Source organism: Microplitis mediator, chromosome 7, assembly GCF_029852145.1.
Source record: "Microplitis mediator isolate UGA2020A chromosome 7, iyMicMedi2.1, whole genome shotgun sequence".
In the NCBI taxonomy this organism is placed as follows: domain Eukaryota; kingdom Metazoa; phylum Arthropoda; class Insecta; order Hymenoptera; family Braconidae; genus Microplitis; species Microplitis mediator.
Genome location: NC_079975.1, coordinates 17,844,030 through 17,958,156, shown reverse-complemented (window position 1 = coordinate 17,958,156; position 114,127 = coordinate 17,844,030). Strand labels below are relative to the sequence as shown.

Genomic DNA, 114,127 nt, shown 5'->3' with positions numbered 1-114,127 from the left:
AAATCGTGTTTTCGCCACCTAAAAAGTCGAAAAGACCATGTATTTCGAAACATTTCCGAATCAATGTATATCGTCTTAATACATCAAAATAAACTTTCTGAGCTTGCACTGTTTAGACTTTTTTGGTGCGCGACGAATATTGACGCATTTAAAGTGGTACCAGTACCAGCATCCATCGCACATTATGCTAGCATTTTCTTTGGTTATTTCCAAATTGCATAAGTTGCATTCCCATAATCCCTCATTTTTTTTTTTTAACTGCATTGATTAAATCCTTGTAGGCGTCAGTTTCGAAATAATCCTGGAGATTTATAAATCTTTCCAGGGCATAAGGCACGGCATCAGAAAGATTTTTAATATGTTCAGCAAGATCGATTTTAGTTATTTTTTTTGATTTGTTTATAACTGATACAACTAAGTTTTCAGATATTAAGTGACTCATCAGTTTCTCTAACTCCTTACTATCTTTTTCTACATCAGTAGCATCAGTAGTAGATGAAACATTAACAACAGACGTAGCAGCATCTGAAGGCATATTGTGGGAAATATCGGGTTTAGATATAGGATTATCTTTAGTAGTGGGTGTATCTTCATCGTTAGGTGTTTCTGTAGCAGTTGAAATAATAGTTGTAGTAGTAGCAGTATTAGAAAGATTCATACCAGCGATAAGTTCTTGAGTTTCAGTATTTGACAAATTAATAGCAGTTGTAGTCGCATTGGAAGGTATATTGTGGGAAATATCGGGTTTAGATATAGGATTATCTTTAGTAGTGGGTGTATCTTCATCGTTAGGTGTTTCTGTAGCAGTTGAAATAATAGTTGTAGTAGTAGCAGTATTAGAAATATTCATACCAGCGATAAGTTCTTGAGTTTCAGTATTTGACAAATTAATAGCAGTTGTAGCCGCACTGGAAGGTATATTATTAAGAGAAATATCGGTTTTAGATATAGGATTCTCTTCAACTGTAGTTGTGTCTTCTTCGCTTGATGGTTCTGATGCTACTGAAATAATAGTCACAGTAGTAGTAGGCGGATTCATACCAACAACAAGTTCTTGAGTTTTAGCATTTGACAAATTAATAGTAGTTGGACCAGTGCTGAAAGGTATATTGTGACAAAGATCAATTTTAGATATAGGATTCTTTTCAACTGTAGGTGTATCTTCATCGCTAAAAGGTTCTGTAGTAGCTGGAATGATAGTTGTAGTATCATCAGTAGTAGGCGGATTTATATCAACGACAAGTTCTTGAGTTTCAGCATTTAACAAATTAATAGCAGTTATACCAGTGCTGAAAGATATATTGTGACAAAGATCAATTTTAGATATAGGATTCTCTTCAACTGTAGGTGTATCTTCATCGCTAAAAGGTTCTGTAGTAGCTGGAATAATAGTTGTAGTATCATCAGTAGTAGGTGGATTTATATCAACGACAAGTTCTTGAGTTTCAGCATTTAACAAATTAATAGCAGTTATACCAGTGCTGAAAGATATATTGTGACAAAGATCAATTTTAGATATAGGATTCTCTTCAACTGTAAGTGTATCTTCATAGCTAAAAGGTTCTGTAGTAGCTGGAATAATAATTGTAGAATCAGCAGTAGTAGGCGGATTCATATCAACGACAAGTTCTTGAGTTTTAGCATTTAACAAATTAATAGCAGTTATATCAGTACTAGATGGTGGAAAATATCGGTTGCATGTATAGGATTATCTTTAGTAGTGGATGTACCTTGATTGCTGGATTTTTCTGTATCAGTTGAAATAATAGTATCAATATCATTACGAGTAAAAACATTTCTAATCGGGTTTAGATGCTGTGATCCTACCGGTGGTCTTTTCTTCGCCTTCGGTCTTCCACGGGCTTTTTCACTATCAATTTGTATAAGGTTCCAATATTGCGGTGTATTAACGGTCTGTAAATTTGTTAATGACTCTTCTGTGGAACTGTCGTCTTCCAGTAATTCTAAATTGTTACATAGTGAATAAAATTGTTGTTGTGATACGTCATCATCGGATTCACTTAATAATTGGTCAACTATTATTGCCGTAGTGGCTATTGATGTGTTATTATCGGATAAGTTATTATTGACGTTAATTGTTTCGTCACTTGGCATTCTTTGAATACTATGCAGTAAAGACTGTAGTAAATTAATTTTCTTATCCATTCATTGACTATCTGATAGAATATTTATTTTAATATCTAGTAGAAGTTTATCTACTTTTACTTTTTTATTATTATGTAAAATATTGCGCTCGCTCTCACCATCGACGTTGACATTACTACCACTACCACTACTACTACTAGCCAGTCTTGAAGTACTTGCTGTACATGGATGTACCGTATTCACCGTATCACTTGAATCATCGTCGTCATGCTCTGTATTTTGTTGACCTGTGTTTGTATTTTCCTGAGGGAAAAAAAATAGTCTATAGTTCGAACTATAAAAGTTTCTAAATATATTCTGTAATGATAATTACCTCGAAGTCTGGATTATGGTTGTGGTCCGGTTTCCAAATTTTCACAATTAAAAGTTTCTGCTTGATGTCAAATCTCGCAATTAATTGAACCGGATAGTTCATTTTTTGTGACCTACAAACAAATATATATATATATATATAAGTATTGAAAAGATACATGAAGTTCAATAGTATAACCGTAAACCATTCAAATATTCGCGACGGAGACGTGATATTTCCCGTAAACCGTATATAATATAAATTTTAAAATAACAATTTCAAATAATATTCAAAATATCCCAAAAATTATAATAATAAATTGTAAATAAATAATAGTTGTGCCTGAACCAGCTCCTCAGGCTGGGTTAGTGCATGAGGGTGCCAGACCGTTTTTGCAACTTTTTATAAATAATTATTCTTCTCTTAATGATTGTTCACAATAATAAATAAATAAATTGACCACTGGGATAAAATGAATAAACTTAAATAAAATGAATCAAATATTCTCAAATGATACAAATAATGATAAAAATCCAAATAATAATTTGACTCAAATATTTCTCATAAATCTTTAAATGTTATGAATAAAAAAATAATAATTTAAATAGTTTTTATTTCAAATAAATATTATAATTCGGGAATTTTCCATCCGAATTATGACGTCAGTTCGTCGTCGTCAGGAAAAAATGGCACAAGACAGACAGTGATAGAATCTCCTTGTGGAAGTTTTTCGGAATTTTCTCTGAAAAACTCAGTTCTAAAGTTCTAAAGACTCAGAGTTTTTCAGAGAAAAGTCCGAAAAATTTCCACCAGGGTCAGCAGAGAATATATTCAAACAAGTGATAGCTACATATCTGTAGTCAGACATGGGAAAAAACATTATGTCAAGAAAATGCGCGATGCACTACAAAATGTCAAAGATACATTCTGAAATATATGTGAATACGAGCTAAAAAGCAGTGCTCAATTCCGGCTAATAGATTAAAATAATGTTACATAACAAATTTGCCAGTGTGGGAAAACATTTTGAGAGCTAAATGAAATTTTTTTGAATTTTATAAAGTCTTATAAAATTTTACAAAATTATATCTTTTGTGTATATACTTACAGCACTTGTTTTTTGCCGTGACCCTTGGAAGTGAATGTACCAAATTTTGGACAACGGTAAGTAAAGTCATAATATTTGAAACCTTCATAAATATTAGGCTTCTTGTTTTTTTTACAATATCTTTCCATTGTAGTAGAGTCTCTTCTACTTAACTTAAACTTTCCCTGATTAAAAAAGTGAATTGAAAAGTATTGAAAATTATTTCAATTCTTTTCAATCCCTCGGCGGTTTTGGAAAGTATTGAATGGAATTGAAATTTCGATCGTTTGAATACTTTCCAATTCCAAAGTGGAATTCAAAAGTATTGAAAAAAATTCAATCTTTCATCATTTCATCATCGGATTATTTAGGTATTGAGAAGGATTCGGAAAGATTCAAAAATTTCAATTCATTTCAATCTTTTTCAATCCCACACATAACCCGAAATGTGAAATTATTTAGGTATTGAGAAGGATTCAGAAAGATTAAAAATATCAATTCATTTGAATCTTTTTCAATTCTTCGGAAGTTCAGAAATTCTTTTATTATTTTGGGATTGAAAAGTATTCATTTTATGTCAAAATGAAAACCTTGGGGTATAGTGTTACGTCGTAAAATAGCTGAAAAATATTTTACACGTCAAGTAATATTCATTTGGTTAAATAAAAAGAAACTAGGTTTTCTTTGATTACTAGAAGTACCAGTTAAATAAATCCCGTTATTTCTCTCGCAAGAGCTCATAATGGGAGATTGATAAGAAAAAAATTAATATCTAATTAGGTCATGTAGATGATGCCACAATATGAGGCAATCGCCGGTTCTCCGGGAATTATTACCATAGTAAAAAAGAAATGATAACAATAGTCAGAATCTTTCGGCTTGTCTTTATACTCGCGATAAGCTAACAAGCTGCTACTCGATATTTGCCGAGGCTTACTTGTATCCGGTGATATAGAAATTCTAACGTGATACCTTTGTAATAACTTTTACGATTTCTTTATTCTATTAAAAATATTATAAAGTCATAGCTGAGATCTATGTTAAACACGATACCGCATCGGTATCTCTTATCAGCCGAGTTACTCAACAAAGAGGCAGCCATGCCGGCGCCGAATTTTATGATAGCCCGAGTTACAATTTTTAAAGTCTTTTATAACTGCAAAACCCACCGATCTGTAACTACAACTCTTAGTTTCCTAATACAAATTTGGCCCCTTCGTACCACCGACCTAGTTACTCCTTCATCGCACCAAATAATATTTTTACCTGATCTATGCATTCTCCGTTGTTGCCAAGCAAATCCACACTCACTAGAAATTCATACTTCTCCTCTCCTGGCGAATAAGCTGTTCGAATTCCCCTCTCTGTTACTAAGCGATCACCAGGTTAGCTCTTTCGTTTCTACGAGCTGTGCACCTGATCCATGTATTCCCCTTTGTTGCTAAGCAATCCCTATTCAAAAAATATTAAGACCCAGCTACCTCCTTTATTTCAATAAACTGCGCACCTAATCCACGCATTTCTCCTAGTTACCAAGCGCCTCTACTATAGAAGAGTTCTAGTCCCTCCTCCCCACTTCCTCTCTTATAACGGCAGTAGCCCACCTTCCAAAACAGAAGACCTTGTAACCACTTCTCTCTAACGCTTCCCCCACTCTAAGGAATCTAAGCATTGTTAAGAAGGGGACCGGTCTTCACTCGCCGGTAGCCATTATAATGCTCGGAGATTTCCCCGAAAAGATAAGACCTTCCATTTTAGTTTTTATTATTATCATTATGACTAGAGAAGCCTTAGAAGTTCTAGGCCATGTACCCCCCTTTCTGGCCGGTAAACGCCTAATCTCAAGCATATATAAAGAGGCCCACACGGGACCAGAGAGCCCACTTCTAATATTTTTTTTCGTCGTAACAAGTACATCCGTAATTACTCCCAATTTTCCTTTGTTGTAATCTCTTTTAAGAATCGTTAAACCCTTTAACGCTACGGTTGATTTAACGTCGTAAATCCAAGAATTACTTAACTTCTTAATCGTACGGTTTATATTACATTATTATACCGATTATTCGGAATTTATCCACCGATTATTTTTCATCTTTATTTCTCACACAATTTCTTTTCCCGCCAGTTCTTGTTATTTTAAATTAATTCTTGACTTTCGTAACGTCGTAAAGCGCTACAGTAACCGTATTTTCCCCTAAAAGAATTAAATTCATTCGATTTCTGAATTCACTCGGAAGTCTATTTTCATATAATCTCCCCTTTGAGGTTCAAAAATCGCGAAAATATTAAATTCAGTGACAACAGAATCAACCGAGAAGATCGTCCACTACGCATCCACCTTCGCACAAATCGCCGCCAAGCAGCCACACCTACAAATCGAGAAGAGTCCAAGTGCACTGTCCAGCCACCCCAGATCATCGTGATCATCATCGATATATGTACATTCTGAGTAATTGTCTTCAATAAACAAACCGCATCTGTAAGTCCTGACATTTTCATTGCTAATTTCAAGAACGTACACACCCTTCCTATCCCTATTCATGCTCGGCACCAAATAACGTGGTCCCCGTTACCCGAGTAAAGGACTTCAGTGTCTTGACTCAAAATAAGGGACTGAAGTACATGTTAGGTCAATCCGGACGTAACAATAGAAAGTATTCGAAAGGATTCATTTCTCATCTTTTTCAATACTTTTCAATTCACTTTTTTAATCAGGGAAATTATCACCTTGTCAAAAACATCGAATCTCTAATCTTTACATCAACACATACTCAGAATTTACAATATTTATTCTTTCGTAATAAAGAATTAACAATATTTAGAATGACAATATTTCAGAAATCCAATACTTCCGAAATTTCAAACTACGAACGCCAATTCTTCAGAATTACATTTTATACGAATGACCATTTTAGTAAAATTTTCTAAGCTTTGCTGACAGTCGGTATTACAGACTTTCCCTATGAATTTACCATTATCATGTGAGTGCTTTGGCGGATTGATTGTGTTTAAAAAATTTGTATGAATCGTTGTGTGTAATAATTATAAATGAATTTAACGAGTTTAATTTGTATGAAACGATTCAATTGAATGTACTTAATTAAGATAGAAGTGCTATTTGTGCCCAGTGTTTTATTTTTAGACCTTCAATATTTTATTTTAATTAATGGAGAAGTATAAAAAAAAAAAAAATTCATTCTAATACGTTAAAAAAAATTCCCTTTGAATGAATTAAAAAAAATTCATTATATCATCACGTACCTTGCGTATTATTTTATTAAAATTTTTGAAGTAACCAAAACTGGCACTAAAGTGGCCACAAATGGTACTTCTATCCTATATGAATTATAAAATAAAATTCAAATAATATATTAAAAATAATACACGGATCAATTTCCAATAGAATAAATTAATTATTCTTGAACTATAATTATTATTTTAAATATTGGACCTAATAAAACATAAACATATGTGTTAATTATAAATTTATAAATAAAAAATACATCTGGATTTGATTTAGGCTGTAGTTTTATTCATCACACAAGCATTAATAATAATTAAGTTACAATAATAATTTAAATTTCATAATATAACCGTAAAATTAGTCACATAATTTTTTTAACACATGTGAATAAACAATATAATCTCATCTTTTCAAAAATAGTTTATAGATTTTAAATATTATCAATTTAAATAAACTAAATTTTAATCGAAACTAATCTTGATGTATATCAGTATATACCCTGTCCGAAAATTCTTATAGAATCCACTCAACTGCGACAAAAACCGCATAGAATTTTATAGACTGTATTGGTTTCAATGCCGTTTTTGTCGCATGTGATTGGATTCTATGGGAATTTTTAAATTATTATTATTGTAACTTAATTATTATTAATGCTTGTGTGATGAATAAAAATACAGCCTAAATCAAATCCAGATGTATTTTTTATTTATAAATTTATAATTAACATATATGTTTGTGTTTTATTAGGTCCAATATTTTAAATAATAATTATAATTCAAGAATAATTAATTTATTCTATTGGACATTGATCCGTGTACAATTTTTCATATCTTATTTAAATTTTATTTTATAATTCATATAGGATAGAAGTACTTTTTGTGGCCATTTTAGTGCCAGTTTTGGTTGCTTCAAAAATTTTAATAAAATAATACGCAAGGTACGTGATGATATAATGAATTTTTTTTAATTCATTCAAAGGGAATTTTTTTTACTGTATTAGAATGAATTTTTTTTTTTTTTTATACTTCTCCATTAATTAAAATGAAATATTAAAGGTCCAAAAATAAAACACTGGCCACAAATAGCACTTCGATCCTAATTAAGTACATTCAATTGAATCGTTTCATACAAATTAAACTCGTTAAATTCATTTATAATTATTACACACAACGATTCATACAAATTTTTTAAACACAATCAATCCGCCAAAGCACTCACATGATAATGGTAAATTCATAGGGAAAGTCTGTAATACCGACTGTCAGCAAAGCTTAGAAAATTTTACTAAAATGGTCATTCGTATAAAATGTAATTCTGAAGAATTAGCGTTCGTAGTTTGAATATTTCGGAAGTATTGGATTTCTGAAAGATTGTCATTCTAAATATTGTTAATTCTTTATTACGAAAGAATGAATATTGTAAATTCTGAGTATGTGTTGATATAAAGATTAGAGATTCGATGTTTTTGACAAGGTGATAATTTGTCATTCTGAATTATGAACCATCTTTATTTTTTACATTCGTAACTGTGAGTTTCTGAAGTTGGTATACTTCTGAAAGTTTTACTTTTGACGGTGTGCCTGCAAGCCTCTAGTAGGTGCGGATATCCTTGTCTAATAGATACGACTTTCCGTGTCTAGTAGATACGCATATCCGGACCTAGGACGTAAACACGGTTATCCGTGCTTATAAGTCAAGGATATCCGCGGAGCTTATAGTCGCAGATAATGACTTGTAAATTTTTAAGTAATTAATAAGTTACATATTTTATATATTTAATAACAAAACAGTTAGTTAAATATGTAATATACTGCGAGATAGATCTGACAGCACTGAAATTATTTTACTATCATTATTATTATCATGGTTGTCGGTATATGCAAATAAGTTCTGATGCAAAAATAATATTTATTCGCACTCGAGTTGTAGTCATGTAATTGATATTTATTTCTCAAAAAATATCTTTTGAGATTGATAATATTTCAATAATCAATAATTTTAGCAGGTGCCTTAGCTACTTTTATTTTCTCATTTGTAAAAATTTAAAATTTTTTAACGAGTTTTGAATTTACAGAAAACTCTGTCTAGTAGATACGGATATCCGTGGTTTAAAGTCAAGGACATCCGTGGAACAAGATAGTCGTGGGCTTACTTTACTTTTAACCACGGATATCCGTGTCTACTAGACACGGATGTTTGTAAATTTAAAACTCGTAGTAAATTTTTTACTTTTATAATTGAAAAAATCAAAATAATTAAGATACTTGCGATGTTTACAACTATTTATCAATGAAAAATTATTAATGTGTTAAAACTTTCACGAGTCATATAAGTTGGAGTCATAGGTCATTAAATTTTATAAGTTACTTTCAATGGAAAAATATCATCTGCCGTGTCTAATGCTGTTACGGTGCGTTCTATCGTCCTAATCCTACTTTTATTTTTTTCGATCACAGTTTTAATAAAATTTTATCTTAAAATTTTATTTTTATTTAATTTATTATTTCTATTTTTTATTTTTATGTAATTCTACATAAGTATACATTAGGGTGATCCAAAAAATAACAAATTTTGTTTTTTTTCGTTTAAACAGGTTCAAAAGTTTCATTTAGATAAAAAAAGACGCCTGTAAAAATTAGAGCTCTTAATATTAACATTAAGAGGTTCCTCATCGCACTTTTCCATTTTCCATAAGAATAACATGGGAAAAATTTGTTTTACATCTTCTGATTTTTATAAGTAGCTAACGATGCGTCATAGGAATAAATGGCAGGCATTATTTTGTAAGGAATTGAATGCTCTACAAAAAAAGATTCTTATCATTTTTTGAGGAATCTATTTGTTCAAAAGTTATTTGAGGTTGAAGTCGAATTCATATTAAATTTTGAGATTTTTTACTTTTCCGGTGAAACTATCAGACTTATTACAAAATATCATCAGACTTTTTTTGTAGACAATTTTATTCCCTAAAAGTTATTTCTAATAAAGTTTTTTCGAATTCCGCATTGTTTTCTAGTTATTTTAATTTTAATGTCAAGCTCTTAAAATCGATCAGAAGACTATTTTTTTATGAGCATGACATTAAAATTAAAATAACTAGAAAACAATGCGGAATTCGAAAAAACTTTATTAGAAATAACTTTTAGGGAATAAAATTGTCTACAAAAAAGGTCTGATGATATTTTGTAATAAGTCTGATAGTTTCGCCGGAAAAGTAGAAAATCTCTAAATTTAATATGAATTTGACTTCAACCTCAAATAACTTTTGAACAAATAGATTCCTCAAAAAATGATAAGAATCTTTTTTTCTAGAGCATTTAATTCCCTACAAAAATATGTCTGCCAATTATTCCTATGACGCATCGTTAGCTACTTATAAAAATCAGAAGACGTAAAAAAAATTTTTCCCATGTTATTCTTATGGGAAATAGAAAAGTGCGATGAGGAACCTCTTAATGTTAATATTAAGAGCTCTAATTTTCACAGGCGTCTTTTTTTATCTAAATGAAACTTTTAAACCTGTTTGGAAGAAAAAAAAAAAGTTTCTTACTATTTGGATCACCCTAGTATACATAACTATATATAATTCTTCATAATTATATCTGGTTCTTTTTGTGTATAATATTTGTACTTGCATTCTAATAAACGTTTTAAATATCATCTTATTTTAGATTGCACTACAAGGATCAATGCTGATAAAAATAATAAATTTTAAGCTCTTTATTTTACTAATCCATGAATGCAACAATCCATGACAAACTGGCCAGAGATTCTCTTTATTGATGGTACCTACAAGCTATTCAACTTAGGATTTACACTATATTTAATTATTGTGCAAAATGGAAACGGAAGAGGCGAAATCGCCGGAGCTGCTATTGTTGCATCAGAATCGTCCAGTAATTTGAAATGGATTGCGAAAAATTTTCGAGATACTAACGCTGAAGCTTGCCATAAAACAAAATGCATCATGACGGATAAAAATTTAACAGAAAGAAGTACTTTTGCAAGTATTTTCCCAGATGTTAAATTTTTACTCTGCCTATTTCATACCTTGAAGACCTTTGATAGACAATTAAAAGCTATGAAACTAACGCGCGAAGACCGATGTGCTTGTTTTGAATTGTTGCGACAATTAGCATATGCCAAAAATGAAAGTCGCTATGATAAATTTACCAAAATATCATTGATGTAGCACCAAACGCTGTCATTGATTATTTCAATATCAATTGGCATCTCATACGAGATGAGTGGACCTTGTACGGTATGGCGGAAACTAACTACGGAAGTGCAACAAATAATTTGGTAGAAAGTACCAATAAACAAATAAAAACTTTGTGTGATTACAATGGTAGCTTGTGTAAATTTGGAATAAATTTTTTTGCCTTAATACAATCGTCCAGACAGGAAACCAACTTATTAGCTGCAATAGATGGTCTAAAACAATTAAACATCGAGAATGATTTGGGTAACTTTGTCAACGAGTACGCCTCTTTTTTAACTAAGCTGGCTTTCGATAAATTTAGAAACGAATTAAAAAAGTATGGCAAAATAAGTATTACTGAAAGTTGTAGCAAATCAAAAGTTGGCAAAATGATAATTAATGGTTACCCCTACACGTCTTCAGTATCTGGTTGTGTATGTTACTTCCGGCAAAGTTGGAAGTTGCCGTATGTTCATATTTTAACAGTGCGGAAATATTTTAATTTAGACCTATTTTGTCCTGAATTATGCGAAGCAAAGTGGGTGAAAAAAATCAATCTAGAAAATATTGATTTAGGTTCAACTTTTTTTATTGATGTAGAAGCCAATACTATCGTAAATGAAACATTTATGCATGACGATTCATCTATATTTGACTTGAAAGAATATTTAGAACATGAAAGAGTAATTATTGCTCAAAGACACTGTCAAGAAATTGCTGGTATTATTACAAAATCAAATGATTCAGATTTTATTGCCCAATGTAGAATTTTAGAAACCTTGAAGTCAATGTGGAGTCGGGGTTGTCCTGCGAAATTAGTGATTGAAGAAAATCAGAACAGTTGTGGCTCATCCAATAAACCTAAATTAAAAATTAATGATAATGAAGAAAATGATGAAAACTGTACAAATATAATATTACCATCACCAATGTAATTAAAAGGTCGCCCCAAAGAAGCTATGAAAACAACTCCAGGATATTTTCCTCGTCGCAAATAATTATTTTTAAATTTTAAATAATGTTATATTTGGAATTATAGTAGAATTTATATTAGTTATATAATTATGCTGTGATTGTTTATTTAAATTTTTTAATGTAGTAATAATATATACATATATTTGTTTTCATAATAAACATTTTATATAAAAATATTTTACAAACTAATTACATACTTACAGTTAATTATTAAGATAAACCCTTCAAGGCAATTCGTTATAAACACTATTAAATTTGTTTGCCTTAACTAAATCCAGACAAATAAAAAATACATTGATTTTACTTAAGGTCATTCTCAGACAGTGCCTCCCACTCTTAAAAATATTCAATGACCTTGACCTATCATAACAGTATTAAAATTTTATTAATTATTTTAAAAAAATTAAAAACGTTAGTTGAAAAAAGGATAATCGTTGCCGAGATATAAATTTTTTAAAAAATTATTCAGTGTTGTTATCAATTAAGAATTAAACGATATTCGGTAAATTTTAACCTAAAAAATGTGACATTCCAAATTATAAAGTTGACATGAAAATCTTACTGAAATTTATTTAACAAATTTCATTTAACTTCTAATTGATATCAAACTGTAAATAACTTTTTTAAAAATCTGAGTCGGCGAAATTGCAAGTGTATAGCCTTTTTTTCAATTAATGCTTCTACTTTTTTGTAACTAACTATCAAAATTTCAATATGGCTTATCACAATTGAAAATCACTGAATATTTTAAGAAAATGGGGAGCACGGTCTGAAAATGGCCTTAATTTGCTTAATGAATTTCATCTGATTGATACCAAAGTTTACAAAATTAATCAGGAATTTAGTAAGACAGACGACCTGTCGGACGATTGTAAAATTTACATTACCATTACTACATATTGAAATGACAGTGAAATAAGTGGACACCTGTCAATTTCTAAAACTTCGAAATAATAAAAAAAAATGTTTACAAAATAAAAATCAGTACATGGATTTTTTTATGATACTGAAGTCAGCCAATGTCTCATAATTTTTAGATTTTTTTTTAAATGATAAATTACAAAAAAAAAATATTTGAAAAAATTGCACCTGTAGTTTTGTAAATATTTTAGAGGTACAAAATATTATTTTATATTTTTTTGTAATTGATTTGTTGTAAAAAAAATCCGAAAGTTGTCAATTGTCTGTTAACTTCAGGATCATATTTTTTTAAATTCTATTATTTCAATTATTTAATTTTTTTTATGTAATTATAAAATTGTCTTATGTTTGCTACATTTACACACATCATATTTAAACAAGCACTAGATTGTTGGAAAGATCGTAATTATAGTTTTTCTTTATTTATTTATTTAATAAACAAATTATATGTGATGGAATGTTTTTTGTTATTTTCCGAACGCTGAGGCGACGTCTATCAAATAGTTACATCCACAGAGATATCTAGGGATATTTAAGAGTCACGGAAATTTCCGCGCACGAGAAAATTCTCCATCCGTGTCTGGAATTGCATCCACGGACATATTTTTCTTTTTCTCCGTGGATATATACCGTCCGTTTCTGAAATTAGAGGCACGGAAATCGTTCGTGGCCGGTGGCAATAGCAGCACCGATATACATACACTGGTCACAGAAATTAAGGGATAGAAAAAAAATCCGAAATTTTTAGGTGATTTTCAACATGCTGTAACTCGGTGAAAAATGATCGTATAAAAAAAATAAAAAAAGAAAATTGTAGCCTCAAGTTTCTAGTTTTCAGATCTGGACCTCAAAATTCTTTATTATGTACGTTTCCGGAGTAATCATAAGAAAACCAACGAAAAAAAAATTTTCAAAATTTTTGCTGGTCTTTCAATACCTCTATGGGCGACAATAAATTTTTTTAAATAATCCGATTGTCTGACTTTTCTCGGAAATTTTATGCCCTTTAATTTGGTGGCCTCAAAAAGTCTCTAAGACAATTTGGCGCCGAGTTATCATTGATCAAAGCAAAAAAGTCCATTTTGGCTTTGATAATCAATAACTCCGGATGTATTGGTCGTACAGAGAATGGAAGCAGGGTTTTGAAAACTGGAAAACATTCTCTATAAGGCAAAATTAGTGGCATTTGATAGAAAAATTTTTTTTAAAGCGACATTGTTTGGTAAAAAACAGGTCAAAATTTACAAATTTAAGGATATTCGGAAATCTTGCTATAACTTTGGATATAACGGATGAACAAAGGATAACTTCGACTTTTTTTCAACCTCAATGTGTCCTGAAAAAACTCTGAAAATTTCAAATCTCTGTATACTTCAAATCGCTGCGATTTTTCTTTCTTAGTGCCCCGAAGCTTTAAATTTATCGATTTTGTCAAAAATCACCATAATTGGTAGTTTCTCGGTTTTTGTTCATTTTTTCGATTTGAAAATGTTTTTTTTACCGATAATCTTCATTTCTTGGATCAAAAAGATCGATTATCAAAAAAAATTGAAAAAAAAAAAAATTTTGAAAAAAAATTTGTTTTTTTTTTAAATTTTTTTTTCCAAAAATTTTTTTTTTTCAAAATTTTTTTTTTGTTGTATCTGCAATGATTAATATTGTCAAAAAAAATTCCTAAAATTTTTTTTACCGCCGGCATTAGAGTTACCCAAAGGGTATGTTTGTTAAGTTGACATTTGAAGCAGATGCAGTTACAGCGGAAAAAAAAATTTTAGGAATTTTTTTTGACAATGATAAATCATTGCAGATACAACAAAAAAAGAAATTTTGAAAAAAAAAAAATTTTTGGAAAAAAAAATTTTTTTCGATAATCGATCTTTTTGATCCAAGAAATGAAGATTATCGGTAAAAAAAAACATTTTCTGCCCTCCGGCCGGAAAGTGGCAACTTTCGGGCCGCTGCCCTAAACGAAGTTGCAACTTTTCGGCTTCGTCGAGCAGAAAAATAGTATACGCACCTTGGCCAGTAAAAAAGAAAGCCTCAGACCACATGTTTGTCAGCCTCGGCTTCGCCTCGGCCAACAATTACATGTACTCTGAGACTTTTCTTATTTTACTGGCCTAGGTATGTAATATACTATTTCAAATCGAAAAAATGAACAAAAACCGAGAAACTACCAATTATGGTGATTTTTGACAAAATCGATAAATTTAAAGCTTCGGGGCACTAAGAAAGAAAAATCGCAGCGATTTGAAGTATACAGAGATTTGAAATTTTCAGAGTTTTTTCAGGACACATTGAGGTTGAAAAAAAGTCGAAGTTATCCTTTGTTCATCCGTTATATCCAAAGTTATAGCAAGATTTCCGAATATCCTTAAATTTGTAAATTTTGACCTGTTTTTTACCAAACAATGTCGCTTTAAAAAAAATTTTTCTATCAAATGCCACTAATTTTGCCTTATAGAGAATGTTTTCCAGTTTTCAAAACCCTGCTTCCATTCTCTGTACGACCAATACATCCGGAGTTATTGATTATCAAAGCCAAAATGGACTTTTTTGCTTTGATCAATGATAACTCGGCGCCAAATTGTCTTAGAGACTTTTTGAGGCCACCAAATTAAAGGGCATAAAATTTCCGAGAAAAGTCAGACAATCGGATTATTTAAAAAAATTTATTGTCGCCCATAGAGGTATTGAAAGACCAGCAAAAATTTTGAAAATTTTTTTTTCGTTGGTTTTCTTATGATTACTCCGGAAACGTACATAATAAAGAATTTTGAGGTCTAGATCTGAAAACTAGAAACTTGAGGCTACAATTTTCTTTTTTTATTTTTTTTATACGACCATTTTTCACCGAGTTACAGCATGTTGAAAATCACCTAAAAATTTCGGATTTTTTTTCTATCCCTTAATTTCTGTGACCAGTGTATATAGCGTTGCTACTAGGTGACGCGATCAATAAAATTCGACAGTTTCCGTCTAACATCGATTTATTCATTTATCCATCTCTACCACATCAGTGGGGACAATTAGTAATAGACCGTGGGATTGTGCACACGCATCCAGGCTTCTTACTTTACTGTATCCTTACAATCACTGTGTTATTTCCGTTTATTTAAATAAAACATTTGTTTAAATTAATTAGTTGGTTTTAATAATTTATATTATCACCTCAACCACTAAATTGGTGACCCCGACGTGATCTCTTTTTTAGGGAAGCGTCGAACACGTGCATTACACAGTGCAAAAATTTCGCGAGTTCTCGTGTTGTTTTCCCGCGAATATTTGTGTCGCGTTGCCGTTTAATCGGCGAGATCGTGATTTTTGAATTCACAGTTATTTTTGTGTGAATTTGTTTTGAGTTAATTAGTGCAGATATATTTTTTTTCGCTTTGTCAGTGTTCAGTTCTTTATCTTTTATCACCGCTGATGCATTGCTGGGCATCTTATGGACGTTATGCCGCATCAGTGTTAATTCGAGGGACCATTAGTGCAAATCGAGTTGTGATAAAAGTGTTCGCGAGCTGTTTAAAAAAATTGTTAATTAACTTTTCGTCATCGATAATCTTCGGTAGCACAATACCGAATTAAAGACATTTTCAGTAGGTGATGTCAGACTCGAAAACCGACGGCGACGAGAAAATAAAATCCGACTCATCTGACGAAGACACATTTAAATCTAATTTATCGGGATCATCGTCGTTTACGTCAGTTAAATTAAATATGGCCGTGAACATCAAAGCACCCCAGTTCAGTATGGAGAATCCGAAACTGTGGTTTGCGCAGGTTGAGGCGCAGTTTGCAACATATCAGGTAGCAACAGAACGCGCCAAATTTGACCTGGTGATACCCGCTGCTTGAAACCCGCATCGCTGCTGAAGTACAAGACACCATCATCAATCCTCCAGCAAACACGCCGTACAGCGATTTAAAAGCCGCTTTAATAGAATGCTTCACGAGATCCGAAGAAGCACCGATCACTCAGCTCTTCGACAGAGAGAGACTTGGCGATCGGACACCTTCACAACATTTACGTCATCTGCGTACACTGGTACCCGGCATCGATGACGCCATCATCAAAGCACGTTGGTTTTCGCATATGCCAACTGAGATTCAAGTTTGTCTTGAAGCTATCAGCAACTCAACGCTTGACAAGCTTGCTGAGTCAGCTGACCGTATGGTTGAGCGGATATCGCTCAAACCTCAAGTTGCCGCTGCTACGGCAAATCAACCATCAACCACCGAGCACGGCGAGATTACTGCACTGCGCAGAGAAATTGCGCAACTCACAAATCAAGTGAAGACAGTTAAACGTGGCAGATCCAGAAGTCGATCACGATCACGTGTGTCGAAGAAATTTGATCTCTGCTGTTATCATTACAAGCACGGTAAAAATGCCCGATCGTGCATTCCCGGCTGCAAATGGCAGCGAAACTCAAACGAGAATCAGTAGAGGCGGCTAATGATTCTCAATCGATTTCTCGCCGCCTGTTTATCCGAGATCGAACTACAGGAACGGAATATCTTGTCGATTCCGGCTCCGATTTATCTGTGTTCCACGTGGCTGGCTGAAATCAAATATTACACCCATAGGTTATCAACTGTATGCCGCAAACGGCTCGATAATTCAAACCTATGGTTTAAAATCGATTAAATTGAACCTTGGACTTCGCCGTGATTTCTCATGGAATTTTATCATTGCTGACGTCACTAAACCGATTATAGGTGCAGACTTCCTAAGTCATTATGACTTACTAGTCGACCTAAAGCGAAAATGCATTCGTGATGGCATCACTGGTTTATTGACACCCGGAAATTCTCACACGACATCGGCAGAAACAAATATTAAAGCAGTCGATGGTAATTCTGCGTACATGGAATTATTAAGAGAATTTACCGATATTACAAGACCTGATGCTACTCAGCGTCAAACTAGCTGAGAAAGAAGGTGTTTAATTCACTGCACTCGCTAGCTCATCCCGGAATCAAAGGATCATTAAAAATGATCTCCAAACGATACGTCTGGCCATCGATTAACAAAGATTGCCGAGAATGGGCGAAATCCTGCATTGATTGCCAGAAAAATAAAATTCAGAGACACGTGTCATCGCCAATCGCCAGTTTTGAACCTCCAACTGAACGATTCGAGCACATACACATCGATCTAGTGTCTTTAAAAACGTCAAGAGGTTTTAATCAATGCTTGACTATCATCGACCGATTCACGAGGTTTCCTGAGGCTGTCCCGTTATCCAATGGAACCGCAGAGACGATAGCACATGCACTATCGCTGCATTGGATATCACGCCACGGAGTACCAAAACGAATAACTTCGGACCAAGGTCCGCAATTCGAATCGGCATTATTCCAGTCACTATTAGAAATGTACGGAATAAAACACCTACACACTACGCCGTATCATCCGCAAGCTAACGGTCTAGTCAAACGTTTACATCGTCAATTAAAATCAGCACTTTTGTGTCACCAAGAGTCATGGTATGACGCGTTACCGCCTGTTTTGCTCGGCTTACGCGCTGCCTGGAAAGACGACATACAGACGACACCGGCTGAATTAGTGTACGGTGAGCCAATTCGTTTACCTGGTGAGTTACTCATTCCCAGTAACAAAACTTCACCTCATGACATCATTAACACATTAAAACGTCATTTTAATTCATTGGCACCGGCCGAAATGTCGCGTCACGGCAAGCATTCTGTTTTCTGTTTCAGGAACCTTAGTACTTGCAGCCACGTACTGGTACGGAATGACCAGGCTAGACCATCTTTCTCGCCGCCGTACGAGGGTCCATATCGTGTAATAACCCGACACGATAAATACTTCATCGTTGATTTTCGTGGACGACAAATCGCCATTTCTGTGGACAGATTAAAGCCGGTCTACGAGGCTAATTCAGTCGACACGGCGACGATGATAACAAACTCCCAGCCGATTAACACAGCACCCGAGACCCAACAACGCCGAGTCCGGTTTAATATTTAAAAATTACGCGATTTAATTTTTTTTTTTTTACATAAAAGTTTTTTTTACAAAGTAATAATTCACCACTTTATTATATTCATTCATTTAATTATTTATTTATTCATATCATTAGTAAATATTCCATTACTTTAATTATCGTGTATTAAATTAAAAAAAAAAAAAAAAAAAAGGGAGTTCTGTAGAGTTGCTACTAGGTGACGCGATCGATAAAATTCGACAGTTTCCGTCGAACATCGATTTATTCATTTATCCATCTCTACCACATCGGTGGGGACAATTAGTAATAGACTGTGGGATTGTACACACGCATACAGGCTTCTTACTTTACTGTATACTTACAATCACTGTGTTATTTCCGATTATTTAAATAAAACATTTGTTTAAATTAATTAGTTGGTTTTACTAATTTATATTATCACCTCAACCACTAAATATATATATATATACAAATTAGACGATAAAAAATTACTATTAAAATATTTTTTTTAGTAATTTTTAGAGTGACATAAATAAATACTCTCTACTCGAGTAACTACACTTTTAAAATAAACCATAACTTAATTTTTTGAATTATTTAGTAATATATATGTTAGTATGCACTTTTAACGATGAAACATTACTAACAACATTTGTTTTTTACTCTCTCATAACTTATAGCTTATTAATGATGAACGTTCAATAAGTAATCAAATACCAGATCAACAATCTTGTCGGTTATTATGATTTCTACAGATATAACTTGAACGAAAGAAAATTATTATTAAAATATGTATTTTATTTTAAACTCATATCCTGTGCTAACTTTAAACGTTTAATGGTTAATCAAATGATAAATCAAGAATCATTTCTAGTAATTTTTAAAGTGACATAAATAAATAGTATCTACTCGAGTAGTTACACTTTCCAAATATACCATACCTTAACTATTAAAACTATTAAATAATTTATATTAATAAGCACTTGTAACAAAAAAAAATTACTCTCCAACATTTTTTTCTTAAACTCTTGTACCTTATTAATGATAATTGGTCAATGAGTATTAAAAAAATTGATCAACAATCATTTCGATCATTTTGATAATCTATTGTGCATTTACTGTAAATTTTTATATTAAATTTTTGGTAACAAGGTATCAACATAAAATAATAGCTTATGTTTCCGGATTTTAAGGGGCAATATTCCCCCCAAGAATCTATTTATAAATGAAGAGTAATGAAATTAGTTATGATAATTATCATTATCGTTGATCACATCAATTTCATCATCGGTAAGCCCTTCTTCGTCATTTTCATTATAGTGCAAACCTGAAATGCAAATTAATTAATCTACTTTTCATTTTCATTTAATTATAATAGTTTTATATTAAATTCTATATACCTAATTCTTGATTGACAGGATCTCTCAAATGTTCAATCTACACTTCTTCGACCATAGTCAAGTCATCATTTTCATCTGTATCAATTATAAAAATAATGATTTATAGCATAATTTTTTTTTTATTATAATTAATTATTAATTCTGATACTCACACTGTAGTCTAGTGACTGCTGTATCTAAATCGAATTGTACATTAACGCGACGAACTACTGCGACTTCAAGAAATTCCGCCATTGAATATCTATATGGCATATATAAATATTGTATGTATGGTATATACACATTGATGATAAAAGGGATATATTAATAATGAATTTTACATTTTCACTTTATTTAATATAAAATACAGAAACATAATATACGAAGAACTGCGAATAATATTAAAAGCAAAAAAAAAAAAACACTTTAGTTCATGTCTTAATGAGAGACATAGAGTCCTACTGAGATGCAAGTGAACGTAATGGCAACGAAAATAGAAAATAAAACCAGCGATTATTGTAGGGTGATAATAAATCTCAAAACTGAGATTACTCGGAAAACAGAAAAATGTCAGAACGGAAGATGAATAATGGTAACGTCAGATGACTAATTTAGAAAATTAAAATAAAATATGTATTATCCCTATCTCAAGGTTCCCATAGAATCAAACAGGAACTTTCGGATAGTAATAGTACAGTAAAAAATGTTGTAATTAAATACACAATATATTCACCGCCTTGTTTCTAACGCTTGTTGAATTCCAATAATGAATAAATCCATACGTTGTTGGCGTCGACGCCTATGCCTTCCTACATCCATTCCCGTAATCAAGTGGTTTCATAAAATTTCGGTATCTAATATGATTTCATTCAATCGAGCTAGAAGTAAGTATAGTAATGCAGATATTAAAAATTTTTGTATTAACATTATAGTTAACTATAACAATCTACATGATAATCAAGAATATAATGATGTAATTACATACCCAAAAAACGAAATAACGGCGGGTGAGGTCTACCCATACGGGCTAATAAGTGGCGATTAAAAGCTTCAGCCACGTTATTAGTTCGCCAAGGAACATCACAAACAGATACAGTATTTGCCTGAGGAAGCCAAAATCTCTGTAAGTATCGTCGAAATAAAAAGTAGTTGTCATTAAAATTTTCAAGAGGCTGAAGTAAATTGACAATAACTTGAATTGCTTCTTGGCACCGATTGGCTGGAACTATAGTGGAAGAGCCCAGGTTAAATTTAAAATATGACTCTGGTTCGTTGCGTTGAGGAAGCCTTAATGTATTTTATTTTCTCGTGACAGCCTAAGTAAATAAAGACCAAATTTTAGTATGAATTACTGATTGATACATTTTAACAACGTACCCTTGCGAAATGAAACCAGCAACCTCTACGACGAACCCATGGTATCGTTACTTGCACTGATGACAATAGCGCGACTTCGAAATCAGATACGATAGTTTGGAGATTTTCACGAACCTCTGGTGCTTCTTGTAAAATCCAATTGAATATTGAATTATACAATGCAGCAGTTCTGTGACTACAAAGAATATACAGCGCTGGAATCCCCTGTAATTATTAAATAAATTAAATATATAGAAGTTTTTTATGTATAAAAAAGCGTTAATGACAAATTCCTATTTTTTTTTCTTTTTTTAATTTAAGAAAATTAAAACCTGAAAAACAAATATAATCTTTATGAAGTTCAATGCAACTATCAACATCAGATTTATTCAAGCAACATGAAAAGATTACGGAGCATAATATTAAAAGATAAAAAATTCTACTAAAAAATTTTTTAAGATTTTTTTACCACATCCATTCGACGCATGCTGATGATCCATAGTTGAGCAGCTCGAGGATGTTGAGGTACGCACTAAAATTTAATCAAATAAGATTTTCAATTAATTATTAATTGCACTACCAATATCTTAATCGAATATTAATATATGTATTTTATTACTTGGAACGTTCCACCAATGTGCCATTCTTCTGCTGCGCCCAAGTTTTGCACCATGTAATCACTACTATATATGTAAGCTATGGCTTCACCAGCTTCACCAGCGTTTACTTAGGTCAAATAACTATTAGCCATGGGCGCATATCCTTCTAACATACCGTTTAAAGCTTCAAAAGATTGAGGTAATGCAGGACGATGATGACGACGCTCTCGATGAACAACTTGTCTAGTTGCTCTTGGTCGTACATGATTCCCAGCCACTGGAAAACTATATTATAAAAAAACAAAAACTATACCAGCAATATCATCATCTATATTTTATAATTTATTATGCATTGAATTTCTCCATTATTTTTACCTTTAGCTGACGTAAATTACTTTAAAGAGTAATTTTTTTTTTATTTATTTAAAAAATAAACTTGTTAAATTTAATTTTTGTAAAACAGTTATATAATAGCTTAATGGTGAATCATGAGTGATTTTTAATTTAATATAATGTAATATTTTAAATAATAAAAATAAATATTTTTATTAATTCAATTAAATTTAAAAAAAAAAACAAAAAAAATTAATTAATTTATTTTTTTTCAAATAATTTACTTTACAGAATTTCCATTGCGTAAAAAATATTTTAGTTAAATCAATCGCTCCTACTTTCGTAAAACTCCATTTACCACCTCATTTGGTAAGAGGTCAATTAGTAGTGATTGTCGTTGTAATTCACGAATAAATGGTTCTCTAATATTAATAGTCGGTGGAAGATGATTATGCCCTCCATCAACAATACATCGACCATTTCCTAGTCTCCATAACTTTACACGACAATGATGATACGTTGTTCGTGATGTACAAACATACCTTTTTTTAATGGCAAATTTATAGCGACTGTCTAGATGATAATTAAAGCCATCAAATAAAAATCGATGTGATTGAGGACGATGCCCATTAATCTCCATTGTTGATAAATGAAAAATAATAAACACTAATGACAATGACAGATAATTACAAAAATATATTTCTCATAAATATCCAAAAAGCTTTTAATTATTTAAAAACTTTTATTTAAAAAAAAAAAAATGATGTATATCGTAATTATAAATTATATTAAAAACCACTGATTATTAGATGTATTTAAGCGCCATTTTGAAATTTTAAGTAACCCGCCGTAAACACAAGAACATGCATCAACAACTATAAAGACCGAGTAACCACCCCCCATCCCCCGCTAACGTTTTCGACGAGCACTGATTTGCAAATGTTTCTTCAATTGTTGCGTAGTTAGCGTCTTTTCTGTGCATCACATCGGTATCTTGCAAAATTAATACTTAAGGTATATCGATTTGAATATTAATATTATTTATATAATGCAGATTTTTAAACTTTTTAAATAACTTGTTTAATAATTTTATTATTTATTTTAATTGAATTATATTAATATTTTTCAGTGTAGATTATAAATTATAAGAGAAGTGATGATGGCTGGAAATAATGGCGCAGATCGAAACCAACGACACTTCAATCATCAAGGATTTGAATACTACCTGGATCCTCGGGCAAGTAATGCTTTTCGGCAAAGATATATCTGTCGCAGGCGAAATACTCAGGATCGGTGTCCTGCTAAACTGTGGCGATTGTCAAACGGCAGACTGTTACCTATTGGTGATCACAACCACAGGGTTGTAATCAACCCGGTGCCATTTATAGAAGAAAATAATCGTATTGTCAATAATGTTGCCAATAGGCCCTTAAGAAGGTAATAATTTATAATATTTCAACTAAAAATGTATCTTTTAATTATTCATTTATTTATTTAAATCAATTGTTCTAGCATCTGAACTGAACTGAACTGAAATAAGCCCGAGATCTATATGGATCAGCAATGGTGCTGTATTCTTAAGGAAAGATTCCACAACCAAGCCAATTAAAATTCTGCCAAGCACAGATTTATCGCTCATTGAATTATAGCTCTTATCAGACGCTGACTCACTTTTATTAATGAATTATTGATGAATTAAACTATTGTATTGTTGGAATGAGTGAGTAAGCGTCTAAATTATATTGTATTCTGTTGAGTTCATTTTAACTCTTATTGCTAATAATAATAATAATAATATAACATGTATATTGATACTTGATCACAAGGAGCAGCAGCTCCATGATCGTAAATAAATAAACTAAACTAAACTAAACTAAACTAGCATTTTGAACCCAGCGAGGTTGGATTTACCTGTTGCTGCAAATCCAAGAGGAAGGCCACGTGGTCGTCGACCGCAGCTTCCTCAAAGTTTTGAAGCACTGGGCCCCAAGTTCGTCACGTACATACAGACTCAAAGTATTTACCAAGGACAAATTAATGTAAATGAGGATGCAGCTATGGCTTACGTTTTTGGCAGCAACCAAATGTTGGAGCGATTAGCTATCGTTAACGAATGACATCTTGATATTACATATCAGGTTAAAGCAAAAACACACTTTTTAATAATAATATTGACTCTGTTCAGAATTATTTTTATTATGTGATCTCTTTTTAATTTTAGTGCGTTCCTCAAGAACCAAGAGGAATACGTCAGATGATAACTATCCTCGTGCGCCAAGAAGATGAGGTATTAAAAATTTAATATCATCAATATTACCATTATTTATCATAGCAATTATATAATTTATATTCCTGCAAAGTGCTAAATAATTAAAATGTTTTTTTTTTTTTTTTTTTTTTAATTTTAGGGAATCCCAGCGCTCTTCATTTTGTGTAGTGACTGAAGTACGGAGCTGTGTAGTTCAATATGGCGCTGCCCGAGTCGAAATCTAAGTTCCGTTTTCGTTGTAATTTTTCCTTGACTTAATTCCAGAAAAATGTACAATTAAAACAGACCTTGTGCTATTGGGTACTGTATGAACGTACGTCTGGTTTAGTTGTAACTCGAGGAGTTTTGTCCCAATATAACAAGTTTACAACGCAACCAGACGTTGAATAATCATAATATTAAATATAATAATAACAATGTTAACATTATTTCGGATCTGGGGGCGCGGGTTCGAATCCCACTCAGACCCATTATTTATTTATTTTTCTTTTAAATAATATTACTTTTAATAATAATAACAATAAAAATGATAATTATTTATTATAAAAAAAATAAAGAAACTAAAAACACTTCAACACGTTAGAAGCAACCCCACTTTATAATTATACAATCATAATTATTACCAAATTATATATACATGATAAAATAATTAAATTTGACTCAAATACAAAAAAAATTTTTTACGTAGAACTTTTTTTATTCTGAAGTTCGAGGAACTTCTGGATGTAGGATGTGAAAGAGGCAGAACATCTATTAGATTCTATAAATTACTACACCTATGCTATTAACCAAATTAAGATTATCGTAGAACGAAATAATCGACGAAAAATCGCAACTCCCGGGATTCGAACCTATCACCTAACGCTCGCCAGTCTTATGCGCTAACCGCAACGCTACGCAACCGATATGCAACCGAGAACTTTAGTAAGTTCATATAACCGAGTTGTAAGCCACGCCTCTACAATTAACAGTCCATTGGGTTAAATATTTAAGGGAGAGGAGATAAAAACTCACGATCATATGTGAAATTATTATGTACACACTGTAAATAAGCGGGAGCGAATTTAAAGTGAATTTTCACCCCCATCACTCGGAGTATGAGATGTGCAAAAAAAAAAAAAAGAAAAGAAATTAAATTAATAACATAAAAGGTGAATAGGAAAATTCATGATTAAAAAAAAACGAATTTCATTAAATAAAAATGAAATAAAAGTAATAATTAAAAATAAAATAAGCGATTGAGGTGTGCACTTTTGGATTTACCAACTTTTTTTATTTTCAGTATTGAGTATAGTATCAACGAATATTATCACGATTATTGAATTGGGAAGAATCTTATACAATAATACACTAATGCAAAAAATTAAAGGAGCAGAAAAATTTTATAAATTTTTTAGTGATTGTTGGAAGGCTGTAACTTGGTGAAAAATAATCGTATCGAAAATTAAAAAAAAGCATTTTATAGCTTGAAATCTCTAGTTTTGGTGTATTTTTTTCAAAATTTTTTAGAAGCTCCGATTATTGCGCAAACATGAGAAATACCGCAAACCAAAAAATTTCTAAATTTTTTTTTTTTTTTCCGAAGAGCCCACGGACCGCGGAAAAATTCTTTCAACTAAACGAATGCATACATCGCTTAGAAAATTTATTCAGCTTCAATTTGGTTTTTTTTTTTAACCTCGTAGGACGATTTGTCGCAGAGATATCAGCCTTCAAACAGAAAATGATCCTTTTGGCTTTGATCTTCGATATTTCAGGTACCAATGATCGCACTGAAAGTTGAAGGTTGGCGTTAAAAACTTAAATAAATTCCCTACAAGACCCTGTCATCATTTTTTGAAAAAAAAATTTTTTTTTATTTTTAACATCCATTAGAAGAAAGTACAAAAAAATGACTTTTTTTGGTTTTTTAGTAAATCAACCGCTACTCTGCAAATATCCATAAAAAAAATAATGTTGCCAGGGAATTTTTTAGCTTAATGTACCCTCAAGACCCCTGTAAATTTTTAAATTGATCCATCGAACCGTTTTTTGGGAATCATCGATCGAAGTTTTGCTAAACAATTAAAGGAGCAAATTTTGTTCCTTTAATTGTGTAATCATAATCAAAGTTAAAAAATTATTTTTTTTCGATCTTTCTCAAAGTTTTGCATTGGTGACTCAGCAAATGCAAAAAAATGACAAAAAAATTAAAAAATTTCCAAAAAATGTCAAAAAAAAAATTTAGAACTCAAAAAAAAAGTTTCAATTTTTCTTTTTTCTTTGATTTTTTTTGACATTTTTTGAAAATTTTTTATTTTTTTTGTCATTTTTTTGCATTTGCTGAGTCACCAATGCAAAACTTTGAGAAAAGTCGAAAAAAAATAATTTTTTAATTTTGATTATGATTACACAATTAAAGGAACAAAATTTGCTCCTTTAATTGTTTAGCAAAACTTCGATCAATGATTCCCAAAAAACGGTTCGATGGATCAATTTAAAAATTCAAAGGGGTCTTGAGGGTACATTAAGCTAAAAAATTCCCTGGCAACATTATTTTTTTTATCGATATTTGCAGAGTAGCGGTTGATTTTTTAAAAAACCAAAAAAAGTCATTTTTTTGTACTTTCTTCTAATGGATGTTAAAAATAAAAAAAATTTTTTTCTCAAAAAATGATGACAGGGTCTTGTAGGGAATTTATTTAAGTTTTCAACGCCGCCCTTCAACTTTCAGTGCGATCATTGGTACCTGAAATATCGAAGATCAAAGCCAAAAGGATCATTTTCCGTTTGAAGGCTAATATCTCTGCGACAAATCGTCCTACGAGGTTAAAAAAAAACCAAATTGAAGCTGAATAAATTTTCTAAACGATGTATGCATTCGTTTAGTTGAAAGAATTTTTCCGCGGTCCGTGGGCTCTTCGAAAAAAAAAAAAAATTTAGAAATTTTTTGGCTCGCGGTATTTCTCATGTTTGCGCAATAATCGGAGCTTTTGAAAAATTTTGAAAAAAATACATCAAAACTGGAGATTTCAAGCTATAAAATGCTTTTTTTAAATTTTCGATACGATTATTTTTCACCAAGTTACAGCCTTCCAAAAATCACTAAAAAATTTATAAAATTTTTCTGCTCCTTTAATTTTTTGCATTAGTGTATTATTAATATTAGTAATAACGAGCAACCCGCAGTCACTACGTGACTGTCCAAATATCGCTACTAAATTTATAAAATACGTAGAATAAAAAGATTTCTGGCTGCAAAAAATTTTAATTTGCACCAAGAAACTTTATGGATTATTAATTAAATACAAAAATTTTCTTTAGGCGAGTAAAAATTTTTTGTGTCAATGAATCCTTTTTTTTTCTATGCACACTTTTTTGGCTTTGAGAAGCTTCCTAAAACCAAAAGGGAGTATTAAAATCCGTTATTTTAGAATAAGTAACGTGATATAAATAATATAGCTATATATTCATTGACATTCAGTGTCATTCAATGACATTCAGTGACAAAAAGAGTTTAAACTATGAAAAGGCACGAATTTAAGTCAATACCTATCTAATGATACCAATTTCAATAGCATTAACTAATCTATCATATAGATATGGCGGGAACAAAATTTTCCTTATTCTTTTAATAATATAGATTATAATTATAATTGTTTTATTATTATTATAATATCATATTATTATTTTAATATATTATAAATTAATGGTTTATTAATCATTACGAGTATGATGATTATTATCATTATTATTATTATTATTATTATTATTATTGAAAAAAATGACTCCAAGTAAGACTCGAACCCGCGACCGTAGATTTCAAAGACTATTTGTACAATCATTATTATTATCCTTACTATAATAATAATAATAATAATAATAATAACAATTATTATTATTATTATTATCCTTACTATAATAATAATAATAATAATAATAATTGCCCACGGTGCATGTTGTGCGGCCAGCGGGGGTTCATTTACCCCGTGGCGCATCGTGGGCAAAGTAGGCCGGCCTTCCATCTGCTGGCCTACGAAGCGTACAACAACCTTTGCATTGGGTTAACTCCCCAATGTAAAGTAAACTGAGTTCAAGATAATCCTGAACACAGAAGTGCTTCCCACAACCAGCCCTTCTCGGATGAGGGCTACCCACTAGCTGGGCGGAGCACCGAGATTCCGAATGATGAAGACCCTGGCGAACAACGGACTGCATTTAGGTGGACGGAGGAATTACGAGTCGATCTCCTGATGTGCTATAATAACAGTGAACCGGAGCGGAGAGGTTACATGGCTAGGATGCATGCTCTCTGGAGCGATATGCACCCTAACCATAGCCATTTTTCACAACAACATCTGCGTGATTATGCCTCTCATCTCCGGCGAACACGACGATCACTGTTATCTAACAGACGAGTATCTCATCGTCTGTCTTTTCCAGCACAGCTACATCAGGAGAGACGCCGTTCTTCCGAAGACACCGACAATGATTTTGACACACGGCAAGTATGTATCTCTAAAAAGATACACTACCCAAAACATCTACTTGACACGGAAAACCACGAGCTATCGACTCGGATTCAAGAGGATTCTACTCTACTCACCATCAATCAAGCTGTCTATGATGTTGCTTCCTCACTCTTACCTCCGGCAAGAAATAATACTTCTTCTCCTGAGGCTAAGATGAGAGGTCGCATTGGGCAGCTTTCACTGAAGATTGATGATCTCCGGAAACATGTCTCCCGCATTCAGTGTGTGATTGAGTACGTAAATGCTCGTAAAGCGTTTACGCCTAAAGTCCGCCGTATTGCGGCGGGACTACGATATCAACATCACACACTGAATAAGGAGAATCTTCTTAACATCAAAGAAGGTTCCCTTAACAGGTTGCGGGCTCTGGTGACTGCTAAAAAGTCACTAGAGAAAAAGCTGAAGCGGCTTACCGATAACTCTTTGTTTCGGTTGAGTCCTTCACGCTTTCTGACACCTAAGACATCTGTTTCTGGCGATCCCCCATCTATCGAGCGAGTAGAAGCTTTCTGGTCCGAGTTGTATGGTGATCAACCGAACGTGAATCGTGACACTCCAGCTCTCAACGACTTCGAGGCATTTTGTCGCCACCACCGAAACGACAATGCTGATGAAGAGAGCCCTGAAGTCAGCGTGGAAGAGGTTTGTTTGGCTCTGAATAATGGTAAGAACTGGGCTGCTCCGGGTCCGGATGGCATCAACTTATTCTGGTGGAAGAAACTTACTTCTACCCATAATCATCTGGCCCGGATTTTTACAGCGTTTATCAGAGGCAACGAACCTATTCCGTGCTGGCTTGTAGAAGGGCGAACCGTGCTCATCCCTAAGAAAGGTGACTTGTCCGACCCGAAGAACTACAGGCCTATCACCTGTTTGAATGCAGTTTATAAGATTTTCACAAAAATCTTGAATAATCGCATTCTACAGGAGATAGATCCTGTATGGCAGCAGATATGCGAACAACGTGGCAGCAAAAGAGGCCTGTCAGGTTGCAAAGAGAATCTGTTAGTAGATCGTTGTGTCATTCAAGACGCGGTCTACTATCAGCGCAACCTGTCAATGGCCTGGATTGACTACCGTAAGGCATTCGACTCAACATCTCATGAGCTCATTCTCTTTTTGCTCAAATGCCTTGGGGTCAATCACGATACAGTGGGATGCATACAGCGTACGATGCAACTTTGGCGAACACGGTTCCACATTTCATGTGGCATCGACAAACGTGTGACCGAAGTTGTACAGTACAAGCGAGGTGTCTTCCAGGGAGATTCCCTGAGCCCGCTGCTGTTTTGCATCTCACTGCTGCCGATATCTGTTGCGCTACGCCGTACCCGTGGATACTCAGTGGGCCCACCAACTGATCGGAAATATTCGATCACCCACTTACTCTACATGGATGATCTGAAGGTATATGCTCCTGATGAGGAACACTTTCAGACAGCCTTGAATATCGTAAAGGAGTATACATGGGATGTCGGCATGGCTTTTGGGTTGGAAAAGTGCGTGGTCGTTAATCTGGTGAAGGGTAGGTGCTCTGATTTGCGCGAAGATATCGAGTTAGTAGATGGGAGCGTCATTGACCATCTTGACGCCGGAGAGTCGTACAAATATCTAGGGATTGACGGGAGTCCTATGCAGGACGTCTCGAAAATCAAAACGACTCTCTGCAGCGAGTATGGGCGGAGGCTCCGGAAAATCTGGTCATCAGAACTTTCCGGGAAAAACAAAGTCTCTGCAACTAACATGCTTGCTGTCCCAGTACTACTCTACTCGTTCGGTGTCCTTAAATGGACCCGAAAAGAGCTTAGGGATCTCGATATCAAGACACGCAAAGTCATGAATATCAATCGGAGCATGCACCCTAAATCCTCAGTCACCAGATTATACCTTTCCCGGCACATCGGAGGGAGAGGTCTACAGAGCTTGGAGTGTCTACACGATCGTTTGGTTTTGGGTTTAACATACGAAGTTGTCAATTTCACTGCAGATGAGGACGACTTCCTTATGCAGATTGTTCATAGTCATGAGAATCTGCAGAAGGGAGCGTTCTTATATAAGGCAGCAAAGTACGCGGCAAAATCCCTCGGTCTCGGAAGAGTAAACCCTCTTATTGAACTCCCTAAGGAGGAATTTAAGAGTGTCGTCAGGAATGCTGAGCAGCAAAAACTGCTCAGTACACACATGGACGAGTCCATGCACAGCGTGTTCTTCAAACACGTGCGTGACCATGGCTTGTCCACCCAGCTGACGTTTTCCTTCCTTAAGTCAGCATAATTATTTGTAAGTTTAACAAATATTTGGGCACATATGTATTTTATTTATTATAAATTTAGCTATTTTAGGAATTTCCGAGCGAAACTTTATCTGTATTTATCTAATTTAGTTAATTTTATGAAAGCTTAAGACGGTAAAATTCTTCAGAATTATGAAAAAAAATAAATAAATAAAAAAATTGAATAACTTTTTTTTCAAAACTGTATAAATTGAATTTAAACTATTGCAAAAAATAAAGAGAACATCATTTAGATTAATATTTCAATAGTAAATATTTATTATTTATCATTAAATTAAGAAAACTTGATGATTTACAGAAGAAGGCAAAATTTTTTTTTTCATAAATATCGAATTCTTTTAATTTTATAGTATTTAATAAAATAATTTTTCTTATAGCTTAGTCTTGAGTATATATAGTATTGAATAGCATGAAGTAACAGATTAAATATTTAGTTCCGAATGCGTGTGGTGGCCGAGCGGGCTAAAGTACATGACTTTAAGCTGCTCTCAATCGAAGGGTCGGCAGTTCGAGTCCCATCATACGTTAAAAAAAAAAAAAATTCCTTCTTTACCGAGGGTAAAAAAATAGCATTTAATCCTCCAGAGGAATTACATGAAGTTGTACAAAGGGATAATAAATAATTTTTTTAAACAAGAAAAATTATTTATCGAAAAACCAAGATTAGGATTATTGTTGCTATTATAATATTATTATTAATTTTATTATTATTATCTTTGAATCAATAAATATAGGATCTCAATATTGCCCCTAAATCTCGATGAAAACTAAGCAGATCCAGGATTAAATGATTAAGAAATCACAGTAATATTACTGTCAACTCATAGCGATATTATTGTGATTTCACGAAGAATCTATAGTAAGACTGCTGTGAAATCACTATATGATGACGGTATTATTACCGAGAAAGCATGACTGAAACACTGCAGATCCAGGATAAACTGATAGTGAAATCACTGTAAATACACAGTAATACCACTGTCAACTTACAGCTATACTACTGTAAATTAACTGTAATGCTATTGTGATTCTACTATGAATCGATGTTGAAATCATCATAAAATTACCATCGGATGGTAATAAAATCACAGGAAGCAAATGGCAAAAAATCACAGTGATTTCACTGTCATTTCACCATGGGTTCACTATCGTGCCACTATGATCTCACTGAAATTTCACCATGATTTCGAAGTAATTCTGAATCCGCGAGGGACAGAACTCGAATTTCGACTCGGGTGGCTTTTTAATCGAATGCCACAAGTTAACCAGAACCTCCGAATGATAACTTGTGACTTTCAATTGGAGTTGTTGTCTTCATTACAATTAATCATGCCATGGGTTCGTCATTATGGTTCTTGGTTTCATGTTGCTCGGGTTAGTATTCATTAAATAATTTTTAACGTCATACAATATATTTTATTATCAATAAAATATTTGTTTACAGGCTATTACTCGAGCATGGAGAACCTTAAGACTTCCAAGTCGACGTGACCCACAGAGTCATGTATTGAATCTATCATGGGCATTACCGTTAGTAAGTTCTAATCACTTACAGGAAGCTACCGCTATTATTTTTAATTTGTTGCAAACTCTTGACGCTAACAACAACATTGAATTATTTCGGCAATACTTCCCTTATTAAAAGAAACGATTTAAAACGATTAGAAAAAAAAAAAATTTTCAATACTTTTTAATGCTTTTGAATACGTTGAATACTTTTGAATCGCCCTTCTTATGGGCATTTAACATTGCAAATCGTTTTGAATCGTTTCTTATAATCAGGGTTGCAAAATTTTATCGTACCACTTGCACCAGTTTTATCAACTTGGGATAGACCGTGGCGGATTAACAATATAGCTGAAAATTTTAACCAGAATCTTGTTACGAGGTTGGGTGGATAACATCCTCCACTCTTTCAATTTTCAAGTAAGTATACAATTTTTTCTTTTGTCAAATAATAAAAATAATAATTATGTGAATATTTTCAGCACAATTGAATAAAGTGATTGAAGACGGTGAAGTGGCTTGGTTACGATTAGAAAATGGATTGAATAGGAGACCTAGACTGTCAAGACAACAACTATCCAACGATTATCTTGTCGGACTACACAACGGTTTACAAGCAGGACAGTAAGTGAACATTAAAAAGAAATCTTTAATATTTAACATAATTTATATTTTTATCCATTTTTTTTTACTATTTTAAAGGCATCCTGTACGTGATTTTATGGAGGCTGCTGTCGTTCGAAACCAACATGTTCAGTTACAACTAGACTTGGCGGTCTCAAGACCTCAAAGTATCAAAATTAATACACTTGAAAAATAAAATTATTACCCAAGTAACACATCCTTGAGCAAGATTCTGGTGCCAGTGCCTTTAGCAAAACCCCTAGTCACTAGTGTCCTTTTCTACGTATGGGACTTGCGCAAGATCATGTAGCAAGAAATCGTCATCAAGACTTGTGCGTAACTTGCTCAAGGCATTGTACACAAGAATATTGAAGATATCTTAGATGCGGTGCAGTTTAAAAGTTTCTGAGGCATTACTTGCACCAGTAACTTATGGCAGGTACTCACGCATGGCTTGCTCAAGATCTGCTCAAGGCTCAAGGTCAATTTTGAGCCTTGAGCAGATCTTAAGCAAGCCATGCGCAACTATTTTTAACTATAGTCTTCCTCCAGAATTGAGTTATAATCTGGCACGAATTTCTTGTGTAAGGCTTGCACTAGACTTACTATTGAAATCTTGCCACAAGTATCTGCAGCAAGACACATAGGTAGGAAAAGACACTAACGTCTATCGAACTTGAGACCAGGCTTGCTCAAACCTTGAACAAGATTGTTATATGGGTAAGATCAACAATTTGTTAAAATAATAGTCATTAACGGAAAAATTTGTTTACTCGTTGAAGCATTAAAAGTATAAGCTTTATTAATTTATAGTCTATTTTATATATTTTACCTTTGAAAGTATATTAAAACTAACTGTTTGTTTCGTTTATGTTTATAGTTGAACATGATGACCTCACTCAGCCAGAATATGTTAGCGTTGAACAATTGATCACAGCCATACAAACTACTGCTCCAAATGCTGCTGCTACTGAAGTCGTAGAAATTTTAGATTTAGACGATGGTAAAATAATATTATTGAACGATTTTGAAAGACAATTCAAAATTTTCGGATTTTTCTTTTTTCAACAAATTATTGACAAAAAAAAAAAAACTGTAAATATTTGCATGTAGAAAATTAGAAAAACTATCGGTGCATTTTGTTAAAGTATTTTTATTTTCTAATTTATATTTAAAATAAAAAATTCAAAAATTATTAGATGTCAGTTAACTCTTCAGTATCATTATTATTGAACTTTAATAAATTTATAATTAAATATATTTATAAGGCTCAATTGATGAAACTTTACGTCATTATTATAAAAAAAAAAAAATAAAAATTAAACCGATAAACTTCCATCGCAGTATTAACATAAGTACCTTAAATATTGTAAACCATAGATATAAGAATTGACGTAATTTTATAACATTTCTTTTGAGTGACCAGTAGTAAATAAGTAATCTACCGTAAAATCAATTTCAACCCATATAAAGACATATATAAAGACATATATATATATATATATATATATATATATTTACCAATAAAAATGCCACCTGTACGTAGCACACGTAGAGCAAGTCATCGTAATGATCCCATAGTCGCCCCACCCGTTAGAGTCACGCGTCGTCATAATCGTAATAATGATAATGATAGAGCTGAAGTACCAGATAATCAATTAAATAACGATCCGGTAATTATTCCTCCACCTCCTGCGCCAGCTGCTATATCAATTAAATCGACTAGTTCTGACGCGGGTTCGTCTAACTGTAATATCCTATTGAATGCCTCAGATATTGAAATCACCGCTAATCCATCATCGTATATGAATCTGAAACTAGCTGTCGATCTTGTCCCGCGGTTTGACGGTAAATCTAGTACATTGTCTAAATTTATTAAGCAGAGTAAACTTGCAGATTCTCTAATCCACCCCCGCGATTAAATTAATTTACTCGCGTTAATCCGGAATAAAATTGAGGGTCAAGCAGACCAGTTGATTGCGAATCGGAACGACCCCGAAAATCTTGACGAACTGATTAGCCTCTTAAAAAACTCTTTCCTAGGACATTTGACGTAGAACATATACATGACGAACTAAAGGGTTTAAAACAAAGAGACAATGAGACTATCGAGTCCTACGGAGCTCGAGTCAGTGAGATCCTGGGCCGTGGTATGGAAGCCATAAAAAGAAAAATATAAAACTTCGGAAGCCGTCGGTGTTAGGGTTCTATTAAATCATGCCGCTATTACGGGATTCACGCGCGGACTTCAGAGTTCACTTTTAAGTTCGCTTATCACTCAAGATGATCCGGACTCGTTAGCTAAGGCAATTAATATTGCGTCACTTCTTGAACGAGAAACGGAAAATCGGAAATCCTTCTTCAGTTCGAATCAACATCAACACCCACCTTATATTAGAGCTCATAACCGGGGATCTAGAGTCAACGCTATTACCGGGAACAGAATAATAAAATGCTTTCATTGCGATCAGCCGGGTCACATGAAAATAAACTGCCCCGAGTGGAAGCAGCAAAAGCAGCGTGAACCGTGAGACCAGGTATACTGTGACTTTTGCTCTAGACGCGGTCATATGGAAGACAATTGTTTTAAGAAAGATCCGAGTAAACGCAAAACCAGTAAATACTATAGACCTAACGCTGAACAAAATAATTTAAACGCGAACAACGTTCTGCGGACGAACGCAACTCGGAACGGTGAAGTAATCCTGCGTTCACAATCCACTGAATTAACTACCAACTAAAAACAGACCAAGCTGCAAAATTACCAGTAATCACTCTGAATAATAATCATCTCTTAAATAATCAAGCCTGTTTTCTTATTGACACGGGAGCCCAATTAAATTTAATTAAAGCAAATGCCATCAGCTCGGATATGCACATTAATTCCAATATAATTTATAATCTCACCGGGATCGAGTCCGGAACGATACGTACCGTCGGCGAAACAGAACTCATTGTACGTGAGATACCGATCAAATTCCAGGTGGTTCAGAGCACGTTCCCGATCGAACAATCCGGCATACTCGGTACTCCATCCCTACAAAAACAAGAGGCTCCATTAAATTTTAAAAACGATTTATCGCGAAATTTAATACTAGGTAACAAACAGATAGACTTCTACGGACATACATCACATTATTTACCTCCTAGAACAAAAAAATTAATAACTATTAAAATCAAAAATGACAGGAAAGAATCTGGTTATATCGGAAAAATAAATGCTGGACCTGGAGTTCATATAGGTGAAGTTCTGGCTACACCAAAAGACGGATACGTCAAAATTTTTGCGATCAATACCTTGACCAGCGCAGTCAATCTAACAATTCCGTCGGTAGAAATCGAAGATTTTGAAGCGTTGCCCCCATCCCCTCGAACGACGCGTACGGGATCTCCCAAGAACGTAACTGATCAAGCAGCTGCTCAACGATTCGCCTTGCTAACAGAATCTCTTAACTTCAACAATCTAAACGAAATAGAAAAAATAAGTATTTTAGAAATAGTTAAACAATTTTCATATCTATTTCACCTTCCTGGCGACAAACTCCAAGCTACAGACGTGACGAAACATAAAATTATTACGACGGACGAAATTCCAATAAATACAAAACAATATCGGAACCCTCAGGTACTTAAAAATGAGGTACAGAAACAAGTAAACGAGCTCCTCTCGTCTAATATAATTCCAAACTCAGACTCCTCCTACAACTCACCGGTTTGGATTGTTCCTAAAAAAACCCAATCTATCAGGTAATCCGCAGTGGCGCATGGTAATTGACTACCGCGGGTTAAATGATAAAACGGTCAGTGACGCGTACCCACTTCCAAATATAACCGACATCCTCGACCAGTTGGGTGGCGCGAAGTATTTTACCATCCTCGATCTTGCTTCAGGGTTTCACCAGATACTGATGGACCCCGAGTCACGGCATAAAACAGCATTTTCTACCCCATACGGTCATTATGAATTCAATCGCATGCCATTCGGGCTGAAGAACGCGCCCGCGGCATTCCAACGGCTTATGGACCGTGTACTCACCGGGCTCCAAGGACTCGAAATGTTCGCATACATGGACGACATTGTCGTATATTCTATTTCTCTGGAGGAGCATTCTCGGAAACTAAAAAAATTGCTAGCTCGTCTACAGAATGCTGGTCTCGCTCTATCACCAGAAAAATGTCACTTTCTTCAAAAGAAAATAGTATATCTGGGCCATCTTATCACACATGAAGGAGTCAATCCTAATCCGCAAAAAATTCGTGCAGTTAAAGACTTTCGTGTCCCTAAAAACAGAAAAAATATTAAATCATTTTTAGGATTAGTGGGTTATTATAGAGGATTCATAAAAGACTTCGCGAAAGTAGCGAAACCATTAACTCACCTGTTAAAGAAAGACATAAAATTCGACTAGGGCGATGCCCAGGAAAAATCGTTCGAGACTCTCAGAGACACAATTTGTCAAAATCGGAAATTAATTATTCGACTACCGAGAAAGAACTTCTCGCGATAATTTACGCCGTTCGACACTTCCGACCGTATCTTTATGGACGTCGATTTACTTTAGTAACCGATCACCGACCACTCCTATGGCTCCACAATACTAAAGACCCCGTTTCCAAATTGCTAAGATGGAGAATTAAATTAAATGAATATGATTTCGAAATAGTTTTCAAACCAGGTAAAATTAATTCAAACGCTGACTCTCTTTCACGTAATCCAGTTGACAGCATAACAGACGAAACTTTAAAAGCACAAACTAATTCAGAGAAAATTCTTAAAATCAGCTCTACAGGTCTGGAATCGGTACTCGACTGCGCAGACAAGATACCAGTTGTAGATCTCGCCACGAGCGAAAATATCGAGACAGGAAAAAATTCATTTTTAGCAGAAGCATTTGTTGGTTCAATTTTTCTCGCGGAGAAACCCCTTTTGACTGATGTAGACGTAGAGATAACAAGTAAAAACAGTTTAAGTGTCACTCCAACGTGTTCAAGTTCAAGTAAAAGGGTCCAGCACAAATATACGGAAACTCGATACAGCTGAGGTCGTAACAGCGGAATGTGGTGCGGACCAGGTTCATGTAATAAGGCTCTCCACGTTCGTTCGGAACCTCAGCTCTTAGAAGACTGTAACAGCGAGCTCTCGTGGGAGTTAAGTTTAAGTAAAGATGGTTGACATACATATCCGGAACCTCGATACAGCAGAGATTGTAACAGCGGAATGTGGTGTGAACCAGGTTCATATGATAAGACCTTGCACGTACATCCGGAACCTCAGGCCACAGAAGTCTGTAACAGCGGAGTACGGTGGTGCGAGGCAAGTGATAAGAGCACGCTGGAGGTTTGCCAGGCAATGTATAGAAAAAGAAAACTAGATGATGTAATTGATGACAGTACAACCCATAAACAGACGAAAAACACTTACCTGGAGATTCGAAAGATCTTAGCCATAGTCCCATTACGATTTTCCTATACTAAAGACAGCTTAATTTTGCGTAAAGATAACATCATCAAATTTATATCAGCAGACTGTACACATATACCTAAATCGAGTAGAGAGTTACTCCAGCAAGGCGTATTTACTGTGGAAGGACTACTCCAGCACCCGAAAAACGTGAGAGAAGCTCTCGCCACTCGCTGGAATGTAAATTACATTTTTCATTTAATAATTAAAAACACTAGAAACGAGCGCGCGGATATCGGTAACGTAGAAAGTAGTATCGCAGCCTTAAAACATCTAATGGAGCATGTAAACGTGAAAACCGCAAGTCTTTCTGAAGCACAAAATGAACACTCTCAGCCCTTCTGGAAATTGTTAGAACAAAACCTAAAAGATAAATTCGCGAATGAAAACTATAATTTCACGATTTGCACGGGCAAAATCAGATTCCCGCCGGTAAACGAGCAAAAGAATATTGTTAAAGAATATCATAATTCGGTAATCGGAGGACATTTTGGAGTCAGGAAATTATACAATCGCGTTCGGGAAGACTTCTACTGGAAAAATATGAAGAACGATATAGAAAATTCGTTCGAACTTGTAATAGTTGCCAGTCGAACAAGCTGGTGCGCGTAAAGACTAAACAGCCAATGAGGATAACCGATACCCCGGAGGAAGCGTTCGATAAAATACAAATGGATAGAGTGGGTCCCCTACCTGTAACCCTTGACGGAAACCGCTATTTATTAACTATCCAGGACAACCTGACGAAGTACTCTGACGCAATCCCCATCCCGAGAATGGACTCAGTTACGGTCGCTACCACCTTTGCGAAATATTTTATTGCCCGGTTCGGATGCCCAAAAGCCATTCACACTGATCAAGGTAGTAATTTTGCCAGTCAGATGATGAAGACCTTCAGCCAAATCTTTAGAATCAATCAAATTAAGTCCACGGCGTTCCACCCGCAATTACTGGGGTCTCTCGAGCGAGCCCACCACGTATTCATCCAATATCTGAAACACTATTGTAAAGATGAAGATTGGGATCAATGGATAGTGTTTGGTATGATTTCATACAATACCTCAGTTCACGAATCTACCGGTTTTACACCTCATGAATTAATATTCGGGAAAAAAGCACGTATTCCTTCAGAATTTGCCAAAAAAAAAAATCCCAAAAACATATATACAGTACTTTGACGACCTTTTTGATAAGATTACCATTACGCAGGCCACTGCCGCAGAAAACCTTCAAGCCGTTAAAAATCGTTCCAAGGCCTATTACGACAGAAACCAAAATCCTAAAAATTTCAAGGTCAATGATCTCGTATATTTACTAAAAAAGCCGAGACTGTCGAAGTTCGATCGGCAATGGGACGGTCCCTATGAAATAATTGAAGTATTTGATGACTTAAATGTAATGATAGCTCTAAACAATAATAGAACGAAAATAGTATATACCAACAAATTAAAACTTGCCCATATCCGCCTCGAGGATAACCCAAATAGTTCAGATGAGAGCAATGACGAAGCGTAAAATAAAATAAATTATAATTCGCGTAGATTGGGAATAAATTGTTTTGAGTGCCTGATTGATATCATTTGTACCTGTGTGTGCGAAAGTAGTTATACTCAATTCATCATACTGTTACGTCCCAGCCTGCTCGTCAGATGTCTCTGATTATTTTCGAATACTAATTACTCAGAGACCGATCTGAGACCTAACTAATTGATTAAGATGTATATTGATAATTTAGCAAGTTGCATAATTAATAAGTTACTCTATAATGTAGAATAATAATATAATGTAATAGTATAGTATAATTGTTGCGTAATCACAACTACATTCAAATTTGAATGTAGTTGAACTTCCGGCAAATAGAGGCAGCACCTACTGGGGCCTAGTGTCTATCTATTCAAATTTGACTTGCGCTGTGCGACGCAATTATATCTTAGTTCTCAGTACGTCCAATTTAAATCGACCGCTCAACTACGCCAGCGCTAAAACATCAACCAGGACGTAACAATACACGGGATAAAATGCAATCTTGATGTGACCTAAAATAAAATAAATTTAAGTTAAACTTAAGTAAAGTAGAAAATTAATAAAAATCGATACCTTAAAATTAAAATAAGTTACCTGTTTCAATAAATGTAAACAAATGTTTAGGATATGGTATTTAGACAACAACATTGTAATTAAAAACAAATTAATTGTACTAACCTTATCTTTAGAACATGAAACGTAATGTTATGATATACATTTAATCTTCATTTGTAATTTTTGAGTAGGTGTGCCTGAATGATCAATTATAATGTTAAGTATGTTTTGATCTCGCGGAAGTATAAAGCTGTTACTGTAGGTAACACCTTTAAAATAAGCGGGGAGGTATGATGTCCCATTGCGATCCACCTGCCTGATCGAAATGACCCCTCGTGGCATTAAAATATAAACCCTTACGCGGGCTATTCAAATATCATTATACTTATATTTGTTAAATAAATCGTGGGAAAATCTTGGGTTTTTCGGGACTTGAAAATAATGAAATAATAAAATAAAAATAAAACATCTGGTCACTCGAGGCTCATCTAAATAAAGTTATAAATATAAAAATTATGAAAGAAACCTATGTCTGAAACCTTGTTCGCTAGAATTAAGAGAAATTTGTGTTGACATTTGTTAGTTATTTATAAAAAATTCTGTATTTCGTATTTAAGTATTTTTAAGAGACTCAAGCACCCCATCATAAATCTTAGCGAGGAAATTCCTTGAAACCATTTAGATAAAAAAATACGATAAGGATCGAGATTAAGCCGACAAGAGACCGCAATAAAACTCGAGCGGTCCAAGCATCGGGTAACGCAGCAGCTTTTGAGAAGGTCGACCAAGCGGCGGAACGCAAGATTCAACTTCGAGGGGTGGAGATACTCTGTGACGTCATGAGGCCCCGACTACGTCCCCGCAGCAGCCAATAAGAAAACTTGCCCCGTCATAGTCTCCAAGGCTGAAGCCCCTTCAGACTTAGAGTAATTTTTAAGATGAATTTTTGTAAACTAGAATAAGCCAGAAGCTCGAGCGCGAATGTCGCATCCTGTAGTAAGGTAAAATATATCGTCCACTTGAATTGTTCAACTAAATAATGTAAACTTTATTTTCCATCGAAAAATTCTTCCCCAGTTTACAATCGATATACCAAAGCTGAGTATTTAAATACTCCCGGGCGAAGTATCCCAATATAAATAAATTAAATTGTAGTGAATTAACTAATCGACCTCCCGACAGGTGGAGGTCACAACACACAACTGACCATTATCCATCTATATTCACCTGACAGTACTAATAGTACAACCGTCAGAGTTTTTAACAAATGACTGCAGTACAATGAAACAAATAACGGTCGATAAAATAACCATGTTGCGTTTGGTTAATCTGTTTTTTTTCTTCTTTCATTAAGTGAAGCGACGTTAGTTTTTTGTGATAATTTTGTGTCAATATGAATAATGAAAATTGTAATTTAATTGGAATGCAATTTAATTCAAATGATGAGTTTGAAAAATTTATATCGGAATATCAAAGAAGAAATAAATGTGTTTTATCTTAAATTGATTCACGTTTTTTATTAGAAAATAGTTATAAAATAAAGCCAAATATGAAATTAAAATATAAATTGATACATTTAGTTTGTAAACATGGAAAACATTATTATAAATCACAAAGTCGAGGGCTTCGTAATGTCAAGTACGTATAATTTGTTGAATATACCCCGTATGATTGTATCGTAATTCATAATATTCTTTATATTGATTTAGGACATACAAACTGGGTTGTCCAATGTTTATTCGAGTTGTAGTCTCAGAGGATAGACAATTTTTGATAATAAAAAGTGCAAACGAGTTACACCAATACCATGAAGACTCAGATGTACGTATATATATTGTGTAAAAAAGAAATAAAATAGGTTAGTAATGTATATGTATATATTTCGTAAGAATTATTCGATTTATATCCTGAACAACGGAGAGTAGATCCAGATTACAAAAAACATATTGCCGGTATTTTAGCTGTAAAAGCGGATAAAAAATTATTACAAGAAAAAATTAAAAATGATACGGGTAAAACCGTTTCCATTAAAGATTCACATAATATTAATCAACAATTTAACAAAAATGAAAATGACAATAATCTTAAACTTGCTCATGATTTTTTAAAAAGCCAAGGTAATTTATCGATAAATTCCATTGTATATAATTATTAATTATTAAATAATGTTATTGATATAATTTGGGCATCAGTACATATACTGGACGATGAAAATACGTGCGTAGGATTAAGTTTTTATACACCAGATATGATTGTAGCAATGGACACTTATCCTGAAATGATTTTTCTAGATGGTACATATAAATTATTAGACAACAATTCAACTGTTATGATTATGATGGTTATTGATTCGAATAAAATTAGTCGAGTTGTAAGTATTGGAATTCTTGCTAATGAAAAATATGAAACAGTTAAATGGTATTTATCGATGTTTGCAAGAGAAAATTCTTGTGTGATATCAAAAATTAAATGTTTTATGACTGACAAAGATTTAGTTGAAAGAAAGGTTATATCTGATATCTTTCCACATGTTCAAACATATTTATGTTTATTTCATACAGTAAAGACTTTTCATCGACAAATAACTACTAAAAAAATGAATATAAACGCAGCTGAGAAGGATGAAATTCTAAAAATTTTACAACGTTTGGCGTACAGTAATACATCCTTGGAATATGATCATATTTATAAAGAATTGAAAAAAAACGCACCAAAATCGGTATTGACATATTATGACTTAAATTGGCACAACATACGAGAACAGTGGACCGTACATAGTATGCTTAGTGATACGTTTGGTAATGACACGAATAATTATTTAGAATCATTAAATGGAAAATTAGAATTGATTATTGATAAACGACAGCCGCTAATGAGATTTCTTAAATCTTTTTTTGTTTGGAAAAGTGATTACGAAATTGAAACACGTCGTAAAATGGCAAAGAATTTCCTAAAGAAAGATGTAAATAATAGAGTAGATGCTTTTAAAAACGAAGATAAAAAATATTTAACAGAGAGGGCATTTGAATATGTAAAAAAAGAAATTGAATTATATGAATTAGTTAGTTTAGCATCAATTGAAATAAAAAAAGGCCGTTCGGCATCCGAAATGGAAGTTAGATTTTCCAATTGATCTATATAAAAAGTTTCATACATACTTATCTTGTGATACATGTTAGTGTATAGTCATGATCTGAAATTAGGCTCGTTTTCTGGGAGTGAGGGTAAAAAAAGACAACGACTATTTTCGATAGAGAACTTCAGATAGTTGATTTGACAAAGCATTATATAGGTAATGTACCAAACTAACCTTCACGTAAACTAAGTATAGAAAATTTAATTCGTATGAGATCATAATTGTAATCTTTATTACGATGGCAAGACCAGTTATAATTATAGGACGTCCAGGTACCCCTAGCGGTATTAAAAACATTCTGGATACACTCTGGAAATATTCTGGTAACACGATGCAACCATACGGACTCCAGAGTATTTCCAGAATGGTTTTGTGCCCTTTTCTGAGAGTGAACCCAGAGTATTTCCAGAGCGGATATGGAGTAAATTCAAAGTGTTTCCAGAAAGTATCCAGAGTGGATACATACTGACACCGTTATGCATCCACATTGAATACAAACTGATACCAAAGTGTTTCCAGAATGTTTCCAGAGTGGGATCAGAGTGAATACATACTCAAACCAGAAGGTATTCAGAGTAAATGAGTACTGAAAAAAAAAAAATTTACCGAAATATATTATTTTAAGAATATTCAAGAGCATTTATTGAATACAAAAATCAATTTTTTTCATTACCTGAAACGTATTTTATGTTTTTGGATTGTAAAAACAATTTTTTCAAGAAAACAAAAATATTTGACATTATTGTCACAATGTAATATAGCATCTACTATATGACCATCGAAACAGGCATTTGTCACTCTGTCAAATAACAGAGAAGTACCCGTGCTAGAATTATCTTTGAGTATAGAATATAAGAACTCTGAAACACCTATCTAACCAGGAACAGGACAATAATAGGTTAGGCGCGATCTAGTGGCGAGCACTGAACTACTTCCACTGCTGCTTAGCACCGGTGACTTTCTCCTCCTTCACAATATATCTTCTCCCAGCAAATTGTTCTCTTAAATCTTTCACATTAAAACCCGGGTCAAAGCTGTCAAAACTTCCATTAACTGTCGACATTTTTAAACACAAGACGATAAATAAATAGTAAACAAAACATAATCAATTCTGTAACTTAATATATTTTTTATAAATTTTGCCCATAAATGAAAATATTACAAGTCGATAATATAATCTAGTTTAGTCCTTGCAAATTTTCAGAACTAAAATTTTTTAAAGTTCAAGAATTAATCTAGTTTTGTCTGCCCGTAACGCAATTGTTTTTTAAAACAACAGATCAAAAACAGCTTAAAATTTTTATAAAACATCAAAAACAGATCAAATAATTAATTAATTAATAATTAATTTTTACTTATTGAAAGTTCACAGAAAAACCCTGATTATATCTAAACTGAAACCCCCGGATTTTTTTTTACTTCTTGGAGCTATTCTTGAAAGGGTTTAGAAAAGATCGCCGTTAGAAAAATTACAAAATTTCGATTTTTTACTTCTTTATTAACAATCTAAAGCATTGAAAAATAAAAAACGTGAATAAAGCGATCAAGAAAATTTATTTTTTTGATTATTTTGTTTTTTTATTGCTAAAAGCTATACAACAATAATTTTAAAAAAATTTTTACTTGCATTATTTAAATAATTGTTATAAATAAATTCATTGTTAATAAGATTTAATAAAATTTTTTTTTTGGGATAAAAATACATAATGAAAATAACAATTTTTTAGAAAACAATTGTTTCTTAAAAAATGATTTTTATTGCTAAAAAGCAAATTTGCTAATTAACAATTTTTTGTTATTTATTAAAAAGTATTCATAAAAATTACTTTTATTCCCAATTCATTAAGCAATTGAATTAGAGCTTCGGTGACAAGCTCAATTTGTCTAATGATTAATGGATAATAAAAAAGACTTGAAGTGTTGTAGTTGTGTCTTCAATAAGTTATTTTAATAACAATGAAGAAGAACAGAAAGGTAGCGACAAGTCCAAGTGTACAATAATTTAAAAAATTATATAAAAAATTAAAAAAAAATTTTTTCTACAAAAAAAAAAACGCATGGTTATTTTTAGTATTTGAAAAAAAATATTGCGTAAAAATTTATTTGTTTATAACAAATAGTTTGTTTAATAAACAAATAATAAATGAATGAAAAATTTTTTTTTCTAATATAACAGAACATGATAAATGATGATTTAAAAAAAATTATGGTTCCTTAATATCAATATTGAGTAAAAAAAAAATTGTTAATTAGCAAATGCGCTGTTTAGCAAAAAAAAATTTTTTTAAGAAACGATTTTTTTCTTAAAAATCCTTATTTTTATTAAGCGTTGTTTCCCAAAAAAAAATTTTATTAAATTTAATTAGCAATATATTTGTTTATAACAATTATTTTTTAACAATGCATTTATATTTAAACAATGCAAGTAAAAATTTTTTTCAAATTATTGTTATGTAGCTTTCAGCAATAAAAAAACAAAATAATCAAAAAAATAAAAAAAAATAAATTTTCTTGATTGCTTTATTTACGTTTTTTATTTTTCAATGGTTTAGATTGTTAATAAAATCGAAATTTTTTTATTTTTTTACCGGCGATCTCTTCTAAACCCTTTCAAGAATAGCTTCAAGAAGTAAAAAAAATCCGGGGTTTTTAGTTTAGAAATAATCAGGATTTTTATGTAAACTTTCAACAAGTAACAATTAACTAATTAACAAAAGCATAGTTAATTAAAAAATTGGGGTAAAAATTGTTTTTCTGAAGATTATTATTGATTTATGTGTTTAGAAAGTACCAAATTTTTTTTATTCCTTAGTATTTAAATTCCATGGACTCTGGGCCCATTTTGAAAACACTCTAATTTCATCCTGCACTCATTTTGAGCCCATTTTGAAAACACTTTGATTCCATTCTGGACTCACTTTGGGTCCATTCTGAAAACACTTTGATTTCATTCTGGATTCACGTTGGATCCATTCTGAAGACACTTTGATCTACTCTGGATCAATTCTGAAACCAGTTTGGTTTCACTCTGGAGAAAGGGCACAAAACCACTCTGGAAACATATTGGATTTATAATGTTTACATTCTGACTATGATCCCAGAGTGTTTCCAGAGTGGGTTGAAGGTCGCAAGGGACGATTGAAACATCATAAATAGCAAAAGAAATACTTTTAAATTATAAAATAGCTGCGAAATTTACAGGTTATTTTGTTCACAATAAAATACAACTGACAAAATTGTATTATAATGGGAAATGCATAAGTTATGTGGAATGACCACCATATTTTCAACATTTCTTTATTTCATTAGAATTTTCGAGGCTATTAAGTTATTGGAAGAAATGGTTAAAACTAAAGTTTAAGGACAAAAATTAAATCTTACTAAACAAGCTTTAAGATACTTTCTACTGAAATTGTCTATCAGTTTAGTTTTGATGTTATATGAACTTCAACAGTGAATAAAAACTGATTTTTTCGAAAAATCGTGAAAATTTCGAACAGCTATTACTTTGAAACTAATCGACCGATTCAGCTCATCTTCGAATTTGATCAAGATAATCGCTTATAGAATAAGTGTAGAAAATTTCATAAAAATCTGATAAGAACTGTCGGTGCTATCGTAATGACAAGTTTAGTAATAATCATTGGACGTACAGATACATTTGAAACATAATAGGTAATAAAAGAATTACTTTTAAAATATAAAATAACTGTGAAATTTACAGGTTATTTTGTGCACAATAAAATACAACTGATGAAGCCGGATTATAATGGGACAAGCATGAGTTATGTGGAATGAAAACCATATTTTCGACATTTTTTGATTCCATTAAAATTTTCAAGGCTATCAAATTATTGTTAGAAATGGTCAGAATATAAAGTTTAACGTCATAAATTAAAGCTTATTAGTCAAACTTTAAAATACTGTTTACAGGAATTTTATATGAATTTTAGTTTCAAAGTTATATGGACTTTAAAAGTGATTAAAAACGGATTTTTTCGAAAAATCGTTAAAATTTCAAACAGCCATAACTTCTAAACTAATCGACCGATTCAGTCCATCTTCGAACTTAACTGTGGTAATTACACATTAAATGAGTGTAGGAAATTTCATTAAGATCGGATAGGAATTGTAGACGCAATCGTGTCCTCAAAAGTCCGTTATATTACATAAATATATATATATATATATATATATATATATATATATATATTAGCCCAGTGAACACATGACCTTATTTTGACGTCATACGTAGGTCATAGAAATGTCACGACATCTGATGTAAATTCGATGTCAATCTGACGTTCTGCATGACTTTAATATGATGTAAAGCTTGTGACATCATATTGATGTACACATGACTCTTGTATGACGTCAGAGTTATGACTTATGTATTACGTACGTTTGACATAAAATCTACATCACATTATTACGTAGTAATAAAGTCATTATCGTATATCACAATGATGTAATTTTAAAATCATACATTTATGTCAGTAGCAAAGTCACGGTTATACGTAATATGGATGTCACTCTTAAATCATATCTTTACATCAGTGACAAGTCATCATTTTACGCAATGCTGATGTAATTTCCGAGTTATAGTTTTTTATCATCTATTTATTAAAACAAAACAATCATAGAATAAATTTTCAAAAATTTGTAAATGTGTAAAAATAACAACTAAACGTTGTAGATTTTTGGGTCCAAAGTAATCGATAAACTCGATAATAGATTATTCAGACGTTTTAGATTGAAACATTAGCATCATAAAAAAATTAATTTTATTTTTTTAAATGATATATCGAAATCATCATTTAGGATGACAAAGAAAATGTAACGACAGTTTGAACTCTTTTGATATTAAGATTATAAAGTTTAGTATCGCAATTTTTCAATCGATTAAATTTCATTCGATTTTGTGCAATTGTTTAATATTTCGAAAAATTTTATATAAGATTTTTTAATTTTCACATCACAACAAAAAATTAAAAAATTTGATAAAACTAAATGAAATTTTAAACAATTATCATCGAGGCCGAAAAATATTGTTTCTATAAATTTTCATATAAGTTCATAAAGTTTTTTTAAATTTTGTAAAAATCTTTCACGAAAACTAATGAACATTGTCTTTTCCGGCATTTCACTCTAAATACATCAATTAAGCACGAGATTTGAACTCCCGTGATGTGGACTAGTGAGCAACGTTCAAGACTACCAGCCAAGAGGAACCGTGTTCGAACCCAGCAGACGCCCAGGATTTTTATATTATTTAACGTTATCTAATCTTGTTCCTGAATTCACAATACATTCGCGCGGTAATAATCAGATCAAAAATTCGGTATTTCATTTTTTTTTTTTTTTTTTTCAAAAATATTTTTTCTGAATTGATAATTTTGACATCACCCATATGTCATATAGACGTCATAGAATGTCACACAGACATCACATTGACGTCAAGTATACGTCATTAGTTTTACATCATAATCTTACGTAAAAAAGTGGGAAATAATGAGTCACACCTGACTCATTCGTGACTTATATCTTACGTAAATGATGACTTAGCGTAAAGTCACTCTGACGTCAAATTTACGTAAATGTGTTTACTGGGAGGGTGGCTCAAAAAAACCGACTATTTTTTTTTTTCCATCTCGCATGAAAATTTGTTGGTTTACGATGTTTTAAGAAGCCTCTCCACAAATCAGCTCGATAAAAAATTTTTAAGAGGTCGCTCACGAATTTTGAAAATATCAAAACTGATCGAAATTCGGATTTTTATTTAAAATTTTTTTTTTTTCTCGTGGCAGCAATAGTTTATATTTTTAAAATCATGACTATGCTGAAAATTTCAGCCCAAAATTTTAATATTTAAACGGCGCTCAAGAATTTTGAATGTTTCCGAGTGCTGTCTTTTTGACGTTTTTGAGCGACTCTTAAATGTTAATAATAAAGCTTCTCGATTTTTTCACCATCAATTTGCATGACAATGAATGAAAATATGACCCGGGAAATAGAAATAATAAGTTATTTACATACTTTTTTATTTTTTAATCCAATTTGTAGGTTTTTTCGCTTATTCAAAACTTACCAAATTTTATTGTTTAAGACTGTCCTGTATATTTTTGGTTATGCAAAAGTTATATTTAAGTGGAATGACAATAATTGAGTTATAAAAACGAATTCAAACTATTAGTTACATATTATCAGTAAATATTCGAAATTCTTGAGCGCCGTTTAAATATTAAAATTTTGGGCTGAAATTTTCAGCATAGTCATGATTTTACAAATATAAACTATTGCTGCCACGAGAAAAAAAAAAAATTTTAAATAAAAATCCGAATTTCGATCATTTTTGATATTTTCAAAATTCGGGAGCGACCTCTTAAAAATTTTTTATCGAGCTGATTTGTGGAGAGGCTTCTTAAAACATCGTAAACCAACAAATTTTCATGCGAGATGGAAAAAAAAAAAATAGTCGGTTTTTTTGAGCCACCCTAATATATATATATATATATATATATATATATATATATTAGGGTGATCCAAAAAATAACAAACTTTTTTTTTTTCTTCCAAACAGGTTCAAAAGTTTCATTTAGATAAAAAAAGACGCCTGTGAAAATTAGAGCTCTTAATATTAACATTAAGAGGTTCCTCATCGCACTTTTCTATTTTCCATAAGAATAACATGGGAAAAATTTTTTTTACGTCTTCTGATTTTTATAAGTAGCTAACGATGCGTCATAGGAATAATTGGCAGGCATATTTTTGTAGGGAATTGAATGCTCTACAAAAAAAGATTCTTATCATTTTTTGAGAAATCTATTTGTTCAAAAGTTATTTGAGGTTGAAGACGAATTCATATTAAATTTTGAGATTTTCTACTTTTCCGGCGAAACTATCAGACTTATTACAAAATATCATCAGACCTTGTTTGTAGACAATTTTATTCCCTAAAAGTTATTTCGAATAAAGTTTTTTCGAATTCCGCATTGTTTTCTAGTTATTTTTATTTTAATGTCAAGCTCTTAAAATCGATCAGAAGACTATTTTTTTATGAGCATGACATTAAAATAAAAATAACTAGAAAACAATGCGGAATTCGAAAAAACTTTATTCGAAATAACTTTTAGGGAATAAAATTGTCTACAAAAAAGGTCTGATGATATATTGTAATAAGTCTGATAGTTTCGCCGGAAAAGTAGAAAATCTCAAAATTTAATATGAATTCGTCTTCAACCTCAAATAACTTTTGAACAAATAGATTTCTCAAAAAATAATAAGAATCTTTTTTTGTAGAGCATTCAATTCCCTACAAAAATATGCCTGCCAATTATTCTTATGACGCATCGTTAGCTACTTATAAAAATCAGAAGACGTAAAAAAAATTTTTCCCATGTTATTCTTATGGAAAATAGAAAAGTGCGATGAGGAACCTCTTAATGTTAATATTAAGAGCTCTAATTTTCACAGGCGTCTTTTTTTATCTAAATGAAACTTTTGAACCTGTTTGGAAGAAAAAAAAAAAATTTGTTATTTTTTGGATCACCCTAATATATATACATACATATATAAATTTTTTAACGAATGGTATTTTTGAACTCTACTCAACTAATGATGATAGTTTATGACGAAATTCCTTGAAAAATTGACCATGAGGACAAATACCCCGATGAAAAAAGATTTTGTCTAATCATATATGATCATGCATAATTATCTATATATGATCAGATCCAAAAATTGGCCAGGTCTGATCATACATAACTTGATCTGTTTATACATGATCATATATGATTATATATAATCATGCATGAACGAATATAGTCATTTTTAGAATCTCATTTAGAATATCTGTAAATTATTAATTAAGTAGTTTAATTAGGATTTATTGTCTTTATCAATATCAATGTCGGTTAAAATTAAATAAAAAAAAACAAAAAAAACATTATTAACCATCGACAATTATTTGACTACGAGGTCACCCATCCAATTAATGTCCAACGCCGATGATGCTTAACTTTGGTTATCGATGGTTTGTAGTCTGATCTTCTAGTCTGCTACACACTTACAATTAAGAAACGTTTATGGCATTACTTAACTCAAATAATCAAATTGATACTTTATACTTTTAAATTGTTGCCGAAACCTTTGAACATTTTTTAAGTATTGGGGATTTAAGTTTGATTGATAGTTGACAGAATAAAGATTTAATAACATTGATATTAAAAAATTGTCATATTATTTAATATATATATATATATATATATATATATATATATATATATATATATATATATATATATATATATATATATATATATATTGAGACAAATCGCTTTTCGTTTTCGCGATTTTTACCAGCAGCCACCAGAATTCGCGCGTTGAACCCTGGCTTAGGCTGGCCTCTAACAAATTTTATTTTACTTGGACAGAGCAGTGGGCTGGGGTTCTTGCAAAGCAAAGACCCGCACTTATTCAAACTCGGCAACGCATGTTAAAACTTATCAACTTACCTCACGGCTTATAAAATTATAGGATATTCTTGTTGATGGCCAAATTACTATTTGTAACTTAATTAATATTTATTTTATTAGACTATTCGATAAGCTTACCAGTAAAATAGGAAATAAATAGGATGAACAGATAATAGATACAGTGAATGATTAACAAGTGCAATGATTGTTTATTGCCAATTATAATAATAAAAATTACTTACAAGAAAGTGCAAGCGCTGGATGTAATGTAGACAGATACGTGGCACAGTATAATTTTATATCGCGAATATATCGCCGGTAACGTACAGTAATATTTAATTGGACTAACTTTGTTTATAATAATCGGTAAACTTGGAAGTAAAGTATATCGCAAGAGAATTGCCAGTAATACAACTATAACGCAAGTTAATTTCCCGATTTACAAAGTAGTTATTCGTATTAACAAAGTCGCAAAAAAATTGCTAGTATATGACAGTAAAACTAAATTATACGTCTTAATGCTAATTGATCCAGGATCGAAGTGAAGTTCAATCAACGTAGGGTCTTAGGGCTGAGTTTTTGGGCTCGCTCCCCACTTCCCCTCACGGTCATGCGTTGAGGTGATAATTAGTCATGTGACCATGGCACTATGACTCTAGCTTTAGGTGGTTTCAGACGGCAACGAGACGGGGAAAAATGGGAACCGCAAGGCTGAGGGAGAAGATGACAATTCACATTGTCTCAATATATATATACCCTTTTTAAAAGAAACGATTAGAAAAAAAAAATTTTAAATACTTTTTAATGCTTTTGAATACTTTGAATACTTTGGAATCGCCCTTCTTATAAGCATTTAACATTGCAAATCGTTTCGAATCATTTCTTTTAATCAGGTTATATATATATATATATATATATAAATAATTAATTTATATTTGATTATATATAGATCTAAAGATCTAAAATATAATAAAAATTACTATATATGGGTCTATATAGGTCATGTCTAATCAGATCTAATCATATATAGACCCATGTATAACTATATATGGGTATATACTATTATATACACTAATGCAAAAAATTAAAGGAGCAGAAAAATTTTATAAATTTTTTAGTGATTTTTGGAAGGCTGTAACTTGGTGAAAAAAAATCGTATCGAAAATTTAAAAAAAGCATTTTATAGCTTGAAATCTCTAGTTTAAGTGTATTTTTTTCAAAATTTTTTAAAAGCTCCGATTATTGCGCAAACATGAGAAATACCGCGAGCCAAAAAATTTCTAAATTTTTTTTTTTTTTCCGAAGAGCCCACGGACCGCGGAAAAATTCTTTCAACTAAACGAATGCATACATCGTTTAGCAAATTTATTCAGCTTCAATTTGGTTTTTTTTTTAACCCCGTAAGACGATTTGTCGCAGAGATATCAGCCTTCAAACAGAAAATGATCCTTTTGGCTTTGATCTTCGATATTTCAGGTACCAATGATCGCACAGAAAGTTGAAGGGCGGCGTTGAAAACTTGAATAAATTCCCTACAAGACCCTGTCATCATTTTTTGAAAAAAAAAATTTTTTTTATTTTTAACATCCATTAGAAGAAAGTACAAAAAAATGACTTTTTTTGGTTTTTTAGTAAATCAACCGCTACTCTGCAAATATCGATAAAAAAAATAATGTTGCCAGGGACTTTTTTAGCTTAATGTACCCCCAAGACCCCTGTAAATTTTTAAATTGATCCATGGAACCGTTTTTTGGGAATCATCGATCAAAGTTTAGCTAAACAATTAAAGGAGCAAGTTTTGTTCCTTTAATTGTGCAATCATAATCAATATGAAAAAAATTTTTTTTTTCGACTTTTCTCAAATTTTTGCGTTGGTAACTCAGCAAATGCAAGGAAATGACAAAAAAAATAAAAAATTTCCAAAAAATGTCAAAAAAAAATTTAGAACACAAAAAACAAGTTTCAAATTTTTTTTTTCTTCGATTTTTTTTTGACATTTTTTGGAAATTTTTTATTTTTTTTGTCATTTCCTTGCATTTGCTGAGTTACCAACGCAAAAATTTGAGAAAAGTCGAAAAAAAAAAATTTTTTCATATTGATTATGATTGCACAATTAAAGGAACAAAACTTGCTCCTTTAATTGTTTAGCTAAACTTTGATCGATGATTCCCAAAAAACGGTTCCATGGATCAATTTAAAAATTTACAGGGGTCTTGGGGGTACATTAAGCTAAAAAAGTCCCTGGCAACATTATTTTTTTTATCGATATTTGCAGAGTAGCGGTTGATTTACTAAAAAACCAAAAAAAGTCATTTTTTTGTACTTTCTTCTAATGGATGTTAAAAATAAAAAAAATTTTTTTTTTCAAAAAATGATGACAGGGTCTTGTAGGGAATTTATTCAAGTTTTCAACGCCGCCCTTCAACTTTCTGTGCGATCATTGGTACCTGAAATATCGAAGATCAAAGCCAAAAGGATCATTTTCTGTTTGAAGGCTGATATCTCTGCGACAAATCGTCTTACGGGGTTAAAAAAAAAACCAAATTGAAGCTGAATAAATTTGCTAAACGATGTATGCATTCGTTTAGTTGAAAGAATTTTTCCGCGGTCCGTGGGCTCTTCGGAAAAAAAAAAAAAATTTAGAAATTTTTTGGCTCGCGGTATTTCTCATGTTTGCGCAATAATCGGAGCTTTTAAAAAATTTTGAAAAAAATACACTTAAACTAGAGATTTCAAGCTATAAAATGCTTTTTTTAAATTTTCGATACGATTTTTTTTCACCAAGTTACAGCCTTCCAAAAATCACTAAAAAATTTATAAAATTTTTCTGCTCCTTTAATTTTTTGCATTAGTGTATATTCCATATACAATTATATCTAATTAGGCAAAATCATTTTATCCCGGGATATAATTAGATCTAATTATATATAAGGCTATATATACTTATATATAGGTCTATATCTAACCATATATAATGATATATAATACCATATATAATTATATATTCCATATATAATCATATATAATTATATATAATTAGGCAAAATCGTTTTTTCCCGGGTTTCCATTATAATCTCTTTTGGTCTCTCTGAATTATTGATTTCTGATGCTCTATCTGTATTCTATCTTCTTCGACCTGTCTACGCGCTTCTCCCATCTTTATCACTAATACACGCGTTACCAATTATTATTTAATCTTGTTTTTATCCTCGTCGCCAATGTAGTGTTTGGATAAAGGCACTAATAATAATTATATAATATAACTGGATAACAATAATAGTTTATTAATACAATTATATAGGTGGTGTAAATAGTTACAATACTAGATATGAAAAGCACGCTTTCGCCGCAGTCTCTTATATTTATGGACAGCGTTAGATAAAGCGAAGCTAACGCTCTCTGTCAACTACATCATACATTACAAAAATTGTTATTATTTTTTTTTAAATTTCATTTCTATCGATTAATGACATTAATAATTCAAATTTTGATTTTGAAATTGGATTAATGATAGATGTACCCTATCACATCACTATCAAAGTAGAGGTAAATCATGGAGAAAACACTAATAATTTTCTGTGAAAATATTATAGAGTCACAGTGCTAATACTACTAGGTCTCCATGGAATCACAGTAAAATCATGGTAAAACCACTATGAATTGACTGTGAAACTATTGTGAAGCCGCAGAGTTAACACCATCAGATTACTATGGAATCACAGAGAATTCTAAGTGAAACCACGATAAACTTACTGTAAATCCATGATAAAGCCTCAGTGTTACCATTGTCGGGTTAACATAAATCGATAGTTCATCGACAGTAAGATTATCATGAAACTATGGTAAATTAATCGGAAGCCTACGAAAGAATCACAAGTGAAATCACAATGGAACTACCATAAAATTACTGTAAAATTACTACAAAACCACAGTGACGAAATGGTACAAAATGACTGTGAATTCACTATAAAATTACCGTCAATACACAGTAAACTCACGGTAAAATTGATTTTACTGTGATTTTACAGTAACTCCGAATCCGCGAGGGATCCAACTGTGTTTTAAACAAAAAAAAAAAAAAATAAGAATAATTCAATGCGTTTTTAATTATAATATTCGTTTAGTAATATGCTTCTACTCTTTCGGATTCGGAATATTCATTTCCACTTCTATTATTATCATAACAGTAGTTCGGTCTACTCCGTGATTTTTCAAATGAACGACGATGATAATTAAAAGAAAAGCCCTTATGTGGTGAACGACTTCTAGAAAATTGTTGAGACCGTTTGAAATCATAGCTTCTTTCACGTGGTGTTGCGCGAGATTGGTAGTTGGTGAAACCGGGAAAATAAATCCGAGGCTTGGCTGGAAAGTAGCTACAAACTGATGGTGTTCTTGATCGCCGGAAAGATCACTTAGTATGTTCATTCTCATGATTTCTTACAGCTGGAACGTCAACAATTTCTATGTCTTCTTTACAAGCCTGAATTTCGTGAAAAATGTGTTTCGAGAAACTATGTTTTTCTGTACTTGTAATTACAGCATCTTTGTCATTAGCGCAAGAATCAGTTGTAGATTTTGAAATATTATTTCTTCGTCTGATTAAGATAAGCATTTGGGTAACAGCTCTTTCAGGCTTGATTCTTGGCTTGGCATGCAAATGAACATAATCTAAAAAAAAAGATTTTGAAAATCCAAAAGTGCACGTCTTGAACAGTGAATGTTATATTTTAAAAAGTTTGTTAAATTTTTAAAAAGTTTGAATAACCCGCATTTTTTCATAAAAATTTCGATGGTAAATATACGATAGTAAAATTTAACAAAAAAAAGAAGATAAGGAAAACATTCCTAATAAAAATGGCTGCAGTGTATGGTTGTTTGCAGTAAAATTACCGATTTCAAGAGTAATGATTTATTATAATATAAACGAGAAGAACTATAGTCTAGTCGAGGAGATGAAAACCTGTGAAAAATAGTTACAGGTCTCCTAAAAATATGGTTGATGGCTTAAACAATTCGAAATAGCGTCTAGACAAAAACAATTTTTTTTTTTTCTGGAAACGAAAATTACAATTGTTATTAACAAAAAACCGATAAAAAATTAGACGTCCAGCTTTTTGGCAAAATCGCAAAAACTATAAGTGATAGCTCAAATATGAAAAAAGTTTCTGAAAGAGCAGAAAATTTGAGTAAAAGAGTTCTGGACTTCCCCATTTGTAGCTCCAATATTTATAATTTTAATTTAACGTTGAAAATCGGCTTTTGCGCGGCAGTTTCGGCATGCGCGCGACGCCACTCTAGCGAGCGTAGTCGTTAAATAATTTTTTTATGCAATTAAATATTAATTAAAAAATTTGAAAAAATTCTGGTCTTATCTAGACACTTCAAAAAATATGATTCCGCGGTAATAAAAGTTGTATCACCATTTTTCAAAAAGTTATTCAAATGTTAATTAACACTTTTTTTACGGGTATGTGTTGTCATAAAAGGCGGTATAAAAGTTTAAGTAATTAATCTATAAATTTTTTGTTTCTTGGAGCCCTTTTTATAAACATACTCAACAAGATGACATGATGAAAGTTTATAAAATATTTTTATTTCATTAGTTATTAATTTTTGAAGTACCAAAAAAATTCAAAATTTAAATAAAGTATGTTAAATAATTTTGTTTTTTAAATCTTAAGTTATTACTGATTTCATATTCTTGTTAGGCATTATATGATTATTTTTAAAATTTTTTCATGCCATTTGTTGATAAATTTATTATAAACAAATGGATTAATTAAATATTTTTGAAAATTTTTTTTTCACCCTCTAGTTAGCGTAAGAAAATAATAATTAAAAAAAAAAAATTTTTTTCTTAAAAACAATATCTTATTGTTTATAGTCGTTTTTTTAATATTTTGATTGTTTAAATAAATAATTAAGGAATCGTTTTTTTCTTAAAAATCATTATTTGTATTTCTACATATAATGGCAAAAAAAAATTTTTTTTGGTCAACAATTTAGTCATTTATTTATTTAACAATTTGTTATAAACAATATTTTTTCTTCATTTTTATTTTTTTTAAAACATAAAAAATGTACAAAAACAGCAACCTGTAACAATATGGCAAAAAAAATTTTTTTCAATTTTTTAAAAATCATATGGATTTTTGAGCTCGACGAAGTCTAAGCACTGACTCGATTTGTCAACAAACAAATTGCTGTAACTTTGCAACTATTGCAGATACAGTTTTCGACCTTCAAGTCGTTTTTATACAGTATGAGTTAAGCTTTCTTATTAAATTTAATCGAATGTTTATCTGTTATAGTACTCTAACTACACGCATTTATTTATAAAAATTTTCTGATTAAACAACTGAATTCGATTGAATTAAACAGAATTAAATTTTTACTTCTATTTAATTCAGATAAATTCTGTTAATTCGGTACCTAACTTGGAAATGAATTTTGTCTGATTCGGCAGGAAAACCATAATTTGTCAAAATTAAAATGAATTTGAATAATTCTATTCGGTTTAATTCTGATTAATTCAAAAATAATTCTCCAATTTCTGGTTCTGAATCCGAATTAAACTGAATTAAAACGAATTTGAAATTTTTAAATCGGTTTTATTCTGTTTAATTAAAATTTAAATTTTCAATTCAGTTGAATTCTTTTTAGAAGAATTTGACAGAATATAACAGAATTAAAATTTTTAATTCGGTGGAATTCAGTTGTTTAATCAGGGTTTGCATTATCTATTTCTTACAATGTTTATATCTCATAAACAAATAATGTTATGACAAATATGCCTCAGAACTTTTTTGTTACCTGATTATTAAACTATTCAAATATATTCATCGTTAGCTACTTGTAAAAATCAGAAGACGTAAAAAAAAATTTTCCGTGTTATTCTTATGGAAAATAGAAAAGTGCGATGAGGAACCTCTTAATGTTAATATTAAGAGCTCTAATTTTCACAGGCGTCTTTTTTTATCTAAATGAAACTTTTGAACCTGTTTCGGAGAAAAAAAAAATTTGTTATTATTTGGATCACCCTAATATATATATATATATATATATATATTAGGGTGCGTCATTTCAGAACAACATTTTTTTTATAAGTGCATGTAGAAAAAATAATAGTTCTACACAAAAATATTATTCCCATTTAAATAACACAGGAAAAATTTTTTTTTAACTTTAAGTATTTTTAACTCTTTAACAAATTAATGGATTGAATAGACTAATACATATTTTTTTAGGAAATCGACCGCTCTACAAAAAAGGTCTCTTATTATTTTTTGATCAATCCATCTGTTTAAAAGTTATTAGAGCTCGAAGTAAAGTTGGAGATCTTTTTACTTTTCCGGGCGAAACTATCAGACATATCACGAAATGTTATAAAATCTTTTTTGTTGCCAATTTTATTCTCTACAAATTATGATCAGTGAAGTTTTTATAAATTCCACATTGTTTTCTAGTTATTTTCATTTTAATTTCAAGCTCTTAAAAAAGTGGTTCTGATCGATTTCAACACGATACGTTGGAGCAAACTTACGCGTCGTCGATAGCCGCGTTTAAAAATCACGAAGATAACGGACGCGGTCTCTGTAGCTATACTGAGTAATCAACCTGATAGGTCTAAGCCACCTAAGATAAGCGCCAGGCGGATAAAAATAAAGAGCTCCGCTGTAATTTCTGTGACAAGCGTGGTCATTTCGAAAGGGATTGCTTGCAGAAGAAGGTAGCGGGTAACGAAAATAATAATAAATTTAATAACGATAGTAAATCTAATAACAAATACAGTAATGTTGACCGGAGAAATCAGAATAACGGATCTGGTAATAAAAACAACCCTCGCGGTAACGATAGAAAACCCGAGAAAAATCGGGAGGAGTGCCCGTGCTTCGGCAAAGTAAATCAAAGTTTGGCGATCTGTTTCAAATTTGCAACGCTTGTACAAACACGTTATGGGCCGTCGGGAAACTCCAAACTCCCGGGGAAGAACGATGACGGGTCCCACGGGAGTCCGAAACAAGTTTAAAGCCCACCGAAAAGTCCTTTCGAGATCGCGCACCAGTCAACGTCGCGACAGTCGTAATTAATTCGAGGTAAACCGAGGTACCAGCAATTTTGTTCAAAAGCAATGACATAAAAAATTATTTAACGATCATGCTCGATTCGGGCTCGGAGGTATACATTACAAAAATTGGTGCGTTAAATAAACCGCAAGGTATTGACGAAGAACATAAATTGGCGCTACTGGGCATAAATAAAGACCCAGTATATACGATTGGTGAAATCCACGTAGAATTATTTGGTTGCGGTAATGAATTTAATGTGGTGGAAGACGACTTCCCCGTAGTTTATCCCGCTATTTTGGGTGCGAAATTCTTTAATGAATATGGCGCTAGATTCTTCTTCAATAGCAAATTATTTACGTTTTACGATATCGAAGTCCCGTTCCTCGAAACGGAAATTGACAAACTGCCTCCAAGATCTGTTACTGTGGTTAAAATTAAAACCACTCCTGATTCATCTGGCTATGGCTGTGTACCTCGAATATACTGTGTATCCGAACTCGAACTCGGAGGCACATTTGAAACTAATAATAACGGTAGTACGCTCTTACGAGCTTACAATAATTCTGATAATGAAATTTCTATTCCCAGGCCTGTGGTCGATTTACGATCTTCTTTATTGGGGGACGAAAGCGATATTCCCACTGAATTAAAATCAGTAAATATAATAAATGATTTTCCATGCGAGCCTCAATCAACTGCTGTTGATGCAGATAATTTTGTTGAACCTATTAAGACCATTGGTAACTCACGACTGTCCAAAGACATTAGGTCGGAATTCGGGAAGAATTTAAAAGGTTCAGAGGTCGTAGAATCAAAGGTATTCACGATCTCTGAAAATAATAAAATGCCGGAGCGGGCACAAAAAGTGGCCAACTCTGTGAATATTACAGTAGATTTATCGGGTCGGCAGTGCATGGAAATCAAAAATTGGATTTTTGAGAATCAAGATTTATTTTATTTATCTGGAGAGAATCTCGGATCCACAAACGAGATTTTACAGGTTATTTGCATGGTTGCATGTTTAGGTCTCACTGTATTTAAATAGTGTATTACCGTACGATGGACGGTGTGGCTCAGTAAGTTATAGATCAAATTGAACGGAATATAGTATAGTGCCGGATAGCTCAACTGGTAGAGCACTCGGCACGATACCGAATTGGTCTGGGTTCGATTCCCAGTTCGGGCTATTTATATTTTTCTCAATTTATCTATAAATTGTCTTATTGAGAAGGTTATTTGCATGTTTGCATGTTTAGGTTTCCACTATATTTAAATGATAGACCTCCTGACTCTGCCCCCACGGTACCCTTACGGACATGCGTCGACGTGACAATCAGTCATGTGACCATGTCACTGTGACTTGTGTAGTTTTAGACGGCAACGAGACGGGGAAAATTGGGAACCGCAAGGCTGAGAACGAAAATGACAATTCAAATTGTCTCAATATATATTAGACTGGGCCAAAAAAATCGACTATTTTTTTTTTTTTTCGACACAGTGAAAATATTATTCCTGATGACCAAAAAAAATTATTGTGCAATTTAGAGCCCTTAATATTGATATTAAGAGGTGTATCGTTACGACTATTAGTTTTTTGACAGAAATTTTATTTTTTACCCAAAACTCGTAAATCATCTATCTGAAAAATTTGAGCAATGTACATTCTTAAAGGAAATTGAATTCCCTACAAAAAATCTCTCTTAGTAAATTGACGTAAAACGAGCCGTTTCCTTGTAACCGTGCCTTTATTATTATTAAAGTCATTAAAGTTATTAAGGGGTTAGGGGTAGTCAGAATTTTCAAAAAATCGATTTTTTTTTTTTTGCATTTTCTTAAAGTATAATATTTTAAAAATATTGTGTGAAAATTTGAAGTGAATCCGACAAATTCTTTTCGAGTTATTTAACAATGACCAAAGGACGCTCGGGTGCTACGTGGCATTCGAGTGCAGGTAGCTAGAAACAGCTGCAAGCAACCGACCTTTCGGGTTTCATTGTCATGAATATCTCCCCATTTTAATGTATTTATAATTATATATATATATATATATATATATATATATATATATATATATATATATATATATATTCACAATTTGTAGGTAGTACAAGAACTGAAAAATAATTTTTGGTTGCCAGTATACCTGTAGTCGTTGCACTGATCAGTCGATAGTTTTGTGATAAATTATTTCTCAAGTGAATTAAATTATTAACCATGGGACGTGATTCTAGAAAGGTTTCAAGAGAACTTCGGAGTTCTGAAAAAATTAATAAGTCGCGTTCAGTCAAAAGAAAGAATGTTTTTAATCCGAAAACAGCCGAACGTGATGAAAGTATTCAGAGTACATCTTCTAAAAAATTAAAACAAAACACTGAAGATGATGTACCTGAAGACAGCAGTACTGAATTTCGAATAATAAATTTTATTCAGGTATTCACTGCAATTTCTGCTCTTATAAAATGTAAAAAATGTGATGGAAATGTAGTGTTTCAAACAGCAAGTACACGTGGGCTGGGATTCAAAATTGTAGTTGCATGTAATAACTGTGGAAATGAATATATTCCTTCCTGTTCTTTCGTTGGGCATTCTTATGAAATAAACAGACGTTTCATTTTTGTAATGAGAATACTAGGAATAGGATACGAAGGATTGTGCAAGTTTTGCGGCCTGATGGACATGCCGTCTTTTTTAGATAAATCTACGCATACAATTTTACTGAAACAGATTTTGAATTGTAGTAAAGCCGTCGCAGAAACCTTCATGACGAAAGCTGTGAATGAAGAAAAGCAAGCAATGCCAACAACTGAAAATGAAGATATAAATCATCTAACTGTATCGGGAGATGGAACCTGGCAAAAACGGGGATATACATCGTCATTTGGAGTTTCTTCTATAATTGGCTATTTTACTGGAAAGATTCTTGACATAAACATTAAAAGTGCATATTGTAAGCTATGTGAGTATTGGAAAAAAAAAACAAATACTGTTGAGTTCGAGGAATGGTATCAATCGCATGAAGATGTGTGTTCTGCTAATCATCAAGGGTCTTCTGGGAAAATGGAGGTGGATGCGATGGTCGAAATGTTTTCGTATTCTGAAACTAAATATGGAGTTAAGTATGCCAACTATATTGGTGATGGTGACTCCAAGACCTATTCAGGAATTATAAAATCAGATCCTTACGAAAATACAACTGTAAATAAAAAGGAATGTATAGGGCATGTCCAAAAGCGGATGGGGAGTCGATTACGTACGCTGAAGAGTAAACAAAAAGGTCTTGGTGGTCGAGGTAAGCTCACAGGAAAATTAATAGACAAACTAACTGTGTACTATGGTTTAGCAATACGCCGGCATTGTGATTCTATTGAAAATATGAAATCTGCTATAATGGCAACCTTTTATCACTACGGCTCGAGTGATGAAAAACCGAATCATGATATGTGTCCAAAAGGCGAAGAATCTTGGTGCTCTTACCAGCGCGCTGAAGCAAGAGGAGAGCTTGATACCTTTTCTCACGATTATTCTCCTTTACCTTCTGATGTTTTAAAAGCTATCAAGCCTATATACGAAGATCTTAGTAATGAAAATTTACTTTCAAGATGTGTAGGTGGATTCAATCAGAATAATAATGAAAGCTTTAACCAACTAGTATGGAAAATATGTCCAAAAACGGTAAATACTAGTTTTACTATCGTACAAATAGCTGCATACGTTGCTATGTGTATATTTAATGAGGGTATAAATTCATTATTAGTCTTGATGAATACACTAGGACTTAATTGTGGGCCTAATTCTCATCGGTATGCAGAAAGAATGGATGCTGCACGTATCAAAGTAGCAGATAAGCGCGCTAATGATAACACCCGAGAAGGTCGATTGCAACGTAGGCACCAGCAAATCGATATTTTGGAAGCTGCTATGTCGGCTGAAGAGCTATTATATGGTCCAGGAATAGATGACTCAGTGTAAGTTATTAAATAATTCTTATAATTCGACATAAATCCATAGCAAAACTTTAAATGCGTTTTTCTCAAAACTATGTTTTCTGAACTGGTGATCACTGTAACTTAAAAACTGCTCGGTAGATTTCAATAAAATTTATTGTACTTTTGAAATACATTAAAAACTCGTGCCTGATCGAAGGATTTTTTTTTTTTTCAAAAATTTCGATTTTTTTTTAACAATAAACTGTCGGTTTTTTTCTCGAAAATTTGAAAAAAATTTCCTGAGGCCGCCATTTTGTTAATTTCGAAAAAAAAAAAAAAAGCTTCGATCAGGCACAAGATTATCTATTAATAAAACTAATTTTTCTTGTCCGATTGATTTTAGATGAATCTCCAAGGACTTATGATGATCACCGCAAAGGACTTCGGGAGGAACGGGCTCTACAAAAACAGCGATAACTTTTTGAATTATTAATTTTTTTTTTTGAAATTTTCGTGAAGTCAAATCGAAACGTGTTCTAATAAAGCTATGTTTTTATTTTTGTCAAATAAAGTAATTAACTACAAAAAAAAAATTATTGAAAATCATCATTTTTTCATACCCCTGAGTACCCCTAACCCCTTAAAGTCGTTTTGACTCAACTTCAACCTTAAATAACTTTCGAAGGAGTGAATTTAGCAAAAAATGTTAGGAGACCTTTTTTGTAGAGCATTAAATTTCCTTCAAGAATATGTATCTTGACTGAAAAAAATGTTAATATTTCTAGTAGTTACAAAAATCCAAAATAGAAGCAAAGAATTAAAAAAACAAATCAATGTTTAAGGCACGGTTACAAGGAAACGGCTCGTTTTACGTCAATTTACTAAGAGAGATTTTTTGTAGGGAATTCAATTTCCTTTAAGAATGTACATTGCTCAAATTTTTCAGATAGATGATTTACGAGTTTTGGGTAAAAAATAAAATTTCTGTCAAAAAACTAATAGTCGTAACGATACACCTCTTAATATCAATATTAAAGGCTCAAACTTGCACAATAATTTTTTTTGGTCATCAGGAATAATATTTTCACTGTGTCGAAAAAAAAAAGAAATAGTCGTTTTTTTTGGCCCAGTCTAATATATATATATATATATATATATATATATATATATATATATATATATATATATATATATATATATATATACATACAAATATATATATATATATATATATATACATATTGAGACAAATCGCTTTTTGTCCGCGATTTTTACCAGCAGCCACCAGAATTCGCAGGTTGAACCCTGGCTTAGGTTGGCCTCTAACAAATTTTATTTTATGCTGGACAGAGCAGTGGGCTGGGGTTCTTGCAAAGCAAAGACCCGCACTTATTCAAACTCGGCAACGTATAAAAAAAAGACTTATCAACTTACCTCACGGCTGATAATTTCTATGCTGCTTTCTTACAGCTGACTTACTTATTATTTCTAACTTAATTAATAATTATTTTATCGTATTAAATAATCCCACCAGTACATTAAAATAAGGATAGAATAAGGTGATGAATAAAATAGGGAATTTATTAGGACAATGTGCAATTTTATTGCCAATTATAATAAACTCAATTACTTACAATAACGTTTCACGCAGAATACAATAGCAATGGTCCTGGCTGGAACGCAGGATACGCAGTAGTGGCCACGTGGACTAAATCCTTATCATACACTGATTTTATTATTTAATTTAGTTTTATTACCGCGAATATGTCGCCGGTAACGTATAATACTTTCAATGTACTTAAATTTAATTATAATAAATAACTAATAACAATACAAAAAATACTATTTTGCAAGTAAATTGCCAGGAAAATATATGCGATTTACAAAATATAAAATACGTGAATATCGCAAGTATAACAATTGATATTGAAATGATAATAACGTCTGAACGTTAACGGATCCAGGATCGAAGTGAAGTTCAATCACCGTAGGGTCGTAGGGCTGAGTTTTTGGGCTTGCTCCCCACTTCCCCTCACGGTCATGCGTTGAGGTGATAATTAGTCATGTGTCCATGGCACCATGACTCTAGCTTTAGGTGGTTTCAGACGGCGACGAGACGGGGAAAAATGAGAACCGCAAGGCTGAGGGAGAAAATGACAATTCACATTGTCTCAATATATATATATATATATACATATATATATATATATATATATATATATATATATATATATATATATATATATATATATATATATATATATATATATATATATATATATATATATATACATAAATTGAGACAATGTGAATTGTCTTCGTCGTCCTCAGCCTTGCGGTTCCCGTTTTTAGCCGTCTCGTTGCCGTTTGATATTGTACGTCATAGTGCCGTGGTCACATGACGAGTCTTTACGTCGACGCATGTCCGTGAGGGTGAAGTGGGGATAAAGTTCACCGGCAGGTCCGAGACTCGAAATTACCGGTGCGACCAGGCGGTGATCACTTCTGCCCCCCACCATGCCCAATTTTGTCAGAGTTAGCCGAGTTTAAATAGTGAATTTGACAAAACGAATTTTCCCAAAATTGATTCCGCTGATTTGGTAACCTTGTGGATATCAACAATTAGTATAAATAACTATAAAAACTCTAAAAATTGTAAGACAGCGCTTTTAAGTTGGTATGGAAAAACTGAGTCGGCTGACAAAATTGAGTCCCATACAAAAGCATTGAGTGATCACCGCCTGGGTGCGACACTTCGATCCTGGATCAACTTGCGTACAGACGTTTTCTATATTAATTATCCAGTAACTATTCTGCCAATTGTACTTGCGAGTTTATATTTCATATTTTACTGTAAATCAGCTTGTAATATTATTTCTTATTAGTTAGTTATTAGTTGTAATAAATAAGATTTAATCAAATACATTTTTCTGTACGTCGCCGGCGATATACTCGCATTATAAATAAAATCAAATCAGATAATAAATTCAGTGTGTTATTCCACGTGGAGATATATTATATTCAGCGTAAACCAGGACTATCCTGATTTTTGTATCTTCCGGAAACGTTTTTGTAAGTACTTGAGATTTATTATAATTGGCAATAAAATTGCATAATTTTCAAAGTAAATCCTTTACATTACCCTAGCGGACCTGAAATACGGTAGAAAACCGAAATTTCGGTGAATTTACGGTAAATTACCGTAAACTACCGTAAAAAACCGTAATACCGTAGTATTCCGTATTGCTACCGAATTTTGCGGTAAAATTGCGGTATCCCACCGAATTTTCACGTAAAATTACGGTAAGTTACGGTAATCTACCGCAAAAATTCCGAAATGGGTATAAAATTCTTTTACGGTAAGCCTACCGTATTCTTACCATAAATTTTTTGTCTGCCACCGTAGAATACAGTTATCTAAATGTATTTCCGTAAATTTGGCAAGTACTTAAAGTTTTACTACAATTTAATAACTTTCACCATCTGGGACTCAAAAATAAAAGGCTAGAAAAAATGGCTAAATCTACCAACAAATAAGATAAACATATCCTAGAAAATCTACTACAATTCAGATATGGGTTAAATTGGAAATGCTATGAGAAAAATGGACACAAAAAAGTTGATGTACTAACATTTTTCACTTTTATTTATTCATGGTGTCCAAAAATTGAAAGTATAGAAAATTTAAAGCTCACAAGCCAATAAACGGATGTTTATGCAAGACTATTATGGTTGTAGGAAATTAAACGCTATACAAAATAAGTCTCTTATTATTTTTTGATAAATCCAACTGTTTAAAAGTTATTTGAGCTTAAAGTCAAGTTTATAGTGAATTTTGAGATCTTTTTATTTTTCCGGCGAAACTATCAGTCTTATCACAAAATGTCATAAAAATTTTTTTGAAGGTAATTTTATTCCTTCCAAATTATTATAAATAAAGTTTTTCGAAATTCTGTGTTGTTTTCCAGTTATTTTCATTTCAATGTCGAGCTCTTAAAAGCAATCAGAAAACTATTTTTTTAAGTTTTTCTTTCTTTTAAGTTTCATACATTTGAATTTGCCGGGCTATTTTGAGACAGCTGAAACCTGAAACACGCTTTCTCGTGTGAGTAGCTGAAACTTGCTCCCTCGCCAGATAATCAGCCATTAGATTTTCTGCGCAGTGTCTCCTGTTCATTTTATAAGCGTTACATTATTGAATCATTATCATTGTGGATTTAAATGATAAATTAATTGATTTCAAATAATTGAAACATGAAAATTTATGTTATGTGATTTTTTACATTTTTTGCGTGAGAATATGCTTAACAAGTGATTATAATAATCATTTTAATTTTTGTTTATGACATGCTGAGTTTATTGGTTAAGTTTAGCGTTGCAACAAGTTGTAATAAGTTAAGAAAAATAATTAAATTCGATTTATTACGTGCTATTTACAAGAATTATTTTATTCTTAACTCAAATTTAAATTTTTCTAATAAATTAATTTATTCTAAACTTAAAAGCCAGATTTATAGCAAATTTCTAGATTTTTTTACTTTTCCGGTGAAACTATCAGGCTTATTATAAAATGTTAGAGTGTCTTTTTTGTACACAATTTTATTTTTTACAAATTACCTCCAATAAAGTGTCTCAAAACTTCGCATTGTTTACTAGTTATTTCCATTTTCATGTCAAGCTCTTAAAATCGATCAGAACACTAATTTTTTTTAAGAGCTTGACATTAAAATGGAAATAGCTAGAAAAAAATGCGGGATTTTAAAAAACATTATCGGAGATAATTTTTAATGAATAGGATTGTCAACAAAAAAGATTCTATGACTTTTCGTGATAAGTCTGATAGTTTCACCGAAAAAGTAGAAAGATCTCGAAGCTTCCTATAAATTGGACTTCAAGCTCCAATAACTTTTAAACAGATGAATTTCGCAAAATTTACGGTACAATTACTGTTCCTGTGAGCATATCTAATTTTACGGTATTTTTCAATATCACTACCGTAGTTTACGGTAATGCCACCCTAATCAAGTACGGTAATTCTACGGTAAGTTCTGGTAAACTACGGTAGATTCCGCGGAAATCACGGAAAATTCCGCGGAATCTACCGTAGTTTACCGGAACTTACCGTGGAAGTACCGTACTTAATTACGGTGAAATTACCGTAAACTACGGTGGTGATACCGAAAAATACCGTAAAATCAGATCCGCCAGGGTATACCTCGTCTTTCGTCCTATCTATCTCCTAAAATACTGGTAAGAGTATTAAATAAACCACAAGTATTATTAGTTAAGTCATACATCGTAATTAGAAATCTATAAGAATAATCTATAATTTATAAGTTATAATAAGCCGTGAGGTAAGTTGATAAGTTTTACTATATACGTTGCCGAGTTTAGACAAGTGCGGGTTCTTACTTTGCAAGGACCCTAGCCCATTGCTCTGTCCCAGTAATTAAAAATTTCGTAGAGGCCAGCCTAAGCCAGGGTTCAACCCACGGATTCTGGTGGCTGCTGGTTAGAATCGCAAAGAGAAAAGCGATTTGTCTCAATATATATATATATATATATATATATATGTATATATAGTGGTTGAGGTGATAATATAAATTATTTAAACCAACTAATTAATTTAAACAAATGTTTTATTTAAATAAACGTAAGTAACACAGTGATTGTAAGTATACAGTAAAAAGAAAAGAAGCCTGGATGCGTGTATACAATCCCACGGTCTATTACTAATTGTCCCCACCAATGTGGCAGAGATGGATAAATGAATAAATTGATGTTCGACGGAAACTGTCGAATTTTATCGATCGCGTCACCTAGTAGCAACGCTACATATATATATATATATATATATATATATATATATATATATATATTTATTGGAACTATATACATAATTGAATATTTATAGGTTTCGTATCAATAAAGTCTGATCAGATTTAATCATAACATAGACATATATAACTACATGTAAGTTTATATCAGTCATGTCTGATCAGATCCAATCATATATAAACTTATGCACGACTATACATGAATTTATATTAGCCATGTCTGATGAGATCTAATCTTGTATAGACTTATATATGGGGTTATTATAACAGCTAGGTATGATTATATCTAATTATATATAGACTCATATATGATCAGATCTGATCATATATAGACATATATGGTTATAAATGGAGTTATAACTGCCAAGTATGATCATATCTAATTATATATAGACTCATATATGATCAGACCTGATCATACATACACTTATATATGATTATACAGTCAAACCTGGTTAAGAGAGAGTTCAAGGGGACGTGATTTTTTTCTCACTTATAGAGGTTTCTCACTAATGCGAGTTTCTAGCTTATAGAGGTACAGGAGAAGTTTGTCTCACTTACAGAGGTTTATCAATAATATTCAAAATATTTAGTTGTAAACATGGTAGAGAATAATTTATTAGAGTGATATACAAAGTAATTATTAGAGTGTGCATTTACAAAGAAAGCAAATAACATGCGAAGTTTACTTGAAAAAATCTGTCAACTTTTTTTGTATTCCTGATTTTACATTATGTGCATGTTTTTCGAGTTCATATATTTTATCAAATATAGTCCTATCACCAATCGCTGAATATTCAAAAAACTTATGGAGCGTCTTCAAAGCCTTTAAAGCTTCTTGCTTTTTTGGTATTTTTTCGAGTTCTTTATCCAAACTCTGTGATTGGTCAGCATCATCGTCACTTTCATTCCCGCCAGTCACGCAATTTGGAATAATATCATCTTCGGTGAATTCTCCAGCAGTAGCCACGTCGTCGTCAATCCGTATAAAATCATCAAAGGTTGGCATTACCTCAAAATCAGTTGTTTCATGAGACACAAGCTTGGCCCATTCGTCATCACTAGGTCCGACTTCAAGTTCAACCTCACTTTCATCTGGCAGAATATTTTGTTTATTAATATGAAATCCAGCTTTCTTGAAGCAATTTTGAACGGTTACGCCACTTACTGCGTACCACGCTTTTCTTGCAAATTCTCTACGATAGAATCGTTTAAATGTGTGTATGATGCCTTGATCTAACCCTTGAAGTTTACTGGTGGTATTTGCAGGTAAGAACAGAATTTTAACATTTTCCAGTTTTAGTAAATCTGTGTGTGCAGTACAATTGTCTATAATAAGCAAAATTTTTTTTTGTTTTATTATCGTTTGCTTGTTAACTTTTCTCAACCAATCTTTGAACAATTCTTTGGTCATCCAAGCTTTTGTATTATTCGCATAATCGACGGGTAGAGTCTTGACGCCTTTGAAACACCTTGGCCGCTTAGATTTCCCGATAATCAACAGAGGAAGTTTGTCCGTACCGATCATATTGACACACTGTAAAACAGTAAGGCGATCTTTACTCTGTTTACCTCCGTGGCATTTTTCGCCTTTAAAAATAAATGTTTTATCCGGTAGGCACTTATAGAACAGAGCGGTTTCATCAGCATTAAAAATATCCTCTGCATCATATCCTTCTAAAAGATTTGGTAAATCTTTTGTCCATTGGCTACACACTCCTAGATCCACTGATTTATTTTCTCCAGCTACTTTCTTAAACGATATGGCGTTCGTTTTTTAAAACCCTCTAACCAGCCATTACTGGCTGAAAAGTTTTCAACTCCCAATTTTAAGGCAAAGTCTAGCGATTTTTGTTTTAACAGTGGTCCATCTATGGGAATGTTTTTATCGAGAGTCTGTTTGATCCACTCAAGAAGACATTTTTCAACGTCGGGAAACTCAGAAAGCCGGATCCGCTTGATGTTTCCGTGTCCCTCGGAGCACTGGGACTTTATTGAATCTTTAAATTTTATAATTTTATAATAGCTTAATTCGGGTAATCCAAATTCACTCCGTATTTCACACCTGGATTTACCCGATTCAAATGCATTTATAATTTTAAGTTCATCACTTAACAACAACACGTTGATTTTTCGTTTTGGCATTATAAGTTGCTATAAGAGAACTGATCGTTGCAAATGATACTTATCAACTGTAATAAACATGACAAGTAAGTTAATACAGTTAAATATTATTTCTTCGAACCATAAGAAAACAAAAACACACAAAGTTCCTGAAAAAAAAGAATGAGTCATACATAGTTAAATTGTCGCTTATAGAGGTACATGCAAAAGAGGCTCTCAGTTATAGAGGTCAGAGTGGGAAAAACGACTGTCGCTTATGCAGGTTTTTGTTTCTCATTTATAGAGGTTTTTGAGAGGTCAAAGTACGGGACCTGAGAATTATTCTCACTTATAGAGTTTTCTCGCTTACCCAGTTCTCTCTTACTCAGGTTTGACTGTATATGGAGTTAAAACAGCCAAGTATGATCATATCTTATTATATATAGACTTATATAATCAGATCTGATCATATATAGACTTGTATATAATTATATATGGGGTCATAACAACCAGGTATGATCAGATCTAACTATATATAGACTTATATATAAATAGATCTGATCATATATAGACTTATGTATGATTATATATGGGGTTATAACAGCCAGGTATGATAATATCTCATTATACATAGACTCATATATAATCAGATCTGATCAGATCTAATTATATATAGGCTTATATATAATCAGATCTGATCATATATAGACTTATATATGGGCTTATAACAGCCAGGAATGATCAGATCTAATTATGTATGGGGTCATATATAATTATAGATAATTATACATGACCCCATATATAATCATATATGATTAGACAAAATTTGTTTTCATCGGATTGTTTATATTTTATATTCAATATATGAAAGGAAAGGTTCGGGTCATATATGTAGTATCTGAACATTGATTTGAATTATGTGGATTTTTATGTTGATACTATTATTTTTACTTTTACTACGGCACTTTTTTTACTACTTCAAGTATATTTTGGGCAAGTATCTATATCCCGTCAAATTATCTACACAATACTGCTATATGCAAGGATCAGATTTACGAAAGAAGATTTCCCTATACCCGTTCGTTTACCGAACGTGAAGGATGAGCATCCAGAACAAATGACTTTAGAACAATCCAATAAAATACTACAAAAATTTCCAAAAAATGTCACACAAAATCGAAGAAAAAAAAAATTGAAACTTTTTTTTGTGTTCTAAATTTTTTTTTTGACATTTTTTGAAAATTTTTTATTTTTTTTTGTCATTTCTTTGCATTTGCTGAGTCACGAACGCAAAATTTGAGAAAAGTTGAAAAAAAATAATTTTTTAATTTTGATTATGATTACACAATTAAAGGAACAAAACTTGCTCCTTTAATTGATTAGCTCAACTTTGATCGATGATTCCCAAAAAACGGTTCGATAGATCAATTTAAAAATTTACACGGGTCTTGGGGGTACATTAAGCTAAAAAAAACCCTGGCAACATTATTTTTTTTTATCAATATTTGCAGAGTAGCGGTTGATTTACTAAAAAACCAAAAAAAGTCATTTTTTGTGCTTACTTCTAATGGATGTTAAAAATAAAAAAAATTTTTTTTTTTCAAAAAATGATGACAGGGTCTTGTAGGGAATTTATTCAAATCTTCACCGCTGCCCTTCAACTTTCTGTGCGATCATTGGTACCTGAAATATCGATGATCAAAGCCAAAAGGATCATTTGCTGTTTGAAGGCTGATATCTCTGCGACAAATCGTCCTACGAGGTTAAAAAAAAAACCAAATTGAAGCTGAATAAATTTTCTAAACGATGTATGCATTCATTTAGTTGAAAAAATTTTTCCGCGTTCCGTGGGCTCTTCGGAAAAAAAAAAAAAATTTAGAAATTTTCTGTCTCACGGTATTTCTCATGTTTGCGCAATAACCGGAGCTTTTAAAACATTTTGAAAAAAATGCACCAAAACTAGAGATTTTAAGCTGTAAAATGCTTTTTCTAAAATCTCGATACGATCATTTTTCACCAAGTTACAGCCTTCCAAAAATCACTAAAAAATTTATAAAATTTTTCTGCTCCTTTAATTTTTTGCATTAGTGTATTTATTTACATTCTGGGCAGTACCATTGATTTCTTTCCTTTTTTATATTTACACATTGATAATGAAACCAGGCATAACATCCCATACAAGATATCATTTTATCTTTTTTTTTTGTATAACACACTGGGCAGTTCCATGAATTTTTTTTAGATCTCATGTCGTCAATCAATTTTTGAATCTTTCGAAAAGATTTAACCTTAAAGTAAGACGATAATAAATGATAATCTAATTTATCGTCTGTGAAACTCGATCTAATATGTTTAGATTGTAAATCAAAATCATCGATTTTTAATGAGTATTCATTATTAAATACATTTTCTATTATCGAAGGTCTCTTTATATTTAACCATGTCAACATCAATCGAATTTGTTCAAATTTGATTTTATCTGTAAACGATTTTTTTTTATTACTTTTAAATCTTCCAATTGCAGTTCTATCAATTCCTTTTGGTCGTCCAAGTACTTGACATTTAACTGGTAAAGAAATTCTTTCTAAACATATTTTTACTTGGAAATTGACTGAACTTTTAAAAATACATTTATCAGATTGTTCGGAATCATTTGGTATATCAACTTGATAATTGTTAATATTAAAAATAATTGTCTCTGCATCATTTCTATCGTGAAATTTTTTCACAAGTTCAATCATTTGTCTATAATAATTATTAGTCCAACGTTCTGCACACAAAGTTTTCAAAAATAACGGTAATTCTAAGTGTTTACGCAAACCAAATATATGTCTACATGGCAAATGTAATGAAACATATTCTACGCATTGACAGTCATTTATTGTAACATTCAATATATCAGTTTCATATTGTACTTGACACGTTTGTTTTTAGGTAGATTTTTTTAAAAATCTAACTATTGTCCCGATGAAAAAAGATTTTGTCTAATCAAATATGATTATATATGTTCATATATATGATCATATATGATTATATATAATCATATATGAAGTTATATATAATCATGCATGATTATATATGGGGTCATATATAATTATATGTGACCCCATAAATAGATCTGATCATACCTGGCTGTTATAAGCCCATATATAAGTCTATATATGATCAGATCTATTTATATATAAGTCTATATATAGTTAGATCTGATCATACCTGGCTGTTATGACCCCATATATAATTATGTACAAGTCTATATATGATGAGGTCTGATCATATATGAGTCTATATATAATTAGATATAATCATACCTAGCTGTCATAACCCCATATATGATCATATATAAGTCTGTACATGATTAGATCTGATCAGACATGATTGATACAAACCCATATATAATTAGATATAGGCCTATATATAATTAGATCTGATCAGTCGTGACTGATATAAACCTATATGTAGTTATATATGTCTATGTATGATTACATCTGATCAGATTTCATTGATATGAAACCTATAAATATTTAAATATATATATATATATATATATATATATATATATATATATATATATATATATATATATATATATATATATATATATATATATATATAAGTTAATATTTAGTTTCTCTTCTTTAATATATTAGATGCTCTATGGTCTTTATTGATATTTAATAATCAATACTCGTTAAATGCATTATAGTTTTAGGTGTATATTTACAGAAATAATGATTACAATTTTACTATAAATTATAATTTTAAAATATTTACGAAGCGTTACATTATATTTTTCAGTCTGTTAAAAAAGTAATAAACTTATGTATAGTTAATAATACCCAGTTACCAAACAGTTTTTAAAGTGTTTGGTTTTTTGCATACATAATTTTCAACTCTTATGAGTTGTGTTAATATTTTAACATTGGAATAATTAATCAGCATTCTCCTATCACTTTCTTTTATAGGAATTACATGCTCAATAATAGATTTGGTTTTGATGCGATATGATATATATGTATTATACATAATCATATCTAATTATATATGAGTATATATAACTTATATATGATTATATATAATTAGACCTGGCCAATTTTCAGATCTAATTATATATAACGTATTATATATAATCATATATAACCTATATATAATTATATATAAATTATATATAATTAGACCTGGCCAATTTTTAGATCTAATTATATATAAGGTATTATATATAATTATATATAATTAGGCAAAATTATTTTTTCCCGGGAAGTCAAAGGATTGCAGAGATCAAGCAACAGTTAGAAGAACAGCATAAAGTACAATCGGAAGCTGATCGAGAGATAACAAATAAGGTGTTGAAGTTGCAGTAAATGCAACTTGAGTTGAACAAAATGTTAATAGCGATCAAAACACAGGCTGTAGGTTCAGGAATAGTTATTGAAAGTGGAAATAATTCAACGCAAATCATGACTAGTGGTGTTGGGAGCTTGAATACATACAAAGCCGAAGAAAATTGGAATTTTTGTATGTAATTATATAATATTATGTAATAGCTAATGGTATCAGTGATTCAAGGAAGAAATCCACGTTTTTATCATTAATTGGCTATGAGATACGTACGCATTATTACACGATTTATGCAGTCCTGAAGTTCCCAATAGTTTGACTTATGAAGAATTGGCAAATATATTAAGAGATCATTTTCAACCTGAAACAAGTGCAATACAAGAAGATACAAGTTTAAGGAATGCAAGCAGTTGGAAGGGGAAGATATTAAGCAGTTCATAGTTAAGTTGAAGAAGGCAGCAACTGAGTGTGAATTTGGTGTAAATTTACAGGATAATCTACGAGATCAATTTGTCTTTGGATTACGAAGGAATGCTTTGAGGAAAAGGTTATTAAGTGAATCGGGAATTACTTTTCATAAGGCCAAGGAATTATTATTTTATTTTGATGTGGATGAGAATGATAGCAGAGTGGAAAAAGGGATTAAAATATTTGACGAAAACTTTCATGCTGAAAATAACGGATTATTGAAGGATAATCTAATAAAAGAAAACAATGACAAGTTAATGAATGGAATTAATATTATCAATGGTAAAATTTATAATGTGAAGCCATTAACAGTAAATTTAATTATTGAAGGTAGATTATTGGAGTTTGAAATTGATACGGAGGCCTCAACATCAGCAATATCAACAGAAATTTAGAAGCAGAGTCAATTGAAGAATCTCCCATTGCAGAGGACTGATAGGAAATTTAAGGCTTATCAAGGCGCTATCATGATACCTGTTGGGCTCATAGAGGTTAATGTATCCTATAGCGGAATAAATAAAAAGAAAGAATTATTTGTATTTACGGGAAGTAGTAAACCAATAATGGGGCGGGAATGGATTCAAGAATTTGGTCTAATTAAAATTAATAAGCGCAAGGACTTTGAGAAAATAAATTGTATTGATGATCGGGAAATATCTATCAGTGAATTAATTAAAGAATTTACAGATGTATTTTCAGGGAAGCTGGGTACATATAAGAAAAAGAAGATAAGTTTAAAATTAAAACCAGGAGTGAAGCCAATTTTCCATAGAGCTAGACCGGTAGTCCATGCTCTAAAAGAAAAAATAGAAACAGAAATCGATAGATTAGTAAATGAAAAAATTTTAACACCTACTAAGAATAGTGAATGAGGTACGCCTATTGTTACTGTATTTAAGAAAAGTGGTCAAATACGGATTTGCGAAGATTACAAGGTAACGTTGAATCCATATTTGAAAAAGTATCAACATCCTATACCTAGAGTCCAGGATTTATTGGCGGAAATTAAAGATGCAAAGGTGTTTTCAAAAATTGATATGATAAACGCATACTTACAATTTTAATTAGATGAAAAATCTAAGGAGATCGTGACATTATCGACTCATAAAGGGTTATTTAAGTGTGAGCGATTGTTTCAAGGTGTAGCACCGGGTCCTGGAATATTTCAACAGGAGATGGAAGCAACTTTATCGGACATTGAAGGAGTCTTAGTTTTTTACGACGACGCTTTAGTCTACGGTAAGAACCAGGAAGATCATAGTAAACGTTTGAAAGAGGTTTTAAAACGTTTTAGAAAATGCGGGTTAACTGTAAGAATTGAGAAATGTGAGTTGTTTAAAAACAACGTAGAGTTTCTGGGTTATGTTTTAAGTCAAGATGGTATTAAAGTGTCAAATGCAAGGATCAAGGTCATTCAAGATACGGATCCACCAAAAGATGTTTCAGAATTACGAAGGTTTTTGGGTATATTAAATTATTACTCGAAATTCATAAAGAATTATGCGAATATTGTGGGCCCATTGTATGAATTACTCGCTAAAAACTGTTTATGGAAGTGGAACGGGAATCATCAAATGGCATTTGAGAGAGCTAAAGAGAGTTTGACGTCGAACAGTGTACTAATGTATTATGATACAAATTTACCAATAAAAATAACGTGCGACGCATCGTAATGGGGCCTTGGGGCAGTTTTATCACACATATGTGATAATAAAACAACTAGACCAATTATGTTTGCGGCAAGAACTCTTAAAAAAGCTGAAAAGCAGTGTTCACAGATAGATCGCAAAGCTTTAGCATTAATATTTGCCTTCAAGACTTTTCACCAATATATATTTATGGAAGGAAATTCGTATTAGAAACAGATCATAAGCCTTTTGTATATATCTGGTAACAAAAAAGGAATACCGGTGATGTCTGCAAGCAGGTTACAACGATGGGCGGTATTACTGTTGGGTTACGACTTCGAGATTGTATATATCCATGAAAAAACAATCAAGTGGCAGATTTTTTGTCGAGGTTGCCGGATAGAGAGAGAGAAGATAAAGTAAAGAATGTGGAAAGTGAGTTTTCTTATTTTAAGTATATTGATAATAATGTAATTTCAGTTAGTGGCGAATTAATTCAAAGAGAGACTGCATGCGATGATAAATTACAAAAAGTTTTTAAATTTGTACGTGAGGGTTGGCCTAGTCGAGTAGATGATGAATTAACATCATATAAAAATCGCAGCTTAGAATTAACAATAGAAAATAATTATTTAATGTAGGGTTACCGTTTAATTGTACCAAAGTCATTAAGAGAAGTCGTTTTGAAGGAATTACATGTTACGCATTCTGGAATTGTACGTATGGAATCTATGGCCAGGTTGTATGTATGGTAGCCTGGGATAGATAAAGATATTGAAAAAATTGTAAAGCTTTGTAAACATTGTATCGAAAATTCAGATAATCCCAATAAGTCAGCTTTACATATTTGGAATTGGCCAGAAAGCCTGAATTGTAGGCTACATGTGGATTTTCTGGAATTTAGTAAGAATGATGCTTATATTATAATAATTGACGCTTATTCAAAGTGGGTTGATATTAGAGCGATGAATAACATAACTGCTAAAACAACTATCAAAGTATTCAGTAATTACTTTTCTATGCGGGAATTACCAATACAACTTGTTACAGATAATGGTCCTACCTTTACTTCAAAAGAATTTAAAGAATTTTTAATTAAATACGGTGTTAATCATATTTTAACAGCTCCTTATCACCCGGCTGCGAATGGACTGACTGAAAACGCTGTAAAATCTTTTAAAAAGAAATTTAAAATAATAATAAGCGATTATGATCGAGGTGAAGCATTAGATAAATATTTATTTTATTGTCGTGCTACTCCACACAGCACTACAGGAATTAGACCGGCTGAATTACAAGTTAATCGGAAATTTCGAACAAGGCTGGATTTGTTGAGACCTGACATACGTATTACTGTCATTAATAAGCAAAAAACACAACAAAATAATTTTTTAGGGAATAGAAATGTACAATTTTAAGTTAATGAAACGGTATATGCTAAAGATATAAGAAAGGGGGGATGGTGTTCCGCAGTACTTATTAAAGTACATAGTCCAGTGACGTATGACGTTTAGACAGATAATAATATGGTTTGGAAACGTCACATTGATCAGTTAATACGCCGTGAAACGGAGAATGAATGTATGAATGATAAAATTAGTATTGATAATAGTAATGGTAATTGTAGTGATATTATTGAAGATAATGTAAATGACAAGGAAATAATACAAAATAATAATAAATTAAGAAGATCTACGAGAAAGATAAAAACGCGTGAAAGATTAAATTTATAATTTATGTAAATAATAAATGTAATTTTAAAAATAAAAAGCCCTTAAATCTCGATGAAAACTAAGCAGATCCAGGATTAAATGATTAAGAAATCACAGTAATATTACTGTCAACTCACAGCGATATTATTGTGATTTCACGAAGAATCTATAGTAAGACTGCTGTGAAATCACTATATGATGACGGTATTATTACCGAGAAAGCATGACTGAAACACTGCAGATCCAGGATAAACTGATAGTGAAATCACTGTAAATACACAGTAATACCACTGTCAACTTACAGCTATACTACTGTAAATTAACTGTAATGCTATTGTGATTCTACTATGAATCGATGGTGAAATCATCATAAAATTACCATCGGATAGTAATAAAGTCACAGTGAGCAAATGGCACAAAATCACAGTAGTTTCACTGTCATTTCACCATGGCTTCACTATCTTTCCACTATGATCTCACCGAAATTTCACCATGATTTCGAAGTAATTCCGAATCCGCGAGGGATAGTTTGGTAATATCCCGGGTCAAAGATAAAAGTGATTTAGACTTGGTCGTCTTAAATCATGACTAAGTATGACTAAGTAAGCCTGTTAAGTCATAATTTAAGACGACCGTCTAAATCAAGTTTTATTTTTGACCAGGGTATGCACGACTACCTATTTTTTTTTGTAACTGCGTAACCTGTTAATTAAAAACGAATGGAAAGAGTACCACCGTAGATTTATTATTTCATAAATAACTTGGAAGTAATCCCGACTAGAATTTTTTCCTGATTTGCCTGAAGTACTATAAGGACCTTGTCAGGTTAATATAATGTTTGCTTTATTAGAGCTAACCTGACGAGTTCCTGATCAGGAACTCATCAAGAAATCCTTATTCAAAAAAAAGTTATTTGCCATCGGGTCAACCTGACGAGTTCCTTATCAGAATCTCGTGAGGAAATCTTTATTTAAAAAAAAGTTATTCGCCATCGTGTTGACCTGACAAGTTCCTTGTCAGGGCCTCATCAGAAAATCCTCATTAAAGAAATCCCTTTAAATATTTCATTTACAGACTAAAAATTAAACAAAGCACAAAAGAAAATTGTATAAGAATCACGTCAATCATCGCAGCACGTATTTTTTACTTCATCATCAGTTATTCTTTAACATCATAATGGATATAATATTTAAACTTACAAGATCACATATGTATGTCAGCGCAGTGGATAGCATCAAGGACTTTGAATCGGAAGAACGCATGTTCGAGCCCAGCAGTCATCGGGATTTTTTCATCAATAAAAAACATGTTTACTTCCTCTAATTAATGCTCTTAATACAATAGATAACATTCTCGATCGAAGGTAAGGACCTAAGAAGGTAATCCTGATAAGGATTTGATGAGGATATTTTGGTAAGGTCCTTATAAGGCAATCCTGATTAGGACCTCATGGGTCTTAAGCGTTACATCCATATCAGGTTCTTGTCAGGATACCCTGATCTGGTCCTCATTTGAAATAAGGTTAATCTGATAAGGACCCCGTAGGGTCCTTAGGAAAAATTCTATTCGGGAAGTTAAATATTATCGTAAAATTATAATGGAAAATTTCTAGAATAATAATTTCCGTCTAGTAAACAAATTTCAGTGCTTCAATGCAAGCTAAATTTTTTACTCCGGGGTAAAGTCCTAATATCACAGTCACAATACTCGGTTAGATTTTTATTTCAGTCTAGAGGCCTTTTTACAGAGTCTCAAAAGTCAACAAAATTTTGATTTCAGCCTGAAGGCCTAACTAGCGAGTATCAAAATTTGACAGAATTTTAATTTCTATCTAGAAGCCTTACTAAAGAGTATCAAAATTTGACAGAATTTTAATTTCTATCTAGAGGCTTAATTGAAGAGTCTCAATAGTAGCCAGAACTTTTATTTCAGCGTACGTCCAACTTAAGGGTATCAAGAGTTGATAGAATTTTTATTTCAGTGTAGAAGCCTGATTCAAGAGTCTTAACAGAAGCCTATTTTTATTCCGGTATAGCAGTCAAATGTCAGAGTATCAGAAGTCACTTAAATTTTTATTTTAATCTAAAGGTCCAAGTTCAGGATCGCAGCATTAGCTTAAATTTTGATTATGGCTTAGAGACCTAATTTAGAAGTTCCAAGAGTCACTTAAACTATTATTTGAATCCAGAGGTCTAATTTGAGAGCCTCAACAGACGCTCGAATTTTTTTTTTAAGCTAAAAATCCGACTTCAGAATAGAGCCCAAATTTCAGGGTCTTAATAGATACCGGAATTTTAATATTAGTCTTAGCGATCCATTCGTAAAGCCTCAATAATTGGTAGCAATTTTATTTCAGTAGAGAGGCTCAAAACTAGACTCTCAACAGTAGTTAGGATTCATCTACATGACTAATTTCAGGGTCCAAGCCATCAGCAACGTTTTATCTCGGTCCAGAGGCCTGATAGCAGTGTTTTGACAGTAGCTAGAATTTATACTTCAGTCCAGAGATTCAATATTAGTCTTACAAGTCGCCAGAATTTTTATTCTAGGCTGGAGGCGGATTTGGATTTAAACAGTTGCCAGTAAATTTATATCCGTCTGAAGACCCAATTTCGGGATCTCAATGGTCTACAGGGTTTTAATTCCAATCTCAAGAACCCAATTTAAGTTTTTCAACAGTTACTGGAAATTACATTGCAAGTTAGAGGCCCAATTTCACCATCTACACGGGTCGGGAATTTTTATTCTAGCCTAGAGGACCGATTTTAATCTCTGAAGCAGAGATCTATAGATAGAAATAGACAATCTCTAGTAGATCTACTAAAGATCTGTCACATATCAATCGTTCACAAATCTACAACAGATCTTCCGTCAATCTATTGATACAAAATATTTTCTCCCCAAACCGACTTCTGGAAGATCTGTTGAAGATCTATGAGCGATAGACATGTGGTAGATCTTCGGTAAGTCTCGCGTAGATTGTTTTATTTTTACCCGGGTATAATTATATATAATTACAATTATTACCTCTGAATAATAATCAAATAAGAGTAAAAATAATCACTCGCACCAACATACACTTATCCAAAAAATTAAAGGAACAAGAAAATTTTATAAATTTTTAGTGATTTTTGGAAGGCTGTATTTTCGTAAAAAATGATCGTATCGAAAAAATAAAAAAAGCAAATTGAAGCTTGAAATCTCTAGTTTAAAGATTTTTCAGCAAAATATTTTTTTGAGCCACGGTTTTTGCGAAAATTGGAAAAAATTCTTGTTTGGTCTCGTTTTTTGGAAAATTTTTTTTTTTTCCTCTGTACCTTACATTTACTGAATAACTAACGCAAAAATGAAAGAAAATCCGAAAAAAATTGATTTTTTCATTTTGATAACGATTACACGGATTAAGGAACAAAACTTGTTCCTTTAATTGTTTTGTAAAACTTTGAGCAATCGGACCGGACAAACGGTTCAATGGATCAATCTGAAAATTTCCAGGGTTTTTGGGGGTACATTAAGCTGTAAAATTACCTGGCAACATTATTTTTTTTATCAATATTTGCAGAGTAGCGACGAGTCGACTAAAAAACCAGAAAATGGCCATTTTTTAAAGGTTTTTTAAATGGATGTCAAGGATGAAAAAAAATTTTTTTTTGAAAAAATCAAAAATGGAGCTTATGGGGGTTTTATTCAAGTTTATTAAACTGCCCTTTAAATTACTGTGTGATCATTTCTTGCTGAGATATCAATAATCAAAGACAAAAGGATCCTTTTTTATTTGAAGGCTGATATCTCAGCAGCAAATGGTCGTACAGAGAAACAAAAAAAAGCAAATTGTAGCTGAATAAATTTCCTAAACAAGCCATGAATTCGTTTTTTTAAAAAAATTTTTCCCGGCCCCGTAGACCTAAAAAACGAAACCAAAAAATTTAGAAAAATTTTGTCTCGACCTTTTTCTTATGATTCCGCAAAAACCGTGGCTCAAAAAAATATTTTGCTGAAAAATCTTTAATCTAGAGATTTCAAGCTTCAATTTTGCTTCTTTTATTTTTTCGATACGATCATTTTTTACGAAAATACAGCCTTCCAAAAATCACTAAAAAATTTATAAAATTTTCTTGTTCCTTTAATTTTTTTGATAAGTGTATAAGTAATCACTCATATAAGGAATACCCTCGCAGATTTGAATCACGGTGAAAACACGATGGGTTTGTTCCATTTTACCACTGTGATTACACGGTGGTAAAATGGAACAAACCCACCGTGTAACCACGGTGGAACCACGGTGTTTACACTTCCACGGTGTTTCCACCGTGATTCAAATCTGCGAGGGTAGTTATAATTATAGCTGTAACTTACAATATTTATTGTACCAAGATGGAAATAGGCAGCATCCGTTACTTTTTAAATTTCTCATCAACTTTTCAGTAAATTGATGACTTGTCAACATATACATGACTTAATTCACAATTTAGAGTTCTGTTCATTATGCTTAACACCGAACAATAAATAAAAAAAGAAAACTTGTAATAAACTATATAAATGCGTTAGTCAAAGTGTAATTTCATCACTATTCATTTGATTTGATATTTTGATGAGACTCAACTGATATCTTTTCCAACATAAATATGCTATGTATTTTGAGAGATTCACAAAACATTCTTCTATAGAAAGCAGAAGGTATAGAATCTATAGTTACTGGATGCTCTTTTTCTACCCCTCTTTATTGAAACAATTAACTGCATATATATTATCAGACGTTGAACTACTATAACATCCAATAATGAATCCCGTAAGCCAACAAATGACGTTACCGTAGCAACAGCATATACACAAAGGCGGATAATTGCCCGTGTAATTAAAAGCAGCAATCAAACCGTCTATCAATGCCATTCAAATAATTCATAGCAGGCACAGTAATTAAAGTAAAAAAAGCATCGTAATTGCTAGATACTCTCTTGAACCTCAGTCTCATAAAGTCCGCGGACAATGGATATTTTCGAAGAACCCTTCTACAAAATGATTCAGAACTTTTCCCGTTTGATAGGCCAATGGCCGTATCAGTCATCACGGCAAAAGTTTCCTATAGTGACTCTAATATGGATTGCATTTGTCACTCAATTGATTCCACAAGTATAATAAATTTATAACATTAATTTTAAAAACATTTTTTTTTTCATTAATTATATTACAGTTTATAGCTATTGTGATACACTTTGATGATCGAGATCTTTTATTTGAAGTATTTTCGACGTTGGTAATAGATTCCGCATTTATTATCAAATATAGCAATGCAATTTATAGAGCAGGTCTGGTATGTCCTATCACAATTTTTTAATCTTTTTGGTTAACTCTTTGGCGCGTGTATTCTAGATGGAGATTTTTGCGAGTATACAAGGGAATCGAACGATCTGAGTCGACTTATTGCCTGAAATGTTTAAAAATCTGTAGACTTATTTCAGAGAAGTCATAAATTCAATTTTCGAATTTATTATTAGGTCATTCGAATAGACTTTACTGAAAAAAAAAAAAAACTAGTGCAATTCAGCGACAACATGGATCTTTTGTTCCCTTAGTACGCACAAAAACTACACCAATTAATTCGTATTAATATATGAAATATTTTTATTTTATTACATGGAATATATTAAAGTAACGATCCAATTATTACATTTAGATGAAAGAATTATGGGAGTCTATAAAACGTGATTGGACATTACTATTAAACGATGTGGAAAAACGTACACTACAACATCATGCGAACCTCGGTCATTTTTTTTCAACTGGATATTCAGGTAATGATCGTCGTACATCGTCGGAATCAAACGTAAATTTTATAATTAACAGTAATTTATAATTTTTACAAAGGACTTGCATACATGTCAACGTTAATTTTTGTGACAGAACCGATTTTTCCAAAAATTGTAAATATGTTCGTGGAAACAAATGAAACTGTTCCACTTAAATTGGCAATTCCGACGGAGTACATAATAATTGACATAGAAAAGCATTACTGGTCAATGTCAATAATTACAACTTTTTTTGTTTTCAATGTTATAATCGTCATTATTTCATGCGACATTGTGTTAATTACCTTCGTGCAACACGTTTGTGGATTATTTGCAGTCGTGGGGTATCATCCAAATATTTAATGTAGAACATAGTTGTTATTTTTGCGAATCACTATTCTTAACTAATGGTAAGTATGTTTGAGCAGATGTCGACTAGAAAGTACACCATTTGATAAAGATTATCTGGAAGGGCATAAAGGAGAAGATTATATGTCAACCTCTAATGATATTCCTTACAAACATTTAGTGTCTTGCGTAAAGGGCCACAAGCGAGCTTTAGAGTATGTGTGATAATTTATAACATGTATACATGTATACATATTAATTGTTTCAAATAAGGGGAATAGTTTTTTTTTTTTTTTTGATGAACAGTGAAAAATCGAAAGGGTATCTTAAAATATGGTGACAGTTAAAACTTGAGCTCTTAATATTGATATTTAGAGGGGGCTATTAATAATTTTCGATTTGTCATTTAGTATCATGGTAAAAAATACATGACTTCCGAAAAAATCAAAATACAAAAAAACTCTTCGTAAATATTTTGTAGCAAATTTACTGATCTGCAAAAAAAGGTCTCTCATGATTTTTACATAAATTCAACCATTCATCAGATATCCGATGTCAAAGTTTGATACAATTCGAAGAACTTGTTTTTGCTCGTTCTGAATTTTATACCATGTCAACTAATGAGAATTCAGAAATTCTCAATACAGTTTTTTGTAGGAAATTGAATGTTCTACAAAAAAAGTCTCTTATCATTTTTTGATAAATCCATCTGTTCAAAAGTTATTGGAGCTTGCACTCAAGTTAGAGTAAATTTCGAGATCTTTTTACTTTTCCGGCAAAACTATCGGACTTATCATGAAATGTCATGAAATCTTTTTTGTAGACAATTTTATTTCCTACAAATTATCTCCAGAAAATTTTGTTTCAATTCTGCAATCTTTTCTATTAATTTCCATTTTAATGCCAAGCTCTCAAAATCGATCAGAACGCTTTTCTTAGGACCTTGGCATTAAAATGGAAATAACAAGAAGAGAATGCAGAATTTAAACAAAATTTACCGGAGATAGTTTTTAGGAAATAAAATTGTCTACAAAAAAGATTCTATGACATTTTATGATAAGTCCGATAGTTTCGCCGGAAAAGTAAAAAGATCTCGAAATTTACTCTAACTTGAGTGCAAGCTCCAATAACTTTTGAACAGATGGATTTATCAAAAAATGATAAGAGACTTTTTTTGTAGAGCATTCAATTTTCTACAAAAAACTGTAATAAAAATTTCTGAATTCTCATTAGTTAACATGGTATAAAATTCAGAACGAACAAGTTCTGCGAATTGTATCAAAATTTGACGTCGGATATCTTGTGAATGGTTGAATTTATGCAAAAATCATAAGAGACCTTTTTTGTAGATCAGTAAATTTGCTCCAAAATGTTAAAGAAGAGATTTTTCGGAAGTTATGTATATTTACCATGATACTAAATGAAAAATCGAAAATTATTAATAGCTCCCTCTAAATATCAATATTAAGAGCTCAAATTTTAATTGTCACCATATTTTAAGATACCCTTTCGATTTTTCAATGTTCATCAAAAATAAAAAAAAAAAGTCCCCTAATTTAAAACAGTCTAATACATATATAGTTACAATGACTACAAATTCATTGTCGTAAATTGAAATTATTCACATGTTATTCAAGATATGCGGAGCGTCTGGAAAATGCTTATACTTTGAGTAATGGAATACTGTCTGTATTAAATGCGCCAGTTATGAGTATTACCGGATATATGGTAATTTTATTAACAGATTTAATATTTCAGCGAAAACCGGGCTACGACAGAGTACTCGACAAATTTTAAATCACACACTGAAAAAACAATTTCTTTATATTAAATTTATTGATGGAGTTGATACTTTTTAATAAGATCTTATTTATATTAAAGATATATTATTGATAATAAATAAATATAGTCATAATTTAAACAGTGACAAAAATTTAGAGTATTTAATACAAATAGATTATACTTGAGCAATCTATTCTATTCAATTAAATATCATTTAATAATGAATCGATATTTTCGTTATTTTCGATTAGAACTGTGATTTTATTTAAACCCATGTTTTTTAATAATAAAACTACCTTACTTTCCCACAAATATAATATCTTAATAGTTAAGATATCATACTTATGATTAAGATATGTCAAGGGCACTCACACGCGCTAGAGGAAAATAATGAAATTAAAACAAAAAGAAACTGCCCACCTGTCTAAAAGATCGGGTAAATCAGCATCCATTTTTATTAATCAATGTCAGTGCGATAATCATGTATAATTGTATAGTGTTTTCAGTTAAATAAAAAATACTAAAAGGGATGATATATGGTAAATGATTTCAAAAAGAGAATTAGAGTGAATAAAATACTAATGTAAAATTAAATGATAATTAAAAAACTATAATTGTTAGTTTTAATTTTACTATATAATTATATTATTTATATTATATTCATTTTTATAGTTATTTTGCATTAATTAATGTTCTTTATATTATGTTATTATAATTATAATAATAAAAAAATATCATAAATATGACAGTGTTACGTGTGAGCTTACACCTAGATGTTTTACTGCGTAACCGATCTTACCGTGCCTAGCTCAGCGTCTCTAGAAATTTAATAGGATGTTATAAAGGGTGTGGGTCGCTCAGTGAAAGAATGACTATACGCAACTCTGATTAAAAAGTATTTAAAATGATTTGTTTTTTAATCATTTTAAATACTTCTTAATCCTTCAAATCATTTCTAATCCTGTCTCTTATGGACATTTAACGTGTGAAATCATTTTTAATCATTTTTTTTAATCAGGGAAATTACATGAATATTTGTTTATTGGGCGTCCCCAAAAGAGGGGAGTACCCAGAAAAGGCCCTAAGAGTCTCTTTTACAAATCTAAAATAGCATTAATGAGACGGATACAAATTCAATAATTTTATTCAACAATAGCGGCATTAACATATTCTTATAGTGATTTGTAATAAAAGCGGTAAAATAAAGGAGATACAATATTTATGCGCGAGCAGACGACTATTCGAATCAGCTTAACTATGGTAACTAACTCTCTTTCTGCAATTGCATCTTCTGCCTCGAAAATATCACTCCGCCGTTTCCCATGAGAACTTTTTTCTTGCTGCTTAACAGGGGTTATCAGATATTTTCGGCTGGGTTTTTTTCGGAAACAAAATCTGTCAATACAAATCACAGACCGCACTTTTATGCATTACTGCCTAATCTAGCGAAGTGCACTTTAATTGTTTGATAATATTCGTTTGTTTAAGAGAAAAACACGGCCAAAGTTTCCATTTACTGCACAAGTGCAACTAAGATAGTACCGTTCGTGGACTTGAGTGCAATAGAGAGAAAAGTGCGAAATCCCTGATAAAAAAAAATATCCCTCCGCAGTCTCCGGAACTCTTTTCTTCCCACAGTCAAAACGGCTGACCACACAAAACGTCTGCTCGTCGCGTTGTATTACAAAAGTAAGACTTAATACACTAAAGCAATGCGATATTTATGTACAGCTGTATAGCGCCTAATAAAAGTACAATGAAATATATTACTTTCTGAACTAAGATATATCTATTTATTACTTATTAAATAGTATTAGACGGATGGGTGTCAGTCCACTCGTCACAGACAGTTTTATTATTAATTAAAATACATTAACTTTCCTCAAATAGTTTTACGATTAATTAAAGATTTTTTATTTTTGATTTAATCCAATATATTTTCAACGGAACTATTCGAATAATTAATTTAAATATAGACTTATTTAATATAAGCACCATACCCGGGAAAAAATGATCAGACCTGATCAGACATGAACAGGCATGAGTCTTCAGGCCTGATCAGACATGAAAAATGACCATGCCTGACCAGGCCTGATCAGGCATGTTCAGGTCTGATCAGGTATGTTCATGTCTGTTCATGCCCATCCGGGTAAAAAATTATATATAAAAAATGGCCCTATATAATTATATATAATTATGTATAACTATATTCAATTATACATGTATATAATTATTGCTATAAAAATAAAAAGAATAAAAAATTCGGGCGTGTGCAGGATTTGAACCGTGGACTTTGCGCTCGAAATTGTAACTCGCTACCCACTGACCTAAGAGATTTAGTTGAAAAGTAAGTTTCGTATGAACTTCAAGTAATAAAAATCTTATACGTGATAGATTCTTGGTCAACAAAATTTTAGATCTATGAGCAGACATGAACAGCCATGAACAGACATGAACATATATGACCAGGCATGAACAAGCATGGACAGGTATGATCAGGCCTGAGCGTATTTAACGCTTCAGACATGAACAGGCATGGACAGGTATGAACAGGCATGATCAGGCCTGAGTGTATTCAACGCTTCAGACATGAACAGGCATGATCAGACCTGACTGTATTTAACGCTTCAGACATGAACAGACATGAACAGGCATGGACAGGTATGATCAGGCCTGATCATGTCTAATCTCAAGCTTAATCATACATGAACAGGCATGATCAGGTCTAATTTCAGGCCTGATCATACATGAACAGGCATGGTCAGGTCTGATCATTTTTTCCCGGGATATTATTTAATTTAAGAATTCTACTTCTTCATTCAAATATCAATATCTTAACTATTAATATATCTAGAGTTGCGCTAACAGTAAAGGATATTAGTAATTAATAAGTTAGTGCTAGGCTCAAATACTAGTATCTTAATTATTAATATATGTAAAGTTGTGCCAAGAATACCCTCGCAGATTTGAATCACGGTGGAAACACCGTGGAAGTGTAAACACCGTGGATCCACCGTGGTTACACGGTGGGTTTGTTCCATTTTACCACCGGGTATACACAGTGTATCCACTGTGATTACGCGGTGTATCCACTGTGATTTCACGGTGGCTTGACCACTGTGTATACACGGTGTTCCCACTGTGATTACGCGGTGTACCCACCGTGATTCCACCGTGGCTTTGTGCTATTTCACCACCGTGGTTCCACGGTGTATCCACCGGGTAATCACAGTGAAAACACCGTGTATACACGGTGGCAAAGCCACCGTGGAATCACGGTGGATACACCGCGTAATCACAGTGGTACAATGGAACAAACCCACCGTGTTTCCACCGTGATTCAAATCTGCGAGGGATATTTGATTATTGAAAATGAATATATTGTTTATTCATAATGAACGAAAATCTAATTCTCCATAATTAACTCTACCATTTTTTGTATTGAAGAAAATATCATAACTATAAATATATCGTTTTTTCAGTCCGAGCTACGACAGAGTACTCGAAAAATTCTATATCACAGAGCAATTCGTTTTTCATATTTTTTAGATTTTGAATTTCTATTTCAATTTGTTTTCAAAATTAGAAAATAGAAAAATTCCAGCTCACGGAATAAACACGACTGAGTCGTGTGCTACACAGGAACCAGTCGTGTTTCAATTTTTCCGTGTATTGGATATTAATTGTTTCCGAATAAAGTTATCGAAATTTTACAGTCTACGGTACTCCGTCTCAAATCCCGGTTTCTCCCGTGTATATATAATATATATATATGAATGCATTTTTCAGATGATATCAGAATCCAATACAATTGAGCAGTTACTAAAACACGCAACATTTGCCATCTCTCAGATGTCACATCTCTTTTTTCTATGTTTTATGTCCCAACGGCTAACAGACATGAGTTTACGAATCCAAGAAAATATGTAATTATGCATCGATCAAATCTGCACTATTATAGATTGTGATTTTTAGCAGATTTTTTAGAAATCTAACTAATCCATCTGTCCTCATGATAGAATTTTCAAATAGATTGATGACTGGAAATTTCGAAAACTTTCGAAAATCATTTTTTGCACAAAAATTCATAAGTTGGCTTATTTTTATTATTTAAATCATTATTTTTTTTTTCGAAAGATCAAAATAAATATATAAACGAAAAGAATAACGAGAAAAATATTTTCGTTTTGGCCGTCGAATAGCTTTTTTTACTTTAATTGAGCATTAACTTTGTTTATTATAAAGTATAATCTAAGCCTTTTACGATTTTTAGTTGATTAATGAAAATGAATTAAAATTAGAGCACAAAAAAAAAATAACATAATTTTAAAAATGTTCACGTCAACAATCGATGATCAAGATAAGTAATCGTTTGCACCTACTACAATATAAAATCAACAAGTAGTTTGTAAAAATAGCAACATGATGTGAACTCTCCCTCGATCAATTCGTTGTTCCCAGAAGCCTCTAGTACTTCTGGCATTTCGATTGGCCTGTAAGTGGGAGAGGTCTAAGCTAGACATAGAGACATTGAAAACAAACAAATTGATCAGATTTGAAATAAACTTGAGTGGCTTAAAAAAAACTGAGCTTAATTTCTTATGAATTTATTTAGTCGACCGTACTGATTATTGTCCAGATAATTGGGTAAATTAATGATCGTAGAAGGCTCCAAGTAACACATGTTAATTAATCATTTTTATGTGTTTATTTCAATGTTCCTGACTTTACATTTAAATAATTATATTACACAGAGGTAATGCAACTTGGTACAATAACTCACTGAAGTCACAAAAATTGCTAATTTTGATGTTGATGAGAAGTCAAGTGCCCTGCAAGTTGACCGCTGCTAAACTAATGGATTTATCTATTGAAAATTTTGCAGTCGTAATAATCAAAATATTTTTATTTATTATTATCATCTATTTTCATTCTTTGTAACTTTTGTTTACGTTTCTCTTACAGGTGGTAAAAACGTCTGCATCATACATCACGATGCTTTTGTCGATGTAATAACAAATTTTTCTATGCAGAATAAATTTGCTAAAATATTTTTTTAACATAAAGTTATTAAAAACCTGTTGTAGTAATGAAAATAAATAAATAAAAAAATATTTGTGAACTAACACAATATAAAGTTGCCCATTTATATAAGTACAAGATGTAATAAAAACTACAGTTATTTTACGCTGAAGAAATCTCAACAGTAGTTGATTTTAGCAGTCAATGCTAAAATTTCTTACTGTTTTCGAATTCACGAAAATAAAATTTAAAGCATCTTTGAAATGAATGCAAAAGAAATATTGTAACAATGGAAATAATTTTATATAGTTTACTATTTTGATTAGGAAAGACTATCGATTATAGAATGAAAGTCTTATCAAAGTTATTTTACTACATAGTAAAAAATTTTTTGTAGTTGTCTGAAAACAAAAGTCTGTACTAAAAATTTGGTGTTCAATATTTGACATTTTTTATGTTAATTTAGCATACTGCTTTTGTGTTGCTTGATCAGTTCATTTTTAATACAAAAATCGGTTTATCGGTTGACCCTGCGGGCCTACCCCAAAACTTTCCGCTGTTTTCGAGCTCCTTGAGCTCGAAAACATTATTGAAAATACTTTCGTATGCCATTGTTTTCGAAAAGAACCTTTTTTTAGCATTTATTTCTCCCACGATATCTCGCGAACAAATTAACCGATTTTGATGGTTGAGGTGGAAATCTACGCGTTTTATTGAGTTCTAGAGCTGATTAGATTTTGAAATTGTTTGGTTGAGTTGCCTCAAAGATATTCGCAAATAACTGTTTTTTACAATTTCTTTCTCCCGCGATATCTCGAACAAATCAACCAATTGAGATGGCTGACGTCGCATTCGACGCGTTTTATTAAGTTCTAGAGCTGATTAGATTTTGAAGTCGATCGTATAAGTCGTTTCTGAGAAATCAATAAAAAACTAAAAAACGAAAAAATTATTTTTTTTCGTAATTCGCCAATATTTTAGAGTCTACTTGATCAAATGATCTGAAATTTTCAGGAAAGTTGAGGGCCGATAAGCTCTCTCGATTGCCACCTTAACCATCCAAATCGGTTCATTAGTTAAAAAGTTGCAAAGAGTTTACACACACACACACACACACACACACACACACACACACACACACACACACACACACACACACACACACACACACACACACACACACACACACACACACACACACACACACACACACACACACACATCATTCTAAAAATAGTCATAATAGCTTCGTACGACCTCAAATCGTCGACATCTAATGAAAACTCGAATTTCGAAAATCGGGGTGAAAACAATAACTTCCCGAATTTTTGAAAATTTACAATTTTCTTAGCGGGAAGTTAAAAATAACACAAAGAATGTTAGAAGTAATTCATACAAATGTTAACATCCACCGGTTCTAAACCTTTCACACATTTAAATGTTATCTGCAACATACGTTCAGTGTTGATTTAACAATTTTGTTTGTCTTATTTTGATACTTATAAAAATTTATCTGTATAAAAGCTAAACAAGTGACTAAGATAAATTCAATACATGCTTCGTGTGACTAATGAATTAATACACGGAAAGAATTTTCCGATAAAAATTACTCTCTAATTTCGAGTAATCCTGGGCCGTTGCAAAAAATTGGTATTTTTTGTTTTAAATTTAATATTTTTGGTTTAAATATTAACGTTGCTAGACCATGTTTTACTCTACTACTGAGTAATTTTTTAAAAGTCTTATATTTAATCGATTATTGTGAATATCTCATCTTAATCTACTAATTTTTACTCCATGCGATTAATTTTTACTCCCCAATATACCACTATTTCAAACCCATTAACTGTTTGATGAAAAACTGCTTATAACTCGAATAAATTTTCTTATCTATGGGTGTAATTTTTACTCTAAACTGCACGGAGAAAAAAATATTGTTCTCAGAAGTATACTGTATAGTTACAGTAACAATACGCTATAGTTATCTACTAGATTGTTACTGCAACGATCTACTGTATCGTTCTGACAACAATACGGTGGATAGCTCTGAGACCTATACGGTATCGTTCTGAGCCCTATCTGACGTCACGCGCGTTGCAAATTATATGAGATATTTAAAAACCTTTATCATTCATAAATCAATGATAAGCGAATAACTTTGATTAAATAAAATAATTTATAAAACTGATTTATTAGTTAGTTATAGTCAAAATAAATTTTAAATATAAATATAAATATATCTTTTAATTTTTTGAATTTATTTATTAGTAATTTAATTTTAAATTCAATAATAATTCAGATCTCATTTGTTTATTAGTTATTTTTCTTCTATTCACGTATCACATTTAAATTGTAAAACATCGACTATATATAATATTTAAAGTTTTGGTTATGAATTTATATTTGATTACAAAAAGCATAAAAAAACACTTATTAATAAATATATCAACATAGTTATGAAGATTCTACTCTGTTAATTTATTAATTACCCGTGGGTCCATATTTCAACATCACAATTATTTTTTACACTATTTTTTTTATTAAACGTCTGCTAGCAACAACTATACAATATTCAAAAGTTGGCGCGAAAATGGATGTTTAGTTAGGTTAGACGGTGCCGTGTGAGGTGACGACTACGGAAAGTCGTATAGGGCTCACAGCTATCTAATAGATAGTTACTGAAACGATACGGTATTGTTACCATAAACATACGTATTGTTGTGGTAACGATCTCCGAGTTACTATACTTTAGATCGTTCGAGGAGCAATATTTTTTTTTCCGTGTGCAGAGTAATATTTCAGTAGTCTCTGTTAATCTTCGGTTAATATCGGCTTCAATTAAATGTCTTTTATTTTGCTCGCGACAACTTACATGTTACGCACACAAACGTAGAGCTGGAAAACAAGACGATCTCTATATCTCTCTATAACTTAATATTTATTTAAAAAAAAAAAAAAATTGTATTTTTTCTTTTTCAACACAATAAGAGTAATATTTTTTTTTTATTCTTTTTCAAAATATTTATTTTAAGTCATATTCTAAGGCAATTAGATGGTTTTTAACTTTTTTATAGAAATTTCAGCCTATTAATTGTCATTTTTATTGTAATTCAATATAAATTTTATAAATTGAATAATCAACTTTTTATCATAACCTACGAGTAAAAATTGAATTAGAGAGAATTTATTTAGACTTCCGCTAGGGGTAATTTTTACTCGCAATTGTGAGTAAAAATTAATCTGATTGATTTTTACTCACTGAAAGAGTAAAATTTCGTAGTTCGAAAGTAAAAAGTCGTAATGGCCCAAGATTACTCGATTTAGAGTAATTTTTAGAATAAATAACATGGAAATATTCATACGAAAATTCTTTCCGGGTACGCGCTCCATGTTAAAGTTGTATTTTAAAAGTGTTGTTTGGACAGCAACATTGAGTAAACGTTACTTTTGTGTGAATTTATATTTTTTTAACTTCCCGCTAAGAAAATTGTAAATTTTCAAAAATTCGGGAAGTTATTGTTTTCACCCCGATTTTCGAAATTCGAGTTTTCATCAGATGTCGACGATTTGAGGTCGTACGAAGCTATTATGACTATTTTTAGAATGATGCGTGTGTGTGTGTGTGTATACTCTTTGCAACTTTTTAACTAATGAACCGATTTGGATGGTTAAGGTGGCAATCGAGAGAGCTTATCGGCCGTCAACTTTCCTGAAAATTTCAGATCATTTGATCAAGTAGACTCCAAAATATTGGCGAATTACGAAAAAAAATAATTTTTTCTTTTTTTAGTTTCTTATTGATTTCTCAGAAACAACTTATACGATCGACTTCAAAATCTAATCAGCTCTAGAACTTAATAAAACGCTTCGATTGCCGCGAATATCTTTGAAACAGCTGAACCAAACAATTCCAAAATCTGATCAGCTTTAGACTTTATCAAAACGGGTCGATTGCCACTTCAAACGTTAAAATTGGATCATTTGTCAGAAAAATATCGTGGGGTAAAAAATGCGAACAAACGGTTTTTTTCAAATATCTTTGAAAAGACAAAACCAATCGATTTCAAATTTCAATCAGCTATAGAATTTAACAAAACGCTAAAATCGGTTGATTAGTTCAAACGAAATTGGCGTCAAAATGTTAAAAATAACATTTTATGTTATTTTTTCGGATAAGTCATAATATAATGTATTAAAATATGTGCAAAATCATACCAATAACTCTTCGTCTCTATGGTTTCTTTCGATCCCCGTACAATTTTATCTCACTCGTTCTTTAGTTTGAATCATATTATCAACAAAAAAATTCTAAAAACACAGATTTTAATATTTTTCGCGGATATTTTAAATATTATTGCTCTGATCTGCGACAAAGCTCATTAAAATCTCAATTTTTAATACTGACATTGATTTCAACCTCAATTTATTTATTTTATTGAACATAATCGGGACTAAAAATTTAAAAACCGCATGTTTATTAATGATTTTCGAAACTTAAATTCTCAAACTTTAACATAAATCGTAACTTGTTAGAGCTTAAAAGGCTCATAAAAAAACAATTGCGTGTAAAAGCATTTTCGAGCTCTGTGAGCTCGAAAATGTATTCACACCAATGTTTTCGAGCTTTTTGAACTCGAAAACAGTGGGAAGTTTTGGGGCTGACCCACAGGGCCAACCGACGCCCAGATATTTTTTACACAAATCAATAATGTTAAAACAACATAAAAATTTGTGTAAAATGTTGTTCTAACACACAGTTTTGTGTTAATTTTACCTAAGTTTTTTTTTCTGTGTATTTAAAAAATTTAGTTTCATGTCATAATTTGTTTCAACTCGTCATCTTGTGGTATTTTCACAAATAATCAGATGTTAATGCAAAGTGTAATAACAAACGTTGAACAAACTTGAGTATTTTATATTATCTTAAAAAAAAAAGGTAATGGTAATATTCAAAGAAATAGTCACAAGTATAAACATCAGTGTATTAACTTCGCCCAAAATAAATCGTAATAGCGAAGAGATCGAAGTTACCCTGTTAACACTATGTAATTACAAAGTTTTAGCCCTTTGACGTACGACTGAAGACATCTATTAAAATTTCCGTCAGTGTCACTGAAATAAAACACAAGGGGAAAATTAAATGAAGTTAAATGGTATATACCCAATATGAAGGGAAAAGCGTTAGAAGTTATAATAGTTGCCAGTACAATGGATATCCACGAGCGACCCTACTATAAAATAACTAAAATTTTTGCTTCTCTTATAGGACGATGGCTTTATCAATGTGGACTGAAAAGTTTTATATTAGCATCTGTATTGTGGAACTTATTTTTTTTTCAAATTATTCCACAAGTATTTACTATCACGTCTTAAATAAATCAACCAATAAATTTCGATTATTTTATATTACTTGACAGGTTATTGCTCTGGTAGTGAATAGTAATGATCAGGACTTATTATTCGAATTGTTGTCAGCATTTATAATGGATTTAGCATACGGGGCTAAATATATTGATACGATTCAAAAAGCTAAATGGTTTGTGTTTATTTTTTTTTTTTTGTCTACTAATATTATTTTTTTCAAACTTATTATCGAGTTTTCTTATCAGTTTATAAAATTTAGATACAGAAACTGTTCGAGCGCGTTAAAGACGATTAGAAAATGTTGAAGAACAATGAAGAAAAAATGATATTGGAGTATCATTTAAAAATAGGACGATATTTGTCTATTGGTTATACAGGTGTAAAAAAATTGTAAACTTTAATTTAAAGAGCAATTAATAATTTGATTTTTTTTTTTGGTATGAAGGCTTTGCAAACTCACAGTTTTCATATTAGATCCTATTTTACCGATAATTATAAATATTGTTTCAAAAGCAAACGATTCTGTGCCACACAGATTCTCTGTCCCAATTGAATTTATTATATTTGACAAAGAAAAACACTATTGGTTACTATTGAGTGTTTTAAATATTTGTGTCGTCTCTATAACACTGGCTATTGCTCGCTGTGATATTGTGTTTCACGTTTGTACAACAAGTCTGTGGGATATTTGCTGTCGTTGAGTAACATATGAGTATTTTATATGATAGATAATTAAAGATATTAATAGATGATTACCGGGTGATTAACGCTCTAACTATCCAACATATTAGAGCAGGATTGCCTTTATGAGAAGAATAAAACGTTTGGGAAATTTCAGCAGATGCTTACCAAAAAAGAGAAACAATTAGTGCAGGAGTAGATCTATAAGAACATAACAAAATTTCAATTGTGGGCTTTTAGTGGTAAAAGATAAATGTAGTAAGAAACAGGCTAGCGATGCTAAATCTAAGCACGAGCTTGAAATTCTTTGTATTAATTATCTGGAAATCATCGATTAAATCAATATAGACTACTATACATGGAGAGAAAATTATGGTAACATATTATGAGAACTATTCCCATAATGTATTGTAATTGTTACGTGTAAATTTTTCTCTGTGTAGATTTAATATCAAATAATTTATTGATCTGTTTATCTTTTTATTGACTGTGATATTTCATGTAGATTCCGTATAGAACATTGTCCTAGTGGAACAATCTCTCATAATATGCCTAGCGGAACGAGTTTATGGATAAACGCACAAGATATCCACAACAAGCATTTCGTTTCCTGTATCACAGGCGAGCTTTACAGTACGTCTCATAATATTTTAAGACGGTCTAGTATGAAACGTAGTTTAGTAAATCGATCATTTCGATTTATGTGTTTTCGCAGATTTGCTGAACTGATTGAAACAACTTTTTGCGGATGTTTCGGAATAGTGGTCAGATTAAATTTGCCAGCTATGAGTATTACAGGGTTTCAGGTTGAGTTACTTTTAGATTCACCGAATTTCGATAAAGCCATCAATAGTTATAATATGGTTATATTTTCAGATTATTACAGACTCTAATTCAATCCAAGAGACTTTGAAATATATCATGTTTACAGGAGCTCAAATTTTACACCTTTTTTTTGACTGCTACATGCCACAAAAATTGACGGATATGAGTACCCACATTCAGCATTGCATGTATGTATTATTTGAGTGAATTTATTTATACACTACTGCAAAAAATTGAAGGAGCAGAAAAATTTTATAAATTTTGTAGTGATTTTTGGAAGGCTGTAACTTGGTGAAAAATAATCGTATCGAGATTTGAAAAAAAGCATTTTATAGCTTGAAATCTCTAGTTTTGGTGCGTCTTTTTCAAAATCATTTTAAAGCTCCGGTTATTGCGTAAACATGAGAAATACCGCGAGACAAAAAATTTCTAAATTTTTTTTTTTTTCCGAAGAGCTCACGGAACGCGGAAAAATTTTTTCAACTAAACGAATACATATCTCGTTTAGCAAATTTATTTAGCTTCAATTTGGTTTTTTTTAACCTCGTAGGAAAATTTGTCGCAGAGATATCAGCCTTCAAACAAAAAATGATCCTTTTGGCTCCCTCGCAGATTTGAATCACGGTGGAATCACCGTGGAAGTGTAAACACCGTGGATCCACCGTGGTTACTCGGTGGGTTTGTTCCATTTCACCACCGGGTATACACAGTGTATCCACTGTAATTACGCGGTGTATCCACCATGATTCCACGGTGGCTTGACCACTGTGTATACACGGTGTTTCCACTGTGATTACGCGGTGTATCCACCGTGATTCCACGGTGGTTTTGTGCTATTTCGCCACCGTGGTTCCACGCTGTATCCACGGCGTAATCACAGTGAAAACACCGTGTATACACGGTGGTAAAGCCACCGTGAAATCATGGTGGATACACCGCGTAATCACAGTGGTAAAATGGAACAAACCCACCGTGTTCCCACCGTGATTCAAATCTGCGAGGGCTTTGATCTTCGATATTTCAAGTACCAATGATCGCACAGAAAGTTGAAGAGTGGCGTTAAAAACTTGAATAAATTCCCTACAAGACCCTGTCATAATTTTTTGAAAAAATACATTTTTTTTTATTTTTAACATCCATTAGAAGTAAGTACAAAAAAATGACTTTTTTTGGTTTTTTTGTAAATCAACCGCTACTCTGCAAAATCGATCAAATAATTATAATGCCAGAGACTTTTTTAGCTCAATGTACCCCCAAGACCCCTGTTCAAAACTTGTTCCTTTTATTGTTTAGCAAAATTTTGATCGATGATTCCCAAAAACCGGTTCGATAGATCAATTTGAAAATTTACAGAGGTCTTGGGGGTACATTAAGCTAAAAAAGTCCCTGGCAACATTATTTTTTGATCGATATTTGCAGAGTAGCGGTTGATTTACAAAAAAACCAAAAAAAGTCATTTTTTTGTACTTACTTCTAATGGATGTTAAAAATAAAAAAAAATTTATTTTTTCAAAAAATAATGACAGGGTCTTGTAGGGAATTTATTCAAGTTTTTAACGCCACTCTTCAACTTTCTGTGCGATCATTGGTACTTGAAATATCGAAGATCAAAGCCAAAAGGATCATTTTTTGTTTGAAGGCTGATATCTCTGCGACAAATTTTCCTACGAGGTTAAAAAAAAACCAAATTGAAGCTAAATAAATTTGCTAAACGAGATATGTATTCGTTTAGTTGAAAAAATTTTTCCGCGTTCCGTGAGCTCTTCGGAAAAAAAAAAAATTTAGAAATTTTTTGTCTCACGGTATTTCTCATGTTTACGCAATAACCGGAGCTTTAAAATGATTTTGAAAAAGACGCACCAAAACTAGAGATTTCAAGCTATAAAATGCTTTTTTTCAAATCTCGATACGATTATTTTTCACCAAGTTACAGCCTTCCAAAAATCACTACAAAATTTATAAAATTTTTCTGCTCCTTCAATTTATTTGCAGTAGTGTATATTATCTAATATAATGCTTGATATATTTTCGTCATATTGAAATGGGTGTGCTTATTATATTAATTTTAATTGTGGTCTCAATGTAATGAGTGTCCCACACATGTGCAATACTTAAGGTGTTTTGCAAACCTGTCTAGCTGAACTCAGTACCTCAGGACGAGAATAAGCCCCGTACTGGACCACACAGTATTAACATTAGAAGAGAAGTCTCATACCTAACTTATCAGGAAGGTTGTGATAAATTAATTTCATATGTCAAATTTAAATATAAAACAATGGCATTTATTTAGACGAAGCCGCTTTACAGATAATTGATGAGATGAACAATAACCAAAGTGACTGATGACACGGACTCGACGATTGACTTAGATAAAGATAACTGACTCGATTAATTTAGTTAACGACAATGTGCCTTAACTGACTCTAATTTAGTAAACGACTCCAATCATAAAATATTATTTTACAAATAAATAGTTAACCCGACAATAACCAAAACGAGTTCACTTACTCCAACAATCTCCAACCTTAACCAGTCCTTCCTTCCACCGATCCTTTTCATCCAAGACCAAAACCATAACCAGTCCTTCGTTCCAAGTCCACCAAACCATTCCAATCCTTTCCAATCAACCAGGCCCAATCCACAATAATTATTATATAAATACTAGGGTGTGTCAAAATAAAATGATATTTTTTTTTTAAGGTCTCATAGTCTCAAAAGTTTCTTTGGGACAAAAAAAAAATTCTCCTAAAAAATCAGCTCGATATCTCGAAAATTGAGCTGGCGGTTTACAAGTTCATTTTCCCATTTAAAATACATGTAAAAAATTTTTTTTTTAGTTTTTCGAGGAAAAATCTAAGAAAAAAATTTTTATTCCAATTTTGAATTTTACACTCTTATAGGAAATTAAATTCCCTACAAAAATGTCTTGAATTGTCATGCTCGTAACTACAATATCAAAAAAGTTACAAGCTCCCAAAGTTAAAAAAAAAGTTTTTTTTTTTAGGTATAATTATTGTTTTTACTTTTTTGTTATTGATTGGTGGTATTTTTTTCTTCTAATTTTAATTTCCAATCTTCTATATATAGCTATTTTTAAGTAAGAAATATTTAAAAAATAATTTAAAACTGTGACGATTAACTTTTTTTGTGTATTGGTGTCAATCACTCGATAAAATAGATTTTTTTATTATAATAATGTTCTGTAGCGGTTAAGTGAGTTACTAAAACGTTTTAAATTTGAAAATTTGATTGAAGATGTTATATAGAAGATTGAAACTTAAAATTAGAAGAAAAAAATATCACCAATTAATAACAAGAAAGTAAAAATAACAATTATACATAAAAGAAAAATTATTTTTTTTTTAACTTTGGGGACTTGTAACTTTTTTTATATTGTAGTTACGAACATGACTATTCAAGACATTTTTGTAAGGAATTCAATTTCCTATAAAGGTGAGAAATTCAAAATTGGAAAAAAAATTTTTTTCTTTGATTTTTCCTCGAAAAACTAAAAAAAAAAAATTTATACATGTATTTTAAATGGGAAAATGAACTTGTAAACCGCCAGCCCAATTTTCGAGATATCGAGCTGATTTTTTAGGAGAATTTTTTTTAGGTCCCAAAGAAGCTTTTGAGACTATGAGACCTTAAAAAAAAAAATCATTTTTTTTTGACACACCCTAATAAATACCAGCTTAAATAAACTTAATTAACTTAATAAAAGAATAAGCTTCCACGAGCCGTGGGCTTATATGCTCTTGGCCCATTTTATTGATGACTAGCAGCACGTGTAGTAGTAGTAGATGGAAATTGGAGTCGAAACCGAGATGTTAGTGGTAGTCGTAGTAAGGCACGTCCGTCCACGGCAGTTGCTGCGAGCCAAGAGACCGATAGCTCGTCGTCTCTGGCCCTCGTACCTCTCCACTCAGGTTGGCCAACCCCTAAAACCAAATGTCGGGACTCGACCGTAGCGACCCCGGCGCATCAGTGGCTGTATTTCCTCAATTATTGACAGTTGTTGAAGAAGGAGGGTGGATCTTTTGGCGCGAGTCGAAATTAAATATAAATTGTAATGTGGGAGCATTCCACCCCGGTACAATATATGGATGGTATATATGTAATTTATAAAGTATAGTGTAATAAAATTTATATATATTTCGACTCATATAATTAGTGATATATTGTCTGCATATAATTGATCATACATGGAAGAACTTACACGTTTAAATCTGTGGTTTGCGGTATATTGAAGTTATATTTTTCCGATATATTAAAAATTATATTTTTCTCGACATTGAAAATTATAGCCTTTATATACCTATATTTTTCCAAAAGTTCCACAATAGCATAGAAATTAAAATTACAAATTAAAATGCATGGTTTTTATTATGTAACATACCATATTACGAAAAATATGTATAGTACCATATATTTTGCAATTTATCGGGAAACTTTTATAAAAAATATCCATCATACTGTATATTAATAAATATACTACTTTTAATACAATAGATCAATATAAAATAAAATATGACAAGATATATATGCTAAACATACATAAAAAAAGTTATATTAATAAATGTATAATTAATATATTGTAGCAATATATTATTTTTCAATATATTATCATATATTTATACGACAAAAATCTAAATATTATTTTATATATTGTGCAATATATCATATTATAATGTTCATATATTTTAAAGTATATTTTTTCACATATAAAGTTTTTTCATGCGGGATGTTTGTAATAGAAATAGAATTTTTATTTATAGAGCTAGAGCAAAATGATACGAAAATTCAGCAAAATCAAGAAAATTGTCGATCTTAATGACGCTACGAATTTAAATTCCTTGTAAATTGACCGCAGCTAAAATAGTAGAAAGTTTTGAAATGGTAAAAAAACAAAACATTAAAAACTTTTCCAATCCCATTTGGTTGACATTTATTTGTACAGATGGTGAAAACAGCTGGCTCGTATTTTACAATTCTCTTGTCGATGCGCTAACGCATGACAAATTTTTTATTGTATCGACAAAGATGGAAAATAATTCGGATGAAAATCAACAGCGACGATTCAAAAATGATATACTCTTTGCAATGCTTCAGATATCAAGATTTATTTGAAACGGTTCGTGAATTATTATAAGTTCAATGAACGTAATACTTTACCCACACGGAGAAATCATTCTCATTTGAAATACTATTGTGTCATAATAAAGATGGACCATGTTGGCCACCTGCAGAAATTTGAATAAATACATGTGAAAAATACTGTAGCCATCCCTAGCAGACCTGATTTACCGTAAATTTACGGTAATTTTACCGTAAATATACCGTAGAATACCGTAAAATTCGAGTAGATTTGCCGTAAATTACGGTAAACCCACCGTAATTTACGGTAAATCGGTACTTTACGGTGGATTACCGTAAATTACGGTGAGTATACTGTAAATTTACCGTCAAATACGATAAATCTACCGTAAAAAATTCGGGTGGATTACCGAATTACCGTAATTTACGGTGGATTACCGTATTTCCGTATTTTACGGTAAATCCACCGTAATTTACGGTAAATCGGCAATTTATGGTGGATTACCGTAATTTACGGTGGGTTTACCGTAATTTACCGTAATTTGGGTCCGTTAGGGATAGTAATTGTTTCATTTGCCATAGCATTTCAAACAAGGAAAATGTCTCCGTGCAGTATTTTTTCAAGTTTCAACAGCTGAAGTTATTTTTTTGTACTGTTTACAGCCACTCTTTCTTCAATAGTTATATAATTGGAAGAAGTTAAGCGGTTCACTATATATTTTTATAAATGATAAAAAAATCTAGATCATACCAGTGATTTATTTTCTATAACTTTATTGCCAGAAAAATTTTGGTTAATTCATTAATTTATTCCTGATTGAGATGATCCTCTGTCGACTCACCTTAAACTTTTTTCAAACTTTTAATTTCTGTTAGTAAACTACTGTTGTAATAATAATTAAATAAAGACATGCCAGGACTGTTTGGTGGTTGGGATGTTTGAAAAATACGCATATTTAAAAATATAACAATATTTTTATTTGTCACAGCACAAAATATCACTGGGTTGCAAATTAAATAGTTTATTTAATTTATAATATTGTTAAATGTCTGAGCTCATGAATACGTGAATGATTAAATACAAATTTTGAGTTGAGCTCGAGTAAATAATGAATTAAAAATAATCAAATTGAGTTTAATTGAACACTGAGTTGAATGCAAAAATGTCATGATAATAAGTAACATGATGTCAGAGGTTACTGAGCGAAGTGAATTATTAAACACGTAATTACTATTTTTAATAGCACTGAATACATAAATAATTTTGTTATTGAGTTTTAATAGTAATGATCACATAATTGAATTGAATTTAATGAGCTCATGATAAATTACACTGATTTTTATTTATCTGTTGAACACGTGGTAGCATGATAGCAGAGGCTACTGAGCGAAAAATAACTTTTAGTTTAATTAAAAAATTGAGCATAATATTAATCAAATAAATAACAAAACTGAGTCTTTTGGTTTGATGAACACTTGAATTAATTTATAAGGTAGAAATTAAGCACCTGTACGATTCTCCGTCGAAAATAACCTCCTCAGGAACAGGTTGTAGAACACTGGATTTCTTGATGTTGTTTATTATTTATTTTATGAGCTCTGGAGCTCGCAATTATAAAAATAATTATATTTTTATATAAAGTTATGAACCCTTAATGTAATTAATTGATTACTTTTAAGTATTTACTCGAGATGAGCGCAATCTTAATAGATTATACAAAACACGTGGTGACACTTGAAAATGTATAAACGAATAGATAATGGCGTCGGTCTTCTTGTCACGAGGCAGAAAAATTCCATGCGCATGCATCGCACAGCGCAAGTCAAGTTTGAATAGATAGACACTAGGCCCCAGTAGGTGCTGCCTCTATTTGCCGGAAGTTCAACTACATTCAAATTTGAATGTAGTTGTGATTACGCAACAACTACTGATACGGTCCGTTCTTACGAATTTGATTTTTTAAAAAGTCATAGACATAAAAATAAAGAAACCTCTTGAAAAAATAAAGCACTAAAGAAAATAACTCACGATAAATTAAAAATGACCATCAACAAATAGCATTCATCGTAATTCTTAACACATTGAGTTTTGAGACAATGTGAATTGTCTTCGTCGTCCTCAGCCTTGCGGTTCCCGCTTTCTTCCGTCGCGTTGCCGTCTGAAATTGTACATCATAGTGCCGTGGTCACATGACTAGTCTTTACGTCGACGCATGTCCGTAAAGGTGGGGACGGAGCTCACCGGCAGGCCCTAGACCCTTAATTATCGGTCAATCACTTCGATCCTGGATCAAGTAGCATATAGACGTTTCTATATTAATTATTCAGTATCTATTCTGTCGTTTGTACTTATAAATTTATATTCCATACATTACTGGCAAATTACTTTGCAAATTTATTTCTTATAAGTTACTTATTAGTTATTATAAATAAGGTTCAAATAAGTATATTTTTTCTGTACGTTGCCGGCGATTTACTCGCCTTATAAATAATATAACATCGGATAATAAATAAATTCAGTGCTGTATTTGCGTGGAGATATATTGTATTTAGCGTATACCAGGACTATCCTGATTTTTGTATCTTCCGGAAACGTTATTGTAAGTACTTAAACTTTATTATAATTGGCAATAAACTTGCAAATTTTCTGATTAAACGCTATTTATCACCTTTTCTACTATTTATATCCCAAAATACTGGTAAGATTATTGAATAGTTTGATAAAATAAATATTAATTAAGTTACAAGTAGTAATTCGACTATTGATAAGTATAATCTACAATTTCATAAGCCGTGAGGTGGGTTAATAGGTTTCATCGTACGTTGCCGGGTTTGAACAAGTGCGGGTTCTTACTTTGCAAGAATCCTAGCCTATTGCTCTGTCCCAGCAAAATAAAAATTTCGCAGAAGCCAGCCTAAGCCAGGGTTCAACCCACGAATTCTGGTGGCTGCTGGTAAGAATCGCAAAGCGAAAAAGCCATTTGTCTTAGTTTTTAATAGGGTATAGCAATTTTTATTGTACTGAAATCGATGTTTAATATTGAAAAAATTAAATAAAAAATAACTGGAATAAAAAAACCGAATGTAAGTAATAATAAATTTTAATGAATAGTTTTTTCACGGATCAAAGTGTACGTTTGTCTTCAAAGTATTCGTGTTCATACTGATTTATTATAGTTGTAGGAGCAGAAACCGAGAGGCCCAAGTAATTTTTAGAGATAGTTTAAGGCAGTCTAACACCATCCAGGATAGTAAGCAGTTGTGTATTATTTCCCTTGCAAATAAAGCTATTATTATACTTTTTTAAAATATTGCCTTGTCCTGTAATTCCTTTTAATTAATATAATCTAGGAATCTATATTCTATATAGTGAATAAATATGGATGGACATTTTTACTGACGTAAGTATTATGACTAAATTGTACAGTCGTCACCAATAAGTTACAGCAAAGCAATGGAAGTTACCGTAGCAACACCATATCCACAAAGCCGGATAATTTTGATGTGAACTGACGGCAGTAATTAAAGCGTCCATCAACGTAATTTGAATATTTCATGGCAAGGAAAATAATTGAGGGAAAATAATACATCTAATGCAAAGGTACAGGCGATAGATGTCAAAGTTCTCAGTACGATGGATATATACGATAAACCCTAATATGAAGTTGTGATGGTGGGATGAAGGCGACCGAGCAGACCAGTGGCTGTGACTACTACTACTACTGCTAGTGTGATACTACGATTCTCATTATTATTATTGATCCTCTAGTATAATTATGACTTATGACTACTTATTTTCTTATGACTATGACTATCACTACTTATTTTGGTACTAACTATGCTGTTACTATTATAACTAAGCATTATTATTACTATACTATAACCAGGGGTGCTGAACAAAAGTTTTACTCATATTCATTTTTATTCATTAAACTAAATAGTTGGCTCTATGTTAGCAACGACTTTGAACTGATTTATACTGTAGGCGCCAGAAAAACTATAGAACCGAATTGAGTATAATGAATAGCTAGAAAACTACCTGGGCTCTGACCCTAGAATCCACAAACTTAAATACTTAATTATATGAGTGAACTGACCGAAGCTTCGAAGACACCGCTCCATTCATGAATACAGTCGAAGCTCCCTAAAGTTGCTCTCTCCGTACAGGACCATTCTCTAAAGTTGCTTTTCTCCCTTCTCCCCACTCTGCATTCTCGCTAGGATAATTGATTCTCCTGTGCGCGTTTCGATGCGTCACAAAATCAAAACAAACCGTGTGATACATATACGTTGAGGCTAACCTCAAATCGTAATTGTTAAATTATTTTTAATATTAATAAATAAATAAAATGGAAAATACTTAGAGTTTACAAAATAATCACTAATTTGAAACATTGACTGAACTATTATTTGCCGACCGAAAATTTGAAAAAATAAACTAACAAAATTTATTACATCTCGAAAATAATGTTATGTCGGGCGTATACCGCCGACAATTAAAATTTCCTTTTCTCATATACACTATTTTATAATATTCTTTTGATATTTTATTTTAGTTCTAGTGCATATGCATTATATCTTATCAGTCTCTCGAAAATAAATTTGTCTATTATAAAGAAATATTTGTGAGAACCTTTTTTTTTTATCTCTATTTTATGATGCATTTCCGGCCTGGAAATTTACAGATTCGGAGATATTTTCTCCAACTGTATTATCGTTTAGTTTTTATCGCTTATTTTTCTCAGAATCCGACTGCACACCGTGCATCGGTACAGACTAAGATTAAACCATAACAGCTTACGGGGGTCCTAAGCAACCGAAAACCCAGGGTCGTAAATTGTCCAATTTTATTACCCACTACACTTTAAAAAGGAAGGTTCTCTACAATAACTAGGCCTAAGTAAATATAATAAAAAATTACTTTAAAAATACATTTAACTAAGAGTCTTTTGAGAATTACCGAGGTTTATACTCGAATATTCTATTTTAAGGAATAGAAAGATGAAGGTTTCACTTAGTTCTAACTAAACAAAAAAATTAATAAAGAAAAAATATATAAAAACGAAAAAGAAATAATAAAAATAAAATGAAGTTAGAAAATTAACTAATAGAAATAAGATAATAGAAAATTTAATAATAAGAACGAATTGAAATCTCGAAATTAGCCAATGAATTTTTAAAAATAAAAAGAAACACAGAACAAAAATGAAATAATAACGAAATCAATTTGTAAACTGGAATGTTTAGCTCTGTGCATCATTAAATAAGTAATTAAATAAACAAATAAAAAAAAGGGTTGAATAAATAATTAAATAAACAAATAAAAAAGGTTTGAATAAATAATTAAATAAACAAATAAAAAAGGGTTAAATAAATAATTAAATAAACAAAAAAAATATTTAGATAAATAATGGTCTGGACTAACGTGGAGGGAGAGTAGTGCGACTTCCAAAACGTTGGGCCCTAACGGAAGGGGAAATTTCCAGCCCCGAGAAAATTTCTATTGGCTCGAATTTTCTCCGACCCCAAGGTTTTCATGAGTTAAAACGCCCATATTTTTTCTGTTGATGTGGACGCCAAGAAGTGCTAAGAGAAGTCAGTTTTAGTTCCAACGTTATTGACTCAACTTGAGTTTTTCTTTTAGTTTTTCCTAGTTTCCAAAAAAAGGTCACTTTCCCGATCCTTAGCACTTTTCTGGTTTTAATATCGGCAGCGAAAATATGGAGCGCTCTTCACTAATGTAAGTCCTGTTATTTTATAAATTGTATCGTGGTAAAAATCTATGTAATAATTCAGAATATAGTTTATGAATTGAAACCAATATTTTATTTTATTATTATTGAGGATATTTATAGATGTGGTTGTTTTTCCTAGCCTTGACTCCCTACCTATTGGTTTAATCGCCAGGGTAAAAATATTTCATTCTAATTAATTAATATTTAATTAATTAATTACTTATGTCATCCGGACATAACATTTTTGGGGGCTCAGCCGGGATGATAGGCAAAATGGAAAAGCTAAACACTTTTATGAGTAACCAAGAAATATATAAATGTATATATATGTAGAAATTTCAAAATTTAAGCAAATTTTGAAAAAGAAATGATGAATATTGAATTTTTAGAGTAAATTAACTTGAACAAAGAAAAAACCTGCTCTTAATTGCGAAGGAAAAACATGACTTAGGAATGAAAACTGAAATAGTCGGCAATAAATTAAAGATAGACGGCATTTTGCATTTCTGGGACCACAATCAGAATACATTAAAGCCTGACAATAGCTCAAAGCAAAAGCGTACGCCCAATAGACGCACAACCAGCGATCAACTTTCAAAAAACTAGCAGCAATAGTATGGAACTCTAGAGGCATCAGTAATCTTTTCAGTCATAACTTGCCATTGGAGGCTGACATTTTCTGCATCTGTGAAACCTGGGCAACTGACACAATAATTCTTCCTCAAGCCTGGGATAAATACCAAGTATTCTGTGTCAACGCAATCAAGGAAAAAAGCACCGGTCACGCCAGTGGAAGACTGGCTATTATCCTCAATAAGCTTTATCAGGCCAGAATCATTGATACAACAGACAGCTGGATCTTCATTCATATCAACTCGCGGCACCTCGAAGCAATTGTTGCATGCATTTACTTTAGGCCATCCAGGGATATTAACACATTGCTTGAACTCCTTCAAATTACTTTGGACGAAATCATGTCCTCCTTCGGACATCTACCTATATTAATAATGGGTGACTTCAACGCACGACTGGGTAATCTTAATACTCTACCAGTTGAGGTAACACTCGGAACTAATGTTTGCCCGGATAGAGTCTCACTGGACTCGATCACCAATCACAAAGGTCGTAAACTGGTCGAATGCTTAGAAAACAATAGTTTTGCTCTCTGTTGCGTAAATTTCAAATGTTCGCGCCAGAACATTTGATAACTCGACGCTCTACTATACCAGAGGTGCTGCTATCGACGCGCCCTCTGATACTCGGAATTTCAATTCGATAGCCAGCTACGCGGCAACTGGCATTATTCTACAACACATGGCATAGAACACCACGTGCTGTCAGTATTATTATTCTAATTACATCGTGTTAATTATCGTGCTCAGTTAATTAATTAATTTTGATTACCACTCGCAAACTCATCAGGTATTATTATTCATCTATATTTTTTATTTTCATTCTCAATTTAATTTATAAAATCTGTGATCATTTTGTGTTGACCACGTGTCAAATTAACATGCCGGTTATATATATATATATACATATGCTCGCAATCACGTGACTTTGCAGCCACAAATAATTATTCTTAATTATATTTACCTTCATTACTCATCGATTAACTATTTACTTGGACATGATGTCAACTGGTGTGACTGATGTCATCATTCAGTCATCCAGTAATCTTAATCTCAAAAATCAATATCAAATTTTATTTGTGACTGCAAAGTAATTATTATACGTTCAGTCTCGGCTCGCTAAGCATCTACTAAGTTCATACTCGGCTCTTACTCGTTCTCAATGTCGCGTATCAAAATTAATTGTGACAAAAATGTATACTCGAACTATTGATGATATTTGTAAATCATTAATTGTTAATAATTTACTCTTTATTGCGCTCTTTTGTATAAATTAATTCACGTGTATGGTGCCGTGTAAATTTATAAACTCGTATTCATTAAACTCAACAAACTCGATCTTCAACTACGCTCTATATGTATATAATATAATGTTCATGTGTACGGTGCCATGCAATTTATATAAAACTCAATTAAACTCAAATGCAATCGAATAATGTTCAATAAGTGCTCTAATATGAACTCGTGATCGACTCTTGTACTCTACGCTGTTATCTGTGATTTATTTTTATTAAATATGGACAATACACCAAATCAGTGACTTCTTATTTCTTTCACCATCCCGATCCAGCAAACTAAATATTTAATGTAGTTTTTAAGTTAATATTTTACAGCTCTCCTTAATGGAAGAACCACCAGTGACACTTTCGCGCAGTTCACGTGCACTCATATTGGCTGCAGCATAGTGGACTTTGCTTGGATCAACTGCAATAGGCTTGGTGATATTAAAGATCTAAAAGTCATCCAAGAGCTCAATCCATCCGATCACTTCCCAATTGTAATCAGTCTATCGGCACAAACTGATTGTCAGCCAGACTTGCCTGAACTTAAGGTCAAAAGAAAATTGCTAAATTGGAAGCCTGAGAACAAAGAAAAATTTAAAGACCATTT

General features: G+C 31.9%; 5 protein-coding genes, 2 long non-coding RNA genes and 1 pseudogene across 11 annotated transcripts; 5 read left to right on the top strand and 3 right to left on the bottom strand.

Moving 5' to 3' along the window:
• Positions 1-241: 241 nt before the first annotated feature.
• LOC130671949 (mucin-2-like) lies at positions 242-2,581 on the bottom strand. Its single transcript, XM_057476099.1, has 4 exons — positions 2,480-2,581; positions 2,227-2,409; positions 1,731-2,139; positions 242-1,629 (listed from the first exon to the last, which is right to left on the bottom strand). The coding sequence occupies exons 1-4, from the start codon at positions 2,579-2,581 to the stop codon at positions 242-244; spliced, it is 2,082 nt and encodes a 693-aa protein (XP_057332082.1).
• Positions 2,582-9,058: 6,477 nt separating this feature from the next.
• Positions 9,059-11,925, top strand: LOC130671507 (uncharacterized). The gene is made up of 2 exons (XM_057475435.1): positions 9,059-9,199; positions 10,461-11,925. Exon 2 carries the CDS (start codon positions 11,053-11,055, stop codon positions 11,923-11,925), a length of 873 nt encoding a protein of 290 aa, XP_057331418.1. The 5' UTR covers positions 9,059-9,199; positions 10,461-11,052.
• Positions 11,926-20,301: 8,376 nt separating this feature from the next.
• Positions 20,302-22,243, bottom strand: LOC130671948 (uncharacterized). The gene is made up of 5 exons (XM_057476097.1): positions 22,226-22,243; positions 22,069-22,131; positions 21,614-21,824; positions 21,229-21,468; positions 20,302-20,339 (listed from the first exon to the last, which is right to left on the bottom strand). Exons 1-5 carry the CDS (start codon positions 22,241-22,243, stop codon positions 20,302-20,304), a joined length of 570 nt encoding a protein of 189 aa, XP_057332080.1.
• On the bottom strand, positions 22,244-85,695 carry LOC130671510 (uncharacterized). The gene is made up of 3 exons (XR_008990529.1): positions 85,569-85,695; positions 85,322-85,496; positions 22,244-22,483 (listed from the first exon to the last, which is right to left on the bottom strand). It is a non-coding gene; the product is annotated as an uncharacterized LOC130671510 (long non-coding RNA).
• Positions 32,742-34,168, top strand: LOC130671509 (uncharacterized). Its single transcript, XR_008990528.1, has 4 exons — positions 32,742-32,978; positions 33,049-33,530; positions 33,593-33,734; positions 33,813-34,168. It is a non-coding gene; the product is annotated as an uncharacterized LOC130671509 (long non-coding RNA).
• On the top strand, positions 63,045-65,509 carry LOC130671505 (uncharacterized). 3 transcript variants are annotated; one of them, XR_008990526.1, is made up of 3 exons: positions 63,045-64,628; positions 64,729-64,921; positions 65,286-65,509. XR_008990526.1 is itself a non-coding variant. In XM_057475433.1 (2 exons), the coding sequence occupies exons 1-2, from the start codon at positions 63,171-63,173 to the stop codon at positions 65,287-65,289; spliced, it is 1,755 nt and encodes a 584-aa protein (XP_057331416.1). In that variant the 5' UTR covers positions 63,045-63,170; the 3' UTR covers positions 65,290-65,509. The 3 variants fall into 3 exon arrangements, 1 of the variants encoding a protein (XP_057331416.1); XR_008990527.1 differs by having other exon boundaries at positions 64,711-64,921; XM_057475433.1 differs by having other exon boundaries at positions 63,045-64,921.
• Positions 85,696-85,915: 220 nt separating the features above from the next.
• LOC130671272 (uncharacterized) lies at positions 85,916-94,026 on the top strand. 3 transcript variants are annotated; one of them, XM_057475055.1, is made up of 9 exons: positions 85,916-86,095; positions 86,157-86,276; positions 86,640-86,757; positions 86,831-87,095; positions 87,180-87,314; positions 88,737-88,827; positions 92,671-92,807; positions 93,636-93,768; positions 93,847-94,026. In XM_057475055.1, the coding sequence occupies exons 1-9, from the start codon at positions 85,952-85,954 to the stop codon at positions 93,892-93,894; spliced, it is 1,191 nt and encodes a 396-aa protein (XP_057331038.1). In that variant the 5' UTR covers positions 85,916-85,951; the 3' UTR covers positions 93,895-94,026. The 3 variants fall into 3 exon arrangements, with proteins under 3 accessions (XP_057331038.1, XP_057331039.1, XP_057331037.1); XM_057475056.1 differs by lacking the exon at positions 93,847-94,026 and having other exon boundaries at positions 86,867-87,095; positions 93,636-93,831; XM_057475054.1 differs by lacking the exon at positions 93,847-94,026 and having other exon boundaries at positions 93,636-93,831.
• A 5,085-nt stretch (positions 94,027-99,111) lies between these two features.
• Positions 99,112-105,784, top strand: LOC130672203 (uncharacterized; annotated as a pseudogene).
• Positions 105,785-114,127: the final 8,343 nt, after the last annotated feature.

Coding starts and splice junctions, on each gene's coding strand:
- LOC130671505 (XM_057475433.1), top strand. CDS start 63,171: ATGGGACGTGATTCTAGAAAGGTTTCAAGAGAACTTCGGAGTTCTGAA.
- LOC130671948 (XM_057476097.1), bottom strand. Junction 21,825..22,068: donor GCATGCGTCGAATGGATGTG/GTAAAAAAATCT, acceptor TAATAATTACAG/GGGATTCCAGCGCTGTATAT. Junction 20,340..21,228: donor GCCGTTATTTCGTTTTTTGG/GTATGTAATTAC, acceptor TAATTGATACAG/ATGAAAATGATGACTTGACT.
- LOC130671272 (XM_057475054.1), top strand. CDS start 85,952: ATGGATATTTTCGAAGAACCCTTCTACAAAATGATTCAGAACTTTTCC. Junction 86,277..86,639: donor CAATTTATAGAGCAGGTCTG/GTATGTCCTATC, acceptor TATTACATTTAG/ATGAAAGAATTATGGGAGTC. Junction 87,315..88,736: donor GGCCACAAGCGAGCTTTAGA/GTATGTGTGATA, acceptor ATGTTATTCAAG/ATATGCGGAGCGTCTGGAAA.
- LOC130671507 (XM_057475435.1), top strand. CDS start 11,053: ATGGCGGAAACTAACTACGGAAGTGCAACAAATAATTTGGTAGAAAGT.
- LOC130671949 (XM_057476099.1), bottom strand. CDS start 2,581: ATGAACTATCCGGTTCAATTAATTGCGAGATTTGACATCAAGCAGAAA. Junction 2,140..2,226: donor TTTTACATAATAATAAAAAA/GTAAAAGTAGAT, acceptor AATTTACTACAG/TCTTTACTGCATAGTATTCA. Junction 1,630..1,730: donor AGAAAAATCCAGCAATCAAG/GTACATCCACTA, acceptor CTAAAACTCAAG/AACTTGTCGTTGATATGAAT.